Source organism: Dunckerocampus dactyliophorus, chromosome 6, assembly GCF_027744805.1.
Source record: "Dunckerocampus dactyliophorus isolate RoL2022-P2 chromosome 6, RoL_Ddac_1.1, whole genome shotgun sequence".
Taxonomy (NCBI): Eukaryota; Metazoa; Chordata; class Actinopteri; order Syngnathiformes; family Syngnathidae; genus Dunckerocampus; species Dunckerocampus dactyliophorus.
Window position 1 is genome coordinate 22,963,534 of NC_072824.1, and position 125,709 is coordinate 23,089,242.

General features: G+C 40.8%; 4 protein-coding genes and 1 long non-coding RNA gene across 5 annotated transcripts; 1 reads left to right on the forward strand and 4 right to left on the reverse strand.

Moving 5' to 3' along the window:
• Positions 1-7,201: 7,201 nt before the first annotated feature.
• Positions 7,202-10,521, reverse strand: adra2a (adrenoceptor alpha 2A). Its single transcript, XM_054778827.1, has 2 exons — positions 10,065-10,521; positions 7,202-9,255 (listed from the first exon to the last, which is right to left on the reverse strand). The coding sequence occupies exon 2, from the start codon at positions 9,115-9,117 to the stop codon at positions 7,906-7,908; it is 1,212 nt and encodes a 403-aa protein (XP_054634802.1). The 5' UTR covers positions 9,118-9,255; positions 10,065-10,521; the 3' UTR covers positions 7,202-7,905.
• Positions 10,522-24,020: 13,499 nt separating this feature from the next.
• shoc2 (SHOC2 leucine rich repeat scaffold protein) lies at positions 24,021-44,230 on the reverse strand. The gene is made up of 9 exons (XM_054779123.1): positions 44,159-44,230; positions 34,735-35,770; positions 34,396-34,533; positions 33,791-33,921; positions 32,907-33,095; positions 30,661-30,783; positions 29,312-29,449; positions 29,023-29,140; positions 24,021-25,993 (listed from the first exon to the last, which is right to left on the reverse strand). The coding sequence occupies exons 2-9, from the start codon at positions 35,435-35,437 to the stop codon at positions 25,785-25,787; spliced, it is 1,749 nt and encodes a 582-aa protein (XP_054635098.1). The 5' UTR covers positions 35,438-35,770; positions 44,159-44,230; the 3' UTR covers positions 24,021-25,784.
• Positions 43,166-45,642, forward strand: LOC129182699 (uncharacterized). Its single transcript, XR_008570681.1, has 3 exons — positions 43,166-43,889; positions 44,851-44,947; positions 45,626-45,642. It is a non-coding gene; the product is annotated as an uncharacterized LOC129182699 (long non-coding RNA).
• A 751-nt stretch (positions 45,643-46,393) lies between these two features.
• On the reverse strand, positions 46,394-57,802 carry pdcd4b (programmed cell death 4b). Its single transcript, XM_054779124.1, has 12 exons — positions 57,698-57,802; positions 57,195-57,290; positions 55,860-56,177; positions 53,134-53,228; positions 52,579-52,692; positions 52,272-52,493; positions 48,546-48,643; positions 47,619-47,733; positions 47,364-47,471; positions 47,178-47,288; positions 46,964-47,103; positions 46,394-46,872 (listed from the first exon to the last, which is right to left on the reverse strand). The coding sequence occupies exons 2-12, from the start codon at positions 57,235-57,237 to the stop codon at positions 46,815-46,817; spliced, it is 1,422 nt and encodes a 473-aa protein (XP_054635099.1). The 5' UTR covers positions 57,238-57,290; positions 57,698-57,802; the 3' UTR covers positions 46,394-46,814.
• Positions 57,803-58,602: 800 nt separating this feature from the next.
• Positions 58,603-116,532, reverse strand: rbm20 (RNA binding motif protein 20). The gene is made up of 15 exons (XM_054779177.1): positions 116,293-116,532; positions 116,150-116,218; positions 75,263-76,274; positions 74,907-74,971; positions 74,551-74,660; positions 73,820-73,920; positions 67,005-67,151; positions 66,588-66,719; positions 65,821-65,900; positions 64,901-65,573; positions 64,718-64,801; positions 64,035-64,614; positions 63,517-63,582; positions 61,540-61,661; positions 58,603-59,274 (listed from the first exon to the last, which is right to left on the reverse strand). The coding sequence occupies exons 2-15, from the start codon at positions 116,197-116,199 to the stop codon at positions 59,215-59,217; spliced, it is 3,282 nt and encodes a 1,093-aa protein (XP_054635152.1). The 5' UTR covers positions 116,200-116,218; positions 116,293-116,532; the 3' UTR covers positions 58,603-59,214.
• Positions 116,533-125,709: the final 9,177 nt, after the last annotated feature.

Below are 125,709 nucleotides of genomic sequence, written 5' to 3' on the forward strand. Positions count from 1 at the left end.
TTAATATGCTGGTATCCACAACTCACATTTTGTATTTCAGGATGCTTTACTTTCCAGTGTTCTCACATTAATAACTGAAAACCTGAATGAAAAGCAGGCTTGCGAGCGCCTCATGTCGTCATGCGGTGCACATTGGTGACCCCTGGGTTATATGAAAGGGGAATCGTAAAACTTAGACAAAAACATATTTGACGTAGTTTTTCAAAATCACTGGTGAAACTTAATGGATCAGACGCCTTCTTGAAGAAGGCTTTGGATGCAAGAGCGGCTCGATTGCGCTCCAGCAGGACCCCAAGCAGTCGGCAAACCCGGTTTCCTCCACCACCGACGACATCCGACCATCCAGTCCGACGAACCCAACCACTGTTAGGGCAATCACGGGCTCGTGTCCCGCGTTTTGGCTAATTAGCCGCCACGCGACCGACCGACGATCACATCGCGAGCAGTGAAAACTCACCACACTCTGCCAAGTGCCCGCCCCCCAAATGCCGCACCAAAAGTGTTAAGGCGTGTTTTCCAGTTTGCAAAAATTGTATCACTCTCACAATGACAGAAGTTCCACACGACAGACATGCTCTTTTTGGCTTTGTGAAGGGAAAGCAAAATGGAAAATGGGAAAATAATCTCAACTGTTGGTTCTGTTGGTGCCCTTGAAATGGTCATTGGTGTTATTTTTTAGTTTTGCGCTATTAAATATTATTGAATAGGTCGATGTAAGTTTACCCAGCCAAGCCAAAACAGTCTCATTGGTTTGTGCTGCATTTGTGTTGCATTGTGTGAATTGTTTGTGTAATTCTGCTAATTGTGTATTCATTTCTACTTCCAGTTTTACAGTGTAAAAATGATTGCTGTGTAAAAGCTCAATAAAAGAGTAAAATTAGTGGTGTCTTAAGACTCTTGTAAGTCCTGTATCTTATCTGCTATCAAGTTTTAAAGTGATACAGTGAGGGCTCACAATTTTCGAATTTGAATCCTGTAAAATCCCAATAAAGTAGCACATTATTAAACTTGTCTCTTCTAACTTCAGAAATAATAGAAGTTTTATTTACTTGTTTTTTTTCTCCAAAAAAAGTCCCCAAATCTTTAATTTATGATTTTATTCTTGTAATTTCATGACTTCTTGTAGTATATAATTTTCCTTTTCAGTGCATTTGTAGTACTTCTTTAGATAGTAACATGTCATCAGTCTAATTAAATGTACTAAATTATTTTCAATTTAAAGTATAAAATTCTTTTGCACTGATTTTTTTTTAAATTCATTGTTGGGTTTTTTTTTTGACTATTTCATTTATTTTTAAAGGTTTACTTGTTTGTTGTCAATGCTAGGAAAGTTTATCATGTTTTTAAATTGTTTTTTAATGAGTAGGTCATTATATGGATAATTGGTTGGTAAAAAATCACATGATTCTCCTGCCTCATCAGGAGATGTTTGTGGTCCATTTTAATTGAAGTTACCACAAAGGGCTAAAGATGAACAAAGTAATTATTATCATTTGAGGACATGGAGGTGTGGGGTAACATGCCAAAATCAAGAAGCAACTCCAAGCTTTGTAAACAATGGCCATTGAAGCAGTTTTATCAGAATTGGGCAACATTTAGTCACCAAAACAATAAATAAGGTGAGAGAATGGATGCTTGTCCAATCAGCACTTCCCAGATGAGTGTGAAACAATCCATCTGGCATGCTAGGTGATAGTTAAAGTATATCATATAAAAAATCATGAATTGTAACATGGCCCTTTCGACACATCCTTACAGGTATATAGTGTGTGTGCTGTATATGTTATTTTGTTATGCTCCTGCCTGCGTTAAAGCAAGAATATAGATGAGTTTTCATTTACATAGCCAGCGCAAGTGAGAAATTAATTCAACATTCACGTACCACACGTCAGCTGGTCAGACGTCATCCGTCGAGGAGGACGTGCCATGAAAGCGGAGGACATACTAAGTGACTAAGCGAGTAGGCCTATTTCATTTCTGATTAAATCAAAGTAAACACTTCGTGTAACTTTACAGTGCTGCTTATGACTGTCACGCCATCTTTTCTCCCAGATGGGAAGCTGCCTACATTGAAATGAAAAAGTCCCTCCTGATTTCCTTGCTGAAATAATGCATTTCTCATCCGTATTCTCACAAACATATTTTAGGCATAAAATTGACCTATTTTGAAAAATGGAGACCCTGCTGCTCCTACTTTGAAAATGATTTCAAAGCGGGACATCAAACCCAGCAACTTCTCCCTCCTTATGCTAGAATGAATTGCCTCACAGGTCTAATAATCACGTTGCATAATGCAACATGGTCTCTGGGACAATCAGAGCTGATTGCGCTCCATCATAATGAGTTCCATGAAAATAGATTTGTCTAGACAAATTATTTTCCAGGGAAATATCTGCTGGGCCCGGCATTGTTTTGCAGTTCCAATCATACCCACAGGCTTGACAGCTAATCAGCTACTCTTAATGAGACTGGGATCCCATTTGAAGTGATATCTCTGAGACGCGTTTTAAAAGTCCTCTCTGACAGCCAGCAATGATGCTGCTCCCCCTTGAAAACGTTCTCGGACGGTGCTGGATCATGCAGACAGACCTGGGAAATTGGCATATTCTAGAGAGACAAATAAGTAGGAAAAAAACAAGAGTGAGTCATCTGTGACTCTGTAAATAGGCATATTGAAGCCACCCCAAATGGGCGGATGGCACTCTGAAAAACAGATGTACAGTTTGTCGTATGTGGGTGCCACACTGAGCACTCATCATCACTGCGTCCTTTTCACCCCAACACCTACAAAGCGTTTGCACAAAGGCGACACGCCCATCCTCCCACATCCACCAGCAAAGAAATCAAGTCAGGCGTCGTTTCAGATGTGTTACAAATGGAACTTTCCTCCCTTGTCTTGTCCTTGGCTACAAATGACTGCCCTCTAAGTTTTTCACACCTGCTGACATTGTGTCCCTGTCTCTTTGAATTGTAGCTGCACTCAACCACCACGCTCAGCCTTCTGGTGACGGATATGCACTCTAACCTGATGATCCATGCTCCCATTCGATTCCCAGAGGCAAAGTGTGTATGTGTGCGTGCGTGTGTGTGTGTGTAGGGGGGGCTTCTTACTTCAACAGCTGGCTTGCTCCAATAGGCTCCCAGTAAGCAATCACTGTTGCTTGGTGATGAGTGGGTTACAAAGATGCAAACAGATAATGGCAGAAAGGAAGGAAAGCAGCAAGAAACTATCCACCTATGTATCAAGGAATATCAACAACATGACTTGTTTCACAGTTTTAAATGTTTCCAAGTTTGTCTCCGAGCAATAAACTGAAAACGTAAGAGATAAAATATGTTGTCTCAGGACTGAAAAACCACAGGTAAAATGAGACCCATAGGTGACATAGATTATTATTAGAAGCAACAAAGGTATTGAAGGGAAAATAAGTTCAGCCAATATGTAATATAGGTGACATGAAGCTATAGGAAAAAATATATACTGTAGTCAAAAAAGGCAACAGAAACATAAGTGATGGTGGGGACAAAGGTGACCCAAGCAAAATAGCCGACATACATGAAATAGGTGAGCCAGGCAAAATAGATGACAAAGCAACATTAGGGACGCAGGTGGTGTAGGTGACCCAGGCAAAATCATGGGAAAAGGCAAACCAAGCAAAACAGATGGCACAAGTGGTTTAAGTGAGTTGGGTGGCAAAGGAGACCCAGGCAAAACTGGCAACATGGGCGTCAGTGACCCTGAGGGACATGGGTGGCATATGTGACGTGGATCGCAAAGGCAACCCTAGCAAAATAGTTGACACAGGTGGCATTAGTGACGTGGAAGGCAAATGAAACACAGGCAAACCTGGCAACATAGGTGACAAAAAACATGCGGGGCATATAGCTGGGAAAAGTTGACTCCCGTATAAAGATATGACCTTTTATGAAGTAAGTATTTTAACGAAGCCTTCTGACCCCAACATATCAGTTATGTGCCCATTAAGCACACAAATTAGTCCTGTTCCTTTAGTACTCCGATAGTACTTTAGGTCAACTCATGATGTAGATAAAAGGCACCTGTCACAGAAACAGTCCACCATCATGGGCAAGACCAAAGAGCTGTCAATGGACCTCAGGGGCAAGACTGTAGACACAAGACTGGAATGGACCCAGAGACCATGAACAAGAAACTTGGTTAGAAATAGACAACTATCGGCACAATAATTCAGAAATGGAAGAAATAAAACATATCGACCTTGCTATGGAGCGCCATTGAAGAATCTGCCTTGCGGGTAAGCATGATTGTGAGAGGCCCCTCTGAAGTTTGCCAATAAACACGTGAATGATTCACACAAGGCTTGGGAGAATGTGATGTGGTCAGATGAGACCAAAATGGAGCTCTTTGGCATCAATTCGACTTGACGTTTGAAGGCAGAGAAATGCTGACTACCATCACGACGAGTCTTGTTTTGCTTTGGGGCTATTAAATAGAAACCTGTCCTGCTCAACTTAAAATAGAATAAATCGATTGTCCAAGTTGCAGGGGTCTCCGACTTTCATTACTATTAGAGTTGTGAACTATTTGTGTTTTAAGACTGGCAACATTTCAATTGTACACTACTTTATTTAACAAGCAGCTCCACTCAGTGTGGCCATCATCTTTATGCTATTTTGTGCTCATTTGTCATTATATAAAGACATGAAGTCTGAACTCAACAGTTATAATAAGAAAAAACTACTAAGAGTTGAAGAAAATATTCTTTGACCCTTTGTGAGCTTCTCAAAATCAGCTGGCGAGATAGGAGACGACTGTGATGGCATCACCATCATAAGGCTGGACACACTATGTGATTATGTTCATTAAACAACCACACACACACACGCACACACACACACACACACACACACAGTGTTTTGAGGACAAGACACAATTAGTTTAATGACAATAAGAGAGTTAAGTTGTTCAGTGACACTTGAAAAAGTTAGTACGTACCCCATGAACGAGATATCCACTAGCCTCTTCCCCCGTGGGACAAAAACGAGCTCCGAACTAACTGCATTGCTTGTTTGTTTTACAAACAAAATGTCACTATGTTAGTAAACATCTGGAGTCCGAAGACCAGAAACCAGGCGGATAACGCCATCTTGCTGGCTAGCTGTTGCCAATGCAAAGTACAGCCAGTGACAGCAAGGCAAAGCGTGTAAACAAAGATGCAAGAATAGTCAACCGGAGCTAGGTTTGGGAAGGGAGTGATCAAACACGCTAGCAGTGATTGCCATAGCCTGTGGCAAGCTCAATACGAGACGCATCATTTTGTTGGCAACCCTATGTGACAGCAGTCATGTAGTATTTGCCGCTGCACGCTGATTGCTTTTTGTGATCGGCTTTGAAAAGGCATTTATCGGCATATGCTTATCACGTTTTTTTTTTTGTTTTTTTGTTAATGGAAATCGGTGGCCGATCATTTGGAGCATCCCTAATGCTAATATCACGTTTTGAAGTCTTTATGCAGCAATCGTGCTTTGATCTGACAAATCTTAAGTCAGTTTGATCAAGTCTAGAATTACTACAGCTTCTGCTTGGACCGTGGGAGCTGTTCAGCTCCAATGAAAGAAACGCCTCACGTCTTACTCATCAGAGCTAACAAGTGACGCTGGGAACATCTAGCGCAGGTAGGATTGCAAGGTTTAAAGTGTGCCTTTCTGTGTAAATATCCCATGACACCTGCAGCCTATATACTGTATGTGCAATTTTTTTTTGCTCTTTAAATTCTGTGGGTGCGGTTTGTATTCACTTGCGCTTAATAGTCTTGAATTTTTGGTACTCTAGATGGCAAAAGCAACATGCTGAAGAAAGGAGACCCAAGTAAAATCGGTGACATGGCGGCATAAGTGATGTAGGTGACATACGTGACACATGCAATATACGCAGGCAACATACGTGACACAAGCATCAATGATGTGGGCGACCCAGGCAAATTAGATGACATAAGCACAACTTTGCTTTCAAATAAAAAGCATGTATCTCCATGCATGTATACCCAAAGAAAACATACTTTTGCAGTTTATTAGCCACCCCAAACTTCATGACTGATTGAGTCACTCTGAGCTACAGTGTAAAGGACATCCCGAGCAGATTGATGGCCAACTTCCTCCTCCCTCCACCTCCCCTCACTATTTACATGTTCAAAAACACATTCTCACACACCCTCCCTCTTTCTCACAGACCCGCACGCTTGCAAGTGGTGTAAACGTGCAGGGAGACACTCCACACACACAAGCCTCTGGTGTACAAGACACTGGATGGATTAGCAGAGAAAACTCTAGGAAGCATCGTTGATCTTCCTGAGGACAGGTTGTTAAAAAGCCTGCCAGCCCGCCTGGCTGGCTGTCAGAAGGAACACTTTTACTTACACTCCCTCTGCAGGAAAAAGATGAATTTTCTGTACTCGCTATCGCTCTTTTGTTCTATCCACCAGCCATGACAGAGTGAGGAGGGACAGGGGAGAGACATTCTGGTTTGACAGGCTTGTCACTGTATGACACATACCACCACAACACAAAAGTACAAATGAACCATTACCTCTGTGATTTCTTGCTTCATGTTATCATATTCATCACATACTTGGGATTCATTAAGCTAAACCATGAAGCCACCCAGATGATGAAACTAAACAACCCCCATCTAAGCCCAAACATGATTAATTCAGGGCCCGCTGAATATTTACACATGTTGCATACAGGCTCGTTAGGAAGACTCTTTTCTTTTAATTGCTTGCAAAGGTCAGACTCACTGCTGGGTTTGCTTTTTTCTCTTAGATTACGGCTGAAAGGTCACTCGTGGTCTCTCATTTACATTCATTTATGAAAAAGTGGAGACACACGATAGAGATGAAGCATCAGCTTCAAATTCTGGATCTCTGTCACACCATTAGTGCAGTTTTGAAATAAATGCACATGGAAGCAGTCCAATGTCTTTGCGTGAGTATGTGTGTGTGTGCGTGCATCTTTTAAAATACGATGACATCACCATATTGATACTACAACCTGCTGGAAATGGGTTTTATTCAAGTGCCGGCGTTTTCCCCGTATTTTGATCACTATCGTTAACACCATTCCAACAAATTTTCATATTGTACAAAATGACACAACACAGTGTCCATGACAATAATGAGGCATGTTTTCGACATCCAACGGCAGTGAAATAAGACAAATGCCATTGACTTAACTGTGTCTTTATATTAAAAAACAAATAAATGTACAATAAATTTACTGCTGAGTGTTATTGGGCTCTGTGCTGAAGCGGTCGGAGATGTTTTTCCAAATCAAACGCAATCGAGCTAATGGTGCGTGTCAAGCTCATTTTGCAAAAGCCTCTCCAACCGTGGCGTAGCGTGGCGGGAGAGGGGAGGAGGTTCCGTCACCCCGGGTGCAAAGCTTTACATTTCAAGAGATGTAATAAAACATATTTAAGTAGTAGTCGTAGAAGCAGTGATCACCATTTATAAACACTGAATTTGAAGTTTCGACTGGCACTGACAGTATTGGCTGTATCCCTACTTTCATCTCTGCTACCTTTGTGCCCACCTCCCCGACCCATTTGACAGTCCCTGTCAGCCATGACAGTCTGTAACTACAAGCTCTCCTTCACTCTATACGTAAATTGTGATGGCCAGAGCCATAATACCTCAAATACGCCAACTAGGACTTGTTTTGTATCACATTGCCAAATATTATCCTGGAGGACAGTAGCCCGAAAGGATCAAAAAGGCTAATTACTGACTGGCCACAAGGTCCACTGGTTAGGGGCAAAGATTTAACTGGTAACCCACGCTGTGCCAATGCCCTCCAAGCAGTCCCATCAGGATGTTCTTTGTAGGAATTACTTAGGAAAATATTGATATTTACAAGAGCAGCAGTCCGTCAGCCGTATCTTCTCATGTCCCTCCTGCAAAGAATCTTCTTGAAGGACCTGCGAAAGTCATTATTGAAGATGGTGTAGATGATGGGGTTGAGTGCGCTGTTGCAATAGCCAAACCAGAAGAAGAACTTGAATAGGGTGGCTGGGACGGGGCACGACTCACACAGCGTCATCAGCATGTACGTGAAGAAGAAGGGGAACCAGCAGATGACAAAGACGCCGATGACCACCGCCAGTACGAAGGTGAAGCGTTTCTCTCGGTTCTGGCGACCCTTCCAACGGCTTCCTTTGGTGCTCTTCTTCTGCACTTCGCTGTCACCTGGTTTGATTTTGCTTTTTCCCTTGGCTGATTTCTTTTTCATGGAGCAGGGATTATTGACTTTATGGTCAGAAGAGGACGACTCCTCAATGTCCACACCATTGACCTCGCCTTCTTTCCCTCCTCCTCCTTCCCTCAGCTCGATGTCCCCCTGGTCCTTAAGCTTGTCCGCCTCACCTGCAGCCAGCCCATTCTCCCTCTGGTTAGACGGAGCCATGGTGTCTGACTTGTCCTTTCGCTTCCGGTCCCCTGGTGGCGCCCGTGTCCTCTTTTTGGCGATCTGGTAGATCCTGACATAGACCAGCACCATGATGACACACGGAAGGAAGAAGGAGCCAATGCAGGAGGAGATGACGTACCACTTGTCATTGTTGATCTTGCAAACAGGGTCCTCTTTGCGGTTTTCCTTCTCCATGGTGATGAGAGGCGGGAAGGAGATAACAGCTGCGATGACCCAAACGATGAAGATGATGCACTTGATGCGGCGCGGTGTCCTCTTCAGGTTGTACTCAATGGCCTGCGTGATGGACCAGTAGCGGTCCAAGCTGATGGCACAGAGGTGAGCGATGGAGGCGGTGCAGAAAAGAACATCGAGGGCCAGATAGATCTCACACCACACCTCTCCAAAGTACCAATATCCCATCAGCTCGTTGGCCAAGGAGAAGGGCATCACTAGGGTGGCCACCAGTATGTCCGCTGATGCCAGAGACACCAGAAATAAGTTCTGCGGCGCCTTCAGGGCCCGGCTCGTAAACACAGCTATGACCACCAGGACGTTCCCAAACACTGTCAGCAGGATCATGATGCCCACCAGCACCGTGAGTGGCAGGGAGATATGCAGGCTCATGGGGGTCACCCCCGGGAGCGTCTGGTTGGTGTTGTTGTCAAACTCCATGGAGGCAGATTGTCACACTTCCTGTGTTAGTTAACACCAGGTTGACCAAAGACCTCCACAAGCAAGGACGCACTTGGCTCTAGAGGGAATGAATCAGTCCTCATGGCACACTTGTCATTTACAAAGATTCTTGTCCATCTGAAAATATTAAGAGAAACAAGATTTGTTTTTAAAGCCTTTACTTGACATTTAATTTAAACTACTATGCATGGTATAATAATCACACAGGCATTCCAATCACTTCACACACACAAGGGAGTGTTGTCACACGAAGGAGGGCCGTGCAAGTGTTGCATCCATGAGCGGAGTATAGGGGTTCTGTGCCTTGCTTAAGGATACCTCGACAGCACTCAAAAAGAAGACCCACCACCATTCAGTCTCATTTTTCACATATTTTTCACCCGTGACCCTCCGATCCTGACCATTATTGATGTTTTATCCACCATATAGCATCAGAACTAATGAATGAATAAAAACTACATTTCCATCACAATATCGATCAGGCGGTATTTTAATAAGCACTATTTTATCTCAGATATTGTGTGTGCGACTAATGATATTTTTCTTCCCGGTGTACTCTTTCTATGGCTGGCACTGAAATCACAAATCAAGACAACCGTAACTATGATATTTTTAAAGACACAAAAATAATGATAAAAAAACAGTTTCAATAGGATAAACGATGTCAAGAGTTCTTGATCAAATTGCCTTTCATCAAGCTGAATCTATCCACCTATTTACTGTGGTAACTTAAGACTTACACGCACGACACCGAGATGTCACCATAAAACTGACTTGAAGTGCAGACAATTTTCTCATTGGCATTATATTAAAATCCAATACATGGGAAATACTGTATATATGATGAAATTACAATTATTTGCATAAGTCAGCTTTTTTTCCCTAGTGACATAAAAAAAAAGCATTAAAGTGCAAACAAACGTTACCTGAAGCAGAAGTGATCGTCCCGGTGGCGGAGTGACAACTGTCAGCGTGTAACTTCTTCAAGCGGATCGTAAGAAAGCCAAGGTCCATCCATGAGGCGGCCATCAAGTCCTTCTTCCTCGGGGCAGCCTCCATGGGCATGCGGTACGTACTTGGAGGCAGCATCCGAGCCACTAATGCAGCAGTCATGTTAAAATGCGAGCGATAATTGTACTGTGTGTGTGTGTCTTGTCTCCATTGCTTACTAACTGACGCCGCCACTCCCTCGCTTTATATCCCACACGCTGCAAGAAGTGACGAGCTGACCGTCGTGTGCCACACACTGTCACACTAAAAATAAAAGCATGCGGGCGCGCCGGTGCACACAATAACACGAGCATCTGCAAGTGTACGAAATAGCGCTTGTTTTTTTTGTACTTTTAATCACCATGGACCCATGAAGCAGAGGGCAAACACTGGTGGAAGTAATGGCACTAATGGACGTGTTGCTCCTGCCCCCCAACTAATGTTCACTCTCTGATACGGAGAACAACACGCCTCCCAAATCGTAAGGTGCAAGTGCACATTTCAGGTCGTTTTTGTAGACAATAACACGTTTGCATTAGTGCTACACAATTATGTATTTTTTCTGTAATAGACTATGCATTTCATAAAACCACCTGTCTTCATAACATTTTTCCTTGTAAAGACAGAAAGATTTAATTTATATTATGAATGTATATTATATTTATAATGTAAAATTTTACTTTTTACTACGTGCTATTTTTATTCTTAAAACGGAAGTTAAATTGTGAGTGGATGATTTACTTATTATCCATTGAATTATGTTAATGTTATTCTTATATATTCTATTTTTTACACTTTCTTTCTTTCCATTTTGTTATTGCACATTCTTTGTCCTTTTCTTTCCTTATTGGAAAATGGTAGCATGTGAACAAGTTAAAAACAGGAAGTGAACAAATGGTCAGTTGTTGCTGAGACATGGAGAGAATGGCTAGGAGTAAATCAGATGGGCTTCAGACATGTTGAATTGCGCACGTGTAAACATGCGATGTTCCTTCGTGTAACTTGTTACGAAGCATGTTTGACACAGTTTACTTATTAACATTATTATCCTATCCCAGGGGTGTCCAAAGTGTTGTCTGGGGGCATTGCGGCTCGTGGCTCGTTTTTTTTAATTGTGCCACTGCACATTGTAGAAACAAAATGAAACAACAAAAAACAGCAAAAAATTGAAAAATTATGGTGATCAAGAAGTGCAAAACACAGTGGCCCAATGGTGAGCATGTTGGCCACAGTCAGGAGATGTGGAAGATCCGGGTTCGCATCTCTGAGTGACGTATGCGTGTTCTCCCCGTGGGGGCGTTTTCTCCTGGTACTCTGGCTTCCTCCCACATTCCAAAAATATGCATGTTAGGCTAATTGGAGACTCTAAAATTGTCCATAGGTATGAATGTGAGTGCGAATGGTTGTTTTTTTTTCTATATGTGCTCCGCGACTGGCTGGCGACCAGTCCAGGGTGTACCGCCTCTTGCGCAAAGTCAGCTGAGATAGGCTCCAGCATGACATACCTTGCAACCCTAGTGAAAACAAGTGGCATAGAAAATGAATAAATGAATGAGAAGTGCAAAATATTTTTTTTTAAACTGTGAAACACTCCAGAAACAAATTTATCAAAGTCAAAAGTCAAAACATTTTATAAAACACTTAAGGCGAAACAAATTTTCATTTCAGAAAACACATGAACAAAACACGAAGCAAATTACAATCACGCAAACCGTAATAGGAACGTACCAAAGCCCATGCAGATTGACAGAAATGGAGGCCAATAACGTTGCATGTCGTTGAAACAATTTGCTCTAAACGCGTGAGTGTGCATGGTGTGTTGCATTAAGACATGAAATATTTGAAAACAAGGCGATCAAACAGTCGTGAATGCTTATCTTCCAGGTCAGGAGCTAGGATTAAAATTGGAAGAACATCCACATTGGTGTCCGTGTTTCTATTTCAAAGAGTTCATAAAACCAGAACCCACATATATTACAATTACAAAGCCTGGTCTGTTGCAAGAAAATAAAATGGAAGAGTAACATAAAAGAAAGGGGAAGAAAAGTCTGCAACAGCGGAATTCGAACCAGTGACACAAAATAACAAAGTTGCAGCCTCTGTGAGGAATTATGTCATAAGATTACATTAAAAATAGATAACCGATATATAAAAAAAAAAAACACACATCAATGACGCAGGATTACCCGTACTGTTCTGGTGAGCAAATCAAGTACTACTTTTTTTTCCTCCTGCCTGCGACGTTAACGGCCTGCCATAACTTCCCCTGAGCTCACTTGGAAACAAATGCTCGGCAATGAGGGGGAAAAAAAAATCTAACTTCAACACATCAAACATTATCAGCCACCTGAACGCTGACAGCCACAAGAAGGCGCTCTAGGCTTGTGTGCCAGTATCTGCTACTCCTATCACCCCTGTACTACTGAGGGATTATCCACACGGAAACGTTTTCAGGTCAAAACGGCAAAGTATTTTATCGTTTCAGCCTCTCACCCACACAGGAACTGCTTTGAAAACGGCTTCCAAAGTGGGAAAATCTGAAAACGGCAGCTTGCCGTTGCCACGTATACAGGCAATAGGAGTACGATGACATCACCGAACCACCACCGCCTCGTCACTGTCACGTGACCAGAAGTGAGCTTTGACGACAAGCCAACATAATATCTGAATATTTCGACGGACGTGACTCACCTCAGTCAACATTCCCCTGATATCTTGTACTCCATAACGACTCGCAGAATTAATTATACTTCTCGTAAGCGGAAGACGACGGATTTATGCGCATCTGTTCTTTCTTCTTCTATGGTTTGGCGTGTCACGTGGTTCCGTATGCGTGCCTGTTCTATAAAGACAACTGAGAAAGACGGAACACAAATGCCCCCAAAAAGAAAATCATATTCTGCAGATTACAAGCTGCAAGTAGTGAAATATGCAGCCGAAAACGGTTATCAAGCAACATAAAGAAAGTTTGGAGTGGATGAGAAACTTGTGAATGACTGGCAAAAAGCGGAGGATACTATAACTGCAATAAATGAAAACAAAAAAAGCTAATCGCAGGCTAAAAGCTAGATGGTCACTGCTAGAGGAACAAGTTCACAAATGGGTGCTTGAACAACATGCTGCCGGGAGAGTCAACAGTGCAGTTACAGCTCCACGCCCAAGTAGGCAAAAATGCGACTTACTGTATATATGTTTTTTTCATCTTCATTGTGCATTTTTGGCTGGTGGGACTTATACTCCGGAGCGATTTATAGTCCGGAAAATACGGTAAATGAAACAGTCTAAAATACAATAGAATTTGTCAAAATCAAAATTCGGGAAGTCAAAAGGAGCAAATGAGTCAAGAAAAAAGAGCCAGTAATCAGTCAAGTTGTTTTATATCTGATGTAAAAATAATTATTGGTGGTGTATATAAATATGCAAGGATTTACAGGATATTTAAATTATTTTGTGACATTTTCAAAGAGGGCCATAAAACAATTGTATTGTTTATACTCGAGGCTGTTCTCCTGGGAATTTAGAAGGATTTCTTACCAAAAGGGGTGCATAACTAAATAAAACATGCACATGTTAGGGTTTGAAAAACCTTTATTGTTAATTAATTTTTCATCTATCTTCTATGCTGCTTATCCTCATTAGGGTTGCGGGCATGCTGGAGCCTATCCCAGCTGACTTCAGGCGAGAGGTGGGGTACACCCTGGACTGGTCGCCAGCCAGTCGCAGGGCACATATAGACAAACAACCATTCACACTCACATTCATGCCTATGGACAATTTAGGGTCACCAATTAACCTAACATGCATGTTTTTGGAATGTGGGAGGAAACCAGAGTACCCGGGGAGACCCACGCACGCACGGGGAGAACATGCAAACTCCACACAGAGATGCCCCACGGAGATTTGAACCCATATCTTCCACTGTGTGGCCAACATGCTAACCGTGCGGCCGTTGAAAAACCAGTGTTTTCAAAGTGAGCACCAAAAGACTTCAGTGGAGGTGCAACAGCTTGAGAAAAATCAAGTAAAGCATAGTCATAAAACCTGCAAGGCTAACTTTAGTTATGATACAATACCAGAAACAGAGCATAGGTTGAGTGGAATAGGCATTTTATAGACCATTAAAAATCTTTATTACAGGTTTGTGAAGGGTATCATGCAGGACTCAATGATTCTTGAATCGTTCTCTTGAGAACACATTTTGTCTTAAAGCAAGTCCCCCACAGAGGTAGCAATTTTTTACAGCGTGCAGCTGGGTTGCTTAGCAGCAGCCAGAGCTTCACAGTGTGTGTGCATAGAATATTGCACCATCGGGATGTTGATGTTGATGTTGATTATGCCACTACTTCATTCATTTACACACATTCTATTTGTGACAGGTGCGATGTGGAGACTTCACGTGTGCACCATCTTGCAGGCCAGACGAGAGGAGCTGCAGAACCCATCATCAGGGTTCTCAAATAAAGCTACACTCATAAGTACTTCACTCCATCAGCTTCACCTTCAGTTCCCTCAACAAAGCACGTGTTATGGAGGTGTGTTTGGGCTCAGTAGCATGTTGGAAAACTCCCTCATGGCCCTGTTTCCCAAGATATGGGCTCATGCTCTGCTTCACAGTGTCACAGTACATGTTGGAATGTTTCCCTTAATGAACCGCAGCTCCCCAGTAGCAGCAGCACTCATGCAGCCTCAGAACGTGATGCTATCCCCAAAATGCTGGTGTTGCCAGCTATTTAGACAAGAATGGCTTTGTGTTGGGTCATTTTCAGCAGATAGTAAATCTATCTAATCAAGCTGTACACTGACTACTCTAAAGCATATACAAGTTTCATTTGCATAGTGTTGTCCCTTGAAAAAAAATTCAATCAAATAAGAAATATAACACAATAAATGCAAATAAATACACAATATCATGTAATGTAATATAATAAATACAAATATAAATAAATATAATAGAAATGGTTGTTGAAATGTGAGGCGTGTGAGATACTATAGAAACAGTTGGCAGTGTTTTCAGTGATGTGCATCTGCTCATCTCACTGTTGCACGACAAGAGACACTCTCATCGAGGTGTAACAGTCAAATATTGAAACGTGAACGACACCTATTTGCCTGCGCCAGTTAAGCGTATCAAATTTAGAGTTTAAATGTACATTGTGTCCATGAGAAACAAAACAGACGACGCATGTGGCAGCACAACCGTGTTCTAAAACAAACAAGATGATTGCACTACATTCCTTTCACACGAATATGAAGGAGTGATGGTTTGCGGTGCAACACATACAAATGACATGGCATATTTTCAGTCTCTCAAAATGTAAAGGTTTTAAAGCCTGAGTGTGCACACTTTTCCCAGTGGCCACTTTGTCAAAGATGCTAAATCCAATCCACGGAAAGTGAAGATATGCTAAGAAGTCAAATATATTTCATGAAAAAAACATCTTAGCTTTGTATTATTTTCTTTTCATCACGGCTCTAAGTCTCCTTCATAAGGTTTGTGTTTTATTTTCATATTAAGAACACGGACAATAATTAAAAAAAACACACAAAATTATAAGTTTTAGTGGCATCTAACCTCAGCTCCTACCTGACCAGGAGGCAGCCCAGCAAGATTTTCTCCATGGGGAGATTTCACATACTCCCACACTCTGCATGGAAAAGAAACCTCTTATTACCACAAAGTTACACTACTGTCGCGGACTACAAATCCCTCTGGAGTCATTAGATGAGAGAAACATCTTGAGAAACTGTGGGAGAACTTACATCCTCAAACTGTGGTCAGGTTCTTTCCATGAGTCGACTCCAAAGACCTTCTGCATGCAGCATGATGATAGAGTGAAGGGTAGACTCCCCCCTGCTATTTGTCAGTTGGGGAGAATAATCATATAGAAAGGAAATGAAATTGAACTAGAGTGTCAGTCAGTGATATTGTAGTGATTCACCTGACATCCATGGGTTCAATTTCCATTCAGTGACAGTGTGAATGCTTCCCTGTGATTGGCTGATGACCAGTCCAGGGTGTGTCCCACCTCTTGTCCAAAATCAGCTGGAATAGGCTCGCCATAAAACCCTTATTACCTGTACACACAAAGTTTCAAGTAACACTATAACTCTCATACAAGTATAAAATGAACTGCTATTTATTACGTTTACAACGTATGCCTAGTAAGTTAGTCTCTTCACATGAAGACTCACCGTACTGAGCAGCCAAGTTTCATTTCCTCTTCTACGGTTATCATCGCACGTTTCTTCTTTCCCATCCCAAACAAGCACCAAAAAAGCTAAAGACATGCATATGCAGCGTTCCCTCGCTACATCGCGGTTCACCTTTTGCGGATTCGCTGTTTAGTGTTTTTTTTAAGTGAAATTTGGAATATTTTTTTAACTGCATATGAACTGGCGTTGAGTTCTGCTTCCTTGCTTCCTTCACTACTGCTACCAGTAGAGGGTGTTGTGCTCATGTTGAAGATGTGTGCAGCTCCACCTAGTCTTGCGCTTACTGCCTACAACATATATGATAATTGTAAACAAAGTTGGCTACTTCACTGATTTCACTTATTGTAGGCTACTTTGGGAACCTATCCCCCACGATAAATGAGGGAGCACTGGAGTGTGTTCAATATTTTACAGGAAGTTGGTATAGGCAGTACGGCGCAATCATGGTTACTACTTTTTGCTCACAGTCTGGAGAGCTGCATTCAAATCTTCAAATCTTCCTCCCACAGTCCAAAAGCATGCATGTTAGGTTAACTGGAGACTGCAAATTGTCCATTGTTGTGTATGTGATGAAGCTGCATCCGCCGCCAGCGCCCCAGCCATCTTGTTTACGCATGTGCTCCACAGCGGATGAAGACGTGAGCGTCGCAGCCACCTTCATCACATACACAACAATGGACAGCCAATAGCGCGCATTAACACGACGTCAGAGAAAGTAAAGGCGAGCGATTTGTGCGGTCTGATTTTTTCGAGGAGACTCTGTACTTAAGAAACACGAGCAACTAACCGCAACTACGTTTCTCATCACCGAAATCCGACCAGAACTGGGCTCACGGGACCAAGTGGGTCGTAAGCCATGTCATACAACTTCCTGTTAAAAAATCCGAACTATCCCTTATTAGCGATGTAGAAAATGATTGATGGATGGACATATTGCTGTCATTTGAAAGCAGATAGGGTACACTGTATTATTTTTACAAAACTAACTACAGTAGGTACAGCATTGTCTCTATCAACTGATGACAGTACACTACTTACATTGTATCATGTCAGAACGTTGAAAAACACAAAGCATAATGTTGCATTTCGTCTTGTACACATATTTCTATCCTGCCTCTTACAATTAAAGATGTCTTGTACTGTAGCTGTGATGACAGAAATTCCTTTTAATTTGCAAGCTTGCGAAAAAAAAAAAAACGGGATAAACATAAGACAAGGCCAGTCAAGCACAGTTATATCATTCCTATCCAAATTTTGTGCGTTCAAAACGAAATGTGTCATTTGAGTTTAGAGGGGAAATAATCACTGTGTGCAGCTCACTGGTGTGTGTGAACAAGATACTGTATAATGATGAAGTGAAGTCTCTCTCGCTGTCTGTCACACAGGCTAGCTGAGGTGACAAGCATGAAGTGACATTACTATTTCACAAAGTTAGCGGTTTATACAGTACTGTAGTGTGCGCTCATTGTAAAGTGGCAACGTTTGACCTGGCCTGCTGTGTGTTCAGAGCTGAAGTGAACTCGCTGGTGTTTTGGGCTAAACATTCATCAGGTGTGTCGCTGCTACTTGATCCATAGGGGCGGAGACCAAGTGATACAGTGACATCTGTCGTCTTTTACAGCACTTTCAGCAGCAACCGGTGTACGCGTGCGTGCGTCTTTGTGCATGTGAGATCCAATTCAATCCAGGATAATGACGCTCTAATTTGAGTGACACTGTCGGAGAGGTACAGTATTAATGGCTTCAGTTTGCATTGCTGCCGTATTTGCCTTAAAATGGTTCTTTTAATTGACCAGCAGAGGGCAGTGTTACACAGGTACATGGCTTCACCTCATAAGGCTGTTCATTTGACGACAACTATTAAATCATTTGTCAGCATGTAAGTTGGAATAATCAGTTGAATTGTTTGAATGTGCGTTGCTGCAATATGTATTAAATTAAAATACAAAACAAGATTAATGATGGGTAGTATTTGCAGGCGCACGTGTCATAATAGGAAAGGTATTATTCTCATTTATTTCTTTGAGCTCAAAATGGCAGAATGAATATGCACCGCCTTTGATCAAAGAAAGCATACATTTAAGATGTTACGTTTATTTTAGGTGGGGAACCAGAAACTTTTTGAGAAGTTTCAAAATTGGAAAAAAGCACACACACATGCACACAATTGTGGAGTGTATTTGAGTATGTCCTTCTGTTTGTTACATTTTACGTCTTGTGTCAAGGAGGATAAGGGGGGGGGGGGTTCTGTTATAATTCTGGGGGTTTGACCGTTCCTTTGATGCCATAGTGACTCAAACTGTAATAATAAATTCCTGTATTAGCGCCTTTAATAAGACACTCGCAAAAATGGAATACATTCTTCTTCTTCAAGTTGATGGAAACTGGGTTTGTATTTGTGTGTGTGTGTGTGTGTGTAATGCTGCAAATTGTCCTTCTATTCACTATTTTACTGTGTCAAAAATGATTGCAATGAAAAAGTTAATTACAACAATAAAATTGGTCGTCTTTGCAAGGCATTTGCTAATTACTTCATATTAAAACAAATGCATCTGCCATTTTGACATAATATGCAAAACCATACGTACAAATATCACAGCTGCAAGTAGTTCTGCAGCTTTTAGGAATTCCTGTCAACTAATTTGTCCCTGTTTAAGACACTTATTCTGTGTACATGAACTGATCTATAAAGCTCTAACCACAGATTTTCAATTAGGCGAGTGACTGCGGGGGCCATTCCAAAACCTTCTGCTTGCATCCCTCAGGGTAGTACGTTGTGGATTACCAATATGTTTGGGATCATTATCCATGCTGTAAGAGGCTGATATTGGATTTTCGGATGAGAAAATAGAAGAGTTTTTCCTCGACTGAGTGCCTGAAGGTTGCGTTTGTCAGTGTGTCAGTGCACTGTGGTACACAGCATCACCACTCTTGGGGGCAGCATTTCTTTCTGCGGTTTTAAAAATGCAATCAAATGGGAGTTTTGTCACCACTCTGGCAGGCACTCAAGTGTGCACCTGCTGACACATGCTGGTTAAGACCTTGTAAAAAGAATGGGAGGCCATCTGTAACAATAAAGTATAAATAAGGAATTTCATGGTCCGTATGACGAGGAGGGGTAGTCAAAGCAAACGCATTATTGCACGTATGGACCTGGTCTTCTAAAACCCATCATGCAATCATGTAAAATGACAGGTTGGAAAGAAAATATGATACTAGGACAGGGGTGAGCAAACTACGGCCCGGGGGCCACATGCGGCCCGTCAAGTATTTGAATCCGGCCCGCCAGTTGCTTCCAAAGTAATTAAACCTTTAACATACAAGCTGGCAACATGACTTGCTAGTAGTCAGAGTCAATCTGAGACAACATTTTGATGGGTGAAGTAGCTTTTCACATGCAGCGATCCAGACAACTACCTCACCCACGGAGCCAAGCAAACAAGTAAAAAAATTGTGTACCACAACGTAAGCTACCCACTGCACTGTCTGGGAAGTAAAAACGGAGGGACATTCACATACTCTAAAATAGTCAGTGTTTTAGCATTCATAGTTCATATTGTATATCACATCCTTTATTCATGTACATTCTGGGTGTCTTATTCAGTAAAAAAAAACAACAACAACCTGTAATCATTTAAGAATATTTATTAATTTATTATTTAATAATAAATAATAATTTAATTTGTATTATTTGATATGGTTTGATATTTAAAGTGCTCCTGAAAAAAGGGACACAAGCACATACATATAGCAGATTGTATGACACTATAATTCCAGCTGGACTGTTAGCATTATAAGCGTAAAATAGAGTGCATGTGTATAGTCTGGCCCCCCGCCCAATTTTATTAACTCACTGCGGCCCGCGAGTCAAAAAGTTTGCCCACCCCTGTACTAGGATCACACTTAAATATCATTTTATGTCATTTTACAAGAAAATCTATATATCTGAAAATGCATAAACAGTAGTGATGAATTTTGCAAGTCGACTCTTTGAAGTGAATGAGGAGTCTTTTTTTTTTGTCATCTGTTTTTCTGTTAAAGCCGCACGCGATTGGTCAAATTGTGTGGTGCCGCGTGCGTCAATATTCAGCAGAAATCGTAGGGACGGTTTACACACACTGCACAGCCGCGAGTGTGTGAAAGCCACACGTTGGAAAGGTGAGGAAAATGAGCAGCAGGAAACTAAAGCGGAGGCACTTTTGTCTTCCTGAATGCCAAGCTTAGCTTAAGACCTGGACGCTGCTTTGTTTTTAGCTTTGCATATTTTCATTTGTATTTGTTGTGTAATAGTTTGTTGATATTGTGATGTTTTACAGTAAATAGATGGAGATTTACAAATAATACACCTACTCACATCATACCTGCCAACATTTGCGTTTGAAAATCAGGGATATTGTTACACTTTGCTGTTCTTGGTTTGTCTATGGAGGAAACAAAAAGTAGTACCAGAGGGGATTTTCCTTGGATGAAAGTTAGAATATGGGAAATGTCCAGGAAACTGTTTAAAAAGGAGAGTGACTGGAAAGAAGGGCAAAGTACAGGAGTTTCCCAGGGAAAACGGGAGGGTTAACACATATGAATCAGGTTTTGGACCTTTTTGTTGAATTGAGATGGGTCTTTGTTTTTTAATTTTATAGTTTGTTTGTTGTAGCAATCTGTTCCATGCTGAGAATATAAATAACATTTGATATAATTACATTTTTACATAAAAAAAATCATTTGACACGTATTGTGGTAATGAATCAATTTAAATTTCAACCTGAGGAGCCATTCGGGAGCCGGATTTCTAATTCCACTAATGAAAAGTGCAGGATACCCTCAAAAATGTGTGTTTTTTTTGTAGTATTTACTCAGTGGAAACAGCTCTCAGTAAAATACATAAGCATATTGTCAAATGAATAACTGTCCATCAAAGCGGAGCATTGTTATTATTGTAAAGGCAGACTTTTGGATACAACTCTATTGGATCAAATGTGCACAGTCGGTGCACCTGTGAAGTGTCGTGTATTTTAACAACTTATTGTTTTTTTATTTTTAAGTATAGACAAATGGTTGACTGGAGAGAAACATGAATGATTAAATTGCATGCAAGGGAGAAACACAGTTCAGTGTTTGGATCACATTCAAAATTCCTGTTCGTAATAATACTTGAGATCCCCACATCGGAGACAATTCTTCAGTTTTGATAGTTGTAAATATTTTTTTTCTGATATATTTAACATTATTTGGAAGTCAATTAGCAGTTTCATTTGAGCTGACCGTATAATTGGAACTACTTTTGTGGTACAAACTGTATGCATATACAATGCATAAACAACTGGAAGATGCCTGGGGGGATGCATTATGGTTCAATGGCGTTCCCATTAAACACTTAAAGGAAAACTGCATTATAAAAAAAATATTTTGCCCATCCATAATCCTTATATGTCACTGCAAGACATTTATAAAACTAGAGTCCTACGCAGAACACACAACCTCATCAAGGACAGCACACATCCACAACACTCATTAGTCACACTCCTACCGTCAGGCAGACGCTACAGGAGTTTGAAGTCCAGGACCACAAGGCTGGCGAACAGCTTTTACCCACAGGCCATCAGGCTTCTCAACAAAGCACTCACACACGCCGCACGCAACACACGCACACACCCTCATAGCACTTTATTTATTTGTATTATTTATCTGTATTAATGTCTCTTCTGTTGTTGTTGCTTAATTTATTGATATCTATGTATCTTATGTTCTTAATCTTTCTTGTGTTTTCTTTCTTTTCTTGGGAGAATGAACAGAATAAGTATTTCATTGCATAGTATAACTGCCTGTTTTACTATGCACATGACAACAAAACTCTTGAATCTTATGAGACATGAGCACGTCTTTTGTTTTTTGTGCGTTCGAAAGATATAAAAACATAAAAAGTGACAGCTCATGACTGCACGTATGGGACTTACCTATTCCGCCTATAAATTCGCCTGAAATAGTTTCCAAAAAGTGCCAACAACACTCCTATTTACATAAAATGTGACGCGCATATTAACCAAGCTACGGCGACATACTTATGAGTAACATTGTTACGCCGATCGAACTACATCACTGGCGTATTGACACTTAGCGACTAGTTTACCACATAGCGACTAGTTTCCCCCCAGATTCACCTGAGACCACTACCAAAAGGTAAGGCTACATATTCAAGATGCCGCCACTGCTGTTGTGTTTTTAGTTTTGACTTAGGAAAAGTTAACGCTACATGTAGGAGGTGTTAGTTTCTTTGCTGCTATGTGAAATCAATGCGCCGAGAAAGGAAGTTCCGGTAATGAACAAAAGACAGAAAATACTTTATTACATGTCATCGTGAATATACCTGTTATTACATGGTCACAGCACGTGTATATAACCACAAAACCTTGCTGGAGGTTTTTGGAGGTGTTTTTTACGGTAATAGCGGTCTTTGTAGGCGGCATAGGTGGATCCCATTACGTGCAGTAAAAGAGCTGTCTGTTTTTATATCTTTAGAACGCACAGAAAACAAAAGACATATGTGTTCTTCTATCACATAAATAAGCATTGTGGATGATGGGCAAGATTCCCCCCAAAATTGCTTTTTTCCTCAAGCGAGGCCATTAAAGCTGTCATTGTGCACTTACGACAAGAATTATTGCAGCTAATTGATTTGACATGCTTTGCGTATACAAGTCCGTGAGGAACAGATAGCTCTTTATTAGCTCACAAGCCATCGGAAATCGCAGGTCATTACTCATATAGAAGCCTGACTTATTGCTGTCATTGCAACTGAATGAGCTGCTTTGATGGGAAGCAATGCATGATGGGAAGACGTTCAATTCAGACACTATGCTTTTAATTTAATGACAGATTACCACAAAATAGCATGAAGCCAATGACACGGAGTGAGAGATCTGCTTCGTAAATAACGTCCAACGTAAATGTTGCCAGTCATATAAATAAAAGAAATAGCTCACCTCTCCTCTCTGTCAAAGTTGCTCACGGTGATGAAAGTTGAGACCCTGGTCTAAAAGATGAACTCCACCTATTTTGCTTTTTTTGGCTTGTGATGCCTCCAACGAAGGTGTAGACCACTGTATTTGCAGATATAATTCATTATCTTACCCAGTTGTAATATCCAATAGAAGTGTTCTCTAATTATGCATGTTTCTCCTACTCACCTCCTCCTTTCTCACTGCCTGCTGCCATTCACCACCTTGCACGGTGGCACAGAGTAGGTAATACGAAAGCAGCTTGACAAAAATAAAGAAAAGCTTATTTTCACACCTGCTAACATTAGTTGTGTTTAAAGGCTAAATGAATTGCTTTTTAGATTTGACAGTGAGAGTGAAAAGACTGTGGTGAGCAGAAACACAAAACACAAAATGCACCACAAACCAGTTTTTTAGGGAAGTAGGGGAGTCCCCTACCGGATTATATTCCCTGAGGGGAGACTCACTGTGCCACACTTTGAAAATTTCTGAATCACAGCATTGTTTCCACCTTGTCCTGATGCCTGCTACATGTCCGCTGTCCCCTGAAGGCAGCAATGCACCGCTTCCCAGACATGGTCAGCATTAACAACAGTGGGGGAGAAAGAGGGGAAAACAAACAAACAAAAATCCATGCATTTCAATTCAATGTAGCCAGGGAAAAATGACATTCATCCATAAATGAACAAAAAATGGTGTTTGATTACCACTGTTGGTATTTTTAATGTACAGTCACTTGAAATAATACTAAGTGAATACACATATTTAGAAAAAAACATTCAATGATATAAAATAAAAACGCCAAGCAGAACAAGTCATTTCACTTGCCATGAAGAAAGAAGAAGCAGGATATGGGAACTTATACACTTCAATAGTTCCTTTTAACATTGACAGGATAAAACCTCCTCAACCGAGTGTTCTGACTCAGTTCTATCCAAGTGATGCAATTTTACAAGATAAAATACTTCTTAATGAAAAAAAATGCCCCCATTCAAAAATAACCAATGAGAGGCTACTGCGTTTGTTTTCAACAGAGGATGCCAATGTATTTATTCCAAAAAAGTGCATAAGAGCAGCAGCATTACTGGGACAGTGTGGGACAAAATATCATATAAAAAAAATTAAGTTAAAAAGGAACTTTGTTTTAAGGGAACCCTGTCAAAAACAAAAGACAAATGAATATTAAAAAAAAGGTGTTAAGAAGGGGTTACCTGCCAATGTTTTGTGATCAAACCTTTTTTTTGAGGCTCTGATACACTCGCCAACTTAAGTCCTTTAAAAATGTTTGATATGTTGGTCAATGATCAAGTGGATGACAGCTATTTAGCCCAACACTGAAGAGAATATCAAACAAGTAAACTGAAGTAAAATTGCACTCAAGGCAACAACCAGGATTTGTATACATATATAAAAACGTCTCCCGTCATTTATCCCGTCACCTATGTATCTTTTAGCACACAATAACAGATGGGGGGCAGGGTCACACGGCACCACCCACGCTGGAGAAAAGTCCAACTTGCTTTTTTTTTTTTTTGATTGGTATTTCTCATATGTATACATTACTAGCTTTACATTTTACAACTACTGCTGCTATTTCTTTTTAAAAAAACACCACCAATCGCCCTATTTTATAAGTGATGATATCGCTGGAACAGATAAATCCAACAGCAAGACAAAAGTTAAAAACAGCAGTAATAAAAAAAAAATAATTTATGTCTTTGTATTCTCATGGACAATAGTGTTTAGAAATGAACCACTGGATCATTCTAAACATAGGCACAGTTTAGAAAAAAAATGAAATTGTAAAATAAAATAATAAAAAAAAAAGTACAAAAAATTATAAACAAGCCATCATTAGACCTTTGTTCTTTATGGTCAAGAAGTAATTAACACACGATTTCTCCAGAGAGAAAGGATGATGTAAAAAATAAAATATATATATATAAAAAAAAAGATGACACGTTAAATTATGGCAGCAGCAGTAAATGTGAAGTTCCAAAGACTTGTTTTGTTTGTTTTTGCATATAGCTGTATCCTCGCTCACATAGTAGATGCTTGTAATTACTGTAAATACATTGGCAATGGGAGCACGCTTATGATTAAAAGACTCGCCACTTAGCTCACAGTTACTCAATATATATAAATTCATATATCTTCAGTTTTGGCAAAGAGATGGAAATATTTTCCTCCTGTACGGTTCGGAATGAAAACATGAGTGGGGCTTGCAGGGTCCGAGAATGACCGTAATAAAGTGGAGCAATGTAGAGTCTCAATTGTTTCTCCTCGTATCTGCCCTAAGACTGTGAGAGAAAGAGTCTCTTTTCCGCCCACCACCTCTTCTTCTTCGCCCCCTGACACTGATCGTGGGCGAAACGACTACTTACAGTGTATGATACACGGAATGGGGCGGGCAGGCAGGGTGCAGAGCAAGCGGAAGGGCCAGCTCTGGCCTCAGACCATAGCACGGTACGGTCCCTGCATCTTGAGAAACTGGATGATGAAGGAGGGGCCCCCGGCCACAATCTGGGGCGGCAGGTGGCTTAGGGGACAGTTCTCGATGCTCATGATGGACAGCTTGCTGCACAGGGCCAGCTCAAAGGGGAGGCTGTGCAGGTTGGGGTTGTCATTGAGGTACAGTTCCTCCAGGTTCTCCAGGGTGCCTGAGAGTGGAGACCATTGTGTGTTAAAATAAACACGTACACATCCATGGAAAATGTGGGGAAAAAACATACCTCAGTAACAATAACAAAGAAATAGATACATGCTGACATCCCTCTCATGAATTAATGTATCAAAATGTTGATTTCAATTAGGAATTTAAAACGTGATTACATTACAATGTTTTTTTCTTGAAATGTATCAGCTATGTCAAAACAACTTCTTCAAGGTACAATTCAAGCAGCGCAATCGGGACTAATATTGTCTAATCGTCTATTTTGCATAATCAGCCATGCCACGTGGGCATGTCATTTTCATGGAGCTGTGGCAGACCAAAAGTGAGCCAAAACATGAAAAGCAAAACAAATATGTTTAGAAATACAAATGCACTTTCTTCTGCCACTTATTTTTGTGTGTGTGTGTGTGTGTGTGTGTGTGTGTGTGTGTGGGTGGGTGGGGGGGGGGGGGGGGGGGGGGGTTATGTCACAAGCAAGACGGCGGCGCCTGTGAGCGCTAAGTTTGGGAGGGAGCACAACAGCACTGGATTCTCCTTGAAAAGAGCGATACATGCTTTCATATTACAGTCTCCAGAAGTGGCCAATAATGGGCTCCACACACAGGAGCCAACAAATGACTGCGATTGGCGAAACTCATCGCCAACGCGCAGCAAACCCTGCACACGGGAGGTGGCAAATGGCAGTGGCCAGCGACACCAGTGAGCAACGCTCTCACATCCAGAGCAAGTGTAAACAGTGTAAAGAATACATATTGACTACAACATGGTTCAGGTGGTGCAGGTGTTGTAGAGCCTGACAGCGGTCGGTATGAAGGACCTGCGGAACCTCTCCTTCTTACACCGTGGGTGTAACAGTCCCCCCCCCCCCCCCCCCCCCCCCCCCCGGATTTGAAATACTATTGAGAAACTGATAATATCTATTTAATTATCTGTACTGTACTAAACTTGAACGCTGATGTATGACAAATTCACACACGTTGGCAGGTGTACATTTTTAAAAAAAATCCCCCCTCCATGTTTACCTGCAAGAGAGTACTAAATAGCATCCTGTCTGCTCATTGGTCGGTCAATGAAACTCCCGCTGATTTGTCCTTGTCTGGGAGACAACGATTAAGAGTTAACATTTTTCAACTTTCTGGGATTGCGTCACAAGCCAACGTGTGCATGATGACATGCACGAGCACAAAATTTTACATGCACCGATTCCACATGTCGCTTGGCAGGATGGAGAATCGCCATAATCGCTCTGTCACGCAGGTACCACTGAAAACGTATAGACTAGACGCAACGTCGTCTTCCGTGTGTGGAGCCCATAAGAGCAAAAGAAGTCGCTAGTCGCTTTTTTTGAAAAACTGAGAGGGGCCTGAATACTCGCTAAAATAGGGACAAAGTCTCTAAGTTGTCAACACTGATCTGTCAGCCCAGGTGTGTAATGGTGTATGAGGTGTGTTGAGAAGCAGCGATGGTGCCATCTATTGTACAGAGTTGTAAAGACAACCTACATTCACAGTCAGTCTCATAATGTGTTTGAGTGAATGCAACAAGCAGAGCCAAATCTATTTGTGACAGTCCAAATGTATTCATGGTGGGCCACCACAAATAAATAATACATATGAGAAACACTGGACTTTACACTCTTGAAAGAGAGATCATACAGAAAGGGTACTGGTCCTTAAATATCTAACTTTATGGGTGTTTATGTGAATGACGTCAAAAAACTAAAATAGCAGCACTGGCCAGGTTTCAAACAGTGTTGTTTTGGGCAGCCATTTTATTTTTAGTCTTTCGGACAAAAATGCTTCTTGTAGTCACATTTTAGTAATTTCTGTATGTTTTAGTTTTAGGTCAGTTTGAGTCGACAAAAAAATCAAACAGGTTTTGTTTGCCAAAAACTAAAAATATTTCTGTCTAGTTTTAGTTGAAAAAAACTTGTGACAAGTATTGGAAATTGGATGAGGAAAAAAAAAAGAGGGGATACAATTACTCCCTTTGTATACAAAGGCCACCTCCCGTAGAGGTCTACAAGTGCATACAAAATCAAATGTAGGTACAGTGGTGTTAAAAAGTGTTTGCCCCCTTCCTGACTTCTTTTTTTTTTGTTTGTATGTTTGTCACACTTAAATGTTTCAGATCATCAAACAAATTTAAATATTTGTCAATGACAACACAACTGAACACAAAATGCAGTTTTTAAATAAAACTTATTATTAAAGGAGAAAAAAAATCCAAACCTACATGGCCCTGTCTGAAAAGATGATTGCCCCCTAAACCTAATGACTGGTTGGACCACCCTTAGCAGCAACAACTGAAATCAAACATTTGTGATAACTTGCAATGGGTCTCTTGCAGCTCTGTGGAGCAATTTTGGCCCACTCATCTTTGTAGAATTGTTTCACACCGGAGGGTTTTCCATGATTTCGTCATTGTCAACAAAAAACAAGACTGGTTTCAAACATTAACCCGAACAAGCCCCCTACCAACATACTGTAGCTTTAAGCTAATGCAGGCCCAGTCACAATGCTACCACATACAGCTCCCTCCTCCCCTTGTGTTAATCTGTGGCTTAGTGCACAACCTCAGCAGTAACCAGCCACGCCAACACCAATTAGGCAGTGGAGGGGTCAAAAGTGGGACAAATAGTGGGTTGTTAATCTCTTAAACCCTACTGGTTAACCCTACTGATCAGGAAACAATGCCATACTTAAATGTACATGGACCTGATTATGAGCGAGAGACAAAGTTGATTATAGGCAGTCAAGCACTGACAGAGCATGTAGTGATACCGTATGACCAGCTTGGAGTACCATTTCTACTCGTGCATCATCACTTGTAAGCGCTGATCCTAAAGTATATGTTCGGTTTGGTGTTGAAAAACTTCAATGCAACAATTTGCAATAATTGACCCCTACAGAGCAGTGGACATTATTGTGCACAAATAATGTCCTGTTCCTGAACACTTTGTACACCTGTGATATAGTAGTTAGATGTGTCAAAGGAATTAACAGAAGTATATACCAATCTCTTCAGGAAGATGTTGCAGCAGATTCTCCCCCAGACCCAGATGAGTCAGGTTGGTGAGGTGGCCAATTCCTCTGGGTAACGTCGTCAACTGGTTATTTGTCAACACCAATTTCTAATGACAATGAGAGGGCAAGACAGTTACTAATTGGCTATTATCAGTCAGATGAGTAGCGCAAAGTAGCTTTGTTTTGTTGCACAGTGGAAACGCTCATTAAAATATAAAAGTGAGGTTAGAAAATTACAAAAACGGTCAAAAACACGAATTAAGCTTCGCCAAACTTGCCTGTAAATCTTTGAGATAAGCAATTTCATTGGGGAGAGATTCCAACTTGTTTTCCTCCAAGTCAAGCTCTCGAAGCTTTCTCAAATTGCCAATACCATGTGGTAACTTCTTCAGAAGATTATTTGACAAAATTAACACCTGTGAAGAAAAGACAACAGTGACATTGGTGTCATGGCACAATCATCACTACCGTTTTGTACAGGGCATCAAAATGTTGACAGGACGTCTTGCCTTGACATTAAAAAGGGACTGATTGCAGCAGATTGCTCCAGTTGCCTAGAGGGCGCAAAAAATTAAAACATACTGCAAGCTCTCTTCCTGCTTTGAGTAAGTAAGTGAGCGACGGCAACAAAGCACACACGCACAAGTTTAGCTACTACGTTAGCTATCATTGAATGTACAGTGGAACATCGGTTAGCATTCGCCCCAATGAGCAAGTCGAAAATTTCAGCCATAATTTTGCATCGGTTTGCGTTTGTTTTCTGGTTAGCATACAATATGACGTGCGTCTTGGACACAGGAACCGGAAGTCAGCTATTATGATGTCATTGGCAGTTGACTCTCAAAAATTTTAACACAAAACACGCTTTTATAGTTTTATGTGCATAAAACAACTGTAAATGCATACAAATGATGAATGAAAGGGATACATAGACATTTAAGGTTACTTTTACCTTCATTGAAGAAGTGATTGTCCCCAAACACATGACGTGGCAGCGAGATCAACACGGACACCACATCAGCATGACTGCAAATTGTTAATTGCTACTCTAGGACTGATTTTGTGTGCGCGCACACGACACCGGCATGTACATACGAGACAGCTGTGAAAAACAGCCACGAACACCAATCATCTTATCTGAATAAGATGATTGGTGCCAAACAACTATTGTTATGAAGTTTAATTTGTAATTGTGAAAAACTGACTTTTTTAATTCAATTTGTTCTTTTAAACCACTACTGGTTAACATTTGCTAGCCAGTGGTGGTGGTGGGGCGTCTTGAGCCAGTTGCAATCAGTCCGTTTAACCTGATAACAGAGATCACAGTCCTCACGCCAATAGGAAAAGGTTACTTTTTAATGACCATTGTCTATAGATGGGGCCACATAGTACTTTTTCCCCCCACTTTCAGCCTGTCCCTGTCAGGGCTTGCCACAGCCAGCATATCATACAAACGACTTTTGGTTTCATTTTTACACCAGATGCCCTTCCAGACAGATTCAGGAATCAAACTTCTGTCTTCTGCCATGAAAGGCAGAAACCTGTATAATTACACCACCAGGGATTGGGGCCAGATACAGTACATTATATCTATATGGAGCGTCTATGAGCCCCATTTTTGGCTCACCTCCAGAGACACCAGGCCACAGACATCCTCTGGGATCTTAGTCAGCTGATTGGTGGCTAGGTTAAGCTCCACCATGCTGGTCCATGTGCCGAAGTCCAATGGCAGAGAAGTTAACTGGTTGTCCTGAGGAAGGCAAGGGCATGCATTTATTAGTTAAATCCAAGACATTTCGGAAGGTCAATACCAGGAGCATGCTGTTCAAGCGATGCACTTTGGTTAACTGTTAACACCAAAATAACGTTTTACAGACTTACATCTAAATGGCATCCAGTGTAGGATGTGTCTGTAAACGACGTCAATACCAAAAGAGACTTCAGTAGAAAAAAAAAATCATATACACTATTGTTTTACCTTTTATTAGTACTTCTAATTATTTTGGCCTTGTTCTGATTAGCTGTATGAATACATAAACTTTCATGATGAATTACAGTACAGCAACTAAGTTTCATTTGCAGCCACGTCTGCCAAAAACGGGACTTTCCACCAGACTCACATTTCACACAACTTATGAATTGAGTCAATCAAAACTATCTGTATGAGTGTGGGTTTTTTTCTAGGCTTTGCCATGTTGTAGGAAAGTCTAACTGAAATTTACACATCTGAGTTTCCCAAGTGAAAAACCTCCAATATTCAACACGGCAGAAGATCTTAAGAGTAGGTGTTAGCTACATATCTACACCGCGTTCCAAATCATTAAGCAAATGATATTGGCCGCCGATTTTCTCATGTAGTCTAGGCAAATGACAGCCAGTATAATTTTCAAGTCATCAATCGTTAATTTAAATTTTATTGCGCAAACCTCCCAATCAAAACTACTTTTTGGCAAAAATAAAAACTCAAAATGTACTGTTCCGTATTATTATGAACACAGTTTCAAAACATTTCACTGGTTGTAAAGAACCAAAAATTGTCATTTGTTGAATTTGCAGCATTAGGAGGTCATATTTACCTGAAGCAAAAGTTATTTCAATCAAAAATATCTTAACAGGTTAAGTTACATGTTACCACAAGACCCCTCCTTTGATATAACCTTCACAATTCTTGCATCCATTGAACTTATGAGTTTTTGGATTTTTTTGCAAGATGTGTCAGAATAGCCTCCCGCAGCTGCTGTTTTGTTGTGAACTGTCAACCACCCTCATAGATTTTTTTGACTGATGATGCTCGATAGGTTCACTATTGGGTTGAGGTCAGGGGAAAATGGGACCCACCCACACTTTTATGCCCATAGCAGCCAATCTTTGCATCATGATACGTTGCATTGCCATGCATGATGGTCATTTTGCTACGGAAGGCACAGTTCTTCAATTTGTACCATGGAAGGAACTGGTCAGTCAGAAACTCGAAATACTTTGCTGAGGTCATTTTCACACCTCCAGTGACCATAACGGGGCCTCCCGGCTCTCTCCCAATTATTTCAATCCAAAACCTCACTCCACCACCTTCTTTCTGACATCACAGCCTTGTTGGGACATGGTGACTATCCACCAACCATCCACTACTGCATCCATCAGGACAATGCAGGTTAGCATGGCCCTCATCAGTTAACAAGTGTGAAAATTCATCTTCATGTATTTGTTGGCCCACTGCAACCGTTTCTGCTTGAGGGTATTGGTTAAGGGTGGCCAGATAGTAGGTTTTTGCATAACTGCAGGCCTCTGGAGTATCCTCCAACTTGAGTTTCATGGGACTCCAGATGAACCAGCAGCTTCAAATATCCATTTGCTGTTTAGTAATGTCTTTTTAGCAGCTCCTCTCTTGATCCGATTAATTTGTCTGGCAGAAACCATCCTCATTGTGCCTTTTTTGGCACAATCCCGGAAAATCAGCGATAAAATGTCTTCATAGTACACAGACACGTTTTAGTTTTCGTGAAATATGAAATGTTTTCAAGCCTTCAAGGGACTGCACTATTTGACACTCTCTGGCAGTCGAGTGATAATTTTTCTTTCCCATATTTCTTGAAACCTGTGGCATGCTTAATAACGTGGAGTATCATCTTTAAGTAGTTTTCCTTTAAATTGGGCTCACCTGGCAAACTAATTACAATAGGTGTCTAAGATCGATATCGGGTAATCTGAACAGCCTTGAGACACAATGCCATCCATGAATTTCACTGGAATGTTTATGATGCTAAAATTATATTTGCATAATAATTTGAACCACAGTGTACAGTATATGATAGGACAAATTACAATGACATCAGGCAGACGGGTGCACAATAACTGCAAGATGGGTATGTATACCTTCATGTTAAGCTTGCTTAAAACTTTGGCCCTGGAGAAGATTCCAAATGGGATCTTGTTGATACGGTTGTGCTCCATGTTGAGTGAGTAGATGGTAGAGAACTGGGATGGTCCGCCCACAGGATATGACTGGAAGCAGTTCCTTGCTAGTGTCAGGCTAGTCAGTTTGACCAAACTTGAGAGGAGGCCCTAAATAATCACAAGCAAAGCCACAACAGAAGGCAAGTATGAGACGCAAGTTTTTTTTATACACTGGATGTCCACTGACAAGAATCTTAAATGCATTTTAACTAAAGTTGCCATCAGATCTCGCAAGATTAAAACATTACGATATTTCTCATTTAAGAGAAAAGCAGTCTCATAGGCACAGGGCAACCAGAAGCCTATCAGACTGTGAACTATTGCATCATTACTTTGAATGATAATATACGCAATATGGAAGTGGCTGTACATGAGGCAGGATTGGAATCGCACATTAAGGCTGAATACCAATTCCACCCCTTAACTTAGCCCTTACCCCTAGGTTGTGCACATTCACGAAAATCAAGTGGTGTCCCAATTCGTTTTAAATGAAGGGCTAAGGGCTCAGGGGTGTACACCCCCAGAAACAGAGTGATGTCAGTTTCTTAGGTACCTAAGAAATATACAATACAAGTGCCAATATAGGTTTAAAATAAAAAAATATATATATTATTTTAACTTTTTCCTATAATGCATTTAGTCCCAACAAAGCATTTCATTGGTTATTCCTGCCGGAGCGCTTCTCTCATGCACTGAGTGTATCGTCACTCGTCTTATTTAAGCATGACAACTTTTCTGACCATTTGGTTATAAACACAATTGCCTACGTTGTCATATTTGTTGAACAAGTAAGTCGTACCTACCTCTGGTAACACTGAAATGTTGTTGTTTTCAAGATTAAGCTCTTCCAATTCTCGACATTTGGCTAACGATCTGGGGATGGCTGACAATCTATTGTATCTCAGGCCCAAGCGGTTTATGCTGGCAAAGTTTCCTGAAAAAGAAGAAAGCAACTTGCAGAATTACTTTTAAAAACATAGGCAAATACTGTCAAGTTGATATGGTGGTAAAAAAACACACACACACACACACACACACACACACACACACACACACACACACACACACACACACACACACACAGGTGCATCTCAATGCTTTAGAGTAATTCGAATTTCAGTAGGTCAAGTCAAAAAGTGAAAGTTATTCGCGATTCACTACACACAGCGAAATAGTTCAAGAATGTGTTTCTTAATAATTGTATAATGACTATACTGTAGTTTCACTAATACAAAACACATTTTCAGTATCTCATTGAGTAATAATGTAAACTACTGGTTCACGCTCTACTCAAAAAATTAACTGCAACAACTTCCTGAGCATTTAATTGCTCGTTTGTCTTAACTGAACTTCTGAAATCAAATACATTTTGCACCATATTCAAATTTATTGAGATGCATCTATATACCTATAGTCTCTGGGAGGTCTAAGAGCTCATTGTGCTGCAAATCTAGGTTGGTTATCTGTGTGCAATTCCCAATCTCCTTCGGTAAGTGCTCCAACTGATTATGGGCAACATCCAGAGTACTGAGGTTGCAAAGTTCCCCTGCAAAAACATAAAAAAGAAAAGCTCTTCAAATGTTATTCATATTAAAAGTATAGCATCATTCCTAAATGTATTTTTAAGATAAAAACATAAGGTTATATCTACATCAGGTTACGTATAGTTAAATGCTAAAAACACAAGGGCAGTCAGTCTGTAACTTTAATTTCACGGACATGAGGCCATACACATCTGCGTACCCACCTATCTCTGCGGGAAGCTGCTTGAACTTGTTCTCCCGGATGCTGAGCGTTGTGAGCTTGGAAAGGTTCCGAATGTCTTTCTCCACCGTCGTGATGCGGTTGAAGCGTAGGTAGAGCGTCTTCAGGGACTTCAGACGGTAGACTACTGCCGGGATCTCTCTCAGCTTGTTGTGCCGAAGATCGAGCATTTGAAGCTTCTTGAGAGAGTCCAGTGAGTCGGGCAAACTGGTTAAGGAGTTCTCGCTCAGGGCCAAAGTGACCAGGCCTGAGAGACAGCCCACTTCAGGTGGTAGGCTCTGCAATTTGTTGCTGTATAGGTAGAGTTCTGCTAGCTGCGTCAGCTCCTTAATGGAGGTGGGCAGCATGTGAATAGAGCGTTTAGATAGATCCAATCTCATGGAATTTTCCTCCCGGCACTTGTTAAGCTCCTTAATCACCTCGGCATTGCTGGACTTCTTGCGTGTACCTGGTGCTGGGTTTGGCCGCTTTATCGTATTGTCAACGGAGAAGGCAACACCTGGTGCAGAGCTGCTGGTGTCCTTCTTACCTTCTTTGGCTTCTTTCCCTTTGGTCTTTGTTTCTTTGCCCCCATCCTTGGCGAGGCCTGCCTGAGCCTTGGCCTCCTTGTCCCTTTCTTTGCCTCCCGAACCACTTTTAGGGTCCTTTTCTTTTGAATCTTTTTCTTTGCCTAAAGTACTACTCATGTCGACGTTATCGGGCGTCCTGCAGAAGTGCTCATGGGACTTTTCGTCAGGTTACTTATTCAGGGGAAAAAAGAAACACGGACAGTTGAGGAGGCTTTTAAAGAAAGCATCCCTGTGCAGGGCCACACATTAAACCAGTCTTTGACAGTTTGACCACTTCTCAAATGTTTCTTTTTGAGTAAAAAATCCTTCGAAGAAGCTGATCTGTGGCATTCATGGGCCACATGCTTAAGCGTTGAAGCTGCATGCAATCCCAGGACTTTTAGGTAAAACTTGTGGAATTCCTTATGGCTCAAAGGGTCATCAAGGTTTTTGTAATCCCTCAACGGTTTGCTGTATAAAAAAAAAAAAGAGACATTTTTACAGTTTGAAATATTAAAATGTACAGTCATTGCCTGTTCTGTGTTCCAACAGTTATCAGTGTTGTACTATAATCATCTTTACAGTGGTGACACCCATGCTGTAGCAGCTATCTTCTGGATTTTCTTATGCATAATACAACAAGTGAATTAAAGCATAATCAGAGGGGAGTAACTAGTTTGGTAAGTTCACCAACGCTGTAACAAAAAAAGGAGGCACAACTATAAACTCACTGCATTCCTGGGGGTTCAATAATAATTATCCACTGTAGCTTAAATTTTACAGTTGGAAATCTAAGGGCACCTCACAATACGATGCAATTTGTGATTTGTTTAACTAAGTGTAGTTATTGTAATGTAGTGTCATGTAGTTATTGTAATGTTGTAATGTATATGTACTTGGGGCGTTTGGAAAGGGGATAGTTCTGATTTTCTGATATGTTGTCTGACATCCCCATCAGCAGTGGACTATTTAATCATTTTGAATTTTGTGCTTTTTTTTTTTATTACAGTGTATGAACGCTGTTACTGGCCCTTTAAGAAGAATTGCATTGTGGGAAGTTAAGTGTCTCTCTCTTCCCTCTGTCTGCACAGACCATTGTTTTCTGCGTCCTGATTGGCTATAGACCACTGTCAATCAATCTCCTTATTGCCGCCCTGCATGTCTCCTATGCCATCGCTAGCTTGCTTGCTTGTAAATGAATCTTCGGTTAGAAGGACTTAAGCAGAATGTTTTAACAAAAATACAAAAATGCTAAAGTGCAGCAAAATGGTGCCAGGACGAAAAGGCACGGTCACAGGACAAAAAATACACGTGACTGACTCAATAATTTCTTGTGTCCTACCTGTACGTTGACCATTAAACTTCAAACGAAGGTTTGAAGTTCTTTGAGAGTGTTTAAACAAGTTGGCTACTTTGCGGATTTCACTTATTGCGGGCTATTTATATATGCATGTGTCTGTGTGTGTGTGTGTGTGTGTGTGTATTAGCGGTTGACCAATTATCGGCTGGGTCGATATTTGGAATTTTGATGTATGTCAGTATTGGACTTTATTTAAATCCGGGCCGATATCAAGAAATCTATTTAAAACTGGGTTACTTCGGCTCAGATGGAGCTGCGCCTCTCTCTCTCTCTCTCCCTCCCTCCTTCCGGCTGCAACTTCTGTCTCCAACATCGCTCCACACACTGCGCTAGCGACTTCTGTATCCAGCATTGCTCCACACACTGCGCTAGCGACTTCTGTATCCAGCATTGCTGATTGGGTAAGCAAGCCACAGCACGCGTTAGTGGCAGAGCCACAGCGAAGAGGGAAGTTTTCTCATGCGGAGAACGTCCTGAGAGCAAACCCACGTCAAGGTAAACGCAGAAAAGTGTCTCAAAATCCAAGTGTTCTACAGCTCACAACTACTACTAACGTTACAGTGAACAGCAAAATAACGTAAGAGCGGAGTAAACGTTAGCGGCAGCTCTGCTAGCTCGTAGTACCTCTCTACATGTCTGTGAATTACTTGAAAGAAGGCTGCTGTTGACAGTGAAAAAGTCTGTGATAGTAAAAGCATGTGTGTGATTAAGAGAGAGTACGTAAAAAAACACAATTTACTTGTTTTATTGGAGGGAAGCATGCCAAGGTGGAGGCTAGTTAGCTTTGCGTAACACTAGTTCGCCGGTCTGGCTTTGTCTAAATGCTCAGCAGATTGTGTATTAGCAATGGAAAGAACGTATGTAATGTGGAGAATAGTGTGTGTTAGGGCTGGGCGATATATCGATATTTTTAATATATGGATATTTACTTTAAACATACTAACAAAAACAACCATATCGTTCATATTGATATAGGCTGGATTTAAGCTGTATCTCCCTCATCTCTCTGCACTGTGTGTGAGCTCCTGGCCCGCCCCCCTCCGTGCATGCAAGAGGAGGTAGGGGTGGAGCAGAAGCCTGGCGACAGCGTCTGCGGTGGAGGAATTAGTCAGAATGTGGCCCTAATACTCCGTCGTAGCTCAGTAATTTGGAGGTACTTCGAATTCAGAGCATAAAAAAATCTTTTGACACCTTAAAACTTGCCACAAATTCCAATAGGAAGAATGTGTGAAGCTGCGTGCTGGCTTCACGACTTCTGCCACAACACAGATATGGTCCCCGTTGCAACAGTAGAAAAAACGGATTTAAAAACCTGATGAAAACTATGGACTTGCGATGTCGAGCGAGCTTCACAGTCACAATTATGTAGCACGACAAGCTCTACCACAAACGTACAAGGATGTCAGACAGACAGTTGCTAAGCCTGATGCTGTGGACAGGTTGGTGTTCCTGGCACAAAATAACGGCATGCTTGTGTCTTCTAAAAAATGTTACCTAAAAAAATAGTACTGTTCAATTTAAAGTATTTTTGAGTGGCTGACATTTTAAAATTTCCTCTTAAACCGGGCACTCAAACCGGGTGTTTTGTGCTTTTGTTATTAGCTGAAGATTTGATCATAGCCAAGGGTTTGTTATTAAAAAAAACTTATATTTGACTTTTTCTATATTTATTTCAAAAAGAGAATGGCCTACTTTAAAACTTCAAAAAACATCCTCATGTCAAGTATTTATTTTAAGAAAACAACTTGACACGCATATTTGCCTTTAATTTTGTGTAAACTCACTTTGCGGAAAAAATATTGGGATATATATATATCGTATATCGATATTCAACATAAATATATCGGGATATGAGTTTTGGTCCATATCGCCCAGCCCTAGTGTGTGTGTGAGTGCGTGAAAGTCACACGAAAAACTACAGCTCACGACTACTACAATAACATAATGTTAAGAGCGGAGTAAACACAAGCGGCTGCTGAAACAGTCGGTGATTGTAGAAGCCTGTATGTGTGATTGTGAGAGAGAGAGTAAGAAATTTAATTCAGTCTTGTTTTGTTGCAGGGACGTATGCTAACATGAAGGCTGAAAAAATTCATGGCGCTATTATATACGTTTGTATTTAACTTTCTGAGCTTGTTGACTCCCTGTACTTTTTGTTGTGTTTGAACTTAAAATAAAGATAAGTTCTATATAAATGTTACTTTATTTACTGTGAAAACATTTCAGGGAGCTATTTAAGTTTTTATTCAACTTCTAAGAGATGCTTTTGAGTTTATGAACGCCATGCTCTTCTCGAGCTATTTTTCTATTTGTGTGTGCGTGTATGTACGTGTGTGTGTGTGTGTGTGTGTATATATATATATATATATATATATACACACACACACACACACACACACACACACACACACACACACACACACACAATTACAAATTTATAAAAATATTTCTACATATATAATATACATATAGAAATATAATATACAGTACATATATTAAAATCTTTTTAGTGCCAGAGTCCTCCTTTTTGTTTTGCTGCTAGTCAACGGGGGTGGCACAAGATCTCGTGTCACAAGCTCTCGCGAGATAAAAACGTGACAAGGGTTCTCCTTTTTTGAGGGCACTAGGCCTGGGACGACAATAAATTAATCACACAATAAATGAACATGAACCCTAAAATTATTTTGCTGCCCTCAATATATTGCCACGAGCAACCGTTGTCTCGTCTTCTGCCTCCAAACAGGCAGGATGTGAGTTTTGTGCATTGGTTTCAGCACCTTGGCTCGTTTGTTCCACAGAACAACGGCATGAATGAAGTGAGACCTTTTGTCAGTCATACAGTCTCTTTGACTCGGTAGGTGGAGGCGGGGCTAGTAGCATACACAGAGTGAAGAAGTGCATTGCTGCATTTTAACAGTCTCTGTACTGTTGTCCATGACATGTGTTTAAGTTTGAGTTGCTAGTAATTACTTGTTGGCACTATGCATTGCAGATTACCATTGTTTGGTCGGTGTCTGACTTTTTAAATCCAAACCAAAGCCAAAGAATGGAGTTCTTCTTCCCTCTTTTTGGCACCAATTCCTCTTTGGGTTTTACCGCAAATCAGTAGTGTTGCTGCTGTTACATTAGCCGAGCTAACCACAGCCCAGACGTTAAAATTATAATATAAGTAATAGAGGATTATATCGCATGGTAGACAGCTTTATGTCACACTAAAATATCTATCGCAATATCGCACAGCGCTATCTCCAAGTGATGGTTCTTTGCAGTTAGGCTTGTTTTTAGCATTAGCATTTCGAGTACACAAATTGCTGAGAAAGTGTTATGCCACCACATACTCTGAGTGGGACAACACTGATGCAAAAATAAAATAATCTATTACACCCACCTATCACCAATACACATGTCCAACTTAACCTCCGTTTTCGTAGGACTGTTTTTGCGACAAAAATTATTGCTAAAAACATGTCTGTTTTCGTAAACTGTATCGGTTATCGTGCGGCCAAACAACTGATCCTAGCAAACTAGTCCACGGAATCAAGTGCCCAAACAAAACACACGTTGGCGACACAGTCTCTGTGAAGAATGTAGTGTTTCTTTAGAATTGGGACACTATAGGCCAATTCCAGCCAAGGAATCCTTTAATCATCTCTATTATCGGTGTGTGTGTGTGTATATGTGTGTGTGCGCGCGTGCGTGGTGGCACTGCGTATCTACGAGTGTTAGAGGAAACTGCAAAAGAGTTGCAAGTGCCAGAAATGTCATTCAGAACGTGAGAAACACTATTGAATTCAAGAAAGAACTTGTAGCAAAGTACAAAGGTGGCCTCTGTTACAATAGGATTGTAATATAAAGGTTCCTAGTTAACACAGGAAGTGAGCCAGGGCGGTGTGTGTGTAATGATTGTACCTGCCAGTCAAGTTTACAATAAATAAAGTTCAAGTGAACGAGTGTACAGCGCTAATCATCCACTCTGTCTAGTTAAGTTAAGTTTGTAACGACTAGGCGTGGCTCTTCCGTACCCTCCCTCCCTCTACTGGTCACTGTGCTCACCAGCAAGTCTTCAATAAAGGCAAAAGTGATGTTAAATGTTCATTCATCATTTATATGCACTGTAATTTGCTTTGTTTCCCGCATGTAAAACCATAATTATTCTCTATAAAATGTGTTTTGTATTAATATTTATGGGGGTTTGGGCCGAATTAATTGGCATTACGTTATTTCTTCAGGGGAAAATTCATAAGGTTTTCGTGCGTTTCGGTTTTCATCTGGCCCTTTGGAGCAGATTAACGATGAAAACCAAGGTTCCACTGTATGTGAGATTAAGTTTGAAAATGTGTTTTATTAAATTATAACAATCACACACATAGTATACAGGAGGGGGGCTCAAAAAGCTGTATATTTAAAAAATTAGGTGCATTAGAGATCAGGTGAACCTGCTCAATGCAGCCTTAATATGGAGAAAACTTCATAATCGTATTGGAGGACTTTTTTTTCCAAGATGAAAGGCTGAAACAAACACTTTCAACAGGTTTGGTGGGTATTCTGTAGCATTGGGTACATGAACGTATATCAGTCATAGCAGATCTGTTGAACGTACTAAGCATAAGCTCACAGCAACTTTCCGCCACTAAATAAACATAGCCCATTGGGTGTTGACATTACTGATGCCTCCTGACCCACCTTAACTTACATTCCGCTATTTAGCCATTCCACCTTGTCATTAACACAATCATTTCATATTTCTGCTTTAAAGACAATCATGCAGACATGTCTTGTCGTTAAATCCTTTTGAACAAAAAGTGGCTTCATTTCTTGTGGTTCTTCACTTGTTTAGTCTCTGCTGCTATTCAGCCTCGGTGCCTGTATATAGCTCGCTTTCACAAGCTAAGTCACGGCAAAGAGAGACAGGTTTGGATCAGGATCAGAGCTAAGAGAAAAGGTTGGGACTGCTGAGAGTAATCTATAGAAGTGGCCTTCAAAGCATAGAGCCCCAACAACAAGAGGTCATATGACCTTTAGGGAAAAATCCCCTTTCATGACCTAATGTTCGACAGAACCTTCCCCAAAATAAAACATTCTACAGTCTGTGACAGACATGCCTGTGTGGAATTGAATTATTGCCATAAAATGAGAAAAGACAGATCAGGCCCACTGTCATCTAGTCCAAACTCTACAAGCAACTTCCTTTTATGGTTGTGCACTTTATCTCCCTGCAGGACAACATGCTGCTACATTAATAAATGCAGACAAGATAAGCTTTTTTTGTCTAAAGTCTAATCAAAGGGAGACCAAAAAAAATCATTAATGACAATATGCGTTTTGTTTTTTAAAACATACTGACATTTAAGAAGCAACACAAACTAACAACCAACCCTGTGCAAGGTATATACTCATCTTGAATGTGCAAAAGCAGGTTTTTGGGAAAGAATAGCACAAGCGAATAAAGCCCAGGTGACCAAATAAGATCACATTTCAGAGGAAGAATGACAAAATCAACAAGGCATATCAGCTGAGTTTTGAAAAAGGGAACAAAATGCCTCATAAAATGTTCCATTTCTGTGGTGCAAATGGCCTCGCTACATATGCAAAGCATATACTGTAAGCTAAGTCCGTTGTTAGTTTGGTACAGTCATATGGACTGTTCAAATGTTTTACAAATGGGGACCTTTAACTATTCCTAACACCCAAAACAGTCGTCTTCTTATTGGTGTGATATTTTCAGTGTGTTTCAGTTGATAATATCTCCTTTGCTGTCAACAGATGAGCTACTGTAGCTAGGTTGTTACATTTCCCTCCTTTGCCCCCCCCCTTGTTAAAAAGTAACCCAGTGACCAAAAAACTACTTTGAAACTTTGTTTGTAGTTCAAGCTTTAGCCAGCTGATAGCAACAGACAAGAAAATACGTCCCTTGGTAAACAAAAGCTTGCGCTTGCAGGGTGCATCTTGCGTAGTTTGACTATGGTCACAGTCATAGTTGCATCACTATTTTAAAAAAAGCAACATTGTAGGTAAGCAGTGTGGACAATGTCAACACAAAACTGCTGACATGCCAGTTTGGTTTGAATTCTTAAAACGGTATGCAGGTCCATCAGCAGTAACAATACATCAACAAGTTTTACCACACAACAAAGAGTCCAAATCATCTAATTTTGAATGGAACCAATAGCAAACATAATGTTGCAATTTTTACATTATCACAGTGAGACGTTTCCTGGTGAAATAAATGTACTTAAAAATAATGCAGGTGTTCATTAATTTTTAAAAATATCCTTAAAAACGCATCAACATGGTTTTATATTGGGGTGTGAAAATGGGTTTTCTAACACACTGGATGGTGGGGGTTTTAATCAAATTCTCTATATTGGCTGACAATGCATGTATAAGTAGAGAGAATATTGCCTAGCAGAGGTTACAATAGAAAAATGAAAAAAATAAAAAAGCACCTGTTGATTTACCCAGTGTTAAAACGTTACATAAAGCAGTTCCTGGCTGCTCTGTTAACGACAAATCCTGGGAATGAGATTACCGACACATCAGTAGCAGGTGAAGAATGTCATGTCACGTTTCTAGATGAGTTTATTTACATTCAATATAATATAATAACAATAATCATGATGCGTATAACGTCATCATTCGGGGGACAATCAACCTTAAAATAAAATAGCTATGGTAAGCGTGAAATGTTCCAATACTGAATGTAATAATGGAAATCGTAATGCAAGATACACCAACTCGAAAGTGGCTACGGGAGCATATTTATTACAAAATAATTTAGTGAACCTAACAAAGATGGTACTTCTGGGTGACATGACTGACGAGAATACAGGAAACAAATTCAGCTAAGCTAAAGATCAACAGCTAACGTCAGTTTTGCTAACTTGCTAACGTCAGCTAGTAAGCCAGGCAAGCTAACAAGACTTCCAAGATGTCCAATCAGAGAAGATATGAGGCACAGTTATATGATAAAAATAATTGTTTCAAATGGATTTGCAAGAAAGGTAGACATCAGATAATATTTTCCCACTGAGTGCTAGCGATTAGCTTTGTCTGAAGTGAAGCTAACTGTGTGTAGGCCCAAGCACAACCGCTGACTGTTGCGGACCCTCCAGTCCGCCTTGGACTTGGACCGTCAAGAGAAGCTTCTATTGCGGCCAGCTGAGGGCCATCGGTGGGCGAACAGCGAATGTAGCAAAGCGACATGGCAGCACAAGAGCCGACCAAAGGAGGGTGAGGGCTCATCTTTAGCACAGCATCCGAGCGCCGTTGTGCTCCAGTATTGAATGTTAGCCGAAGGGAAAAAAGAAAACACTCCAAAAACAGCGGCCATTCCGAAGCTGAACAAAAGAGTGCGTTTGTAGTCGTTACAGTAAAATGACACTCAGGCCTTACGTACGTTAAGGCATGAGCCTGGTTCGTGTATAACGTCTGGGCTTTGGTGACATTGCGTAATGTTGATGAAAAATGGCATTGTAAATGTGATAATATAACTGTTTTACCTTCAGAGGTGTGACTCCGCCATCCTCGCTGCTTCCTCCTCTTTTCCTACACTGCTGCTCTCTGCTCCCCCGCCCCGCCCTCCCTGACACCAACATGCGTCATTCGCTCGCTGGCCAATCACATCGCTCAACACCAGCTGCGCCTCGCCTGCAAAGCGGACATGCGCAGTGGGCTCCAGCGCCACAGAAGCGACAACAATCCAGGACCAAGCAAAAGCTTTCGAAGAACAACAGGAAGTTCAGAAACAGTTGTTTTTATGTCGGATCAGACATTCAATCATTTAGAACGCCGAGCCTATCACTCAAGAATTACGAAAAAAACACCTTATTTTCCTTTCTATGCGTTGGCATATTTTTGACTCATAATCTAAACAATAGCGTTATCACTAGACTTTGGAATACAGACAAATACAAATACAGACAAATATTCTCAGCAAACTTTGTTTAGTACTTTCTTCATGATGCAACACATTACAAAACAGAGATTTAAGAAAATATGTGAAAACAACAACATGCAATGGAAGGGTGAACTTTTATTGCATTTAAGTTAATGTTGTTGAGCCATAAATAATAATTTAATAATAATTATTATAATTTGCATCAACAACAAATTTGCTCAACATGTATGCTACCCCTCAACAGTGGAAAGGTCGCATAGAACTTGTTTGTGTTGTTCTAAATTGTGCCTATAGGTGGTAGCAAAGGGCACTGAGCGTGGAACAGCGAAGAAGAAAGTGACGTCATCCAGTGGCGTTGTCGTCTAGGCAACTGCTATAATCCGAGCGATTGGTGAGTGTTTAGCCAATGTGTAGAACACTTTTTTTGTCACAACATCGAAAGCTTTATTGCAGTGCACGTAAGAACCATATTCAAATAGCAATGCATCTGCGTGTTACACAACATGGGTGTGCGTAGTCAGTTTGGCTACATGCTAATCTTAGTGTACAATCAGTTGTCTGCTAGCATGTTTTTGTCTGTTATATTCCAATCGTAGAATTATTCAACAGTAACTTTAGTTCAAATGTAAGTGGCGTGCATGTCACATAACGTGAAATTGATGTGTTTACTATTAAATTGCTGCAAGCACGTCGACATGACCACATTTCAATTCTACATTGTTTCTCTGCTACGGTGTTGTTTTACATCATTGGGGACATGAACGAGAAAAATCGCAACTAAATCGGAATTTTTGCTTAATCAAATCTTAATTTTACCATGCAAAAAAATTACGACATGCCACAAAAATACGGCTTCATGGGTAACATTTCCACTTCTCTAATAATTATTTAGCAGTGGCAACGTTTTGATTGACATTGTCAGAGAAGCTTTATTGCGGTGGTGTACAACATGCACTGCATTGCACAAGTTTGTCTCCTTAATAACCACAAATAATGTGATTATTCTGATTTCATCGCCATTACTTTTACGAATAAAGATTCAGCAATAGTATCAATATCTATTTTTCAGCGGTAGGGCACACAGAGGACACAATGCCAGAAGTGAAGTCAGTGTTGAGAGAGGTTCTACCTAAGCAAGGTTTGTACTCAGATGTAAACACACAATACTAGTCATCTGTTTGACAAGTATTTTTATCTTTCGACATCATGAATGTTATGTTCATTTTTTTTCTTCAATAAAATCCACAGGGCAGCTTTCTATGGAAGATGTCCTTACCATGGTTCTTTGCAAGCCCAAATTGCTTCCACTCAAGTCTGTTACACTTGAGAAGCTGGAGAAGATGCAGGTAGAGGCTCAAGAGGCTGTCAGACAGCAAGAACTTGCAGTGAAGGAGCAGTCTCAGTAGACACTCACAGGCGGATTCACAGTATCTGAGAGCTTCAAATGAAGATGGATTGCACGTTTTGGATATACTGTAAACCCGGCCAGCACCAGCACCATGATTGGCTTTATTTAGCATTGGAGGGGGTGGGGCCATTGACATGTAACTTTATATTGTGTTTTTTCATGTTACGTTATTAATATCTGAGGGTATAGTCGGCTGTAGATTTGTGGTAGCCTAAATGTTTCATAATGTAACAATAAGAAAGCGTGATTACTTATTGTTGTTTTAATGAAGAAATGTGGTGCAACACATGATAAATCACATACACCTGTCAATATAAAAATAAACACTCTAACACCAACGCTTTAATCCTGAACTGCAGCTTTTCTTGTACCTTCAAGAATGACATCTTTGTGGAGTAAGAAAAAAGAAAATGAGTCAAACACAGCATAGAAAGAGCAGCTAGTAAGGGGGTCAGTTTTGCAAATACTAACACAATCCCCTTTATTTCTGTGCACCCTTTTATAAAGCTCTTGTCTTGACACAAGCCAGTTATGTCTGTTCACACAGTTGCCTTCTGGAACACACAAAAGGTGTGGCAGTGGAATCAGAATACTGTACTGTACATAACATGGAATGACTGACACAGAGGTGTGGCACTTTCAGGGTTAGCTTATGTAATTATATTGAAACATTGGAGGAAAGTAACATATCTGTTGCAAAAATTCAGTTTTGTTACCCTGCCTGAATTTGAGAACTCTTGACTGTTACAAGAAATGCACCCAAATATTTTGGAAAATATGCAAGTAAAAAAAAAAAAGTACTGTAGCTTTATCTAGTAAATCTGGTACTGAGTTCCTCCTTAGCTCCTCTTTAGCTTTCAAGCTTGACGGCACCCCCGTCTCCCTCGCTGACAAATCTCTTGCGGCCCCTGGCGAGAGAAAGAAGAGACATTAATCACAACTTTCATACACAAAAACATTTAAAATATGTATAAAAGATAAAAGGAAATGTGCACTAACCTACAGGGACAAAGATCTCTTAACTTTACACCTATGACACCCATATTGAAGCTTTTTTCCACAAACTGCTCAAGGATGAAGTACGCACGAGGAACATCTATATTAATTTCAGCTACGTCCATATAAACTCTTTCATAGCCCTAAGGAAGACAACGAGATTTCAAAGTGAGCTCCAATGTGCAGTACATCACTAAAACACCAGATGTCGTCTTACCCTTCTCATTTGGTCCACAGTGATGATGGAGGATACTGAGAGTGACCTAAGAAGCTGCAGAAGCATGTTGAATGTTTTCTCTCCCTTAGACTCCAATACCATGACTATTGCCTGAAAGAAATAAGCCAAGCGTTGAGAGTCAGGTCTGTTGGTAGCTGACTGTGCATGCACACACACACTGCTTACCTCATAGACAAACTCATGGTGGAAATGAGGAACCTCTAGATCTCTCAAGCATCTCTCAGCCTCCTTGCTGTCTCCAGACAGGATGTATTCCTTCAGCAGCAGGTTCATCTGATGCAGAATGTGATCAACATTAATTGCCTCTTTCTTTACTTGGAGCAGAGTTTCTTGCACAAACAAAGTGGGCTGTTCCAATCGTTAAAAAGACTTTTAAAATACAGTATGATGATGCAATTATCTTTATATGGAGGACTTTACCTCTTTGATGAGCTGTGTGACAGGTCTCCGTCCCCCACCTGTGGACCATTGGTTGTCTACACGAAGGCCTCCTTTACTCATTTTCAACAGCACTGTTGCTCGGTCAAGTGCTGCCCTGCAAGATTATAACATGCACAATCAATACAAGTCCATTACAAGCACTGAAACAACATTTTAAACACCTCCAAGTCTAATTCAGTACAGTTGTCCCTCGCTCCACCGCGGTTTAAACATCGCTCCCTCACTCTATTTCGGTTTTTAAAAAACTAATTTCTTTAATAAATGATCGCTATTCTGTGGATGCACATTTAAGCAAATGTTACATAATTTTGGGTTAGGGTTTTTTTTTAAAGCATTTTCAAGCATAAAAACGCTCTAAATGAACTAAAATACAACTAAGCGAATAATGCTTTAACATTATTAGAGGCCTCAAGACATGAAACAACACCCATATAGTCACATTTACATATGAAGGCCGGTTCATTGGTTCCAGACTCAACCGCAATAAGTACATTTCCGCAAAGTAGAATCCAATATGAATAAAAGGAATATTTTCATAGTTATGGCATAGAAAACCTGTTTATGATCTTCTAAATATGATTTTTAACATTATCTTATTTTCTCTGATTATATCTATTATACTGGGTAATATGAGTGTAAAGGTGACTATAGACCATAGGGGTGGTATTTCATGTCAAGAGGGCTCTCTAATAATGGTAAAAATCGTGTTTAGAAAGACATAAACAGTGCTCTAACTACGAAAATATTCAGTTTATTAATATTGAATCCTACTTTACTGAAATTCACTTATCGCAGTCGGGTCTGGAACCAACTAACCACGATAAATGAAGGATTACAGTTCTACACAAACTAGAACCACAATCATAAAACATTGTTGAATACATATTATATATTTTTTACTCATACCTTGCGTATTCACAGCCAACTCTGCCTTTGTAGCCCTCAATGTAGCTCTTTGACAATATTTGGTCATTAACAGCACGTGCAATAAACAGGCCCATAAGCTGTAAAAAAAAAAAAAAAAAAAAAAAAGAATAAAAAGAGAGTTATTATTCATGTAAATTACAAAATGGGAGAGTGTCTACAGTGCAAAAGATGTGGATGAAGCATATGATCACTTTCTATGCACTTGGAGCTCTACGATAAGAACTGTCCCTGGCAAGAAAAGTCCAAGAAGCAAAAGAAAAACAACCAGCCATGGATGACAAAAGGACTAAAAAACGCCTGTAAAGAAGAATAATTTATACAGGAAATTTCTCATTCAACAAACTAAATAAAACAGAAAAAAGTATAAGACTTATAAAAATAATTTGACAACAATCTTGAGAGTGTGCAAGAGGGAATATTATAGTAATTTACTAGATAAGAATAAAAATAACACGAGAGCAACTTGGGGCATCTTAAATAGTATTCTAAGGAACAGCACTAAGAAAGCAGACTACCCTCACTATTTTATGTTTGGAAACACTAATAAGGATGATATGAATGAGGTAGTTGAAATGTTTAACAATTATTTAGTAAATATTGGACCAAAACTGGAAGAAGAAATTCCAAAACTCTGGACAATGGAGGAATGGAATGAAACCATCAATTGGAATCTCAATTCCATGTTTCCCACTGATGTAACTAAAAAGGAAATCACTGACATTGTCAAAAATTTTAAAGCAAAAACATCAACTGATTGTAATGGAATCGAAATGGAAACAATTAAAAGGGTTATCAGTGAGATTGTAGAACCGTTAACATAGATCAGTAAGTATCATTTCAGATTGGAAAATTTCCTAACAAAATGAAAATAGCAAAAGTGGTTCCAATTTTCAAAAATGGAGATAAACATCAATTTACAAATTCCCTTGCCATTCATGCCCAAATGTTCTCAACTTGATTTAGATCAGGGGGACATGTAGGATGGTCCAAAAGAGTGAAGTTATTCCTCTGGAAGAAGCCCTTTGTCAGGCGGGCACTGTGAACTGCAGTGTTGTCCTGTTGAAAAAGCCAGTCATTACCACACAGACGAGGGTCTTCGGTCATTATTGATGCTCTCTCCAACATCTTCACATAGCCATCTGCCGTTTGACACCCCTGCACAACTGAAGGAAAAAACACCCCAGATCATGATGGCACCCCCTCCACTGTGCTGTGTGGAAAACATCTCAGGTGGGATCTCCTTGTCATGCCAGTAATGTTGGAAGCCATCAGGACTGGCAAGGTTACATTTTTTCCTCATTAGACAACAAAACTTTCTTCCACCTTGCAATGTCCCATGTTTGGTGCTCTCGTGCAAATTCCATACGGGCAAATCTGTGGCGTTGAAGGAGACAAGGCCTTTGAAGATCTTTTTTCTTCTTAAAACTCTTCTCTCACAGATGCCGTTTGATGGTTATTGGACTGCACTGGGCACCAGTAACAACCTTCATTTGGGCCGAGGATCGTTCCGGGTCTTATTAGACAGCCGTTGAAATATTTTGGGGGCCACCTCTTGGCTTTTTTTGTTCCATAAACCTCAGGATCTTTGAAGAAGTTTCAGATGACTGTCTTACTGCGACCCGACCTCAGCAGCAATGGCGTGCTGCGAGAGGCCTTGCTTGCAGTTCAACAATCCAACTGCGTTCAAAAATAGAAAGCTTTTTTGCCTTTGCCATCAAGAGATGACAGTGTGAATACCTGACAGAAAATGACATTGAATCCAAACTTACCAGATTTTTCCTTTTAAAAGCTGTGGTCTTAAACTTTTAATCACCTGATGAACAGCTTATTTCACTTTAATGCTTGTTTGAAATAAATTACTTAATCAAAAAATGTTTTCTTTCACTCCCATTTCTTCTTTTTACATTTTGAAGCTCTTCTTAGAACCTCCTAATGATGCAACAGTGCAAAATGTAAATTATTGCAATTTTTCAAATGGTCTTAAAATTTGGATCAGGAGTGTATAGACAATCTTTCACACTCACATTATGTAGAATTTTAGAGTCCCCAATTAATCTAACATAGAAACCAGAGTACCCAAAAGTAAACTCTACTCTAAAGTATATACAAGTTCATTTCTATAGTACTGTATTGTCCCTTGGGAAGATATAATGTCATAAAATGCTTTGTAATCACTTTTGTGAGATACTGGATATATAATAGCAATATTTCTCAATGTATTTCATGTTATAACAGAGGATTGAAATGTCACCCAGTCTAAATCTCATGCATGTGTGTTCTTGTTTACACTTATGCAAGCATAAACAAAGGGTAAACAAAAGAGCTGGCTTTATTGCCTTCCACAAAGCATGTACTCAGCACTGTGATTATTGCTCCTGTATGAGAGACAGCTCACTCTCGAGGTGGTGTTGGCTTGACTGGCTACAAAAATGTGTGTGTGTGTGTGTGTGTGTGTGTGTGTGAGAGAGAGAGAGAGAGCGATAGAGTGAGAGAGAGAGAAATTGAGAAAGTCACACTGAGGGACACAGAGTGATAGTTTTTTGTGGGGGAAGGGCAGATTTACAACACCCCTATAAACACATGCAGAGATCTGTGAGAAAGAACCAGTGAGACCAAATGAGACCAAGAGGGAGGGGTTATGGGCAGAGGACGAATAGGCCTTTCAGAGAGCTGTGCTGAGTTTGCATTTTTAGAGTGCAGCCAGACAATGAGAAGAGATGCCATGTCTGTGCTGCAGAGGACAGACACACACACACACACACACACACACACACACACCACATTGAAACGCAGTATTGTAACCCTCTGCTCAAACCTATCTTGTGCTCAGGTTTAACAAAAGCACAATCACATGCACCAATAAAATAGGTGAAATAAAAACTACAGTATACAACATTAAGAGGAAAGAAGGTTACTTACATATGCTCAGGCTGCATGGAATTTTAATGACAATTTTTCCCAAATTATTTAATATGAGTTAGAGAACAGTTTTGGATTTGGTGTACTCACACTAGGCCATGCGTACCTTGCCTGACTTGGGCATGAGTCCCCCTGTCCTAGCCCATCTTTTCCAATTGTCCAAAGGAGAGGAAGTGTTGAAATTGAGCACGGACCAGAGCACTCACCCTAGCCAAATGTACCAGACTTAAAGTGTGAGGTGGGCCTCAACATGGTACAGTTGGCCAAATGTGAGTACTCTAAATTAAAAGCCCTAATTGCACTAATTTCAGTACTAAAAAGGGAATTGAAATGGGCTTTTATGGCCATGTCTACACATACACTGACATTTTCAAAAACACATACTTTGCAGGCATTTTGGTCTTTTTGAAAGTTTTGGAAAACAACCAGAGTGAAGTATTTCTGAAACACCAGCTCACAAACTCAGCGTTTGTGTGTAGACAGCTTTCGTGCTTTGAATTATGTCAAACAATCTCATTTATACAACAGAAAATGTTTAAAGTTCGCGCTTTACATGCGCTGACATTGTTTTGTGCAGTGGTATACGTCATGTTGCTCTTTCAGGCTTCCAACTGACCAAAATGCACATGAAATCTAGTGATTGCGTTTTTATGTAGTTTTTGTTGAAATGCTGTGTGTGTGTGCGGACGTACATCTTTTTTACCCCGGTGGTCGGAAAATATGTAGTTTTTTTTCTTTTAAATATCCTTGTGCTTGCAGACGTAGCCTCAATGTGAGCACACTCACCCGAGGGGCTCCAGGTGTGTCCAGCACTAGCTCAGGGAGCTCTCGGAGGAGTTTGTCAAAGGACTTTTCCATGTCACTGCGGAACAAAACAGGCCCACAGAGATCAGCCAGCAGCCTGGACGTCAGCTCCCGCTGGCTGGCCTTAGCCTCCAAAGCTAACGACACGGCTAGCGATGGCACCTCGCTCCTCATGGGCCCCAGGTTCAGCTCCGACAACAGCTCCTAAATGTAAAGCGAGGTAACTCAACTCTTTATGTTTATTCATACACGGTTCTCCACTTAGTACTGGAGCACATGCCATGCTTACCGCTACTTCATTTGTGTCTCCATGTTCAAAGTACTCTTGCACAATGGGCGTGACTGTCTTCTCAAAGTCCCTCTCATCCAGCGGAGGAACCACAGTCTCATACACACAGTTTTCCTGGCAAAACATTCCAGCTCTCATGTTCAGGATATACATGAATACATGTAACATTAACATTTGCCTCACTTGTACCAGTTCTGATATTTGTGGTACTATTATTAGTGCAGGAAAAGTGTATATACTCATACACAACATTGGGTACACTTGCACACACTGATGAGATCCAATATAAGAACCATTTATAAAAACAACGGATATTCATTCATAATTATAATTTCTTTAATAATACCCCGTTACTAAATATGAATTAAGTATTAATCAGGTATTCATTTAACAATGCTTATTATTGTGGTTGTAATTTATAGTGGTGTAGAACTGCACAGCATCATACTGTCTTGTTTTATAAGGATTTATCATGATTTTTGTTTTTTTACACATCGGAAAAAGGTAGTATTTTAACATGAGTGTGTTTACTTGATATTAGAGAGCAGTCTCTACCTGAGCTTCATCATAGTTTGGGTCTTTCTCATCTACTTGCTCTGGTTCATAAACCTCACCGGATCGGCCCCACACTCCTTTGCCTCCAGCGCCACCTGAGGAAGGTTTAAGCACAATGTTTGAAACCATTCCTGACATAAAATCCTTAATGTAGTAAAATATGATGTCCTTGTATTTTGGACATGAGCTGTAGTTTAAACCAAATTATTAAACCATAAAATCGTTTAATAATTCCATCCATCCATTTTCTATACCGCTTGTCCTCAATAGGGTTGCGGGGGTAAGCTGGAGCCTATCCCAGATGACTTTGGGCAAGAGGCGGGGTACACCCTGGCATGGTCGTCAGCCAATCGCAGGGTTTAATAATTTCTATTCCTATAGAAAGAAAGCTAAGTAGGAGAGTAGGACTGATCTCCTTGAAAACACCTTTTCAACACAAACAGAAAGCAGTGGTGACTGGATGATGTAATGTAAAAAAAACAGAGACAAAGAGACATAATGCTACAAACCAGGACCATCTTAAATCTCTTTAAGGATTTATAACACTTGATCAGATGAAAAGGCTCAGGCTCATGCATGAACCCAGTCCCAGACAAATCCTACTAGGACCACCCACAAGCTGTGAGGGGGTCTGCTGCGCACCAGTTCTTTGATAACCCAAAAACTAAACTAAATAATGTGAGGTTGCTGAGTTCCTTTTAGAAGACCACGTAAATGCACCAACAGATTGCCGACTCTTTATAAAGTCCTACAGCAAAGCAGCTTGTGTGCCAAGCTATATTTGACATCCCACTATATTTAGCTCAAATGCTTATGTGAACACATCCTACTCCAACTGTGCACAATCTCTGTCGAGATACATTTTAATTGCTTTTAAAGTGAAGGGCATAGACCTTTAAAGCAGGAGACCTCATACCTCAAAATTGCAGGTCATATAAAAAGAAAACATGCTGCACCAGTATTTGCCCTAAATTTAGTCCCGGCGTCCACAGAGAGAAGGGACTGTTCTCGCCTCTAACAGAGATATGAATGTAGATATTATGTTTGTATCAAGTAGGAGAACATACAGTCAGGAGTTGATGGTCTCTTCAAGTCATTATCAAGTATGCAGATACTTTCATGTTAGATAAAAAGACAAGGCAAAGGGGCAATCACCTACACAAAAACAAACAAACACAAACTACACAAGAAACTAAATAGAACGCACCCAAAGTAGAATTCAGAGTTCCACCGATAGCTTGCCTCTAAAGTCACATACAATTAAGTTTGAACTGCTCTCAAGCATGACGTCACACGCAAAATAGATCACATCTATTACGTAGCAAATTATTTACTCTTTTTAAGTCTTTTGTCATGACACCAAAACCATGACAAACATCAACAGGGAGTGTGGAAAGAAGAAGAATGTAAGAATATAATCTTGAAGTTACATGAACCTGACTCAGGCCATGTGCGCAACGAATATGGATATTTTTAAAACTTATATTTTTCTATACGTAGCGTAAGCGTAGGTTTTTGTCCTTAAAAACTGAGCTTTTGAAAAACTCCAGCCAGAGTAGAGATTTTCAAAAACTCAGGTTACAGCGTTTGTGTGTGGATGGGTAAAACTGAGGGCTGCACAGTGGCCTAGTGGTTAGCATGTTGGAAACACAGTCAGGAGATCGGAAAGATCTGGGTTCGGATCTCCGTTGGGCATCTCTGTGTGAAGTGTGCATGTTCTTCCCGTGCGTGCGTGGGTTTTTTCCCCGAGTACTCTGGTTTCCTCCCACATTCCAAAAACACGCATGTTAGCTTACTTGGTGACTCTAAATTGTCTGCAGGTATGTCTAGAAAATGGGTGGGTATTTTCACTGTATTTTGACCAGAATACAACCAGCAATGCTGCAAAAATACTGAGACTGTTTTAATGCACCAAAGCTGTAAAACAGGATTTTATTTTAGGCGTCAGACAAACTATTTTAAACCCATTCAGAAAACACAACATATCATTTCCCTCGAGTATATCAAATCTATTACGTAGAAGCACAACAAAAATAAATAGTTAGTGTAGTATAGTAGTAGTGACGTAATTATCGGAAGGCAGACAATGACCCGGACAAGGTTGAGCAGCATGACAATGTTGACAATAAATGACATTAACTAAACACGTCTCTTAAGAACTCAACATTTAGCATTTTAAAAGTTTTCTCTGCGAGCGTGGTGACGAACGAGGTGACTGTGCATGTTTGTTGTGCTACCCGTGTGTGGTATTTTTGTGAGACAAATACATCCTGCAAAGTCATCGTTGTCTTATCCACGCTATAAAAGCTAAAGTGAGTCGACACTTTTGATTTCAACTATGCAGGTGCATTTTTCTGCTAGACTTCACCGCCCGAGTCCACCTTTGGGCAGCATTTGTTTGTTTGTTTTCTTTTCTTGCTCTTCTGTAACCTCCACCCAATTTCCTGCCACTCTCAGGAGGAGCGCCTCCTGGATGACATGTAAAACTCAGTGAGGTAGAACGGTGGAGGACATTGGTAGTGGCTGTATTTTAACAATAATAAAAACGATACACGGCGTGAGCGTATCAATAATCCATCATAGGGTTAAATATTGCGATAGTTGGATATATGAATATTTAGTCACATCCCTAATAATAACACTTGCCTTTGACGTGAAGACAATTAAACAACTGTCACAAAAACCAAAAACCTTCACCAAATGTGTCCCTCACATAAATGTCTTACCTTTCTTTGGCAGACCTCTGCCCTTTCCCAGTCTAGACTTCCTGTCCATCAGCTTGCTTTTCGGGCTGGTGGGGGCCACCACTGTTCCCCTGACCAGGTCCCCATTATCGCTGAGGGAGTCCCCCCTACCGGAATCTCGGGAGGAATTCTTCCTGAGCCTCCGCTTGGCCTTTGCTTTGAGACGCGCCTCATGGATGCTGTTGCTAGACGAGGACAGCCAGTTGCCATTGATCTCGTTGGTGGTGTTCTTGTTGTTGGTAAGCGTTCCACCACTGCCTTCGTCTTCAGACACAAAGGAGTCACTCAGATTGTCAGCCTCTGCCGGGAGATTAGCATAATAATGAAACGGAATTGATTGTTGAATCAAATAGCTTCCACCAGCAGACATACTGTTGATTTGGTCTGAATTAGTTTGCAGTTAAAACAAGATCATCATGACATCTCCTATGCTTTTATGTTATGTAGCATTTAAGGTTACGTTTTTTAAATAGTAGTTTTTCATAAATCATATATGTTTAACCATAAAGCAACTGTTATTACATTAACATTCTTGCAGTATGTGGAAAACTGGCTTACCTTTGTATTTTTTTTACTACTGAAAATAATAATACAGTAATTTGACACATAATTAATCATTAGAAATGTACCGCTATATGCCAGGGTTGTTCTAAGAGCGGCCTAGCTCGTTTTCAAGCCACAGCTAATATTTTATTGGCCCTCAGTATATTGTAAACATAAAATTAATTATTCATTAAATGTATTACATACATAAATATAAATTACTTAATTACATATATTAACAGATATTAATAATCATAATTTGCTTTGTCAACTATAACTGAAAACTAAGCTTTTGTACAGATATCCTCGCTTATCTTGACCTACTTTAGATTAGTTTTAGTATCTTTAGTAAATCTATTTTTTAATAACAAAATGTATGAAAATACAGTCTTTCTGTATGCATGTGGACACCCCTGCCAAATGCAATGGAAAATATGACTTAATAATTTACAAGTACGCCATTCCTATGACGTCGTGACATGAAATCACATTACATCAGACAGAAGTAGAAACGTTTGTAAATAGTACAGCGGCCAACCTGTTAAGATTTTTATTAGTCCATAAAAATACACGACTATAGTTCAATAAGCAATGTAGCATGACAAGCAAAGAAAAACATTATTATTATTATTATCATAACTTAATGTGGTTGCATTATTTCAATTCCTCATATTTCACAATGAACAAGGAAACTCGACCACTTCCGTGTTTAAAGACCCAGTTTATACACAGCTGATGGTGCATTTAAAGTCCCTCGGACTGTCTCGCACTCACCGACGGGATTCGAGTTCAACCAGGCCTCGCAGTCAGCTGCCATTTCCAACAATATATGAATATATGTTGCAACGCGAAGGAAGATTGAGCGGATTCCTGCAATGTTAAAGATGAGATGCAGTCATTAGACGAAAGAACAAGCCCAGACATGTAGCTACGCAACAACCCACCCCTCCCCTTCTGTTCATTCAAAGTCGCACTGTTGATAAACAATGGGTAGCGTTAGCCTAGCTTGACTGCTCACTGTCATGGGAAGAGCAGAGCAAAATAATAAACAGCGACACAGCAATAACACTAATGTAAAAAAACGTAAAATACGCACGAAGCAGCCAGGATACGTCGTTTGAATTAGCGGAGACGTGACATGAGAATACAATTGCTCAAGAACGCGTCAGTCATTGCCTTACACGTATTTCTATCAAACCATTTTACTAGCGAACAATGCATTAAAGATATTATACATTCTAGTCCATGATGGTGAGTGAATTGTGTAAATAACTCACAAATGAGTCAGTGGTCGTCTGCTGGGTTCAAGCTCGAGTCTGACTTGAACGACGTTGTTTTCGATTTATCTACCCAGTAACTCAAGCACGTAGCTTTATGTTTTGTTATCTGATTGGCTGATAGAGTTGGGGGTTTAGAACACCCAGCCAATGAAAAACTGGACTTCATTGTCGCATTTTCCTGAATGCTGCCCCCTATAGTTGACTGGGTTTGATTGAACAAATTCTGTAGAGTACTGTATTGTCAAGTTAAATTATATTCAGATTCTTGTCAATAGCTAAATAATAATTATAAATAATATCTAAAGCGCTGCATTGACAACAAAAATACACGTATACGAGTAAACTTGTATTCATTTAAAATACATGTAATACATGCAATCCACCAGTAATAACTTTGTGCAAATAAATAAATAAATACGTAAATATAATAAAAATAGAATACAGGCAGACAAGAATACAGTTTTTGCAATCCCAATTTGAGTGTTAGCCAACTTTGAACTACTATGCCTGAACACTTGGCGGCGCTCTTTTACAACAGTACAGTTCATAGTCACGCTTTGCTCTTAAAAAGAATGAATTGTGCCATGTATGTGCTCTATAATACAGCGTGTAGTGCACAGCGTGTACATGAAAGTCCAAGTTGAACCATCACTAAATAAAAGACAAAAATGACTATTTATTTTTTACATTGGTAAACTACTGCATTGAAAATGATGAGGCGACTTCAGTGAAAGTTGTTCACATAACACTGATGTCAACACAAGGCATCATCTTGCACAGAATACAAAAAACACCCCAAAAGCCCGTTCAACAAATGGTACTGTATTTCAATTTTAAGGCGATAAATTAAGCCCAAAACACTGGGATTGTAAATGGCAAAATTTTAATGTGACACTTATAAATGGAAGAAATTGTTTGCATAGACATACAAAGGATGTGAACTTGTATCTGAGAGACAACCGTAGTGCACACAATAACAGAGCTAAGAAAAACAAGAAAAGCAGTACAAAGACTCAAGAAACTGTAAGTACTTGTAAGTACACTTGGAAACTGAAATCTGTTCCAACAAATATGATGACCCTGAGATTCTGCCTCAGTTTTATCTGAGGAAAAACATTCATTGGCATTTTAAATGACTTTGTAGCCCTACAGCTAATATTGTAATTTGGACAATTCACAGACTAAACTGGAAGTGAGAGTTAGTCTTCAAAGCAGTTGATTTAGTGACACATCGAACGTGTGTGTCCAAGATTCCAGTTCTTTTTTGAAGTCCAAGAAGACAGAATAAGAAAAACAACAAATAAATACCCTTACTGTAGTATGTACAAAATTAAAATTCTTTTTTTGTTTAAATTGTCAGTAACAGTGTTTATTCAAGTTTTATTCCACCAAAATCCTAAAGCCAGCACGAGTGTCCACTTGACTCAAGTTTCCATGTTTGGTACACCTAATGTGCATTACACACATTACACATATGTCACTTGCTATACAAGAGGTGATATGTCCAAATGATGTCACTGCGTAGTTGAAAATCCCAGATTCAGACTCTCTTGTGCCAGTTGTGACAGGTATTTCTGCACGAGGGGACATAAAAAAAAAAAGAAAAGCGTTAACATTCCAGACGTACAGCGGGAACAGAATGCTCTGATGATTTTGTAAATTTCCCCTAGAAAAAAAAAAGGTTATAAATTCATTTTTATTTGATTGCGTGAAATAAGTATTTGATCCTCAAGAAAAACAGATTAGTACTTCGTGAAGAAACCCTTGGCGTCAAGCACAGAGGTCAGACATTTCTTGTAGTTGGTCACCGGGGTTGCACACATCTTGGCATTTTGGTTCACTCCTCCTTACAGATACTCTCCAAATCCCAATGATTTTGAGGCCGTCACTTAGAAACTCAAAGTTTCAGCTCCCTCCACATATTTTCTATGAGATTAACGTCCAGAGACTGGCTTGACCAAACTAGGACTTAATGTGCTTCTACAACCTATCTTCATTGTTCTAGCTGAGGTCAAGAGGGTTCTAATCCAAGATTGTATGGTACATGGCCTCGTTCATCAGCCCCTCAATGTGGTGAAGAAACACCCCCAAATCAGAATGTTTCCACCTCCATGTATGACCGTAGGGATGGTGTTATGGTCATATTCAACATTTCTCTGCCTCCAAACATGGCAAGTTGAGTTGATTCCAAAGAGTTCCATTTAGGTCTCAAATGACCACATCGCAACCACTCAAGCCTTGTCTGAATCATTCAGTGTTTATTGGCTTATTGACTTCAGACGGGCCTGTACATTTGTCTTATTGAGTAGGGGGACATTGTGGGAACTACAGGATCTCAAAGCATTATAGCAAAGTGTATTACTTATGGTTTTCTTGCTGACTGTGCTCCCAACTCCCTTGACATCATGAACCAGCTCCCTTGTCATTCTGAGCTGCTTCCCTCACCCTTTTCAGAACCCCACAAAGTAATATCATGCATGTAGCTCGAGAAGGAATATGATTGATTATCTTGTATTTCTTCCATTTTCGAATGATTGCACCAACATAAACATACCATAGAAATTATGTACTGTTCATACTGTTCAAGTGGATAAACATATAAAATCAGCAGTGGGTAAATTCATAATTTTCCCCACGGTACAGCATGTAACAGTTCTTTAGACTACAGTTGAGCTCAAGTAAAATCTGTGGTTAAACAGTTTTATTTCATAATGCAGTGTTGATTTTGCATTTTGCAAATGCAGTAAACCATTAAACAGCATCGTACATGTGTAGCAGGGGCCGGGAACCTTTTTGGCTAAGTGAGCCATGAAAGCCACAAATTTTAAAATACATTTTTGTGAGAGCCATATCATATTTTTTAACATTAAATACAACCAAATGGGTACATTTTTAAGCAAGATCAACAATTTTACAATATAATAAGTTTCTGAATGTATTATTTTTAATAACACTGTTATACTGAAGCCATCTAATTATAAATAAAATACTTCTTACCATTAATGTGACTTCTGGTGCTGCATGGTTTTGCACTGTACTCCGTATATTTCTTTCTTTTCGCCATCTTCTTCATCAAAAGGGTTTTCTCTGCAGATTAGCTAGCTGACTATTTGATCAAAGGAGGGAAGTTTACTTCTTGACATCTCAAGGACCCGGGTAGGCTACCGCATTAATCGAGTTTTGGTGTGACAGCTGGCATTGGCTCCGGCCACTCGCATTGCGGTAGAAAATGGATGGCTGGATTAAAATGCATAAGAAAGTTTTATATTTTTAACACTTATTTTTAACACTGTGATTTCTGTAATGTTTTACTTGAAAATGTCAGAGAAAAAAAAATAAATTGTATAGTCGTATAGTTGTATGTTCAGAAATGTCTGAGAGCCAGATGTAGTCATCAAAAGAGCCACAACTGGCTCCCGAGCCATAGGTTCCCTACCCCTGTTGTAGAGCGTAGACATACAGTACCACTTTGACAGACAGCACAAGTGTTAAGACAATTTTTCTTTATGGAATGTCACACATTGAATGTTAGGGAATCGTTTCTCCTACTACCTGCGTCAGCTGTGTTGCTGGCCAACAGAGAAATATGAAACGACTTGGTGCTGGATGTCCAGTCGTTTAAAAAAAAAAACTAGTGGATATAAATCATGAGAACATGCAGTGTTTGTGTTGTTAGCATTTTTTGCCTGACTTCCTCAACTGAAAACCATATTACAGTTTTACTGCAAGTGAAGCCTGTGGAGTCCTTTGGAGTGAATTAGAATTTCTAAGAGTAAGATCCGCATGTTCATACAAATATGAAGTAAAGTGGCTGGAAGTAGGACATTCACTGCACACACCTGCAGGTTCCTGTAGTGTACCGTGCTGCGGCAGTGACTCATCTTTGCAGTCTCCTCGCTGGTGTAGAACAGTTCACAAAGTTTGCAGAAGAAACCAGTCCTTGGCTCAATAAACTCCACTCCTGCAACGTCCCAAAAAATTGGATGAAGGTTAAACTCTATAAAAGGAACTCAGCTATTTATGAACTCAGCATTTAGAAATCAGCTACACCATAAACTCCCGTGTATTCCGGTGTTTTTTCTTAAATTTTGAACCTTGCGGCTTATACAGGCTAAATTTTAATCTTGTGACATCTCCTTTAATTCAGAATTACTACTAATTGTTTAAATACGGTGCCGCTTGTGAGTCAGTAAGGAAATGGTAGCTATTTTTTTGGTAGAAGCCAATCACGAGCTATCAGTGCTTGTCAACCTACTGGAAATTGCAGGAGGCCAGTAATTTCAACGGTATAACCTCATAACATACCTCAGATATATACAAACATGTGGGTGGGCCACATACTGACACCTTGCTCAACCGTTCGACTGACGTGCGACTGACGTACTCCCTCCCTGCTCTAGCTGCTCCCTCCCGACGTTTTCAGAAAAACGTGGCGGCCGTGGCCTCCCCAAAACACGTGCAGACTCGAAACACGCGTGGTGGGTTGTGACCGAGCCTTAATGGTCACTCTTCCTTTGAAATGAGACAATCTTTGCGGGAGAGATGTTGAGACATTGTTGTAACTGCTGATAAGTGACGGCACAAACCTCCTTCTCTGTTTAGAGAGGGCTTTTCTAGTTTGACGTTTGACGTTCTTTAACACCTCTTTCAAACCAGCAGTCCTCCCTATCCAAAATTTGGATATTGTCCTCAAAGTAATAACGCTTTTCTCTTTAGAAGCAAATGAACTGCTGACTCTGGAAGAAACTGCTGTCTTATGTTGTGCTAAGCATTTGTGTAAGGGTAGCTTGGTCGCTCCAATGTAGAGGTTATTGCACTACTCACTACACTGCACTACATTAACAATATTGCTGAGTTTGATTCTCCTGCACCAGTTTATTGTCTGAGACAAGCCTATTGTCTGTTTACAGCAATGTCCTAGCTTTTTCCCCCAAAAGATTGTCGCATTCCATTGGAAGAGAGGCCATTAGAGGGCTGTTTTGCTACAAGGCAGGCGAACGACTTATTGTTATGCAGGCCAGCATTCACCAGCCACACTGGAAAACATCACAACAACAACAAAAGATAGATATAAATAGGGACACTCCACGATTAAAAATTTAGAACAGAAGAAGCCCTTTGGATTAAAGATGAAACATCCTCAACAGACAAGAAGAGTCCATTTGCCTCGATTCAGTCTTTGTGGCTTACCATGACCTGGATGACTGCGAATCTACACAAACATATCAAGTGTATTTATACTGATTTGTGAGCATCAGAATGATTAAATGATTATAAAATTTGAAATAACTTGTTATAAATTACCAACTGGTGAGATTTTCAAAGATAAACAGTGCCCATGTGATCTCAGTTGTGCTGAGTTGTTCTGGATAAAAACACAGAGATAGAGGCATCATACAGCCAAAATAGTCACATTACTCATGGCAGACACAGCTCTCATGTCTGCGCTGTGATCTATTGTTGCCACACAGCAGCGGCTTATGTAAGTCCCTAAGCAGCAGGCCCACCACTGGCCATGTGCTGTGGCCGTGTCATTCCAGGGCTAATAATAATATAAATACTCATCTCTCAGGGGTGCAGTTCATAAGGAGCTCACAAAAATAGGTCAGCAAGTGGCCAGCCAATTCCAGTCAATTAGAGTGCTAATGCAACAGGTTGTCAGTACTGTTATTAGCAGTGGACATGATAACGCTTTCACGTTCACACTAAAGATGGACGATGCTGAGGTCCATGATCTTGAGAATGCTATAATGATTAAATATAAATTGCCTCAACGATGCAACAGTCAGTGTTGTAATAACATATATTGTGCTTACCCAAAGGGATGATGCGTTCAATGACAACCTTGTCCTGCTCAATGGACAATGAGGGGACTTCGATATCTACAAACAGCAAAGTAGAACAAAAACAAAGTCAACATGTTCAAACATTTATCAAACCATGTATTTACATCTACCAAGGTTATATTTTATTTTCAACAGTATAGGTGTGATTGTGTGCAAAGTTTTAAAGCAAAATAGTGTATTTGACCTACCAACCTGAATTTTTGTCCCTTTTTGTGGGTATTCTTCCAACAACACAGTTAAATTTAGGTGACAATCCACACAAAAAGGGAAAAAAAGTCCAATGAATCATAATGTGTAATTGGTGAAACTATAGAAATTTTTTCTTGCAGGGTCAGAAGCTGTAATGTCAAGTCTAACCAAATTTCATCTGTATTTGATCCAGTTTGCAACAGTTTAAATTGTACAGAGACTAGATGATGATGCTGCTTTTTACTACTACGTGGGATTTTGTGTTATGTATTAAACACCGTTTATCTTGTGTGCAGTACCTTTTTTAACAATGCTGTCCTTATGTTGTGTCACCTTAGAGCTAGTCTCTGTGACCTGAACTACATCCTGGACCTTGCTGACTTGCTCGGATATTTCAATGTGGTTCTTTACTGGCTCTTCTAAGCACCCACTATCTGTGATTTTGTCCTCAGTGGCGGTCTCCTCCAACGCAACCTTGAACTCTTCATTGGGAAAGTCAATGAGATTAGTGATAGGTGGCTCAGGAGTCACCAGACACTGTACTTGTTCATCTACATTTGTCTCAGTTAAAACTGCTTTCTCAGATTCAGAAGTTTCTGTCGGGACTTCTGGATCCTCAACTGTTTGTTCCTTAATAGATTCCTCGACACACGTGTTCTGCTCCTCCGAAGGTGGGCAAGGCAACGGTACGGGCTCCTGTATTGTTTGTGGTTGTTCCTCTGCAGATTCTTTAGGGCTAGTCAAATCCTCTTCCAGCTCAGGAAGGTCAGGCTCAATAATGGAATCATCTTCTCCCCCCACTTCATCAACTGTGAGAAATTCCTCCATGTCCTTGGGATACCAGCACTCGTCATCAGTGTTTTCTCCACTTTCCAACCCCTTCTCCGGACAAACAGATCAAGAGAAAGGTTGTTAATGTTCTGCAATTAGCCTGCAGAGTTAGAATCTGAAGGATTCAAATCTTCTTCTTCTTTTTACTTACAGTTTCCTTGAGTTTGGAAGACTCAGTACCATCTTTTGACTTGTTACTGCTCTGGGGTGACACATGCTCCTTAGATCGACCATCCTAAGAAGAAAAGTGACAATGAAGTGGTAGTTTTTTCAATAATATGGTGAATAAACTGTAATGTTGTTGTGCCTTCGCCTTGTATGTACAGTAACTCACAGTATGTTCTGTGGGGCTGTCATGTTTCTCTGCAGTGGTGCACCTTCTGCTTGGCTTCCTACTCTTCCCTCTGCTGGGGGAACCCTGCTTCTTTTCCTCTGAGGTTCTGTGAAGCAGCTCATCAGTCATCTCACTCTCCGGATGCCTTGACCTACTGTGGTAATCGCCGCCATTCCTCCTCTTTGACTTGGTATCGTGTCTTTGGTATGGAGATCTGGTCACCTTGTCAGACCTCATGTAGAAGTTGTCATCCATGTTCCTGTAGGAGTTGAAGACCATGCCTTGAGGGCTCCCTCGTGGGAAGTCTCTGTTTGCCCTCATCCCTTCATCTCCTCCCCGTTCATCTGCAGACCGGGAGATGACATACTCTGAGGGTTTCCCGTAGGATTTCCAGCGGTCAGCTGGCCGTTCATTGGGCCGGTCACTATCGGCGCTGCTACCATTCCGCCTAGATTCATCCCGTTCCTTTTCATCGTCTGGCCGTCTAAAGTGTGACGACCAGTCCCAAGAACCTCGACGTTGGCCTAGACCATTGCTGCCTCTTTCGTGACCCCTGCATGGTGCTGCCTGGGGGCTGTGGGCTGAGCTGCATGAGGTAAAGCTGGGACTGTGTGAGTGAGGGCTCAAGGAGCGACTGATGGGGCTGCGGGAGCGTGGCCTGTCTGGCATGTAGCTGGAGGAAGGTGACAGGAATGTTACACGAATAAACCATCTAAAGCTGTGTTGTGAAATGTCGCAGAGGTTCGATTTAAGCCTATCCTTCTAAACAGTTTTCTTTTTCTACCTTAAACAGTAGAATGTCAGACCTTGCTGCAGTGATGTACAAGTCAACTTTAAGACATGAAGGGCAGCAAACAGACTCTTTTCAGTTTGCGGATTAAGCTACTTGTAAGTCATAATCTGTGAAATCATTTCCTTACTGCTGAATTTCTTGCATTTCGTCTCTGTCCCGCTGAGAGGCAATATCTTGGATGATTGCCTGAACATCTTTACCTGGTTTCTGTAAAAATAAAAATTATATGATTTAGTCATTACAGTACAATGGTTTATACACGCCCTGGCCCAAAAAAGGTCACACGGTCTAATATTCGGTCGGACTGCCTTTTGCTTTGATCACGGCACACATTTACTGTTTCACAAGCTTCTGCAATTTCTTTCTGTCCGAAGTTGCATTAATCTTTCGCCCAGATCTAATTTTGAAACTGGGAGATTCGGACCACCGTGCAAAGTTTCCCCACTGTGCTTCCACTCTTTAATAATGTGTTGGCCAGTTTTAAAGTGCTCATGACACCAAAACACATGTTCATCTTGCTATTTCCGCTGTGAAAAATGCATGCGTTTCAAAATCGTGTGAAAATCACCACTACCTTTCACTCATATTTCATAGTTGATAATATATCGATGACTGCAGTATCACAAAAATGTTTTATGAAGTGAGTACTTTCATTTTCTTATAGTTTTTTTCAAACTTTTTTGGGGGCCTTGAGCACTTTAACCTCATTTTAGTAGTTTCAGTCATCTCCATCTATTGTTTTCTCTGTTGATGCGTGCCAATAATTTGACTCTTCTGAAACAGATTCATATCTTTTCCACCCGTGCAGGAATGACCTATTTAAATCAAGGTGGTTACCATTTTTCGGCCAGGCTGTGTAGTTTAATATACTGCATACACACTTCGCAGTCTTACCTTAAGTTGCAGCTCCTTGTACCTTTTAGACATACGAATGAGAAGTTTCTGATTGTTTATCATAGCTGGTGTCAGTTGATAGTATTGAACCATGGCCTGAGCTGCTTCGATGTAGGCCATCTCCAGAAAGGCCTGATTGGAGACAACGAAAATCAAAAGCTTTTCATTTCACTTCTAAGGCTGTTCGAAGTCCAAGAAGAAGTTGCATTGATATTGAAATTATTCAAATATGACACTGATTTGACACGGAGTGGCTCTTAATTTAAAGGTTAACATGAAAAAAAAACACACACACAGACACCACTTAATCAAGGATAGGACTAGACTCCTTACTTCCACCGAACCATACTTCTTTAGTACATCGAAATGCAAGTACAAATAAAGGTGAATAAGAAACAAATTGTGCTGTTGCCGTACCTGATGGGTAGAGCGCATCAAGATGTAATTGGTTACTTTGCCAAAGGGAATTCCTAGGTTTATGACATCATTCTCAGTGCAACTGCCTTCAGGCAGGTTGCAGATGTGAACGACCCGTCCTGTGGTTGCCTTTCTTGGTGGAAAAGGCTAAAAAAAATAACAACAAAAATGTCAGCTTTTGTTGAAAAAAAAAACCCAAGAATTGACAACAGTAGCTCAGTTTTTATGGACTTGGCAATTGGGACAGGTTGCTGGAGAGAAGCCAGTTACTGAGCACAGCCAAGGTGCCCTCAAGCAATGTCATAACCCCCCCCCAACTGGTCAGGGGCGTGACATAGTTGCACAGCACCCTGACTCTGACATTTCTCCTTCAGAGTTGAAAGGGAATTTCCCCTTGGGATTCTATAGACTATAAAGTTACCGTAATTGGTAACTTAAGCAGGTGTTCAAAACCGAGCCTGTACGCCTTTCCTTGAGCCACGATAACCATGTGACTTCTCCCTGTCAATCAGTCAAGAAAATGAATTAATGTTTCAGGATGATCACTGTAATGTATAATGAAGTACATTGCAATTACAATATGTTTATAGAATTTGTGTGGCATTGGGCCTGCAGTTGATTGTGTTTATTATCAATGCAACACTATCGTAGAGTACATCCTTGATCCAACTCTTGCTCTATTAATAGCAGCAGAAATGTAGCTTTGCTAATGAAAGGTTTTCATGATTAGATTGAATAAATTGTCAACTTACTGCCAAGAGACATTTCTAAACACTGGATACTGCAAAGTACTCTGCCGAGCATTTAATTACATTTCCAACATCGCTTTTAAAACTGAGAGACACAAGTCATGCCTCAATAAACATAGCAGCCAAGGCGTTATCTGCTTCGGGTGTTGTATTTATGCACCAATTTCAATACACTGAAAGAATCAAATATCCTGAGCTACTTACTTGATCAACTGCTAGCTATTTTCATTCTGTAAGGCAGTCTAGCGTCTGAGTCTTTCAATAAGAAACTTGTTTTTCTTGCTTATTCCTCCTAAAAACTCATCACATATGGAGGACATTGACCAAACAGAACACAAACCATGTGCTCCTTTACCACAGTTGCAGAAAGCAATTGTGAATTCATGTAGGTACAGTACAGGTCAAAAGTTTGGACACCCCTTCTCATTCAATGTATTTTCTTTATTTTCATGACTATTTACATTGTAGGTTCTCAAAACTATGATTGAACACATGTGGAATTATGTACTTAACAAAAAAGGGTGAAATGTCTTATGTATGTCTTATGTATGTCTTATGTATGTATGTCTTGTATGTCGTATGTCTTATATTTTAGACATATACAGTATGTATACAGTATGTCAACACATACTGTATATATTTTATGTCTTTTTTTTAGTAATTTTATAGCGCTGCAAACCCTTGGTGTTCTCTCAGTGAGCTTCATGAGGTAGTCACCTGAAATGGTTTTCACTTCACAGTTGTACCTTGTCAGGATTACTTAGTGGAATTTCTTGCCTTATTAATGGGGTTGGAACCATGGGGTTGTATTGTGTGTGTCCAAACTTTGGGCCTGTATTGGCTGCTACTCAGGCTGTGTAACCTTCCATGTGGACGACAGATGAGGGACACCGGCAGCCAGGGTACAGCCAGGTAATTTGATCAGTGAAAATCCAAAGACCAACAATCACTTAACACGTGGACCGCACGCCTTGACATGTACAATGTACAAAGGAGAGGAGCATAGTTTCTGTGTATACAATATATTGCACATACACTTAAAGAAAAATGTAAGTGCAAAATTGAAGTCTCACACAATATGGTCACTGATAAAAAAAAAAAAAAGCTACTGTCACATAAATTCCTTCTTCAACTGCCCTTTTAGGTTGATCTTTGCCAAACCTCACAAACCAAGTCTTGAAAGATAACTGGAATGTCCGTGCTCATATGTGCATTTATTCCTCAAAAAGTGTAACGGTAGCATTACTGCAGCATCTTAATGGTTTCTAGCCAGCGAGCTGACTTTGGCAATTTGAGACATACAAGAGCGATAATTCTATTAACAGCTCTATGCCAGTACCACTGCCACCCTAAGAGCACATAAAGGTCAACCTACAGTGGGCGCAATAAACAGATCCCATTATAGGCTGTTAATGTTCTACGAATATTGAAGAGAACAAGAGTCTTGGGTGTTGCTCTCTGCTCTAGTGGTGTTTGACGCGTAAATGACGTGTGCATGTGAAGGCCTGGGCGGTTTGACCACAGCATTGGGATCACCGTTGAGGTTGACTCAGGCGGTTATAGCAAAGACCACAAACCATCAGTACATGTCAGTGACTTAACACTACAAAAAAGGAAATACAATAATGTCAATAGCCACTAATATTGACAAGAATAACATAAGCGGGAATTAAAGCCGGAACACATCTTGACTCTGTGTTGCGATATCAATTAGCAGGGACCTTGTTTTTCATTGACCTGAACGTAAGACTTTTGATGACTGCATGTGGCTCTCAGACATTTATTAACACAATAAAACTGATTTATTTAAATTTTGTTTTCGCTGACATTTCAAATTAAAACATTACAGAAATCACAGTGTTAAAAAAACATTCAAAATATAACATTTTCTTATGCATTTTAATCCAGCCATCCATTTTCTACCGCAATGCGGGTGGCGTGGGCCAATGCCAGCTGTCCTTACAATATTTCCCGGGTCAGACACCAAAACTCGATTATTATTTGATAATGCTGTAGCCTACCCGAGTCATTGAGATGTCAAGAAGTAAACTTCCCTCCTTTAATCAAATAGTCACCTAGTTAATTCTGCAGAGCAAACCCTTTGAACAAAGAAGATGTGAAAAGAAAGTCTAACACACACCAGCTGCAAAGCAAGAAGCTGGAGGCTCTAGTTGTGGGGCCACATTACTCCACACGAATAAAGCATTAAGTTAATTATGTATTGATATTTAAAAAGCATCACAATTGTTATCACTGACATGTATTCCGGCGAGTGCAAGGTATTATTTGCCACTATTTTTCATGAACTTAACATCGTACAGTTATATCTTTACATATTTTTATGATGTGGTGGTTATTGAACAAATAAGCAAGTTTTGAGTTCACCTCAACTTTATATTTTGACGACCTTGTCAGATTTTTAGTCAGCAGGTTCGGAGAATGTGTCATATACAGGTGCATTGCAATACATTAGAACATCTTTGAAAATTATGATTTCAGTAGCTGAATTCATATGTACCATCGTCTACGGACTCACTATGCACACGGTGAAATATTTCAAGAACATATTTCTTACTTTCTTTCAATCTTTTCAATCATTTTCATGATTAGTTCTACGAGGTTCATTTTGTCAGACTCTAAATTGTCCATAGATGTGAATGGTTGTTTGTCTATATGTGCCCTGCAATTGACCTGCGCAGTCCAGGGTGTACCCCACCTCTTGCCCAAAGACAGCTGGGATAGGCTCCAGTATACCCTCGACCCTAGTGAGGACAAGCGGTGTAGACAATGGATGGATGGATGGGTTCATTTTGTCTTCTTATTGAATATACAGTATGCTCAGTTTTTTCAATTCAAACACGTTTTTTAGGTATTTTAGATGGGCAGGGTAAAAAAACCCCTCTATCTTATATACCTAAAAAACTAAATATTTGGCTGACTATCGCAAACAGCTAATAAAAACAACAAATTCAGTATCTCATTAAATGTTGCAAAGTTAAAAATGGTAAACTACTGTTTGGCACGCTAATCAGCAAATGAACTACAAAAACTTTCTGAGCCTTTAATTGGTCTCTAGTCTGAACTGAACGTCTTCGCCTGCACAGGTAATAAAGGTTATATGATGCTGAAATTTCATCCTAAAAGCGGATCCCCCAAAACTATCTTCCATGGTTAGTTTAATTCAGAACAATAAATCAAAGTGAAAGAAATGTGTTTTCTAAGCACACAAGTTAGTAGCGTATGGTCATTGTGCTCAGCCCTTTGCACTGCTGCTGAAAACCTGAACCCACCCAGCAGAGGCCAAATGGTACACAACTATTTAACATGCTATTTAACACACTGACGCTAACTGGAACCTGTCCAGAGAGATACAGTATGTCTGTTTATATATACAGTACGAAGCAGGATCCATGTTGTAGGATCCAAGGAGTTGGTCTGTCTGCTTTTACATTTCCTCCCAATGTTCCCGCACACACACACACGCATGCACACACATACGTATTCTGATCCCTGGGATCACTTTACCACGGTCTGCTTTGCTTTGTAGCTTTACACAGCTGCCTGGAGGTCGTTAGGTCTGTGCTGCTAACAGCATTAAATCGTAATCCCGTGTTTATCTTTTTTTGTGTTCTGCTTTTCTTTACTTGAAGCTACCATCTTAGTTCAAAGGGGACTGCTGGAAAATATACTTCAAAGAAAAGACTGCGTACAGTACAGCATGCATGTATACATCTGCAGTAGTGAAGTGTACAGACAACTAAAGAGTCGAATCCTCATGCTTTACTTAAAATGCTTATTTAAAATGTTGCCAACTATTTCTCTGTTTTCTTTTATATGTATGTATACTTTTATTGTGCACACACACACACACACACACATAAACACTGACCAACACTTGGCTCAAATGCAGTAAAACCCCACCTGTTCTACTGAGACAGGTGTGTGTTTATAGAAAGTAACTTTAGCGCACGTAGAATAGCCTATAAATATTTTCACACTCATAGAATAAAAGCCTCAGCCAATAACCAACATATGAATCATATGGCTTTCCCGTCACTGTGGTCCAAGGTGCTTGGTGTTGAAAGGAACATATGGTAGAACACATGAAGATCAAGTAGTTTTACAGTCAGAAAAGGGAACGCCAAACAGCATGATCTGCTGTAAAGCTCACTGCCAATAAGACAACAGCACATTAGACGGCCCATTATGAACAGTAACTGGTATTGCAATTTAAGTTAGATTTATTGGCAGGGAAATATACAGCATAAACACTCACTTTGAAGTAATCGCATACTGTAGCATGCAGGGGGTAGGCTCAGCTCTTTAACTGCTTTTTCGATTACATCAAGTCCTACACGGACTTCCTAAAGTTGTGACATGAGAAATTCATACTTGTATTGGCCGTAAGTCATTTGTCTTTTGTATAATATCTCTTTTTATACTTGGGTGGCTGCTTTTAATGTTAAAATATAACTTAAAACATTACCACGTCATAAAGTTTTTGTGACGGCTACAGCGTGACGCGAGAACATACTGTAGCATTACAAATATAACTGATCGTGATGGGAAATTTTGTTTTTAAAGCTGACAATCACAAAATGGACTGTGGTACCGCCCTATATGTTACACTTATTAATGTCTGACAATAATATTTCAGTATATTCATTTACAATACAAAAAAACAACAACAAAAAAAATACTTTGGGAGTTTGCTACTCCTCAATTCCTTTGTGACGCCCCGTAAGTTATCGTATTTAGCTTGATAAATGGTAAAGGGTTTATTTGTTCATTGTTCAGTCAGAAGCGACACAACCATCCATCTGTTTTCTATGCCGCTTATCCTCATTAGGGTCGCGGGGGTATGCTGGAGCGACACAAGGAATCTTAATTTTGTCTAAATCTAAATAATGTTTTTAGCACATTTTTCTTTGCTGTCATGATTGAAGCAACACACTGTACAAATAAGAATTAATATAATTGTAAATAATTGTCCACTTCAGAGGTAATACACTTGTCAAGGCCAATCAAAATGCACTCTCAACAAAAATGCACACTTTTGTTTTTGCTGCCATCTTCTATGAGCTGAACTGAAAAATCTAAAACTTCTTCTGTGTACACAAAATGCCCACTTCTCTCAAACGTTGTTCACAAATCTGTCTAAATCTGTCTTCGTGAGCATTTCTACTTTGCCGAGATAATAAAACCACCTCAGCGGTGCGGCATACAAGATGCTAATTAGACAGCCTAATTACGTTATGGAACAGTAGAGTCTGACGGTCTTTCATAGCTTTATTCTGACATGAACACATCAACAACAGTGCAATTGCAACCCCATACATGTATCTCCTACTCACAAACACGTCTCTAGACCACCTCGGAACGACACTTCCTCATTGTCACTAGACTACCGTGAGGTGCTTTCAGGGACACTCCGAACATCACAACAACGTCTTTATTATGCGTGTATGTGTGGTCTAAATAAACAGAAAGACAAAGAAAAAGACTAAGTGGATATTGTTATCACTCACTAGCGGATCTCATACTGCGGAAGTACAATTTGCTGCATTTATGCTCGGAAATCCCAGAAAATACATCTACATCACACCTGTCAATCTCAGGCCCGGGGGCCAAATCTGGCCCGCATTGCAATTTGTTCATAAAATACAGTAAAAAAGGGCATATTTCACACATAGTTGCAAATGGTGATTAATCATGATGAATTAATTTGAAAACTGCGATTAATTTGATTAAAATGTTTCATCTTTTGACAGCCCTAATAAAAACAAATACAATAATAAAAACAGTCAAATAATAATAAAAACAATGACATAATAATCACCAATAATAAAAGCAATAAAATGCAGGGCATAAAATATAGAAAAAACTGTGTTAAAATATGACTCTCGCCCTTTTATAATATAATTAAGAACTCGGTGCTAAACAATCACGACAAGATTATGACAGTCATGAAATGTGATATAACCGCAACACATGCTCAGATGACAGCTGCTCCTTCTTTGTAACCTGCTGAATGTTTCTGACATACGGGAATAACATTCATCTTACCTTTGACTCTGGCTGTGGTGAAGTGAATCCCGTGTTTGGCAAAGGGTAGTTCTTCATGGCTGCAGCTGGCAAGTATGAGGCGTTGACTCCTAAGGATACCTCTGCGGAAACCATTTGAAATGAGAATAGTGGTCAATAGTAGTGCATCACTCATTTACATGTGAGGGGAGGTGGGTGGTGACATGTTTAATTTTACTCCATAGGCTCTGGAATGCTACATTAATACTGTAGTTATTTGAAGACCATATGACAATAGTATGTTTTGTGTGCCTGCCTTTTGGATGACATTCTATGCTGCTCAATCTATACAATGGTGCATAATGTGGGTTTACCACACACAATAAGACTAGGTTTTTATTAGTCATTGGCCAGTTGACCATGTTAAAAGAAGGATAAATCATGTTTTTTCTGAGAGTAAAACTAAACCAGCTCCTTTAAAATAATATATCCAGTGGGTTTTCATCAACGTTCTATGTTGGTCCTACGTTGGTCCTGCCATCCCCAGCAACTATATAATATCATACATAAAATATGTGTAATGGGAGGAGGCTTGACCACATTTTAGATGATAAAATTCTATGCCCAGTGGTCTATTTATAATAGCTCGTTACCTCATACACCCACAGAATTTACAGCATACTCTGTCAGCTCCTTCAATTAGTCTCATTTACATATTCACGGCACCGACATGAACACAAACGGGCTCGCTTGTGTTGGACACTTCATCTTACCTTGACCTGCAGCAGTGTAGATCATTGAGTTTGTCTCCCCTGCATTAAGAGCTCCATCAGAGGGCCTGCCAAGCGCGTAATGAGCAACCCCGGCGGGTACCACTGCCGTACTGCAACAATCACACAAGGCTGAGTTTAGCTGTCTCTGCCCTGCCCAGCGCACTCATATCTTGTGACAGAGCTCATATTCATGCAAACACTAAGACAGCTGTAGGTAGCAGCGTGGAAAAGGAAATCTTTGCAAAGCACACAAGATATATTTGAATGACTGACTGCTGCGAGGAAAAACTATTATCAAAAACTCAAAAGGCAACATTTGTCAGGCATAATTATTGACAGGTCATGTGACGACCCACCCTTCGCTGATGTACTGCATTCGGTTCTGCAGGTGTAGTTTTCCTTTCACGTGCTGGTCCCAGTCCTAAAAACACACACACACACAAACTCTCATAGCTTGGACACACTTGGCAGAGAGAAATTAAGAGACTATGGTGACTCCTTTTAGTTTTAGATGTGTTTAAAGAGTTTGCTTTCCATACGTCTTTCCCTCACTGTCAGCGTATTTAATGCATGCTCATATGAGCATAGCTACGCGTGTGTACATTATTGGCCACTGCGCATATGTACAGTATAGCCACTGAATGCATTTACTAACTAATCAATGGGTGTTCTTCATTGTTTTAATTTTAAAAAATAAGGTCAGTCAACTCACCTTGAGGTTATAGACTTTCTTGTCACAGATGCTGCACTGGTGTGGCAGTTGAGTGGGCGTGACAGCGTGGTAGTCATTGACTTGGTAAGGCTGAAGTGTCCTGGTACCTGAACACAGCGTGTCCTCAGTTCCATGTAGGGTCTGGTAACCCTTATAGCCCTGCATGTCGCTAGTCCCGAAAGAAGAAATCCCAGTCTTGGGATTGAATTTGGGGTCAGACGTTGGCTCTTCTGGGTTATACAGTTCCTTTCTGGACCTCATCGCCTGCCCAGCTGCAGTCCAAACAGTGGCCACATCAGGAGCCATAGCCGCATTCGCAGTCTGACTCAAGTTAGTTGGACCTTTCCATTGCTCCTTCTGTGCAGTGCAATTATAGAGATTCATGTTCTGATCACATAGATTAAATCCAGCTTGTTGGCCAGAGATATCCTGCCGATAGAAATCTTGCTTGAAAGCAACATTGTTCAGTTGTTTAGCCTGAGTGTTGATCACTGAGTAGTGTGCTTCACCAGCAGGGCTCGACGCTACAGATGCCCCTCCCAAGTTGTACTGAAGACGCCTGTCAATATCTGAGGGGTATGTAAGCCCGGACGTTTTACCAAACTCAACACCCTGTTGGCCCACTGTGGTCCCTCCACCATGATGGTTCAGTCTCACGTTCCCTGTGTTTTGGTTGAATCCCGCTGCCCCTAACGTTGAATTAGAAGTGGGAAAACCAAGCACCCCAGTGGGGAAGCCAACCTGGGGGTTCCGCAGTTGATTGAAGAGGGGCTGGGCCATGGCAACATTGGAAAGAACCTGATTGAGAACAGTGGCAGCGGTGGCTGTATTGCCCCCCTGAGCCAGTTTGAGGCGATGGAGGGTGAGCTGGGCCTGGAGTTGGGCAAGCTGGAGGCTGGCTGGAGTCAGGAGGAGCTGCTGGTTCTGCTGCTGGGACCCCACTTGCAAACCACCAGAAAGCTCGCCACCCACCTGAAGGCCCTTCTTATCGGCACTGTCCAGTGGCACCGTGCTATGACAAAGGTGGAAAAAATTAGTTCTCCCACATGAAAGAAAACATGTGTAAAAAGGCTGTTACATACACAATATTATAGGTACACCATATACCAACAGTGGCCGGCATTTTGCACCTTAGTCTTCAGTGGCGACTTAAGCGACCCAATAAAACCCTTTAATATCACCACTACCATGTCACAATTGTACAAACCATCACTAATATACAACAATGCAACATAACAATGCGCGCATTACCTAATTGGTGATGAACACCATTATTACCAAGGCAAGAAAACAAGTTAACTCTTTATCTCCGGCTACATCGTCTCCAACAACTACTCCAAACCTCCACTACAACATCACCTGGAGCAGTTCAGAATCAGTACTTACCAAACAATATGACAAAAACATGAACAGTTTCATAAAATACACGACACTCACTCGTAAACACTAGTCTGGAAGACTTCCAGGGGAAGTGGTGGCAAACAAACCCTTTCCCATGCTGACACACGTTTGTTCATATAATGTACACAGAATTGATGTCTGTCTCCTTTCTTTGTGTCAGAACAGCATCAGCGCACTGATAATGTTGAGTGTTAGGCTTTCACACATCCACCAATTAGAGGATGGAAAAATGCTTACATTACTGTAAGCCTGCTAGCTGGCCCTTTCAGGTAAATCTGAAATGTAATTGGTTCAAGAAACAGCCCCATTGTGTAGTAGCCTCATAGTGTTCCAGTGACATGGGCCAGCACACCTGATTCTGAATGCCCAGACGACGCTGACATGGCAACACATAGAAGCAGAAATCTGATTGGACAGAAAAATCTAACATACACATACACGTACTGGAAGCAGTGCAGCCAAGACACACACTACAAAATGAAGATAATAGACTTTTGGGTATGAATTAATACAATTTCATGGAACAAACGTTAGAATTGAAGTTGTAAATATAGGTTAGTGCCTCAGATAGTGTTTAGGCCAACAGAGAAGGCTTTGTTGGCCCTGACTGTACACCACTGCCTTCCAATATGTACGCACTTTTTGGAGTCACGCATTTTGACCCTTGAATACACTTTGCTAGTCTCCAGGTAGGAGTTTTGTCACTTAGAAATCAGCGTACGTTACGCAAGTTCGCTCCTTCCCCTCCAAACCCTTGTGTAGTGTGACATTCACCTCCAAAAAATGTAACTTCGCGCAGCAGCTACGTGTACAATGAAAGCTGTGATTGGTCGGCTTTTTTTACATTATTTCCTGTGTGTATACGACTCATTCAGAAGGCGAACTCAGCACATTTTTTCAAGAATTGGCAGGTCTGCAATACTACTGTTAAAATAAGGTAATTATGCTGTCTGAGAGGTATCAGCTGTGTTGCCATGTCCGCTTATTATAAGTGACATTATCACGCCCGCCCGAGTCGACTGGCACACCCCTAAACACACGGCGCATGCAGATTTGAATCAGCACGCTAATACCGGGAAGCACAAAAAACTGCACCGTCCCCTCCAAAGGGGTTAACAAACATGGCTGTAACACAACGCAAACGAATGAGCATGTACATATACATATATTTATACCTCTTAACAAGCGACCTCGCTTTCACAATGTGGTGGGTTGCCTGTTGAGCCTCTTTTCAGAGAGCTGGTCGCTTGTTTCTCTCGCGAGACCTGGCAACACTGTGTATGAGCTCTCACTGTGATACAGTCCGTTTCTAAACTGCAATAACAACATATTATTAAACGAATACCACTGTGAGCATGTCAGTATTTTTTTAATCGGATCTTATTTGTTCATGTGGCACTGAGGCCAGAAAAGGACATACTTCATGACTGAATTAAGTCTACTTTTCACGGTATAGAACACCAGCTCCATTGTAAGATGCAGCGAGAGAACTGCTTAGGAACAAGTCGTCTACGATTGCTCTGACCCACTTTAACTGGTTTGGCCTTTAGTTTTCTGACAAATGCTCTCACGTACTATCTAAACATAGTCCCCTCAACTATTCATCACATCATCTGTTAAGTTGTGGACAACGTCCTATCTTGCCACTGCTCCTGCTCGCCTCGCTGAAATGTGGTGGACCAGCAAAATGAGAAAAGGAGCATTTCGAAATAATTTGGTTACCGTGTGTACTGTACAACCCACAATCAAGATAACATAAACTATATTTATCCCACAGTGAGGAAATTCCACGGGTGCAGTGTAGAATGTGCATATGCAGTAAACGGGACAAAAATAAACATGGCGGAAATGAAAATGTAATGAAGGAAAGGTGCAAGGAATACAAAAAAACTTTTTTTAAATGGCCCTATGTACAGATTATTTACAATTATTATTACAATTGTGGTTATACCTGTATGTCAACATCTTAAACGAAAACTGCACTTTTAAAATTTTTATTTTGCCCATCATCCGCAATCCTTGTGTAAGACATGAACACACGTCTTTGTCTTTTCTGTGTGTTGTAAAAATCTAAAAGCAGCTAAAAAGAGACAGCTCACTACTGCACTTAATGGGACACACCCACGCAGCCTAGAAAGCCCGCTATTAAAACACCTCCAAAAATCTCCAACAAGGTTTTATGGTTTTATATTAGAGCTGTCGATCAACACAAATGTTTAATCACAATTAATCACACGTGGTCCATAGTTAACTCATAATTAATCATGATTAATTGCAGGTTGAAGGAAGTTTTTATCTATAATGAGTAGGAATGTAAATCTCTTTGTGGTAAACACTTCCATACGCAGCTAGATACACGAGTTAAGATACCATTCAAAATCGATATATTTTAAAAACAGAACAATTCGATACAGTGTACAAATGATACGATTCGCTATCATTCAATGATTACATACAGTATGTCGATGTAGACGTGAATCTCACATTATAAAATAAAGAAGGCAATTGTATAAAAGTGTGATTCTTACAGTATTTTCCAATATGTAAAAGAGCACATCCTAGCGCCAAGCATGCTGTAAGGCAGGGGGCCCCAACCACCGGGCCACAGGAAACATTCAGGTGCAATTATTAAAAAACCCCCACAAACATTAAAAATAAAATAATTTCTAAATACTGTAACTACATTGTCTTTGTAAAAGACTACACATTTTTGGACACAAGTCCTGCAGGCTCTGTATTCATTTAGTGCTTTTAATTTGATGTTGTTCCTGTCATAATATTGCACAATGCATAATAAATAATATAAATCAAATCGCTATAATTACGTATGTTACATGTGTGTTGAAAATATTTCCTGGTGACCAGCTAGCTAGTAACACAAACAAGAGTTAAAGCAGTGCTTACATCCCGACGTACGTGCTCCTACGTGTTGGCTACGTGCAATAATTGGGAAAATCGCAAGAGACACGAACGTGGCCCGCACGGATTGTCAAACCCGCAGACAGCCCGCAAAGCCTGTCAGAAGAAAATTGGGATGCAAATTATTCTCTGCAGGCACGCACAAAAACCTTGCACGCAGCCATGTCCCAAGGGCAAGGCAGAGGAGGAGTGCGTGACCCTTAAAAGTACATTGTGTACATTGCCCGGCCACTGCTCCTCCCGCGACGGGCGAGTCCTCCATCTGTACACTCTCGTTCTCCCGACCTCCATGGATGCACATTAATGCACCTTGCTCGGCCACGGCAAGAGGCAAGCACGTGGGTGTCAACAATCACTTGCTCCATCATGAAGACACACAACCATTCTGATACCCTACTTCCTCTACATGCTGGCCACGGCCAACAAATTTCCCAAAAATTACGGCGCCCGTGCGTGTGGTAACACATACATTGGGATGTAAGGCCTGCTTAATGCTATTTACTGTACATTCACTGTCATTGACACAAGCCCCAGCTGTCCTCAGCTATGCCTGCCCGTAACTCGTAACAGCAGTTCAAAGCAAAAATCCGCCAAGAGAGGGCTCGCATTAAAAAAACACTTGATAGTTGGTACACTCGTATGCCACAGGACCACTGTATTAATGACAATTAAAAAATAGCCCTATTTTATATACATGCTGTATCCATGCAGTAACAGGCACATTCATGATAACATGTAATACTTACAGTATTTTGCCACATTTTGGTCCTTCTAAGCATTATTGGAACGTCCTTCCTGGGCGCATTGATTTCACATAACACAGAAAGCGACGCTACACCAAGAGTTAACTTTCCAAACTCAAAAATAAACACACCAATATATAGCGTTACCTTTCGGTAGTGGCCTGAGGCATTGTGAGTGCGAGCCGGTGTGGTGTGGGAAAGTGTCAATGCACCAGTAACGTAGTTCTTCGGTGTAACAATGTTAATAATAATAATAATAATAATAATAACAATGTTGCTGCAGCTTGGTTAATATGCACGTCGTGTAGATGGAGCATTATTGGCATTTTTGGGATTTTTTTTTCCAGACGGCTTTATAGACGGAATAGGTGATTCCCATTACGTGCCTTCTTAGCTGCATCTTTTTAGCAGTTTTTCTATCTTTAGAACACACAGAAAAGACAAAGGAATAGTTGCTCATGTTTCACATAAGGATTGTAGATGATGGGCAAAATTCCCCCCAAAAGGTTTTCAGTTTTCCTTTAAATAAAAGGCCTGTGAATATGGAGGGAATAACTGATTTTTTAATAAGTCACGTTTTCCAATTTTAATTTACACAACACATTTTTGCAAAAGATTATCATCATTATTATTTTTATGATCACATCCAGGTCAGTGCTGCCATTGGCTGCTGCAGTTTTCCTGACATAAACTCATCACTCACATGATCCTGCTGTGCACACCGTGTTACCCTCACACTCAAAAAACATTTTGTTTGTTTACTAATACTGATAAAAAAGTCAATAAATCTATAACAGCGTCATTAAGATGCCTGAATTATGTCATAAATTTTCTGCCAAGTATTGGTTATTAGCGTTTGGCAAACCAGTGGAAATGTTTGTATTCAGAACCAGAAAGAATAGAACACGTATGTGCGTGTGTACACATAAAGAACCATTAAGATGTGTTTACATGCTTTTGGCTTGATAAATACAGCCTGTAAAATGAGGTTTGGAAGCAGCATTCCACAGTTAACAGTGGAATTACGACAAGTGATTTCACTGACAATGGGAAGTTACCATGCACATCGTCCACAGTAAACACTCTTAAGTGAACACGCATGCTGATTGAGAGCGATACCCTTACACCACCTCAGCCTATGACTCAAAGCTATAAATACTAGAGTTGCCCTCCACCATCACAACAGAGTGTCCTGAATAGACCAACGTGGTCTCTGGGTCGGTTAGAACACTGAGCGAGAACAATTTTGTGTGGCAAAATTCAACCACATTCCTCACGAAACCTGTGCTACAATCAGTCAAACATGCTTGCGACAAATACGACAGTAATTCAGCAACTGATCACTAGGCAATTGTCTGCGGTTAATTGGTTAAAGACCCGAGGGGGATAAGTTAATTCCACAAAGTAGGATTTGTAAATGGAATATTTTCATAGTTAGAGTATAGAAAACCTGTTTACGATCTTGTAAATACGTTTTTTAAACTTTATAAGAGCCCTCTAGACATGAAATAACACCCCTATCATCACCTTTAGACTCATATTACCCACTATAGTAGACATAATATCCAATCCATTTAATTTATATAGCACATTTTATAAACACTGTGCTGCACAGATTAGTATAATAGTATAGTATAATAGTAAAGTATAGTATTGTAGAGTATAATAACAGTAAATAAGCCATTTAAGACATAAATAAATCTCATGCTCGTGTGTGTTGCTATAAATGTGTTCCCTAAGGGAGCTGAGTGGCAGGCGGACAAGAAGTGACGTCTGGGGTTCAGAGTTGACTTTTAGCTTAGCACGAGTTACTGCAGCAACAGTAGCTCGTGTTTTTATTAGGGATTTTTCTAAGGGGTTTATTGTGCTTTTGTTAGACTTAGACGGACTTTATTGAGCCACAAGGGAAATTCCTTGGTTACAGTGGCTCAATTGCAGAAGAAAAAGAAAAAAAAACACTCTTAAATAAAATGCAGTGCAATATGAATAAAATCTAATAAAATAAAAAGGATATAAGATAAATAAGATTTGCATATTTACAAATAGAGTGTAAAAATATAAGTAAATACAAGTACATTTACATGACAGTACAGCGCAATAATGTTGTGTTTTCCAGACAGGTGATGTATTGTAGATCTGGATGGAGTGTGGAATGAAAGTCCTGTTGCGTTCACTGGGAACGGAACCGGAATGGTCTGTTGAAAATGAGCTCCGCTGCCCCTCTATTGTCCAATGATTATTGTGAGATAATTCAAACTTGCAATAAAAGCCTGTTGTTCCGGCAACCAAGTCTGGTGTTTGTGTGTCTCACCGAACATCACGACACCTAAAACGTAAACTTTTGATCAGCTGATGAACAGCCTATTTCGGTTTAATGGTTGTTTGAAATAAATAGTGCATGCAAAAGTTTTGTTTTTCGTCTCACTCCCATTTCTTCTTATTGCATTTTGAAGCTCTACATAGAACGTCCTTAAGATCCAACAGTTCAAAATGTAAATTCTTGCAATTTTTCAACTGGTTTTAAAATGTTCATCAGGAGTGTGGTGTATTTTACTTCATTTAACCATTTTTATGCTTGAAAATGTTGAATTTAGGCCAAAAAATACGTAAGATTTGCTATTTTTTGACTAATAATAGGCAGTATCCAACCACAAAACAGCATGATTTATTAATTAATACAATCATTTTTGAAAAACCGTGATAGAGGGAAGCCGCGGAAAAAGTGACGAGGAACGACTGTACGCTGAAAATAGTATCATTTGAAGCTGGACCACATTTTGGGGCTCCAACGTCATCTTGCTTCACGTCACGCAAGACGTCAGAATGAAAATACATCATTTTGTAAAGAATTAGATGGGCTGGAAGGAAAGCTGGGAACTTTAAAGAAGCAAAATGATGAAAAGGATCACATTATATCGCAAATGACGTGCAGAGCGGATGATTTCGAGCAGTCGAACAATGTAATTGTGACCGGACTTCGCATAACACGCAGGTCCTATGTCAGTGCAGTTGACAACGGAGGAGGACACGATGTTGCTCCAACAGAGCAACAGGTGGCCAACTTTCTGCAGTCAAAGGGGGTTGATGTGGATGTCAACAACATGGATTCATGCATCCCAACCAATGTCTGGCAGGAATACACAACACACACCTGTCGTCATCATAAAGTTCAACAACAGACTAAAACAAAGTAGCAATGCTGAGGCAGAGGAGGAAGCTGAAAGAAACAAACATCTACATCAATGAGCAAAACGTAATGCTGACGTCGCCAAGAAGGAAGCATGGGGAAATTCTTGCAAAATCTACATCAACTTAAACGGAGGACTGGAGGAAGCCAAAGTGCTTGTTGACAAGAAGACGTCAAAGAAGTGGACATACAGTCGTGGAAAAAATGATTGGACCACCGTCGTTTCTTCAGTTTCTTGTTCATTTTAATGCCTGATACAACTAAAGGTGCATTTGTTTGGATATAGCTCATAAAAGTAACATTTTATGGCAGTACAATGCCATGACTATTCATGTAAGAACTTAAGTGATTTTGGTTATTATCAGGAAAACTATGGAAGTTGCTAGATATCAGCTCTTAAATTCAACTCTTATGAGCTATATTTGTTATCATCATTATATTTATCCAAACAAATGTGCCTTTAGTTGTACCAGGCATTAAAATTGATCAATAAACTGAAGAAACAAGGGTGGTCTAATCATTTTTTCCATGACTGTAAAATTACATCCTGTCGACAACAAGGAAATGAAAGACACAACTTAGAAAAGACTTGATGTAGCTTTGAAGTCAACATCTTCAATGTTTTATTTTAATGTTTTACTAATTCAAATGTATTCCTATTTATTATGAGCAATTTACTCCCAATTTATCATTTTTCAAATATTTATTCCCTTAACACTGCAAAAGGTTTAAAGTGTCACTATTTTAACTCCCATTTACTTGATTTTTTTAAACACCCCTCTTTCCTTTCATACAGGAAATGGAAAAAGAAGGAAATGACAAATGTCAAAAAGTTAAATACTGTAAGTGTCAAAAAGTAAAAGTTATGGTGTGAATAAATGATCAGTAATAGACATGGGGAAGGGGTAGGATTAAAATATAAGATCTGATTCTTCCTACTCCTTTTCAGACATGTTCAATGGTGCAAATGTAACCGTGTGATGTTCCTTCATGTAACTTGTTAAGAAAATAAACATACCATACCGAACTTGGGGTTTGAGCTATAAGCATCAGAACTCCAGTATGAAGAAGTAAAAATATACATTCGTGAAGTATTTCACTCAGAGTGTAGTGAATCTACAGAATATAAGACTGTCACTGTCAGAATCAAACCACTCAAATAAAGGAACTTTTCAAAGACTTGGATGAACTTGGATATTGTTCATTCCTAATAGACCTTTCACATTTTTCTGAACAAGTTCAAAACTGGTTACTTGGTACCCCAAATAATTTGTGGACAAATAGCTCAAAAATAATAATCAATTAAACTAAATAAATTTTAAAATGGCTGAACATACATCATACATCCACCAATTCATGGCTCTGGAGGGAGTTGTATTGAAGGAATGTAATACATGACACCCAAGCTCAAGAGTAGTAATGGATGCAGATTATTCACATATTGTTTGAAAATGTGATAAGAACACAACTTTGAAAAATGTTCTAAAACGCATTACTGAAAAGAGTTATAAAAGTTATAAGAGCCCTATGTCATGCACGGTCAAGTACGGTAGATCCTTCGCTATTCGAGTGTGTTGTAATCATCAGATTAGGTCCCTGAACACTTCCTCTTCTCTGTTCAATATTCTTCACACACTTCAAACGCTTTTTAAAGTATAAAATGTGTAGGTGGTCACCAGTCATGTATGATAATGTGAGATGGTCGATGAACAGATGGAATCAGAGTCATGGTGTAGACAAGGGGTCACCAACGTGGTGCCCGCGGGCACCAGGTAGCCCCCCACGACCACATGAGGTGCCCGCAAGCCTGCTTTTATTTTCAGGTTTTCAGTTAATAATGAAAGAACAGTAAAAAGAAATGCATTCTGAAATACAAAATGTGAGTTGTGGACACCAGCATTTTGTTAATGTTCTGGTAAAACAAGCATATTCGCTTTGTTTGGGTTTTAAATAAGCTCTGAAAATAATCTTGTCCATTTTCATTTTGTAAAAGTAGCTCTCACGAGGTAAAACGTTGGTGACCCCTGGTGTAGACGTTATACGTAAGTTTCACCTCGTAGCAACTATGGTGCACTCGAGGACCACGGAACCAAGTGCGAAATCGCATCGCTTGACGAAAACACTAACAGTGAAGCGTGAAGACATAAACATGTCAAAATTGTGGGCTTCCTTTTTTTTTTTTTTTTTCAAACAGTGGTACATGTATGCTACACATTTTAACTGTATTAGCACATATTTGAAGGGTGTTTTTATGGGGAAGAACATGAAAAAAAAATTTTTTGGGACCAAAAATCCTCAAAATTGTGTGGTCGCAAATGTATCGCGAGTATCCGGGGATCCACTGTATTTGGGAAACTTATGTAAGGAGAATGTACAAGCGAAGGACAGCGACTTGGTAAAGATCTTACTAACGACAGATAACAGGGGAAAGGAGGACGCCCCTAAACAGGATCAATGGACGGCCGTAGAGGAAATCTACACAATGGAAATGTTGACACATACAACAGGAGGTTAAGTTCAAGAAGAAATGGATGAGATGAAGTGTTAGAATCAATCAGGGACAAAGACCATAAGGAAGACTGGACTGAGTAGCAACAATGGAAACATTGAATGGCTCAGAAAAGAACGTTGTTTGCATTAGTTTCTTTCTGTTCTCTCTTGTTGACGCTCTTTTTTCCTTGTTTTACATCGAAAAGAGCAATGTTCAATAAAAACTCAAGTGAGAAAAAAGAAAGAAATAGCTGCATTTCATCAGCGGTGTGTTCCATTTCCATCGCTAAGAGCCGCAGTGAGCTGCAGTTTGACCGCATCCACAAGGATTACTTCTGAATACGACGGTCTTACCCCAAGTATCTGCAAAGTCTCACAAGCATTGTGATGCCCAACAATGTCGGCACATTATCAATCAACAAAAATAAAAACACTAGCGTCATACATGTCCTATAAATGATTTAATACATCAGGCCTGTGAAGCATCTAGACCATGCATCACTATTTCAAAATACCTCCAAGGTGAATATGAAATGGCAATTTTAAATCTTATCTTTTTAGGCAGTGGAAAATGTGTGTGTGTCCAAGTTAACTTTTACTTTGCAGAACGTTCACCACCATCACGACAGCTGAATAATCATAACAAAATCAGTCCACACGGCATCACCGTAGGAAGCAACAAATTTGATGAATAATTACAGTCTAAACAAAGAGAAGCTGTGCAGTGATTCCAAGAAACCATGCTACAAAACCCACCCCAAATATCCACACACACTGCAGACAGCTGCATGTCTTGCCTCGCTACCCTGCTCCAATACATGACAGCAAACAGCATTTAAATCCATGCCGAAACGAATGAGAAAGGAAGCGCTGGAGAATTGGAATAAGCACACAAACCTTCAAAGGGGTGCAGCAAAGGTCCAAATTAAACCAGTGACACAAGACAGCAAACTGCTTTTCTGCCCAGAGTCGACCTCTGCTCACAAGCTGACGCATGACGCCCCTGCGATAAGACAACTCAAGGCAGCACATGTACACCAGTCCACCATCACCGCCCGTGTTCCTCACCCGATGCAAGGTGACGCTGCGAGCCTCTGTTATTAACCACCAGACAGGCAAAGAGGACCCATGTGATGAAAAGTCACAAGTGGTCTGTGTGTGTGTGTGTGTGTGTGTGTGTGTGTGTGTGTGTGCAGAACATGGGGCTTGACCGACACATTGTGACAAAAGTATTTTCAGAGGAGGCCCGGGGGTCATTCTATGCCATCTATGAGCTTCTGGTACAGTCCAACTTATGGGGTAACTTGTAATTAATGCAGAGTAATACATAACTGTTCACATTGTCCCATTGTTCCTTCTATTAAACATAGTGGAGAGATGTGTTGACTTATTGCAATACAGACACAACAAAAGACAACCCACTACATAACAGTGATTCACAACCGCTGTGCTGCAGCACATTAGCGTGTCGTGAGAGATCATCGGGTCTGCTGCAGAAAATTACCCATTTTCACCTAAAACGTCCAAAAATAGCGTATGATTGTTCATTTATCCATTCCGGTGACGTGTTGGGACCGGCAGAACAATTAAATGCTCTTCCACTAGATGGCAGAAGGTACATACCGGTAATTAACCTGTGTATCCACCTGTTGCCTTTCATTCAACGGAATAAGTCATGGCATGCAAGTATTAGTGCTTCTTGACAGTATATCAGCTAAACAGGCCCAGGTTTCACAGTGAGTAAGACAATGTGGCAGGAAATTGAAACCAAATCATCATGATCCTTGTTTCAGTATCTATACTGTTTGTGACTCGTTTGTTTGGTGGTGTGACGTGGGATTTTCCACTGCGTTGACTCAATAAATCAATAAATTTCTCTTATTTTTCTAGAAATGTTTGCTTATTTTCAAATGCAAATGTTGACAGGTATGAAAACAATATTTTTTAACCAGAATGACACTTTAAGTAAGGAAAAACAATATAAAAACCTGTTTATAAATGCTAAAAGTATTAATAGAAATGACACATTACATATATAAGTTCCAGGCAGTCCAGTCCAGTTTGGGGGCTTTAGGATCTCTTCTGTGTTAGTTGCAGAGTCGCAGAGTTCAAGTATCTCGGGGTCTTGTTCACGAGTGAGGGAAGGTTGGAGCGTGAGGTCGATAGGCGGATCGGTGTAGCAGTGTCTGCAGTAATGCCGGACCGTCATGGTGAAGAGAGAACTTAGCCAGAAGGCAGAGCTCTCAATTTACCTGTCGATCTATGTCCCCACCCTCACCTATGGTCGTGAGCTTTGGGTCGTGACCAAAAGAACGAGACTGCGGATAAAAGCGGCCTCCGTAGGGCGGCTGGACTCGCCCTAAGAGATAGGGTGAGGAGCTCAGCCATCCGGGAGGGGCTCAGAGTAGAGCCGCTGTGCCTTCACATGTGAGGAGCCAGTTGAGGTGTCTCGGGCATCTAGTCCGACTCCTCCCTGAGGTGTTCCGAGCATGCCCAGCCAGGAGAAGGCATGGGACACGCTGGAGGGCTTATGTCTCACAGCTGGCCTGGGAACACCTTGGTGTCCTCCCGGTGGAACTGGAAGAGGCGGCCAGGGACCAGGAAGTCTGGCCTTCCTTACTGAGACTGCTGCCCCCGCAACCCTGACCCGGATAAGCGGAAGAAAATGGACGGATGTTCCAGGCATTCCCCGTGCGTGCGTGCATGGGTTTCCTCCCACATTCCAAAAACATGCATGTTAGGTTCATTGGCGACTCTAAATTGTCCATGAGTGTGAACTATTGTTTGTCTATATGTGTCATTGGCTGGCGACCAGGCCAGGGTGGACCCCACCTCTCGCCCCAAGTCAGCTGGGATAAGCTCCAGATACCCCCACGACCCCAGTGAGGACAAGCGGTATGGAAGTTCCAGGCAGTAGCATTTCTTCAATTATCTACAAGTATTATACTATAAAAGTTACTGCTAATGTTCAATGGTAGACGTAACGGTGGTTGATTGCAATTTCCAAGCTGTATGTTTTTTATTTTAAAAATGTATCTTTAAAAATTCTGTTAAATTGTCTATATATATATGCATACAGTGCATGCATTTCATTTTTTTAAATGCATTTTTATTTGTATTTACGGCAAACTACCAGTCAACAAAATAAAAAAAACAAGGTGTGTCGTTGGCTTATCCTTCAATCCATGCCTACCAGAAACAATAATAGTAGTATCAGTAAAGAATGGCATCCACGCTTGGGCTACATGTTGTATAATGTACATGACGTCAATAAACTAATGTACCATCAGCTGTGTCAAATACTAATACCATTGTTGAAATAAACATTATTACGAGCTATTATTTAAATAATACGTATGTATGGTTGTTTTCTCATTAAACTCGAACATGAGACGAGTATTTATTTGTTTTATATGTCATTCTGTATTCTCATACAGTAAATACGATAGATAGTGCAACAGTGTGCTTTTAACCCGTCTCTGATCACAATGAAAAGGGAGGCACGAGGGACCGCTATGAGACGGTTCACCACGCAGTTCTTCAAACACTCACTAGGTGCCGCCCTATTTCACCATAACTTATTTGGCAGGACAATTGAGGGCACTGTACGCATTTAAGTCAGCAGCAACATTTTCAAACTCTTTTTTTTTTTTTAACCTAATTGCCTCCCCCCCAAATTCATCTGATACATGGTATAGCCACATAGAAGGCTGCTGACAAAACAAGCTTGATGCCAGCAGCCTGACGCTGTTCCTCCAAGTGTGACATATTGTAGCCACAGCCTGCGAAGTGAGCATACAGTACTGTGTATCCACCACCATGCAGTCAAGAAAAAGTTGCACGGGGTGTGGTTCACGTGATGAAATAGAATCAGCTTCCCTTGCACCACATTTGGCATATAATCACAGGCAGGGGTGCTGCCAGGAATTCTGGGCTCCATAAAAAAAGTCACATTGGACGCCACCGGGCAGCTCACCAGATTTGTATTTTTTGGGGGCCCTGTCAGTCCGGGGCCCTAACAATTGTTTTAAATTTCCGCCCATACAGCGCCTTTGGTCATAGGGCGAGAGCGCGCAGGCGCCTAATTTACCGCACCCTTGCAATGGAATGAGACCCAAATGAGGCCACAGAAACACAGTTTCTGCCCGTTATGAAAATATATCACGGTCAACATGCGTGCAGTGTACAAAAACGGCGTACATGTTGTCAGTTCTAAGGAACCTTTACACAGCATTATGACATCGCTGGCCTCTAGAGCGCAGCTCTAATTCCGGGGTTCTTCACCTGGGGTCCATGAATGGGTTTCAGGGGTATGTGAGGATCAGACAAAAATGTGCATTTATGTTTATTTTTAAAATTGTTTTATGAGTCTTTATGATTGTTTTTTGTTTATTATTGTTTTTTTACAGTTTGCTTTAAAATAGTTTGTGTTTATGGTATGCATGAGACAATTAAATCTCCATAAACAAAGTACATTATACACACTGGATGTAAATTTGTGTTTTTATGATTATTACTGGGCTTTCACTGTATTATTCAGTGACAATCTACTGCTATAATATGTGTATGAAAACATACTAAGTGTTAAACACGCAACTAATGTGCTTACACTGGAGAAGGATGTTCCGCAGCAGTCTGACATGCACATAGTTGCTGACAGTGATATTGTTTTGGTCATTAGGACGGTGTAGCATGGGCTCCTGGGGTCACTGACAAACATGCCAGTCAAAAGAAACCTTCTGCCTTGACAGCTGCCTTCCAACTGTGAAACCTAAAGAGCATTCCAGCAAATACAACCCCTCGCTGTACAACTGCAATTAGTTTTAGACGTCTGCTGACGCTGTTCCCACTTGAGGACTTCACAGTGGCACCTGTCCGATGGCTTTGCTGAAGAAATGAAATACAGTATCACCGGGGGCTCCATGCCAAATGCGTGGCTTCATGATTTGTGAAAACTGTGCAATTATCCAAAGGCACGTTTGCTATGCGTTTTCGTGTTAATTACAAATTCCTATATGCACGCTTTTCTAACGGTTTATCAACACTTGCAGTCTTCAGGCCTCTCAGGTGTTCTGTGGTTAGTTGTGTGCTGAAAGTGGTGACAAGGGCTAAGAAAAGTAGCCTAAATGACCAGCGATCTGCCGAGTGTCAAAGCGGGTGCTGAGAGCTGGGCGAGGGAGTGTCTAAGCATCCTCCTCTGCATAAAATGGCACAATTTCAATCACTGTATTTATTTCCATGGATAGCGGCTCCAAAGGGAGGGTTACGCAAATGATTAGAAAACAACAATTTACTGATTTGTAAGGTGGAATCGAGAAATAGCTAAGAGGTGTGAATTCAAGCTAAGAATGAGAGGTGAAGTAATGCGAGGCGTGGGGGAGGACAGAGTTGGATGTGACAACTGAGGCTGAGCAGCCATTTTTCAACCTGTTATTTATAGCCTGCTGCCTGCTGGCCTCACACAGTCGGTTTCTCTTTTGCTGGCTGCAGGGGTGTTGCCTAGTGACACACTTGGTCTTGACAGCATAAATGTCGTAATAAACGCGACATGTTCTATGACAGATCTGCACATTAGAATAATGGGCAGGTGCGGTACACAGTAAGGAGGAGCCAGCTGGAGTCTTTCCCCAGTGTGGCCAGCAACACCAGAGCTAAACTGGCGTACAAGATGAGATGTCATGATTACCTCCTCCCATGCATGTCAACACCACCTTTTTTTTTGGTTCTTACCTCACTCCCATTCTATCCCAGCATCATCAAATGCAGCATTTTGGGGATAGCCTACAAGCCTACAAGCACTGTTGCCAAATCTATCCATCCAGCCTAATTAGGGTCGCGGGGCTATGCTGAAAGCCTATCCCAGCTGACTTCGGACGATAGGCGGGGTACACCCTGGACTGGTCGCCAGCCAATCGCAGATGTTAGGAATTTATCAAAAAAATGTTTAGAATGTTTTTGGAATGTGGGAGGAAACCGGAGTACCCGGAGAAAACCCACGCAAGCCCAGGGAGAACATGCAAACTCCACACAGAGATGCCCAAGCGGAGATTCAAACACAGGTCTTCCTGATCTCCTGACTGTGTGGCCAACATGCTAACCACTTGACCACCGTGCGGCCCTGTTGGCAAATCCTCAGTAAGAAAAGTAGCTATTGGCTGTTCGAGAAGTCACCAGAAGTCGCTAGATGATGTCATTGACTAATTTGCATATTATTTGCATATTATGTTGTAAAAGTAACTGTAGGAAAAAAGCAGAACCTCGTAGAAGAGACGAAAAAGTGAGTAAAAACACTTAATTACTTTTAGAACTACAAATAAACTTGATTCTTAGTTTAATTTAAAACTGGCCATCACTTCATCCAAATAAAATAATTTTAATATTTTATCTCGGCTAGCGCCTCTCAAAGTCTAGACAGCGCCTCCATCCTCCGCCTTTCATCTCGTAGTTAGGACTGATCACACATCGTTCTCCCATCACACATACTGGCAGGTAAGTGACCGAGTCCCAATGAGGCTTAACGAGTCGTAATTGAATGAAGATTAAGAAACATTTCCATTTACATTCAACAGTTTGGGAACGTATGAGCAAAAATGATGAGACAATTTCAGTTTGTAATGCATGATATTGATGATCACTGGTGTTTTCATATACAAAAAATGAAACGACAACCATGAAGTAAAGATATGTTCCTGAAAAATGACAGTAGTAGTGAATGGAAATGAATGAATGCATTGGCCATTGGTTTACAGCAATAACAGCAATAAGTCTAACAGCCAACATCTAACATATAGTAATACGGTTTTGGCCCCTGAAAATGCAATAAATGCAAAAAGTCTCAAAATGGACATTTTTACAAACTAGAGTGTTTCTGTTTCCATGTAAGCCACGGGTGTCCAATGTGTGGCATGGGGACGTATTTGCAGTATGTTGCTTTTTTTTTTTTTTTTTTTATTGGCCTGCGGCATATCGTAGAAATAAATTTAAACAAAAAACAGCAAAAATGGTAAAATAGAGCAAAAAGACACAATGTAAATCGAAAAAGATGAAATATTAATACTAATAACACAAAGCTTTGTCTTTAAATATATATACAGGATTATTTCAGCCTTTTTACCAAATAATAATTAATTAATTAAGGGCTATCAAAGTCTGTATAACCCAAGCTAATGGAATTTTACTGGAAATTTTGCTGCTCCTGACAATTTCCTCTTAATATGAGTTAAATTAAGCACTAATTAGGGCGTTTTAAGTTCCCGTATTTCGTTAAGCATCCAGACCATTCAAGTCCACTGGGAGGAAGTTCACTCATAGCTCCGAGGATAGCCACAAATCAAGGTACAAGCTTTTCATACTACGCTTTTGACCAACAACGTTTTATTTATAGTTTTATTTTCCCCTCCGAAACAAGTTTCAAGAAATGCAGACTGCAGTTGATCAATGTTTTCATTCAGAGGTGATGAAACCAAATTCATGTCTTGGCAAATTTTTCTCACACTGCGCTCTGAGTGCAAACATAAAAGCGATGATTTATGCAGTATTTATCTTTTCTTCATGTGCTGAGAATAAGCCATGACCAGAGCACACCGGGACGTCAATGACTGAGCTCGCTGTCTGCAGCATTGTTGCCGTCTATCTCCAGACTGACGACTTACTGAGTGTTTATCTGAGCAGATCCAGACTCGCAAACAAACATGGTAGCTCTTTCTTTTCCAACAATGCCACCCAGTCTAGATAGAGACTGCAATAGAGACAACAGATTCAGCAAGCAGTACCGAGAACAGATCTCGCATGGAAGAACTGGAGCCTCCACCTGTGTCCTGTCCTGGGGAAGGTTAATTGACAGGAAGTTTGATGGTCTGGCTTTTGGCCTTGTGAAAACTTCTCATGACCCTGTTTTTCTTCCTCATTTCTGAATCCAAGCTGCAAACACGTCAAACCAACAGCAAGTTTTCACAACAGCACGACGGTGATGCGGCACTCAGACCTATTTTTATGTAACAGTTGTAGTATTATGTAAGGTTGATAATCGTGACACACATTTTTATGACTCAACGCAACACTCAGATACTACAATCGTAACTCCTGCTGATCTACATTCTCATCAGTAGATGGCGCAACAACACTCATTAAAATCTCCAATATCAAAAGGTGAAAACAAGCAGGAAAAACAAAGCAACGGCACTTCTCCTTTCCAAGTACACATCTCTCATCTCACACAGAAAAACATTTAACATTCAATTTGCGGCTCAGTTTCATATCCTGTCAAAACATCTGTCACTAGTGATAGTACCCATAACTGAATCTTTGTGCACAGTACAAAAAACAGCCTGCCTACCCTTGTATGTAGACATTAAATGATAGAATGATACTGTAGATGTAGATCTAGAGCAGTGAAAATGACTATTGACTGGCTATTGACTCAATGGTTGTTGATTACATGGAAGGTAATTCCAAAAGTAAAAACATTCTGTATCACAGACTCTGGAATTAATGTGGTTTAACTGTCACAGAGGAACTAATGGAAAGAAACAGGCAGCTGTGGGGTGTCAAAATGCTTTATAACTCCCAGGAGACACAAATGACATTCAGGGAGAGCTCTTCTCTCGCCACAGCAGCAGATCGCATGTCCCATCACGATACTATTACGTCAAGTACGTTTATTATATATTTTGTTAGTTTGTTTTACGAAATCAGAATGATAATGATGAAATATCCCAAATGTCTCAGAAGTCAGAACATACAAATCCCATTAGTACAGTACCTACTGTTAAATCAGCAATCAAGATAGAAAATGCTTGGACGATATAAATTCAAAGTAAAATTCACAAAGCACAAACATTTAAACGGGCCCTATCCAACTCATTTCAGGGCGGCTTTAGCACTATAGTAAATTCATTTGAAGAAAATACTCCATGTGGTGAATCTGCATTCTTCTCCTCTCGGCCAAAACTCTCGGCTTTGGCAGCCTCCTCCCCTTGAGGTTGAGGCCACCCACCCCACCCCACCTCACCTCACTGCTTTTAGCTGCATCAACCACTAGGCCACCGTGCGGCAGATACACAATTCTTACACCCCAAAAAAACACTTTCTGGCTTCAATTTCAAGAAAAATGGACCAACGGTACTGACCAGTGGTTAATGCTGGTCACCGGGCACATTGTGATGCAAAAAATGTTAAAAAATCTCATGGAGATCTTCTGAAGTTCTCATACCCAACCATTCATGAGATTGAGGAGTGGCATAAAAATTAAGCCAGGGATCATTTAAAAACACACCAACTTCATTGTACGGCACTTCCACATCATGTACAAGAGTACAACATTTTAATCACATACACAAGTCTGAAAAGTTGGAAATCTAGGATCGGGCCCCTTTAAGTCATTCAACACCGAAGATGTATTTACACGGTTTTATAAACTGGAACCCCCGATCCCAAAGACAAAAACGTATTTATACGTCTTTTACGTGTGTTCGTGTGAGAGGCAAAAAGAGGTGATGACGCAACAGCAAACTAATAGATGTCACTTTTAGACCAGTTTTAAGCCATAAAAACGGTCAAAAGGTGGCAGAGGTGCATTTCATAATGCACTTCATAATCCGCATGGATCATTTGCATGTAAAAACACACTCAACAGCAAGGAGGAAGTGGAAGAGCGTGGAGGAGTGTAGCGTGCAGAAGGTTACGCATTGTAGGGAAATTTTAACGCGTGCAGACACAGTTTAGTTCCAAATGTGAAAAATGTAAATAGTTCATGGTGTTATATTTGTAAATAAATTGTTATCTTGACTTACGTTGTGGCATAGCTGTTTAGATATTTGAGCTGTCGCAAAAGCAAAACAATTGTGTCAAAGTGAAAGTTATGCTTGAAATGTATCTTTACACAAAAAGCTGTTTTTCCTCCCTTTTCTTGTTGGGAACTGGTATTTTCCTGAAGCTTAGCTATGTTCTACTGCTGATTACTACAAAAAAACAGAAAAAGGTAGAAATAAACCTTTTTTTCTGATGAAAGACGAGGAGTCTAATCTTTCTTTTGGTAGGTTCCATGTGTATATCGCCGTACAACACAATATTTTGTGTGTCTGGAAAAATCAGTCAAAATCGTCTAAAATGGCCGGTGCTAAAGGGGTACTTTTGAAAAACGGCTGGGATTGAATGAGTTAAGATACAGGTGGTCCTCGGGTTACGGTGTTGTGTTACGTACGCGCTCCCATAATTTAATTAATAACTTAATTGTGGTCTGTTAACACGAGACACACTCTCTTTACTACAAAAACAAAGCAGCCACAAGCGTGCCACAACAACATCAGCAAACTGAAATGTCCTCATGTCACTTTCATGGACAGTGGGAAATCACAAAATTATTTTACACTACACATAACTGCTAGGTCGCTTGAGAATCCTTGAGCATGTTAAAGGATTTCCTCCTGTGAAATGACTAAAAACTAAGAAAAGTAGTGGTCTTATTGTTTACATTGAAAAGGGTGCTAGTGATTTGGCAGTTATTTTTTTTATTACCGTTTCATTTAATTCCTGTTTATAGTGCTTTATTACCATATTTTATGTCCTTCACATGTTCTGTGTCCAGCATGAGTGACTTGGGAGTTCATTTACATATAATTTCGATATAAAGATCTCACATCAACACATCACAGTCAAGGACCACAACTCGTATGTAGCTTGAGAGCCACCTGTACTTAGAAACAAGCTACATTTTTCTAACCAGTGGTTACATATACTGCTTTTGTAAACCCATTGTGCATGGAAGCAAGGTGATCGTTCTCAGCTGTCGACAACTCTTCAAAATGTCAGCGGTCCCATTCACCTATTCCGTCTAATGACAGAGGCCAGTCACATGACCGACACAGCGGATACCTGACATTTGTATTCATTAACATTGTGGTGATGGTGGCATTTGCCAAGCGGTAAGGTCACAGTGTAATCCCTACCGCTATCCAACAAGCACTTGGAATGTGGCAAGCCTGATCGTTTTCCACTCGTATCCACCTGGTACCCCTCCCTCACATAGCCTCTGTTCAGAATATTCCACACAGAGTCAAGCAGCTTAACGCCCAGCTCTGACTTTAGACAGGTGAAAAACAAAGAAAAGAGTCAAACAGCAACATGATCCACAGTGAACTCTTTAACGTGTCTAAATGCATCGCATTACCAGCACAACGCACACAGCTTTCACTGATTGACACACGTGTCCAAAGACAAATAGAAGTGTGACTAATTCCACGTCATAAAAAAAAGTCATGTTTGTATGTTTGCGGGGGACAACTGTTTTAGAATCAACACATGTTGCTTTACTGGCGAGAAGCAACAAGCAAGTCCATTCTGCAAAGGCTGTATGTTTGCATGAACACTAAAACTATAACCTGACCAGACTGTGTTGCCGCTATAGTCTTTTAATGATCCAAAAATGACCTATTTGAGTTGCAGCAGAGATTGCAAGTGTCCAAGTACACTGTATGTGAGAACATGATGTAACTTACACCAATCTCTCTTTCTCATTGGCATCAACAAACCAGTGGTGGTACAGCCTGGCACAAATCTGTTTTGGTTTTCCAACAACATGTTGACAGATAAAGAAACCGTTAAACGCTAGAAACAAACTAAAAGCCGGAGTTATGCCTACATAAGACATAATGTCAAGGTCAAAACTTTATTTGTCCCACAAAACATCTCTTGGGCAGTCCTTTACAGCTGTTGCCAAATTACTGGGCAGGAAACAGTTTACCGCAGGCTAAACTGTAAAACCTGGGTCGAATACCAACCTTGTACCACTGTCAACCTTGGACCCCTTGACCACATACGTCTTTCACGTAAAAACCACAAATAGAAGCACAAAAAAGACAAAAGAGAACCTCCATTAGCTAGTAGGGGAGATGTCGTAAATTGGAGGGATGAGCCGGACACTCGTTCCGTTACGGATAATGCATTTTTGCCGAGTACGAGCATGAAATGAGTACAGCTCGTCATTATCCATAATCGTGATGACGGAAATCTTCATTGGGTAACTACATTGCTTTCACTCTTCGCGCTCTGTGATTGGCCAGCCACATACAGCAACCACCCCTCACAAGACAGACTTGCTACAGTCAGAGGGAGGAGTACGCAGTGCATTTGACATGACAGAGTTGAAAACGGCTTGCGTCGCGTTGGTCACTGCCTTGACTACGGATGTTTTTTTTGGGGTTTTTTTTTTAGGTTTTCCTCAGCTCAGCTCGTAAGTAAAGTTACTTGGTAAACTTGTTTCGTTAGGTATGCGGTTTGACAAGACAGAGCTGTAAACGGCTCGTGTTGCGTCGGTCACTGCAGGTGTTTTTTTTTACTGTCTGCTTGCTTCTAATTTGGCTGCTGATATAAAGTCCGTTGGAAAACTTTGCTCATAGTACTGAACACGGAGAAAAATACAGTGACCAAGGCTGACAGATTATTTCCGTGTTTGCCATCACTGGATGTTTGCATAAATGACCAACTTCACACAGATCATAAAAAATAATTAAATCAAGTCTTACAGATCACCTACACACATACACAGTACCCATATAGCTGAATAATAAACAATAAATACAGCAACTTCTGATCAATCCATGTCAATTTAAAATAATGTACCGATTTAAGCCCCACCAATTTCCGGTTAAACCCCTTCCCACTTCCGATTTATGCCTCGCCCACTCTGAGTACAGATACGGATACAGATTATTTAAACGGGTGAACAGATACAGATACAGATAGTGGTGTACTCTCTCATTCCTAGTAAATTGGTATATAATATACACAGAGTTGTGTGTACACAGGGTGAAATGAGAATCACATTTGTTCTGTCAGATGAATTAAATGAGTTCTTTTCAATAACCACTTCAAAAATGGCTACTCCTCAAGAAAAGGCACAATTTCTATCATGGTTTAGCAGATATGCAGACTCAGCAAAACTACAGATTTAAGTATGGAAGACGTCACGTCCTTCAAATTGTGCAGGACATAGGAAATTTATGAAGACAGGGACAGGACGAGTGAACGAGCATGAACATGTGAGGAGATTGTACAGAGACTTTATGTACACCTTGTAAATAAGATAATATCAATATCAGCGTTTCCTGCAATCTGCAATCCGTAATTTCTGGTGGTGGTGGGTTGGGGGGAATGATAGTATGACATAATTGTCGAATCGGTCATGCCACATTGGCACAAAGTGAGTAAAGAACAGGAAAAGCAAAACAAATATGTTTGGAACTACCAAGGAACTTTCTTCTGTTGCTTCTTTAGGTTGTTTATTTAATGTCACAAAAAAAAAACTTAGCCATCTCTGAGTGTTTTTTTAGACAGAGCTGCTGGTGTAGAAGAGCCTCTGTTAGCATCCACCCCGGTTAGCGTGTTTTTTGGTTTGCTCAAAAAAGTAGGCTAGAATTTTGCCTCGGTTTGTGTACATTTTCTGGTTACAGGACAATATGGCACACGTCTCGTTGTGCCGTTAATACACTGTGCGAGTCCAACCGTGTTGTTAAAGTATTTTTAAGGAGAGAAAATGTCCTTGTTAGCATCCCACAAGATGGCAACCGCAACCGGAAGTCAGCTGTGTCGCCCGTCTATGAATAAAAATGTGAACACAAAATATTTTTATAGCATTTTTATAACATTTTATATAACAACAAAACTTATTGTTTCACAATTATTGTTTTGCAGCGTGTCTTTAGGAACAGTCACATCAAGAATCATGTCTTCAGCAAAGGTAAAAGTAAATACATTTTCATGTATCCCTTTCATTCATCATTTATGTGTATTTATATGGATTTTGAATTGTTGTCTGCATTTAAAAGTACAATTGCAAAACTATAAAAACGTGTTTTGTGTTAACATTTTTGGCTTTTTGGAACGGATTAATTGGATTTACATGTCTTATGGGAAAAACTGATTCGGTTAGCATCTGCTTTGGATAGAGTCAAACTTTCTGGAACGAATTAATGACACTAACTAAGGTTCCACTGTGTATAACTCACGCCTGTTGTTAGTATAAAATGTGTGCGTGTGCGTGCGTGCGTGCGTGTGTATGTGATTTAGGAAGCTACAATATGAAGCCAAGATTTTTATTAAGTTCCGATCACAGAGCATCGCCACATCTATCCACCATCTTAACACTTAACAAAGTTATGAGTAGGCTTGACATTCAATTAACCATTTAATCCCACAAAAGCTCATACCAGATGACTTTTTACAAGCTTCGAGGCAAGACAAACACGGTGATCTAAGGCAGTAGGAGGAAGGCATCAGAGATTGCTTCAAGTTAATTCCGTGATTTAGAAGGAGTCACATTTCATTTGTGGATAATTTATCTGGCCATTATGAATAATTAGATGCTGGTAATTTCCCACCCTTACCTCCTTTCAGCTTGCCTGGTGTTCATTTATGAGCAGACAATGTCTTTCTGGACAGAGAGGCGGGTCCTGCTATCTCTCTTAATAGAGACCTAAACATAGCCAAAGCACCACTCATGGGCTGCAGGGTCACTCACTCATCCACGTATTACAAGTGACAGAATTCAAAACTTTAATTCAATAAACACTGGGAGACTTGCTATTTGGAGTAAATCCTGCATATATAACTAAACGTATGTCGCTGCCTCTGATTGTGCGTCTGTTGGCCTTTAATGCACTCATAAATTCTTGAGTTGGCTCTGCCTTTCCACCATAAGGAGCGATTGTTCCATGGATTATCACCCTGCACATTCAATGGATAGAATAGTCCGAGCCAGGTTCAGTTTCATTTAAAACACAGCTCTCGAGTGCAGAATAAAGCCAAGCTTAAGTTACCTTTTGCCTCTGTTTGTATTTTCAATCAAACAATTATGCTAAGCAATACATACAGTAATCCCTCGTTGATCGCGGTTAATTGGTTCCAGACCCGGCCGTGGAATGTGAATTTCCACAAAGTAGGATTCCTTATTTATAAATGGAATATTTTTGTAACTAGAGCATCGAAAACCTGTTTACAGCCTTCTTAATACAGTTTTTAACATTATTAGAGCCCTCTAGACATGATCTAACACCCCTATAGTCACCTTTACACTCATATTACCCAATGCAGACTTGATCAAAATCTTAAGACCAGTTGAAAAATTGCTAGAATTTGCATTTTGCACATTTGGATCTTAATGAGGTTTTAAGTAGAGCTACAAAATGCAAACGCAAGAAGGGGGAGTGAGACAAAAAACGTTTGGAACTTGCAATTTAAACAAAAAAAAAAAAACTGAAATAGGTTATCACCTGATCAAAAGTTTACAACCACAGGCTATAAAAGCCAAAATCTGCTCAAATTTTTCATTTTCTGTCAGGCATTCGCACTGCCATGGCCTCCTGATGGCTAAAGCTAAGAAGCTTTCTCTGATGAGAAAAAATGTAACCTTGACGGTCCAGATGGCTTCCAACGTTTCTTACATGACAAGGAGACCCCACATGAGATGTTTTCTACCCGGCACAGTGGAGGGGGTCCATCAGGATCTGGGGTGCTTTTTCATTCAGTGGAACACTGGAGCTTCAGGTGGTGCGGGGGCGTCAAAGGGATGCAGATGTTGCAGCGGGCATCCCTCATGACTGAGGGCCCTCGTCTGTGTGGTAACAGCTGGGTTTTTCAACAGGACTTTTTCAGGGAGAATAACATCACTCTTTTGGACCATCCTGCATGTTCCCCTGAATTAAATCCCGTAGAGAACATTTGGGGATGGATGGCAGGGGAAGCTTATAAAAATGGCCATCAGTTCCAGACAGTTGATGCCCTTCGTGAAGCCATCTTCACCGCTTGGCGCAATGTTCCCACTAGCCTCCTGGAAACACTCGCATCAAGCATGCCCAATGAATTTTTAATGTGATTAAGACGAACAGTGGAGCTAGTCATTACGGAGTCCTACTGAGAACATTTTTTGTTCTGGTTTGGGGAGTTTTTTGCTATTTTTTGAGCGATGGTCTTAAACCTTTGATCAGCTGATAAACAGCCTATTTCAGTTTAATTGCTGTTCGCAATAAATGACTTTTTCAAAGTGCTTTTTGTCTAACTCCCCTTTCTTGCTTTTGCATATTGTAGCTCTACTTAAAACCTCATTAAGATCCAAAATGCAAATTCTAGCAATTTTTCCACTGGTCTTAAGATTTTGATCAGGAGTGTATAGTCGACATAATAAGAGTAAATAAGCCATTTAAGACATAAATACGACTCGTGCTTGTGTGTGTTGCTGTAAATGTGTTGTTATAAATAAGAAGAGTACAGATATAACTGTTTAATCAATTAATGTAATAACTTAGTCAATGACTACAAGTAGTTTATAGAAATAATGCTTCATTAAATAGTTAGCGGAGTAGATGAACATCTATTTAAGCGTGTCAAAGGTTAAACAGAAATACTGTTGGTCACACAGCTTCTACACACCAAGGTTACCAGGTTGATACGGGCCAGAATTAAGTCAAAACAGAAACACTGGCCGGAGCAAAGAATGTTTTGTTAGTGTCAACAACTACCCTGAGTGTTATCAGGACAGCGAGGGAGCCGGTTATCATCTGCTGGCGTCCAGGGGAAAGTCATCCTTGGAGAGACTGACGCCAGTGGTTTGAGCAAACAAGTATAAAAATGGCTGTGGGACAATTGGGCGGGAGCGCTCTTTCATTTTCAGCCAGGAGATGGGTACAGGTGAAATGAAACGGGGTCCGGATACCTGTACAGTAGACTGCGGAAACTATCCTGTCCGACTTATTTTTCAATTATTATGTCTGATTTATCTTTCAATTATTATGCCGGACTTATTCTTCAATACATTTGGAAAAAATCTAAATTGTTGTGAGAGTCTTTCTTCCTTCTCATAACTGGAGATTAAAAAACGTGCAAGGGGGAGGTAAAATTGGCTTAATTCATTTTCCAAAGTGGTCCTTTGACCTTTAGGCGGTTTAGCTCCGTTTAGCTCCTTGTGAGGAAACAGCAAGTTGTGCAAAAAAGGTACTGCAACATTGAACAGTTTAAAGGTCAAATGATGTTCACCTGTAAAGGTTAAAGTCCATTTTAGGTTCCATGCTGAAATTTTACCCTGAAGAGCCCTACTTTTTGTGAGTAGTGTATGTCAAGTAAAACTGGAGATTCAAACAAAGAAGGACAATGAACAATCTGTGGGTTCTGCTGTTTTGGTTAGAGAGATCAAATGGTCTGAGCAGTTTATTCTTTCATATATATTCTTTCGTATATGCAAGTTAAAAAGGAGGACGACTTGTGTTAATGTTAATGCTAAGATGCATGATAAAATAAGTTAAAATATTGTACTTTGGTAAAAGCCTACAGGTAAAATTGTATTCAAAATAAATGCGCTTCAAATGTTGATAAATGGACAAAATGTATGAGTTCCAAAACAGAATGGCTTTCATTGTCAAACTTAGCTCAAAATAAATATTTCATTTGTGCTGAATCTTCGGGGTTTGACAGGGCTAAAGTTCATTTCATTGTAGTTTTACTAGCAAAGGATTGCTGTTCAAAATTGGGTTGTCGCATTTCACTGCGTGAATCCATTTTATTTATAGTTTGTCTTTTTCATTTTTGTCTTGAAGGTTTTCACCTATACAGTCGTCCCTCCCCGCTTTGCGGTTCGAATTTTGCGGCTTCACTCTTTTTTTTCCACAAATACTGGATATGAATTAATAAATCAAGCTGTTTCGAATTCATTCATCTCCATGCTTGCCCACGTGCGCTTGTATGGGTTGCACCTGTGAGGTACAGTAAATTGGATTTCCTGTCGGCTTGCCCTCACATTGTGTAAAGCACGATGCCATTTGGGTGAGCACATGTTCTTCAGTGTCCCCTACCTCAGCTGTCAGTGCGGGCCTAACAGCAGGGACTTACAACAGGAGGAGGGGTTTATGTGCCACTTCGACACCACCGCAGTCCGTCTGTTCAACCTGGAGGGCAATATGCACTCATTCATTCACGCAGCATTCTCCAAGTTCATATCAGAGGTGATTCTCAGCGCTCGAAACGACTTTGCTCTGATGGCTGACAAAGTAGTACTGCGGGACTTCCATAACCGACTGAATGTTGCCATGACTGCAGACTTGATTTGTGTTCGTGCCGTGGCAACTTTGAACCCTTGTGGGGGCGCTTGCCTGCATAGTGCCATGCAACTGTCACACATTTAACTTCAAGATTAGCCTCAGCCAGCGACACGTGTCAACATAGCAGTGAACACATCCTTAAGTTTGCGGTGATTGAGGGAAAAGGTTGCAATGCTACAGGAGGTGACATAATAAATGCATTATTTTTCAAAAGGCTGAGAAAATCCCCTCAGTAGGGATACTGGCAGTTAGTAGCAAGGAGAAGAACTGCTGATAACGCCGTGATCTGATCATGTAGTAAACATTAACTTATCATGGAACAACTGTGGAAGGCGGTGAAGTACGTGATTTCATTCGGCTTCAAGCCAACGGCGTTCGTCCTGACAACCGTTTCAACAGGTGAGGTGACCGACAACTGCTCTTGTTAATAACTGTGTGGGAACAAGAGTGGCCCCACAGATTTTACAAGAGTCCCAGACAATTTGAGCACTTTTTTTTTGTTTTAAACACACACACAATTTTGACAAGCTCTCAGGATGGACGATAATTCAAACCACCAATGAAGCGTTTTGTTTCAGAAAGTCAGGGATGAATAATATAACCAATGGATCAATCAAGTATTAGAAATGTGGGATGCCACAGCCAAAAACAGCACATTAAATTCCTAACACACAATAACGAATGAAAGGTGATGGGGTTTACCTGTCCTGAGGCATTGTAGTAGGTTAGTGCTGAAGACCAGCAGTCAGTGACAATGGGTCAAATCCTTTTAGAAGTTCTGCCGGAGCAAAGAGATTTAGCGTGTGCAAGGACCGACGGAGCCACAGTGAGACCATCGGTGAGGCCTTGTATGAGGTCAGAGGCAACTTTCCCTGACACACGCTACCACAGTGATTTAGAGTTGGCAGGTGGGACAGAGGGTAAAGGTGAAAATGCGAAAGTGGTAAAAGAGGGAGGGGATAAGTTGAAATGCTGGAATAAGCACACACGCTTGCTTGGTTTCTGCAATTGGCTGGCGACTAGTCAAGGGTGTAGCCCACCTCTCGCCCGAAGTCAGCTGGGATAGGCTCCAGCATACCCCTGCGACTCTAATGAGGATAAGCGGCAAAAAAATACATGGATGGATGGGCATGCTTGTTTTATCACTGATCAAGGGAAGGGCATCCAGTCAGAGATCTCATTGGTCAACATGTCGGCACATTATGATTATGACTTTTTCACTATTCTATGAGTTTGAGGAATAATGACGTGACATATGAAATCCAACATTTTCTATTGTCACATAGACATCACAACACCATATCGTCACGATTCACCATTTCAGACATCGCAAATTTACAGTTTTTGATCAACATTATTATTTTTTTTCCCCCTACAAAAATAGTAATAAGTAAAATATAATAAAAAAAATATATAAAATATAAGTAAGCTCATGTACCAAAACCCATCAGTACCCTAATACAGTGTCACAAGGCGACCCTTCCTGTCCACAATCAAGCAGGATGTCACAAGTATACCTAGAAAATTACACACTTACAAACTCCAGCAACTCCAATTGAAGGCAAACAATCATGTAAAGCAGGGGCCTGCAACCTTTTTGGCTAAGAGCCATGAAAGCTACATATTTTCAAATGTGAGGGCCGTATCATACTTGTTAACAGTGAATACAACCAAATGGGTGCATTTGTAAGCAAGACCAACAATTTTAGAATATCATAATTCCCTGAATTTATTGTTTTTAATAACATTGTTATAGTGACGCCATCCAATAATAAATAAAATAATTCTTACTATTAATCGGACTTGTGGTGCTGCATGGTTTTGCAGCGTATTCCGTATCTTTCTTTCTTTTCTCGATCTTCTTTGTCAAAAGGGTTTGCTCTGCAGAATTTGTTAGTTAACTTCTTGACATCTCAATGGCTCGGGTAGGCTACCGCATTATCCAGTAATAATCGAGTTTTGGTGTTTGACCTGGAAAATGTCGTAAGGACAGCTGGCATTGGCTCTGGCCACCCACACTGCGGTAGAAAATGATGGATGGATGGATTAAAATGCATAAGAAAGTTTTATATTTTGAACATTATTTTTGACACTGTGACTTCTCTGATGTTTTACATGAAAATGTCAACGAAGACATAGAAATACAAATAATAAAATACATTTTATCGTGTTAAGAAATGTTTGAGAGGCAGATGCAATCATGAAAATAGCCACATCTGGTCCCCGAGCCGTAGGTTCCCTACCCCGGATGTAAAGCGTGGCAGCACGAAGCTGACGCCGCAATGTTCTTACAGCAAACAGGTTGTTACTTCCAATAAGCACACAGAAAAAGGATCAATCATTTAGAAAGACTTACGTTACTGTCATTTGACATTTGGGATTTCATTCAAGCAAATCATAATAAAAGCATCTTATTTGATTTGATCATTTATCATTCATAACACTTTGTGTTAACAGAACGTGCCAATCGCCTGAAATTTCAATGAATAAATTCAGTTAATTGCATTTAAGATTAGACAATTACATACAGTACTTCATAAACTTATTGTGTGGTAAAACACTGCGTATTTGCATAATAGTACACATATTATTCCCTATTTAAATACTTTGGAAAATGATGTGAAATTTCAAAAGAGATCATTTGAAATCTTTTTTTTTTCCTTCCTATTTTCTCAGGATTTTTGAGCACACGATATATTTTTATAATAAAATTAGATTTTTAAAAGAGACATTGCCAATATGTCATATTTTCAATATTAAATATTAAATATTAAAAATGCAATCATCACATGTAAAGTATGATTGTATAATATATATCGATAAAAGTTGAACTATTTAACTTTCATATAATGCACCAAACGTTTCACATGGTCAAGACATGCCATATAAAAAAGGATCCATACGTGGTATGGTCTATATTCTTATATACCATACCATATATTAAATAAAAAGCCATTTATTATATCAGATCACCAAAAGGCCCGCAAACAGTAACGATCAAAACATTATTTATCTAATTCATTATGTCATTACTTTCATTATTTATCTAATCCAGCCCAGCATTCCCCATACTGTGTTTACTATGCGGTTTTGTAATATATTTAGTCTTACCTTTGCATGACTTCTTCAGATGTCTCTGAGGAATATCCACCACTTTGTCCTTTCCCAAGCATTGTTGAATAGCGTTCCTGGAAGCTTTCGAGCAACCGCTCTGATCCCCGGGCTGCTGCAAGGCGCAAGGCAAAACAAACTCCCTAGCACCACCTGCAGCCTTAACACCTTCTAACCTAGAACACAAGAGGCAACTTTTTCATGGCTGCTCAGTTGTTCTCTGGCTGCCAGGTGGGAAGAGAAAATGAATCCTGACATCAGAAAAAGAGACGTAGACCACTTTGCCTGCTCCTACTTCCTAGAAGTCAAACAAAGAACTCCTTTAAAACTTCTGGCCCCTTCAAAAGATGGGAGAGTAGAGTGCCTTCCAAGGGGTACGGGAGCTTGAGTGAGTGGACTTCTGGAGGGGGTGGGCTCTAGGGACGGCAGCAGGGCGTTGAGCAGCAAAGGGCTAAATGGGAGTCCCTGGCTGAAACTTTTCAGTGCAGCGCATCAACAGGGACACCAAAGCCCCTCAGGCCATGACTGATTATCACCTTGACGCTCACACACACACACACACATGCTCAAACACACACTCCCACACAAAGTCTGGCCAATGGAGGGGTGTGCTGGGGTTCTGGGAATGCCAACAGTGGCTGGGTAGGTGTTGGGGATTAATGTAACTGATAAATCATTGGAAGTCTTGACTCCAGCACAGTGTCATATTGTTCACATGTCGTAATGGCCTGGCAGGCAGAGGTCTATGAGCCAAAAGGTGAGACTTGTTAGGTAATAACACACCTCGAAGACGCAGACAGGTGGTAATTTATGTGTTGCCTGGTTGGATTTATAAATCCATGAATCATTTTAGGTTCCATTAACGAAGGGCTATGTCTTGAAGCAATGAGGCTGCAATGAATTTTACTATGTGGCAGCAATAAGGCGAGGGTGTGACTAGATTGCTGCCTAAATGGGCTACACAAGCAAAACAGGAGAGTTAACATATTATTTCTCAACTGGTGCCAACAACATGCAATGCTAATGCTAAAGATAAAAACAACCATGCTACACCTTGCACTTGCAAAGGTCTGCTGCTCAAAACCTGCTGCTTGTAGGTTGACATACACATATTCTAAACAAGAAACTTTTCAGTTTCTCCGTTATTTAGCAAGTTTTCCATGAGGCCCACGACACGTCCAGAGAGCTCGTCGGCAACAGCTGGCCACCTCACTGCCTTGCTCGTCTTCTTCTTTCCGAACAGGGGGATTGATGTCCTGCAGACCTTGGTTTTGCTCATGCTGCTGAACCTCACTTGACTTACTCGACTTGCTCTGCAAGAAGTAGCGGTCAAGGTCCCTGCTGTTCTACCACAAGGCACTTTTTCAAGCCTCAGTCGTCTTCTAGAAATTTTGGCATGAGGAACGAACCTACCTAACCCTAACCGTAACCACTACTCATTAGTTCCTCATTAATTCTTCATTAGTTCCTCAGTAACTACTTTAAATTGATGTGTCTTTCCTCGTTCCTCTGTAACTACTCTACTCATTAGGTCCTCATGAGTTCATTAGTTCCTCAGTAACTACTCTCCTCATTAGGTCCTCATGAGTTCTTCATTAGTTCCTCAGTAACTACTCTACTAATTAGTTCCTCATGAGTTCTTCATTAGTTCCTCAGTAACTACTCTACTCATTAGTTCCTCATGAGTTCTTCATTAGTTCCTCAGTAACTAGTCAAAATTTATGTGCCTTAGTCATTAGTTCCTCATTAGTTCTGCATTAGTTCCTCAGTAACTACTGTATTTTTGTGTACATTTTTGTAAAGTGTGACCAAAATTTCTCTACATTGGAATAAATTTAATTCCACTTCCTGTAATTGCAATGCAACATCCTGTGCGGTGGAGCCAATGCAATTCAAATTCCAATTCTTGAAATGAATTGAATTTAAATTCTAACTTTCGCACAAGCCTGTGCCTTAGAAATGACTTTATTTTGCACACCGGACAGACGCATTTTAATGTGAAGCAGTTTTGCGTTGGGTCACAAGCTCTGCTGTCATTCTGTTTTAGTGCTTCTGCTAACGTATACATTTGTATTACATTGAGTGCATTCTTCTGCATGAATCAGTGTGTCTTCAGTTCACCGGCTTTCTGGATGTAAGAAGTAACGGCTATATTGTGATTAAATGTCAGGCTGTTATGATTTCATGTTCAAGGCTTGGAGCTTTCCGCCTCCAAAACAAACCTCTCCATTCCGCATACCGATGTCTACGGACTGAGAAAATACACTCCTTGCACCTGGTGTTTTTGTCCTGATAAAGATAATAACTGTGTCTCTGTCTCACTGTCTGGTGGGACACTTGTGTCAGACTGCTAGGTGATCTGTCAACTGTTTCCTTTTGCAAAATAAAATTACGAAAGACAAGTTTTTATTTGTTCTTTCATCGCTGCTGTCAGAAATATAAATCTTTAATCCCATGCTTTGCAGAAGTGGGGAAAAAAAAAGCCTCTCCAGTCTCTCGCTCAGGCCCGCAGCCATCACAAGCCGATCGACATAAAATGATGACAAAACGTATCAATCAAAGGGAGGGAATCCTTCCCATCCTCACAATGTCCGTTTCAGTGACTAATGGCACACTTTGGTAGATATCCGTTTCTGTGCTGACAACCATCAAGAAATGCTAAGTCACAGATATTCCGTTTGTGTAAACACATGCAAACATTCATGTGACAAATCTCCATAACAATCCCTCCATTTATGTTTGGCTCTGTGATAAAGCAAATCGCCGGTGGTGACAATAGGACAAGCCAAAATGACTGAGAGTCATTATTGACCAACAGAGCATCATTAACTGGACCTCACCAAGTCTATAAGAAAATAATAATGCATTTCTCTTGATGGCAAAAATGACAAAGAAAATACTATTATCTGCTCAAGCCGAGAGGAATCGTGGCTTTAACCCAGGTAAATAAATCAGTAAATCAGTATTCCTCCACTGCCACATCATCAGCACAACAGCGACTTGTGTAGAACGGTGTGCTAAAAGAAGAATTATCTTACACCATGATATGAATTCCATCTCCATGTGAGCTAAAGTTAGCAGTCTCATGGTCAGGTTCAGATGATTGATCACCACATGTTTTTGGCAGGACTGCTCTCTTAGCATTGATTATAAAAGTCATCCTGACCTGCATGTCTTTTCGACGTTCTACTAAAGCCTTGCATTAAATATACACCATGAAATCATGTTCTCACTTTCATCTCTTCTAAGTTTTCGTCCAAAAAATCTGGAGCATCAAATGGCCCGTTTGCTTGTACCATTACTTCTGTTCTGCTGTTTTACTGAAACTTCCCTGACTTGCGTTCTAATTTTTGCCATTAATGACGTGCAAGAGGGGCGATTGCACGAATTACATGACACTTTCTATTCTGCTGGATTACTACAATTGCTATGACTATGTGGAATAATTCCAATTTTATCCGGAGTTGTTCTCATTACATATTTTGTGCAAGGTTGCAGCTGTCATTAATTTTCGCGAGACCAGGATTTATTTGCCTGCGTCATTCACACATGGGGCATTCCCATGTATGTGTGCACGGTCACACAGCAACACGGCTTACTGTGATCAGATCATTTTATGTTGCAACGTGTGAAGTAGACAATATTTGCCGAACAGTGACAATTGCTTCCAACACAACAGTAGACAGTACAGTATAAGGGAGTAATTGGATGAACACTGAAGAATCTGGTGTGGAATTCTGCTTTGTTCATTTTCTCTGTGAAGTGGCGTGAGCGGAAGTAGGTCTTTAGCTGCCCAGAAAACACAAAAATCTTCCCACTGCTGCCTTTCTCTGGTTTAGATTTGTTTCAAGAAACACTTTCTGGCTGCCATTTTTAGCAGTAGCCTGGTTTGCATTGCCAGCAATAAGTCGAGCCTGTTCCCGGTGAACGTTGGCCTCCGACAAGGCTGCCCTTTGTCAACAATTCATAACTTTTAGGGACAGAATTTCTCGGCACACCCAAGCCATTGAGGGGATCCAGTCTGGGGGCCTTAGGATTTCATCTCTGCTATTTGCGGATGGTGTTGTCCAGATGGTATCATCAGGCTGTGACCTTCAGTGTTTACTGGGGCGGCTCACAGCTGAGTGTGAAGCTGACTCAGCACCTCCAAATCTGAGGCCATGGTTCTCAGGCAGAAAAAGGTAGATTGCACCCTTCGGGTTGGGAGTGAGGTCTTGCCCCATGTGGAGGAGTTCAAGTATCTTGTTCACAAGTGAGGGAAGACTGGAGCATGAGATCGACAGGTGGATCGGGGCATCGCCTGGAGTAATACGGTCGCTGTAACGGACCGTCGTGCTGAACCGGTCGATGTGTTCCTACCCTCACCTATGGTCATGAGCTTTGGGTCGTGACCGAAAGAACGGCTGGACTCACCCTAAGAAATACGGTGAGGAGCGCTGTCATCCCAGAGGGGCTCACAGTAGAGGCATTGCTCCTTCACATTGAGAGCAGCCAGTTGAGGTGCAGTCCAGATGCATCCTGGACGCCTCACTGGTGAGGTGTTCCGGGCATGCCCAACCGAGAAGAGGCCCCAGAGTAGACCTAGGATTCACTGTAGGGATTCCATCTCACAGGTGGCAGGGGAATACCTCAGTGTCCTCCTGGTGGAGCTAGAAGAGGTGACCAGAGACCCGGAAGTCTGGTCTTCCCAACTGAGCCTGCTGCCCCCACAACCCGGACATAAATCAGCAGAACAAAATGGATGGATAGACGGATGCTAATTTCAAGAAAAAGAGACCTACGGTACAGAGCAGCGGTTAACGATGGGCACCCAGGAAGTTGCCGTACACACTCCCTAAACTTGTGATATGAGACCATGTGATACCTGACCATTCAGGAGATTTGGGGGTGGCATAAAAATGAAACCAGAGATAACTTTAAAACACACCAAATTCATGATATGACACGTCCACATGATGTAGAACAAGAGTACAACATTTTAAACTTATACATAAGTCTGAAAAGTTGAAAATGTGAAATGGGTCCCCTTTAAAACAAACGTTTGTATCGATTCATTTGAAAATGGCACTTAACTGAACTGTTCACTGACTGTTTTGTCAATATACATTTGATAAATCATAGTTTACAACTTGTATCTGGTGCTTTGACAATTTTAAAAAGTGAGGACTTGTTTGTCGACATGCACACAGTGATAACAATAATACAGTCACAGATGTGGATCCATGACAAACATTTCATGTTTGAGTTTGCCACACTGTGCTCGAGTGTGAATGGTTCTTACTATTGACGGAGTCATTATTACAACAAGAGGCAGGGATTTTTCTCTTCCCTTTTATCATCCATCCATTTTCTATGCCACTTATCCTCATTAGGGTCGCGGGGTATGCTGGAGCCTATCCCAGCTGATGTTGGGCGAGGACTGGTCACCAGCCAATCGCAGGGCACATATAGACAAACATATGGACAATTTAGAGACGCCAATTAACCTAACATGCATGTTTTTGCAATGTGGGATAAAAAAGAACATGCAAACTCCACACAGAGATGCCCAAGCGCAGAGTCGAACCCAGGTCTTCCCGATCTCCCCTGCTAACCACTCGGCCACCGTGCGTTATCATATTAGGTGCAATAACACCATAATGGCTCTGCATCAAATCAGCAAAACAAAGGACTCAGAATCCACTCCAAATTAAATGAAGAAAATGTGGAGAATATCCCACCGGTACAGCTGAGAATGTCAGTCTGGAGCTGGAGACAGACATACATGAAGGAGGGAATGTTTATCCTGCCGCAGATTTAAGCTGACATGTGTGAAGTCATTAGGCAGGCTTAGCCTGCTAACGAAATCATTCTAATTTTCTACCTTTAACCTCTTCATAGCCGGACCTTTATGTTGAGAGGCGATCGGGCGACACCATCTGAGCGACTAAAGCCGACAAGAACACATGTGACACAATTACATACACACGCTCACAGTGAAGGTCAAATACGTGGACATTAAGGGGAAGGTATCCATTTCAGCATGCCCCTTTTGTTGTGCTCACCAGTATTGAACTGAATTTCACTTGAAGCCAAAGAATACGTTCCAGAAGATTATCTTAATGCCAAATAACTTAATTACTAATAATAACTGCCTCTTGAAAGGAACTTCACTGGAAAAATATTATGTTAAGACGTGTCATTATGAGGGGGTTTAGGCTCACAATCATTTGTGTCCTTTGTGTGATCCCAGTGAACTTTCTGTTGGCATGACTTACATGGTGGTGGCTTGTAAATGCTGTGCTAATGGGTTGTGGTCATGTTAAAAATACAGTCGGCCCTCGCCACACTGTGGTTCGAATATATAATAACGTAAAGTAGTAAATCATGCTGTTTTATGGTTGAATATGGCCTATTATTACTCAGAAAATATGCATATTTAAAGGGGTAGTTTGGATTTTTTTTTTTGCATGAAGTTGTATGACATTCCCATGAGCATTTTAGTCCAATAACAGCGACTTACGCCCCACTTGGTCTCCTCAGTCCAGTTCTGGTCAGATTTCTGCGATGAAGAACGTAGTTCAGCTTAGTTGCCGGGGACAAAATGCCTTCTCAAAAAGTCAACGTCACTGTTATTGGACTACACTGCTGATGGGGATGTCATACAACTTCATGTCAAAAAAAAAAAATCCAAATTATCCTTTTAAGAAAATTGTACATATTTTTTTGCTGGAATTAAGCATTTTCAAGCATTAAAACGGCTAAATGAACTAAAAAACAAATATATTCAGAAGACGCATTGAAATTGTAAATGTAGTATTCTCCATTGGTCGCTAGGTGTCACTAATTGTTTGGTGAGACAAGCACCAGACTCACCGGAACAACAGGCTTTTATTAAAGTTTAAATTATCTCACAACAGGCACAATAATAATAATAATAATAATAATATAATAACAATGATCAGAATTATAATAACACAAGCTACTGTTCCGGCCGTAACCCACAACAAGCTAAAACCGTCCCCCATCGGAACACATTTATAGCAACACACACGAGTTTGAGTTTTATTTTGTTTTTATTGTCTACTATATTGTCATTTCATGTCTACAAGGCTGTAATAATGTTAAAAATCGTATGCTGAATATCATAAAACAGGTTTTCTATGCCATACTGTAACTACGAAAATATTCCATTCATAAAGAAGGAATCCCACTTCGCGGAAATTCACTCATCACGGTCGGTCTGGAACCAATGAATCAACAGTCTATCCAACTCATGTCAAGCATTGCATACAGATGCACTAACTCGGAGGACATGAATCATTTTGGATTCACATTTGGCAGAGGATCCAGACGGTCTTTATGAGCATATAAAACGGATTTAATCTCTCGCAATCACCGACACAACTACAAATTCCATTGTTCATCAGAGGACAACATACTTCTTGTTGCTGTTGATAAATCTAAAATGACACTGAATACATGGAACTGCATCATCCGGCCATGTTACTGACGTTGTGTGTTTGAAGCACCGCAGGACATCTTAAAACAGCCCAAAATAGAAGCACAGTTATAAACACTTCACATATAACTGAAGGACACCAAGACCAGCAGTGCATCCTTGTAAATGGTGTTAGCTGAATACTTGAACAACTTTCAACAACAAAGAGTTTGCTCGCATGTTCTACTGACTAACAGCCTTCACATCTACCAGCCAGCATGAAGTAAATAAGTGTTGTAAACACTTACATTTTTTGTTATTGTTGTTATTTGTTATTCAACATGTGCACTTGAAATTTGCTATTTCAACAATAAATGTTCTGTTCATTTCTGGAATATTATCTGGGCGATTTGAACAGGGGAGAGGATATTGAACAAAATTATAATCCCAACTAACCTGATGAGTCGCTCAAACCGGCCATAGGATACCTCAGTAATACAGTGAAACTTGAAAGTCATTTATTTTATACTGGTTATCCTGTTAGCTGGAGCCTATCCTAGCTGACTTTGGGCAAAAGGCGAACTACAGGCTGAACCAGTCACCAGCCAATCACAGGACACATATAGACCAGTGACGTGCGGTCAGGGGAGGTAATAAAATATACAAATAATGATAAACATATCATTAATATTTGTCCATTCAACAGTGTTATGAATCTAATTTCTGTATGATTTCAATCGTTTTTAACATTTTCTTAAGTAAAAATTGCTGAATTTGTACTTTCCTAATCAAATACAGGGCAGAAATATGAAATGAGGCTGTGGTGAATCTCTCCTTTCTGCCTTAGTGTGCAAGCGGAGTCAACTATATATACATATATATATATGCAGTATATATAAATAATATTGGCGGCATGCTGACAAATAGAAATCGGCATCCAGCTTAGTGCGCTGAGTACAGTGTGTGCGTGTTTAAATATACAGTATATATATATATACACACACCTGTATATATACACACACACACACACACACACACACACACACATCTCCAATTAACCTAACATGCATGTTTTTGGAATGTGGGAGGAAACCGGAGTGCATGACAAGCATCCAGAGAATCTCGTCTGCCTGGCAGCCTTACGTCGGCTGGACCGGTGCTATTGGAATCTCCAGAAATCCTGTCCTGAGAACTTTCTGGTGCTGACATTAGCTGAAGCATGGCGGCGTCCCGGTGGCGTTAAGATAAATGGTTGAACGACTCACTGCCTTGGCATTTAGGATGGGAAATATGTACGGACCGTACCATAATGAAATGTTCGTTCCCAGACGACCTAAGGCAAGTGAACAAAAAAGACTTCCATGAAATTGACAAGTGTCGAAAAAGGCCATACGCAGTTGTGATTAGGCCCCAGTCACTGTGACCAACCTTCATTGCCAGTATTAGCATTCTTAACATTGCCATAGGAGTGTAAAAATAAGTTAACCTCTGCATTATATGTATAAATACAACAAATCAATTAAAATTACTCACCCTTTGTTGAGGCGTGACTTGCAGTGAGGGGGTTGCTCATCTACAGGCATTGCACTTTTTCCACATTAACTGTCATAGAAGTGTGAAATTAAGTCAACCAATGTACTGTACAATAAAACTAAAACAACAAATGATGCACTCACCATGAACTCTGGTGGATGTGTGACACGGTGGTGAACGTGAGACGGCAGGATTACCGCATGGTCCTGGGAGGTGAGTCTTTTCATATTAACACTAAACTGTTGTAAGTGTATATCGGTATATCATAGAGAGCAACCAGAACAGATACATATGTGTTCCTTACACAATTCTTTGCCATCACTGAACCCCTTCTGTGGTGGCCAAGTGCATGTTAATCCTTTAGATTCTCATTTAGCTGAAGTCTCATGAAATATGCCAACGTCTTGCGAAAATTGCTTATGTCTCATGTGACATTTTGTCCAACTTTTGAGGCACACAATTTAGTTTGAACTCCAAATTGTCTGACTTTAGGGATCACTGTACATTCTCAGCAAATTAGGTTGTGTTTCTGTACATTTTCCCCAATATTTGAGTAGATGTGCACTCCATGGATATTCGGCTGAATTACACTTTCATGAAGTCTGAGTAATAAAAGTGCTATTCAAATTCTGCACCCGATGAAGGGCTGCTTTTCTTGTATTGTAAAATGTGGGGCCAAATTGACCACTGACCTCTGATTCCACGTAGTCTGATCCAGGGGCTTCCTGCAGGACTCTCGTGGCTCAACAGCAGGCCAATGGGGGTTCATGTCTGTCTGCCTGTCTCTCTTCTAAGTAAACATTACTCTCAAAATACATCTGGAAGCATACTTCACCCTGTTCATTGGCAAAGGCCAATTATATACAGTTATACTCAAAATTTATTCTACCGCTATTGTAAATGACACTCATACAAGGGCATTGAAATCGGTGCCATTTGCTTGTTGTAACCCCAAAATATGTACCACAATTTCAGTGTGGAAGCCACTACTTTAAACCTGGAACCCTGCAGCTTATGTGAGGCAAATTTATGGATAAGTTCTTGTCACGTGATATCTTCTTTACTTCAGTCAGTGACGAAACGGTAGCTTTTTCTTTGGCAGGAGCCGATCGCGAGCTATCAGTGCACTCACAACGAGCTTATCAACCCACTGGAAATCGCAGGTGGTCATTCTACGTGTATAAAAGTACTGACTCATGGTGTCATCTTACACTAAACTCCTCACATGGCAACTTACCACTCAAAGGTATTCCTCAGAAGCATACAAACATGTACCAATACGAGTTTAAAATGAAAAAAACAACTGCTTTAAAGTTTTCCCATAATGCATTGCGCCTGAGCAACACATTCATTGGGGCGCTACAATGACGTCAGCCTCCCTCTGTTGGACAGAAGCAGCATTGCAGCGCCATCCATCTATTTTCTATGCCACTTGTCCTCCAATAAAATGCTTTGCTCAGACGAAATGCATTATGGGAAGCCTTTTTTCCCCATCTTACCCTCGTATTGGTACATGTTTGTATGCTGTGTGATGAGTTTAGTGTTTGTAAAAGGACACTGTGAGTCAGACTCTTATATTGAGTAATGACCTCCTGCAATTTACAATCAGTTGACAAGCTCTTCCTGAGTTATTTCATAGCTCATGATTGGCTCCTGGCTCCAAATAAAGAGCTGCCTGGTCCTCACGGACCATTTGATGACGATGGGGGTGGGGGCAGCTCCTGCATTGGGAGGGGGGTCAGTGTGTGCAGTGAGACACAAAGTGGACATCTTGTTGAGTGTGTTACCGCGCAGTTAGCTATCCATAACCATGAATACGTCTCTAAAAAGAAAAAATTGAGAAAATAGAGCGAAAATGGGCATTTCCCTTTGCCTTCACTGCCAATGAATGATGCTGGCTTATCAGTGATATGTGGTGAGAAATTAGCAAACAACTGAAAATTTAATGTTTAAAGATATTTTCAAAACATGCACTCAGCTTTTTCTGAAAACTACCTAACTCCAGAGGGGCCTAAGAGACTGATTTCGGAACTACTACGTTAGGTTGAGCAGAGCAAACATACTTTCAAGAAGTGGATGAAGGCTCCAAACTCAACTACAGCTGCTAGTCTTGTTGCTGCACATGAGCTCTTAAGGGGGAAGCCATTCCCAGATGGAGAATGCATTAAATAATTGTTCATAAACCTCTGACCATCTATTCTCTGAATTAAAAAAGTTAACAGGAAAGTATTCAGAAAATGAAAGAAATGCCTCTCTGCAAAGTAAAGATATGACCAATATGGCAACAAACATCACCAGTCGGTAAATTGATGAAATGAATTCAGCGCAAGCATATTGAATTGACTGTGATGAGTCAAGTGACGTAAACGATATTCAGCAGACAGCACTGATATGCAGATATGACAACTCTGATGGGCTTTTTTATATTACAGTTGGTTACGTTTTCTTTTAATTTTACACAAAAATGGGAGCGACTCAAAAAGGCCTACATAGAATAGTGTTTAAATTATTTCAAAGTAGGCCTACACATGCACTCCGCACGTGTTAATAGGATTCTGTTGTCTGAACAGGGTGAACTTTAAAAAAAAACATTAAAACTTTTAATAGTTTATAAGCTGTGGAATGTTTTGTAGCTCCAGACAATTTTTATTTACTGGAAGAGAAGGCAAAATGGCTTTTTTGATGGTAAAAGTTGCCGACCCCTGGCCTAGTATGAGTACGCCCCTACATGCAGAGAACACTTTTTACCAAGTGAACGTGTTCTTTTTTTTTTTTTTTTTTTTTTTTTTTTTTCCCCCTGTCCTGTCCAGCCTTTAAAGCAGATAGAATTGTATACCTAAATGCCGTCAAGTGCTCAACAGATTTACTCTGCCAGAGAGAAGTGTGATATATACTTCCCCTGTCATACAAAATTTATTCGACCTTGATGCTTGTTATAAAGCAAATTTGGAGCGACCGGACCGGAGCAGGAGGGGACAGAGAAGAAGAGAAAAGGAAACGGGGGGGGGGCGAGAGGGGACAAAAACAAAAAAAAGAGAGACAAGAGACAAGGACAACAGCAGCAACAACAACAATTGTGACAGAACAACAGAAACATACAGAACGACATCAGCAAATAAATGTCCGTGACAACTATAAAGACGAACAAGGATAAAGGACAAATCAATATCAACAACCACAATGACAAAGCTGTCTATGACATAATAGCAGTCATGAAATGATGAACTATGACAGTGATCACAATGACAATACTGCATTGAAACAGTCGCACACAATAGCAGTCATGAAATGATGAATTATGATAGTGATCACCATGATAATACCGCATTGAAACAGTCACACATAACTGTAGTAATGAAATGATTATCCATGATAGTGAATAGAATCAAAGTTACTGTAATGCACATCATTGTAAAAAAAAAAAATATACATATACACACATACATACATACATACATACACACACACACACACACACACACACACACACACACACACACATACATATATATATATATATATATATATATATATATATATATATATATATACACACATATATACCGCACATACACACATATATATATATAGTCATACTGCTGATATCACCGTCGCTGTAATAAAACCAACAACATAATAACACCCTGGTTAACTCAGTGAGTAATATGGGGAAGTACGTATGTACTGTGAGTGTGCATATGTACAGGTATCTCTGTATGTGAGGAAGACTTCATATATATATAAAGGTGCAGGAATGTGTGGGCGTGTGATTGTCACTGAGAGTGCATGAAAGGAAAGGGGCCGCCTTCCACCTCCCAGAGAGCCCCGCCCCAAATAGCAAGGCCGGGCCCCGGCCGCCAGAAGGCCACCAGGCCCATAGGGGCAGGCAGCACAAAGATCAGTGCCCCAAGAGCCAGCCCAGAGAGCCCCCCCCCCGGGAAGACCAGTAAGGGGCCGAAGAGAGGTAATCCCAGCCAAGGACAGGGCGCCAGCGGGCCGGAGGACTGCCAACCCCTGAGACCAGCGAGAGATCACACCCCACAAAGGCAGACGGGTACCGGGGGCCACAAACCGGCAGGCCCAGAGACGCCTCCACAGCCGGAAAGAAGCCCGCCCGCGCCGGAAGCGCCAATTCCCGCCCACCGCCACCCCCACCCCCAGGGAGCGGAGCCCGGCCCGCCCCGGGCCAACCCCCGCCCGACCCCCGACACAGGGCCGCCCCGCCAAGGGATGCAGGAGGCACACCCTCCACCCACCCGGCGGAGGCACGGGCGGCAGAGATGTATCGCCCAGCACCTGACCCCACGGAGCAAACCCCTGTATGCCCCCCCCCCCCCCCCCAAAATAAATAACTAAAATAAATAAATAAAAATACACACACGCACGCACATACACACTCCTACGCACCCACACACACACACATAAACACTCCTACGCACAAACACACCCCTATGCGCACGCTCATACACACTCTTGCTTACTCAAGCGCGCACACACACACACACACACACACACACACACACACAGTGGTCGACTGCCCGATACCCGGAAGCCCCACCCTATCCCCCGTTGGTAACCCAAGGAGCAGCGGAGCCGGGGACCCCGGGGTCCCAGACATACGATCCAGAACCCAGGGGCGGAGAGCGCAGACCGCCGGGGAGCAGGAAGACACCCGGCCACACCCCCCCAGCGGTAGGACGCCGCCAGCGAGGCAGACAGGGGAGTCAGCGAGGAGGAGAGCGGGAAACTGAGCAGGCAGGCGGGAAAACGGGCGAGCAGCCAGGCGAACCACCACACAGCGCCAACCGACACCCGCGGGCCAGCAAACCCCGAAGAGAGAGCGGGAGCACCACACCCCAAGCCGCAGGGAGGCCAAGCACCAGAGCCGAGAAGGCGAGACCAGCAGCCGACCAGCCGACGGCCCCCACAAACCACCAGAAGCCAGACCAGCCACATGCCACCAGAGCCGACAGCGCACCACCCGCGCACCGGAGCCCCACCCCCGACAAGCCCACAGACAGACCGGGGGAGGCGAGGACACAGACAGCGGCCCGGCAGCGCACAAAGCGCAACGGCGACAGACGCCCAAGCGCCCGGCAGAGCACGACCCCCCCCAGCGAGCCCGGCCCCAGGGCACCCGCCCCCCCACCCCCACCCCGCCACCCAGGCCCACAGTACCCGCAAGCATGACCAAGCCCCAACCCACCAGCTGGCCCGGCGCCCCAGCAGCCGCCACAGCGCAGCAACCACCGGCCGCCGCGACAGCACACGGGCCACCCGAAGCACCAGCACCGCCCCCCGGAGACCGCCGAACCCGCCCCAAGAGCGCAGAGGCGCCCGCGGCACGTGTCAGTCCAGGGGGGGCACCGCAAGCCGCCCCCCCCGGCGCAAGCCCCGGCATCAACAGGCCCCAGAGGGCCACCCCAGGGAAGGGCAGGTGAACCAGACAAGGGCACCCCACAGGCCAGGCCGCCCCGGGCGAGCCACCGCGACGGCCAGGCCCCCGGCCACACCGCCGACCCTGGCGGGCAGACGCCGAGGTGCACGAGGCACCCCAATCCAGCCCGCCCCACCCGTGTATGTGATAAGGTGTGATAGTGTCTATGATGCAATTAAAAAAAAAATAAATAAATAAATAAAATAAAATAAAAGAGGATGGTGTATCTGTGTGCATGTATATGGAGTGTATGTGGATGATAGCTAATGATGCAATTAAAATCGGGGGACAGCTGCCGCTCGGAGGGCCCCCTTACCTGGCCAGCCCCCCAAACCCTAAGTGTCTACTCTGCGATTAAAATTACCAAGTGAACGTGTTCTAAATAAAACCAGTGTCCTGCAGATCTCTGCAGCAGACACACAACTATATTAGCAGTGTCCAGGTTGGGCAAAGGCCAGAAGGGGTGTGTGGTCATGTGACAGGCACATAAATCAGACATGGAGATGATGTTGGAGCCAGAGTGCTGCAGACAAGACCACCACAAAGTGCAAGGACACAGAAAATCTTCACAGGAGTGACCAGTGCAGATAATAAGCACCTGTTAGACCACAAATTAACCTGTAGACTGTGACTTAACAGCTTAACGTCTGTTTATATGATGATGCGTTTGATTGCTGTATATAGCGCAATGCCCATTAATGTTACCAGAGGACAGGGCGGAGAGGTAAAATGTTGTGGTGTTTATTGTGTGATAATGGAGGGGGCTTGAAAGAGAGATTAAGGAGCAGAGGAAAAGGTAACGGGGGCAGGGAGATATCTTGAGACATGTTTAGGAGATGAGTTGGGGAATGTGGCAGGCCAGTCAGACAGCGATAAGAGGTGTGGATCTTCTCGATGGTCGGCATGTGTCATGTGATTTGGCGACAGATACAGCAGTTTGCAGGGTTGTAAACGTTTGGCAAGCAAAGTCATCAACGGCTGGCAGGCTAACGGGCACACGTAGATGAGGTGTTCTGTCAATATGGCAGCCAGCTCAATGACTTGTGGCCATCTGCTTTCCAACCGACTGCCTCAGAGGTTGAGGAAGTTCACTCCAGTCCAAAAGACACCCACCAGTCCAATGACACCATTCCAGCACACACTATTTTTCATGATACTGTACCGTATTCACCCTCATACATGGAGAGAATACAAAGTAGACACACTCATCAATGAAGTGATTTCTTGTTTGGGTTCAACACCTGACTGCAGATAAAAAAAAAAAAAATCATAAAGACATGTAGACAAGCTGGGAAATGGCCAGTTCATTCTCAGCCTTAGGACAGTGAATTTGTTTGGCTATAGAAACTAAATAAAATAATCTGCTCCTAATGGCCATAAAAGAGTTCATTTTCCTTAACTGATGTACTGCAATTCATTTCCAGACACACTGTAAAGTTAGTTGGCCACTGTATATGTAAAAACAATAAAATATGTCTCGAGGCTTAGCCTAACCGAAAACCAGGACACTTGGCCCGGCAATGAGATACTCAAAATTTATTTAAAGATGCCTTATAATGTCTCAAGAAATTGTCAATAATATCGATTATCAACAATAATTTGTTGCACAATTATCAACCAGCAAAATTTGTGACAGGCCTACCAATAACCAAAGTAATCCTGTTACACCAACAAGCTAAATGCATAAAAGAACAATCCAGGTTGAAGCCCTAAATATGCCTCACACACTTATTAAACATATTTTAAATTGTAAAATGTAAAGATACTCACCAGTAATGAAAGACCAATCGAACAGATGGAATCTGAGTTACGGTCTAGCCTTTAGCCTGGTCATCAATCAGGCTAGTGCTAAAACCGCATTTCCACCTGATGTGGCGCTGCCTCCACCTCCCTTCGAAGCGGCTGGCGGTGGTACCCAGCTGTGCCGCTCTTCAGGCCGCTGGGTTGTCTCCACTAGCTGTCGGAGAAGACGTTTCTCCAAGTAGTGTCCACATAATCCACACTGCTTGCCTGTTGTAATTCCGGTAACGACATACACTCAATAATATAAACGTAACACATTTGTTTTTGTGTCCATTTTTCATAACCTGGACTCAATGAAAACTATTCCTATGTATTTAAAAAGCCTAGCTCATTCAAATATTGCTCACAAATCTGTCAAAATCTCTTAGGGAACATTCAGCTACTTCACAGGTGTAGCATATCAAGATGCTGATGGGACAGCATGATTTTTGTACAGGTGTGCCTTAGGTTGGCCACAACAAAAAGGCTATTCCAAAAAGTGCAGTTAACTATATTTTGTTTTGTTGGTTTATTACAAAAAACTGCAAGTTCATGAAGTAAAACAAATAGAATTTAGAACACGGTTTGAATAATTTTCAATGCAATGGTAATATTCAGGGCTGGCATAGGCCAAGCTCACCGGGGACCCTGAGCAGGATCAGCTGTAGAAAATGATCGAAAATGTATGAATATATATCTGGAATACAAACAAACACTCTGGTTTAGGGACTCAATTACTTCATGAGCAGAGTAACCAGAGGAGTGAGGAGTGAATGACAATGTTTCACATAGCCACAGATACACTAAACTGCTGGTAACAATGTCCAAAAACCCTCAGAATGCCAGGATCTGCAGTCCAAGTCCTTGAGATTTCTCAACAAGTACATCCATTGACTACTTGAATATCACACCATTAGCATGATCAGCAAAATAAAGTTCAAAAAGCCTCGCTTGATGCCATAATTGGCTAATTTGCATTTCATTTGCATATGATGTTGTAACAGAAAAAATCTGAACCTCAAAAAAAGACAAAAAAGTGAGTAAAAACACCTTAATTACATTTAGAACTACAAATAAACTTGATTGTTGGATTGTTCATTTAAAACTGGCCATCCCTTCATCAAAATAAAATGTTTTATTAATTTTATTAATTTTTTTGCGTGTTTGTCACACTTAAATGTTTCAGATCATCAAACAAATTAAAATATTACTCAATGACAACACAACTGAACACAAAATGCAAATGTTTTTAAATGAAACTTTTATTAAGGGAGAAAAAAAATCACTTTTTCACACAGGGCCATGTAAGTTTGGATTTTTTTTGTTCCCCTAAACCAGGGGTGTCAAACTCATTTTAATTGAGGGCCACACTGCAGTTACGGCTGCCCTCAGAGGGCCACTTGTAACTGTCAGTTTTTATGAATCTAAATATGAATATAACCTCATAACATTATTACACAGTTGCCAATGCATTAGATTATTATATTTTTACTAACAAATTGATGGATAACTTGCTTCGAAATGAGAAGTGAAGTGAGAATGTCATGGTGACAAGCAGACATTCAAATATTTGTTTTTGAAAAATGCTTGGAATATCTTGCTGCATGATGAGATAATACTGACGTTTAGAAGAACCACATGCAGTGCAATTTTTCTGTCAAAATGACAGATCAAATACATTTAGAAGGGCAAAGGTTAAGTGCATTATTGGCATGCATTATTCCAAGGGTTTTGCGGGCCGCATAAAATGATGTGGCGGGCCACATCTGGCCCTCGGGCCTTGTGTTTGCCACCTGTGCCCTAAACAATAAAAAAGTTTCATTTAAAAACTGCATTTTGTGTTCAGTTGTGTTGTCATTGAGTAATATTTACATTTGTTTGATCTGAAACATTTAAGTGTGAAGGGCGCAAACACTTTTTCACACCACTGTACATTAAAGACCACAACCTTTCAGTTGGGCTGCCAGTGCAAGGTGCCTTCGCTCTGGACCAGAGTCATGCATGTGTGACATGTGGGGATCTCCCCTGCAACGCGACGGAATGACTGACATCACCAACAAATTTAACTCAGGTGTCAGCATGGAGTAATAAAGACAAAGGCACTTTGGATTGGATCAAACCCAAAATATATTCAAGAGCAAATAGTGAGACAGTTGCTTCAAATTTAAGTATAAAATCGACAAATACACAGAAAAAATTTAGAATTTAAGAAAGCAGTGTGATAAAAAAAACGTAATCTTTTCAAAAGGAAATTGACTATTTGTCTTCAGTATCCAAAGTAAACTGAGAACGAGTCAGTGTTTGACGCAACGCTTTGGAAATCTGTAGAACTAACCAGTCG

Bases quoted from the DNA above. Each gene is read 5' to 3' on its own strand.
- adra2a (XM_054778827.1), bottom strand. From the start codon at position 9,117: ATGGAGTTTGACAACAACACCAACCAGACGCTCCCGGGGGTGACCCCC.
- shoc2 (XM_054779123.1), bottom strand. From the start codon at position 35,437: ATGAGTAGTACTTTAGGCAAAGAAAAAGATTCAAAAGAAAAGGACCCT. The intron at 33,922-34,395 runs GTATATAGATGC...CTTCTTTTTCAG, and splicing joins AGACCTCCCAGAGACTATAG to GAAACTTTGCCAGCATAAAC. The intron at 30,784-32,906 runs GTATACATACCC...TGCCTTCCTCAG, and splicing joins TAAGCAAGCTTAACATGAAG to GACAACCAGTTAACTTCTCT.
- pdcd4b (XM_054779124.1), bottom strand. From the start codon at position 57,237: ATGGCAGCTGACTGCGAGGCCTGGTTGAACTCGAATCCCGTCG. The intron at 48,644-52,271 runs GTGAGTGTGCTC...TTTTTTTTACAG, and splicing joins ACACACCTGGAGCCCCTCGG to CTTATGGGCCTGTTTATTGC. The intron at 47,472-47,618 runs GTAAAGTCCTCC...ATTCTGCATCAG, and splicing joins TCACACAGCTCATCAAAGAG to ATGAACCTGCTGCTGAAGGA.
- rbm20 (XM_054779177.1), bottom strand. From the start codon at position 116,199: ATGCCTGTAGATGAGCAACCCCCTCACTGCAAGTCACGCCTCAACAAA. The intron at 73,921-74,550 runs GTAAGATGAAGT...TGGTTTCCGCAG, and splicing joins CTACACTGCTGCAGGTCAAG to AGGTATCCTTAGGAGTCAAC. The intron at 61,662-63,516 runs GTAAGCACAATA...GGGACGTTGCAG, and splicing joins TGAACGCATCATCCCTTTGG to GAGTGGAGTTTATTGAGCCA.